The sequence below is a fragment of the Oncorhynchus kisutch genome, linkage group LG19 (genome assembly GCF_002021735.2).
Source record: "Oncorhynchus kisutch isolate 150728-3 linkage group LG19, Okis_V2, whole genome shotgun sequence".
Taxonomy (NCBI): Eukaryota; Metazoa; Chordata; class Actinopteri; order Salmoniformes; family Salmonidae; genus Oncorhynchus; species Oncorhynchus kisutch.
Window position 1 is genome coordinate 6,917,905 of NC_034192.2, and position 141,103 is coordinate 7,059,007.

Consider the following 141,103-nt stretch of genomic DNA (forward strand, 5'->3'; position numbering starts at 1 on the left):
ACTTTGTATTCCTTGCGGAACATAGGCCATCGATGAATCGCTTCCATCCCTTTCAGTCTTTTGCCTTCCACTCCAGGCGTTGCCATGTCAGACCCTCAGCCTTCATCTCCTGCTCCGTGCTTTGTCTCCAGGTTGTTCTAGGTCTTCCTCTATTGCGTTTGCCTTGTGGGTTCCATGTTAGGGCCTGTTTTGTGATTTAATTATTGTTTCTTCAGAGTGTGACCTGACCAACTTCACTCTCCTCTTGAGTTGTTCTTCTAATGGTTATTGTTTAGTTGTTTCCCACAGCTTGATGTTGCTGTTGGTATCTGACCAGTGGACTCCCAGAATGCGTCTGAGACAGTGGTTGTTGTAATATATTCAGTACATTAGTGGTGGTTCTCCATGTTTCAGATCAGTACAGAAGAATGGATTTCACATTTTAGTTGAAGATTTTCCATTTAGTTTAAAGTGAGATGTTTTTGGTTTTCCAGATCTTATTTAGATTCAAGAGAGAGTGAGCGAGAGAGAGTGAGAGAGAGAGTGAGAGAGAGAGGTCATGAGCAGATGAGCTCCCATGTTTTTCAGCATGTTTAAAAAAAATAGATACTGTATATTTAGAACTTTGATTGTTTTGGCAGGGATATATATACAGGATGCTACCATAAACAACATCATCTTCACTCCAAATCAAAACTGCAAACCTACAACCTTGATTTTGGACGGAATTACCTGGAATGCTTCCTACACCCAATGATTATTATGGCAAACAAACAAACAAAAAACCGTCCAACCAAAAACTGAGTGAGTAATGCTTAGTCTGAAGCTGTTTTTTTTACTTTCAAAAGCCAAGAAGAAAAATACATTACCATGATATATTTTATTTTATGGACTGAATGCTTAGGCTACCAAGCTTGCTAGGACAAAGAGATATAACTTCAATTAGCACTGACGTGTGAAGCGAGAGGTGTCGAAGCCTTTGAGCCCAACAAATGGCAGGCTACCCCACCCAAATCCAGAGGCCTTGAAGTCTCATCCTGATGTTCAGGGCCATCCACTGGCATTTTCTACAAGAAATCTGCCTCCATAAATTAAAGCTTCTCCCAGGTGGGTGTAACACCTACACCCATTGCCTGCTGCACTGCTGCTTGGATTCCACCTGGCGATCTGTTCACCGTCTGCCCCGGTTGTCTCCCCCTGTCTGGTACAGGTACCCCAACCACACTCCCCACCCACCCATTCCTCTCTCCCAAGCTTTCGCTCTCCTCCAGCACACAGGCACTGTTGGTGCGAGTGACTCTGACTCTGAAGTCATTATATATTTTGTTTTTTTCCTTGTGCATTTTGCTATTTGCCTCATAACTCCTGCATGCTTTGTTGACTTCAAACTTTCTTTACCCAACTGTGGGACACACTATGTTTGTTCCCACGCTCGGGACTCTGACTCTCTATTGGTTACACAGACTTTTGGCTTCCCATCCCATTCTAACCATGTACGCTGAGAGTCTGGAAGCAAGTTCAGGGAGTGAATACATTTAATTAATAAATTAAACAAACACGTAACACAAACAGCACACTGACATGAAACAGAAACAATGACAACTGGGGAAGAAACCAAAGAGAGTGACATATATAGGGCAGGTAATCAAGGAGGTGAGTCCAGGTGAATGTCATTATGTGCCTAACGCTGATGACAGGTGTGCGCAGGTGTGCGCCCTAATGAGCAGCCTGGTGACCTAAAAGCCAGAGAGGGAGCACACGTGACACTCAGATTATTACCAATCCCACAAGGTATGACTCCAAACACCCAGAAAGGCTACTCTTCTTGATGTTATCCTCACAAATAATCCTGATGGGTATCAGTCTGCTGTTTTCTGTAATGACTTTAGTGATCACTGTTTTACAGCCTGTGTTCGTAATGGCTGCTCAGTGAAATAGCCTGACGTGATCTGTCATAGACGCTTGCTAAAAAACTTTAATGAGCAAGCCTTCCTTCATGAACTGGCCTCTGTAAACGGGTATAGAATCAGCTTGATCAACTCTGTCGAAGACGCTTGGACCTTCTTTTTTGATATTTTCAGTGGTATTGTTAACAAACACGCTCCCATTAATAAAATGATAATTAAAAACAGGCTCAGCCCCTGGTTCGAACGTGATCTTGCAGAGTTACTCCACCTCAAGAATTGCATTTGGCGAAAGGCTCGGCACACGCATACTCAGGCTGACTGGCTCTCGTTTAGGCAAATGAGAAATAAGTGCACTCAGGTTATCCTGAAGGCCAAAGTTAGTTACTTTAAGGAGCAGTTCTCTCTCTGTGGGTCTAACCCCAAGAAGTTCTGGAAAACGGTTAAAGACCTGGAGAATAAACCCTCCTTGTCACGACTTCTACCGAAGGTAACTCCTCTCCCTGTTCTGGCGGAGCTTGGCTGTCGGCGTCGCCGGTTTACTAGCCACCACCGATCCCTTTTCCCTTTTCTGTTTCCCTTTTCTGTTTTGTCTGTGATCCTTTTCACAATTGGTTTCATTTGCGTTTATTTCTGTCTGTATATAGGGCACCTGTTGCCTGCCTAAGTTCGTGCGGGATTAGACTTGTGTGTGTTGCGCTCAATTATATTTGATGCTTGTTGTTTTCACAATTACGCACGTGTATCTAAAGTGTCAGAGCATAGTTTTGGGATTTTCTTCTGTGCCATTTTTGTATTGGTGGACTATATGATTAAACACGCTTCTCAGACATCCCTGCTCTCCTGCACATGACTCCTACATCTCTCACCGAGATGCACCTTATCACAGAATCCCGCACCAAATCTATGGAGTCAGCAGGAGCGGACGCACTCCCAGGGTCCGTGGAGGAGCGAGTTCCACACCACACAGCAGTGTTACACCGGCTGGGGACCACAATGGATCAGGTGATGGCGACGATGGAGAGATGGGAGAGAGGTGGCCTTCCCACACCTCTATCAGCCACACCCCAACCAGTACCACTACCCTCTCCTTCATTGCCTGGGCACAGTGGGATTTGACTCGCAGTACGATGGGACGGCGGCCGGGTGCCAGGGGTTCTTACTCCAGATGGACGTATACCTGGCGACCGTTCGTCCGGCTCATTCGGGAGGTGAGAGCGTGAACGCACTTGTCTCCTGCCTCTCAGGTAAAGCCCTGGAGTGGGCCAACGGGGTATGGAACGATACTGACTCGGCGAGGGACCACTACCCAGAGTTCACCCGCCGCTTTCGGGCCGTGTTCGATCACCCACCTGAGGAACGGCTGTTCCATCTGAGGCAAGAGAAGAGGAGTGCTCAGAACTTTGCTCTAGAGTTCCGGACCTTGACCGCTGGCGCGGGATGGAACGACAGGGCCTTGATCAATCACTATAGGTGTAGTTTGCGTGAGGACGTCCGTAGGGAGCTGGCCTGTAGAGACACCACCCTCTCCTTAGACCAGTTGATCGACATGTCCATTCGGTTGGACAACTTGCTGGCGACCCGTGGACGTCCAGATTGGGTTCTGTCAGTTCCATCCCCCAGATTCTTCCACTCCAATGCCCATGGAGCTAAGAGGTGCTGCAGCAAGGGCGACAGGAGGAGGGGGCCTTTCCTGTGCCAGCTGTGGTCGCGGAGGGCACACTGCTGACAGGTGCTGGGGGGGTCCTCCAGGGAGTCGATTCGCCAGGCCGAGCACTGCTCGGACACCTCAGGTGAGTCGGCACCAGGCTCACCCAGAGCCCCCTGTTGGTCACATGTATGTATGGATTGTTTTTCCTGAATTTTCCCCTCTTTCCCGGCATAAGGCGCTAGTAGATTCAGGTGCGGCGGGGAATATTATTGACCGTGGTTTAGCGCACAGGTTAGGGATCCCCCTTGTTCAGCTTGACAAACCCTTCAATGAGGAAGAGAATTAGTCTCTTCCTCATTGATTCTCCTGCATTACCGGTGGTACTGGGGATCCCCTGGTTGGCCCGTCACAACCCCAGGATTTCGTGGCAATAGAAGACTCTACAGGGGTGGTCGGAGGAGTGTTCAGGCAGGTGTGTAGGAGTTTCCATTGGTGTTACAATGGTGGAGAGTCCAGACCAAGTCTCCACCATGCGCATTCTCTCAGAATATGCCGATTTGGCTATCGCCTTCTGTAAAAAGAGGGCGACACAATTACCACCTCATCGATGAGGGGATTGTGCGATACATCTCCTGGTAGGCGCTGCACTTCCCAGGAGTCACGTGTATCCCCTGTCCCAGGAGGAGACGGTGGCTATGGAGACATACATATCTGAATCTCTGGGGCAGGGGTACATTCGGCCCTCCATCTCACCTGCCTCCTCGAGTTTCTTTTTTGTGAAGAAAAGGGAGGGAGGTCTGCGTCCGTGCATTGACTATAGAGGTCTAAATTCCATCACTGTGGGGTATAGTTACCCGCTACCTCTCATTGCCACGGCGATTGTGAGTGGAAGACAGCGTTTAGTACCACATCCGGCCATTATGAGTACCTCGTCATGCCGTACGGGTTGAAGAATGCTCCAGCAGTCTTCCAATCTTTTGTAGACAAGGGTGTGGTGGTTTACATTCGATGATATTCTGGTCTATTCCGCTACACGCGCCGCGCATGTGTCTCTGGTGCGCAAGGTACTTGGGCAACTGTTGGAGCATGACCTGTACGTCAAGGCTGAGAAATGCTTGTTCTTCCAACAGGCCGTCTCCTTCCTTGGGCATCGCATTTCCACATCGGGGTTGGTGATGGAGTGTGACCGCATTGCAGCTGTGCATAATTGGCTGACTCCAACCACGGTAAAGGAGGTGCAGCTGTTCTTAGGGTTTGCCAATTACTACCGGAGGTTTATCCGGTGTTTTGGGCAGGTGGCTGCTCCCATTAAATCACTGCTGAAGGGGGGGCCGGTGCGTCTGGGATGGTCGGCTGAAGCGGACAGGGCTTTTGGTCTTTTACTACCCCTCTTTGGCATTCATAGTGGAGGTGGACGCGTCCGAGGCTGGGGTTGGAGCCGTGCTCTCCCAGCGCTTGGGTACGCCACCGAAGCTCCGCTCCTGTGCTTTCTTTTCTCAGAAGCTCAGCCAGGCGGAGCGAAACTATGATGTGGGGGATCGGGAGCTGCTGGCTGTTGTCAGGGCCCTGAAGGTGTGGAGACATTGGCTTGAGGAGGCTCAACACCCTTTTCTCATCTGGACTGACCACCGTAATCTAGAGTACATTCGGGCAGCGAGGAGACTGAACCCTCGTCAGGCAAGGTGGGCCATGTTTTTCACCCGATTTAGGTTTACCATCTCCTATAGACCAGGCTCCCAGAACACTAAGGCAGATGCACTGTCCCGACTATATGATACGGAGGAGCGGCCATCGATCCTGCGCCCATCCTCCCGGCTTCTTGTCTAGTGGCACCTGTGAGGTGGGAGGTGGACGCAGACATCGAGCGAGCATCACGTGTTGAGCCCACTCCACCACAGTGTCCAGCGGGACGGGTGTATGTTCCGCTGGAGGTTAGAGACAGGCTAATTTGGTGGGCTCACACGTCCCCCTCCTCTGGTCACCCGGGGATCGGTAGGACGGTGCGATGTCTTAGTGGGAAGTACTGGTGGTCCATTTAACCAAGGACGTGAGGGTTTATGTGGCCTCCTGCTCGGTGTGCACTCAATTTGTGTTAAATGCTCTACAACAAAGCTTTCTTAGTGTCCAACAAGCTTTCTCTATCCTTAACCTTGTTCTGAACATCTCCAAAACAAAGGTCATGTGGTTTGGTAAGAAGAATGCCCCTCTCCCCCACAGGAGTGATTACTACCCCTAAGGGTTTAGAGCTTGAGGTAGTCACCTCAAACAAGTACTTGGGAGTATGGTTAGACTGTCCTTCTCTCAGCACATATCAAAGCTGCAGGCTAAAGCTAAATCTAGACTTGGTTTCCTCTATCGTAATCGCTCTTCTTTCACCCCAGCTGCCAAACTCACCCTGATTCAGATGACCATCCACCCACGCTAGATTGCGGAGACATAATTTATAAATCGGCAGGTAAGGGTGCTCTCGAGTGGCTAGATGTGCTTTACCATTCTGCCATCAGATTTGACACCAATGCTCCTTATAGGACACATCACTGCACTCTATACTCCTCTGTAAATTGGTCATCTCTGTATACCCGTCGCAAGACCCACTGGTTGATGCTTATTTATAAAACCTTCTTAGGCCTTACCCCCCCTATCTGAGATATCTACTGCTGCCCTCATCCTCCTCATAACGCCAGTCATATTCTGTTAAAGATCACCAAAGCACACACATCCCTGGGTCGCTCGTCTTTTCAGTACGCTGCAACTAGCGACTGGAAAGAGCTGCAACAAACACTCAAACGGGACAGTTTTATCTCAATCTCTTCATTCAAAGACTCAATCATGGACACTCTTACTGACAGTTGTGGCTGCTTTGCGTGATGTATTGTTGTCTCTACTTTCTTGCCCTTTGTTGTCATGTGTTTCTGCATTGCTATGTTGTTGTCTTATGTCTCTCTTCATGTAGTGTTGTGTTGTCTATCTTGTCGTGATGGGTGTTTTGTCCTATATTTATATTTCATTTAAAAAATAAATGTTTTAATCCCATCCCCGCAGGAGGGCTTTTTCCTTTTGGTCGGCCGTCATTGTAAATAATAATTTGTTCTTTACCGACTTGCCTAGTTAAATAAAGGTTCAATTTTTAAAAAAATGTAGTGTTGAATGCTATTCTTGCTTTACCAATTATTTATTTCACATCTTCCTCCATCCACAGTTATCACACAACCTAGGGAGGTTAATCTGACTACCTCCTCTAGGTGGTTGTTTCCATGGATATTGGTGCTTTGTCTTTATTGTTGATCCTCATGACTTTCATTTTCAGGGGAATGATTTTTAAGTCCAAGCATAGCTGCTATTGTTTCTACAGTATGGGAGTCGCTAGTGAGTGTGTGCTAATAGTGCCAAATCATCAGCAGAGATCCTCTACCTGCTCGGTCAGGCTCCTCTGAATATGGGTTCGGTTACTGTTGGTTGTTTGTTTCAAGATCCAGTCGACACAAAGATGGAAGAGGAAGGGACAGAACAGGCAGCCCTGCCGAACCCTGGTATGGACTTTGAACTTTTCTGATGGACTTCCCTCATGAAGGACTTGACACTGCGTTCCCTGATAGGTGTGCTTAATGATATCCTGAATTTGGATGGGAATCCATAGTGTGCCATACGCTTCCTCGGCATCTCTCGGTCTGTACTGTGAAACACCTTTTCAAAATCAATAATGTTGACGCAGACAGGAGAGTTCCATTCTATGGATTGCTCGAAGATAATTCTGAGGGTTTTTCATCCACCACTTCTTGTAGTCTCTCTAATCACCTTAGTAGTAGCTAATTAATGTAAACACACCATACACTTCTGATCCTAAATTGATCAAATGTTTGACCTTTCATCAAAATAAAACACATTCCTACTGTAACTGTGTGCTAGGCAGCATGTGTTTTACAATCCATTTTCCCTCAACAAAGTGCTGAACATTTTCAGTGAAAGGCATCAAATCTGTTCTTAACTGTTTCCCTAGCTCTGCGGCTCAGTCAAGGTAAATCCCTGTTGGTCAGAGTTTTTCGGGTTCACTTCCTTCTCATTGCTGCAGGACCACACGCACAGGGGTGTGACAAAGCCCCCAGATTGAGGGGACACTTATCAGGACTTCCAAACTCAGGGGACAACTCAAGGTCATTCTAAATTGGCTCACGAGAGAGATCTGTCCGCAACCTCAAGGCAATCTGAGTCCTGCTCCTCCCTTCAATGATGTGTAACGCCCCTGGCCCTCTGTGGCACTAAGAAGGCTGACCGCTGTCTTGCAAATGGAGCGAGAGCTAGAAGAAGGGAGTGATTCTCCTCTGTGTCCTTGGAGCAGAGACTGACAAAGAGCTCAACGTCAGGGAGCGTTTAACACCACCATACTGTTATGTTATATCAAGTTTGATGGTAGGTTTGGCCTTCATATTGACAGTATGTTTCAAGATATTTCACATCATAGCCACTAGAGTAAGCTCTGACCTCAGGCTATCAAAGCCATGGTCATAGTGACTTTATTGTCTTGCATCTTACTCACAGACACTACACAGCGGGATCAGGGAGAAAGTTTTCTTCACTGTTTCAGAGTCAAGTGTATGCAAAGGTTCTGCTGCACAGACTTCTAACTAATTGCCTCCCAGTATCAAGGGGGGATCTCTCCCTCCCTCTCTCTCAGCGTAGTGAGACAAAGCAGAGCCGTGGGCTGTGGTGGTTACTGGGGTGCAATGCCTCATCAGTGGAGCTCTGGGACAGTCATGTTGTGCACAGCAGAGGGGAGCAAACATCGATGATCCTTTTCTCAGTTTCTCAGAATGTTGATCCTTGTGGCATATTAGTCTACATAGTAAATATGGATTACACTCCCCTTCCCCAACTGTAACTCTACCTAATTCTTGCTCCTGTTGTTGATGTCTAAATTTGAACATTTGTTAAATATGAAAAGGCATTGAGTAATTTCCCCTTGCCTTGAACGTACATGGATTGAATCATCGTCTTCCTTTTGACACTGCACACATACACATAATGATGAACAAAATTCCATCTTCATTGATGCTTGAAAAACCTTGCTTTCATTCAAATGTATTTTTAATCAATAACATCAGTAATTCGAGGACAAACTGTATTGTTTTGCAATTATGTGTTTGAGTGTTGCCTCAAGGTGGAGGAGTGAGGCACATCAAATCTGCCTCCTGATTCACGGAAAGAGAATATTAATGAATTAGCCAATATTAATGACAAAAACACTATGTTTGTGGAGGAAAGTTTGTTAAGGTTATTGGAGTTAGCTGAAAGGATTCATTAATGAGCACATGGCTCACAGAGAGTAAAAGCAGCCCCCCTGCTCTTCCCCCAAGACATTGTCCAATGGTTGTTATGCTAAACACTTAATTAATACCACGCATATCATTAGTGGAAAATTAAGATTCAAATGCCAGCAGACATTAATTACCGCTGAAGAACTTGTCGAGCAATTCTGCCATGAATGCTAACAATCTGCCAAGAGTCATTTATGAACATTTGTTTCATCTCCGTCATCTAGCAGACACAATGAAGATGCTTCGTATCACTAAACCACCTGTTGTTCTGCCCTGACCTTACATGCTATGTATGTCTGAGAGCAGAGATTTAAACAATTGTTGTTGAATATGTTACACAGTTACACATGTATTATACTGTGGTAATGTAGATACAGTGATGACTTCATAGTGATCAAGCCAAAGTAGGGACTCTAAATTGAGAGGGGACTAGCCTAATTATATTTTTCACTCATTAAAATCGTTTCGCAAGAATACTAAGCCTACAGTGTTTCATTGGATCATTCATTGCAGAAGGTCGGTAATGAACACATTTTTCTGTCGGGGAGGTTGAATATATAGGTGTTTTAAATTATAAGTTGATCACAGCATTTTGAGTGAACTATGTGTTCACATAAGAACTGTTTGGCCAGGTAATTGATTTGCTAATATGTGCAGTTCACCTTTAAAACTAGCCCGAGACCCAGTACCAATCCATTACATTTTAAAATATATATAAAGAAGAGGATGATGGCCATTGGGTCTGTGCCAACCTATAAACACCTTCTTAATTAAATTCCCTACACAGATAATTAATTGATTTCCAACCGCCATGCTGAGCACCTCTTACAGCAGTTACCTGCTGGGCAAGTTAATCGTCAGGTTAGATTCTTAGCCTGAGGTGGCTTTGTGCTGTGAATTATAATGATAGCTAGTCGTTTCAATTCCGTCAGAGTGAGCTGATAACAGTTTTCCTAATCATATTAATACCCATAATACCACAATGTGGGCACTTCTTAATTTACAATATGCCTACTAATTTACAATATGCCTACATATCACATATATTTCATTTTTATCATTCATAACATAAGTGATCATTTAACATCCCTAAAGGCGGTAGTAAACCAGCTGATATTTATTCAGTTTTAGTGCATCATGATTATTATTATTTTGATGTATTGAGTGGTTTGCAAGGACATTAAGTGATTCAGGAATCCATCTTTAGAGAAGCAACCTTGTCCTCGATAAGCTGAAAGTCATTGTCCACTTCAGGCTAAAGAACAGGCACTGATGGACTCAATATTCTTCTTTTGTTATGGCATTACCCAAGAGTGAGGGAGATAGGGCAGTGCATGACCATCTTAGCAAAACAAATGACCTAACCTTTTATATCACTCCTCAGAACTGTTCATTTGGACTTAAATGAAACCTCATTAAACATCCCAAAAAAGTGTGACAATGTACTGTCGTTTTAATTGTTATGGTAATCACCATACACAACAGATATGGAGAAACAGGCAATAATTGGCTAAAATACAATTTTAACATAATGGTGGACACATGCCAGGGTGTTTTGAAAGACAGATAACATTGGCAAGATCCATATACTGTAAATTCTACTGGACTAGTCTCTCTCCAGCTGGTTTTTACCCATGTTTCATGTTTACACTTCAGTGTATTACACTTCAGCATGCTACTTAGCTCACTCTCTGGACAGGAAGAGCCAACCAAATAGAACGAGTACCTGCTCCAGTCCTGGCGTAATAAGCTTGGTTTCACACCTGCCTCTTCAAAACTGTACCGTGGGCTGTCCCTGCCAAAAATGTCAAGAACAATCCAGTGGCAACATTACTAACGAGCCATGCTTTCAAAAGACTGGGAACCTATTTGTGGAATTTGGCACAAACCAGATTCCTTCTGTTTTTCAAGTTTAAAGATGACTTCCAAAAACATTATACCAAACACAAGTTCATGTTTTTAGTGTTACTCCTCACAACACATTAGTTCATCAGTGAGGTCTGGGTTAATGTGTTGTCCTAGAGTAGATTAGAGTTGGCAGGGGGCTTAAATGATGCTGGAACATTCTAATTAGAACTCAGTGGGAGCTGCCTGTTTAAATGGATGGAGTAATGAGTTGAGTCATTCTCTCAGTGGTAACTTAATCACCATGCTGTATTTTACCCTACAAAGGGCTGGCATTCACCTGAACCAGGGCTCATTGAAATGGATTAAATCATCTGTATCACTAAAACTGTGATTGCACTTTCTTCTGTCTTCTTTATGGAGTCGAATCGACCACTGTAGCCTGAAGTTTGATACATCAAGACTGCCATCCTAAGGACAATGATGGTACTACAGATAAGATGACTGCTGATGTGTCATAGGTCTTGAATGTAAGGATCAAAATTGAGCATGCAGATGTGCGTAGCATTTATATATTCGTCATTGGTTCTGCACTTCAACTGAGATGTATGAAATCACCCATTATGTACAGGAGTCAACTGCTTGGTCCTATGTGAACCAAGTCAGTCAGTTCCAATTCCAAAATCATGTTGCTAAAGTTGTTTTACATGAGGCAGATTTGGGGAAAATACCATAAAGGAAGGACCTATTGAATTAGATTACAAATTACACCAGCCATTCAAACAAGTATAAAAGTCAGAAATCCACATACTCAGGTGTATGTATGGGAAAAAAAGGATCATGTCACAAAGCACAGTGTTGTTCAATATGGCAATTAACATAGTTAAGTTAATAATTCTACAAGTAATTGTATTGTTTTATATGAATGGCAGTATATTTTATTGTGTGGTATTCCTATAGTCCTTTGGATAATATCCTCTAACTGCTGTTGTTTACTAGTTATTATGCAGTCAACACTAATCCCCTGCTTGCCTATGAGGGTGTCATTTTTTGCAAACTACACATACACATAAACTACACATAAACCTAATCTTCTTTTCTTTGTCTTATTCAACCAACTCTTCTTGTTGTTTGATCCCATGTAAAATATATGCCCTCTGTAGTGCCTGTTGGTGGAGTATACATTAAAGACAAGTACAGTGTAACTTTCACCACACTATTTCTAATTACAATTAAAATGTCGTAGTCGATGTCTGGACTCTTTGCGATAGCCTGAGAGTCACCATATGCAGTATATGGTGTGGGAAGATTATGAGGCTAATTCCCGCGTAACCGTTCCTCATTAATCCAAAGAAGGATAACGGATTCTCAAAATGCTAATGTCCTATAAAAATGTCCCCAGTTACATTTTACAGAGGAAGTTTATAAGATGTAGAGGTAGTGTTTGCCATCATCTGTCTGGGGAATACGTTTTTTGTTTTACTTCCCCCCCCCCCCCCCCCCACACACTGAGAAAGAGAGGCCTCAGCTGCACTGACATTCAGAGGACAACAGTGTACCTTAAAATATAGGTGAGAATCAGTGGAGGCTCCTCAGAGGAGGAAGGGGAGGATCCTCCTCCGCAGTGAATGTCATAAAAATGTATGTCCTGAATACAAAGTGTTATGTTTGGGGCAAATCCAACACAACACATCACTGAGTACCACTCTTCATATTTTCAAGCATGGTAGTGGCTGCATCGTGTTATGGGCATACTTGTCATCTGCAAGGATTTGAGAGTAAAAATAAATAAATGAAGAAAACTGAATAAAGCTAAGAAGAGGCTAAACCCAAGAGGAAAATCTGGTACCGTCAGCTTTCCAACAGACACTGGAGTTGCTTGCCAAGACGACATTGAATGTTCCTAAGTGGCCTACTATAAAGTGTTGACTTAATAAATTGGCTTGAAAATCTATGTCAAGACTTAAAAATGGCTGTGTAGCAATGATGAACAACCAACTTGACAGAGCTTGAAGAATTTTAAAAAGAATGATGTGCAAACATTGTGTTATCCAGGTATGCAAAACTCTTATTCGAGATTTGGAGACAATTTATGTTGATCCAAAGATGTGGTCGTAGGCGCAGTATGGCTTGTGTGACTCAATTGCGGAGCCTCGCGGAGGCAAAATTGAGCTCTACCGCATCGGCGTGCGGTGGAGGGCTCCGTATAGACATGACTGGTTGACGGTAGGTGAGAGCAGGAGGTCCTGTATAAACACAAACTCATTTCCTTTACAACAGCTCTGAGCTGCTCGGCGAAGCACAAGAAGTATGAATGCCATGATTTCTGCGAAAGCCATATCACCACAAATGCTGCACGGCCAATGCAGATGTCAGATTGAACATGCAGCGTCTTCACCCAGAAAGACTCACAGCTTTCATCGCTGCTAAAGGTGATTCTAACATGTATTGACTCAGGGGGTTAATAAATACATATGTAATGAAGATGCTTTATTTTTTATATTTTAATCCCACTTTGTAACACAACAAAATGTAGAAAAAGTCAAAGGGTGTGTATACTTTCAGAAGGCGCTGTATATGGTCTTGAGAAGTAACATCACTTGTACAACTTGTTCAATAAATTATTTGCTCATCTGATGGATAAATGATTTGCTCATCTGATGGATAAAGGAATGATGCTGACATTAATTAATGCATGCTTCTTGATAACATGAAACATGCTTATTTAGATTTCATACTGTCTTCAGGGAATGCAGTGTCTGTTTAATGTAACTTGTATTAACTGAGCACTTTGTAGAATTCGTTTTTTAAAACTTGTCAATTCATAAATGCGATAATAATCAAGGCTCAATATCATATTCATAATAATCAAATATTTATTTCAACAAGTTGACTCATTCAGTACAGTACAATAAAATATATTAACAGTGAACTCCCAGTTCTCAGTCATTGTATGTCCACATGGCAGAGTAGAGGGGTGGACAGTCCCCCTTGGAAATGTGTCCCCACCTTTCAGTCTTGAAATAAGTTTTACAGGCATCATATACCCTTCACAAACACCAACTTTGGAACAGCTGTAAAAGTATGACCAAAAAATATTTGCCAAATGTATCAATATCCAAAAGGAAACCACTCCATCACATTCTTTAGCATTAGAGTCCACAAAAGTGTGCCATAAAAACATATCAATTATTATATCCTTTGATTCATTTAAATGACAGAGAGAAAGAACTCTGAATATTTCCCTTCAGGAGGTAATTTCATAAAATTTTTGACACAGTCATTCTGCTAAGGGCAGTGGTAGGTAGGTTGCCCAGGTTTCTGCAAGGATCCTCACAATAGCACCCATGGAAATTAAAATACAATTAATTTGTACACGTAATAACACATTAAAGGTTTGCGGAATACCGATCTCGGTTCTCAAAATCTCTGTAGGCAAACTTGGCGTCCTTCTTGTCATGTGGGATGCGGCCGAAAGGGGCGTGGTCATTGAAGCAGGTGTCGAATACCTCGTCTACCACTTTCTCTGCCTCCTCTCGGCTCACCTTCCTAACAGCAAGGATGGAACGCAAGGCACGTCCCCGAACACATTCCTGATAGGTAGTAGTAAATGGGTTAGGTAGGAAGTTCTTCATGTGAATATTGGCCATCATTAGCACTTCTTGTTAATCACTAAGCACTGAAAAAGGCAGTGCTATACTTGTTATTACATTGTACTACAGTTTCAACTAAACAGGTTGTCAATTCAAACAACATTCCACGGGATGAAAAAAAAAAATCATGTTATGCTATTGTAACAGTATAACTTTAGACCGTCCCCTCGCCCATACCCGGGCGCGAACCAGGGACCCTCTGCACACATCAACAACAGTCACCCTCGAAGCATCGTTACCCATTGCTCCACAAAAGCCACGGCCCTTGCAGAGCAAGGGGAACTACTACTTCAAGGTCTGAGAGAAAGGACGTAACCGATTGAAACGCTATTTAGCGCGCACCACCGCTAACTAAGCTAGCCGTTTCACATCCGTTACACTATACCATGAAGGATAGCAGTTTTGACTGAAATACATACAAATAAGAATAATTTTGTTTGCAGTGAATTCACATGATCTCCAGATATTACCTGATGGTGCTTCTTGAGGCCAAAGTTGAACCTGGATACCTCATTATGGAAAGAGCAATCCCCACTGAGATTGGCTGCTCGAATCTGAAAAAAAAAGAAGAAAAAAAGAGCCGAACAATTAACATGACTTCCTATAAAACACAATTAAAACTGAGCACAAACACAATTCATTTCCTCATAACATGCACGTTTATCTCTTGGTCTCACCTCTGAGCAGGCCAAGTGCTTGAAGTTGTTAAACCAATCCACATGCGCCCGGCAGTGGTCAAAGGCATGGATGAGCTCATGTGTAACCACCCGGTTCATGTGGGACTGCTGGTGAATATTATTCTGACACAAAACAATCTAGAAATGGGAAGGGGGAAAACAATTGGTATCTTGCAGATATGATACAAAGTACACAGTGTAGCATGTGAACCTGTACACAAAGGTAACGGTTCTAGCTGTCTTACTTGTGATGATGTTGCATCAAAACCGCCACTGACAGTCCCATCACAGTCTTCACAGGAGAAATGTCTATCTTTGTACACTGCACTGAAGAGACAGGATAATACTTCACAAAGGGGTGGCATAATGATGTCAAATGTACATTAGCATGGAAGAAAAAGAAGGGAAAAAACATCATGATATATCTATTACATCATGTGTCAAACTCATTCCACAGAGGGCAGAGTGTCTGCGGGTTTTCGCTCCACCCCTGTACATGACTGATGAATTAAGGTCAGTAATTAGTAAGGACACTCGGTCCCCAGTATAATTAGTTTGACACCCCTGTGTTACCTACAGTGACTGTACAAAATATCGTTTTTTTGTTGTTGTTTTTTCCCTTTCACCTTTATTTAACCAGGTAGGCTAGTTGAGAACAAGTTCTCATTTACAACTGCCACCTGGCCAAGATAAAACAATGCAGTGCGACACAAACAACAACACAGAGTTACACATGGAATAAACAAGCGTACAGTAAATAACACAATAGAAAAAAGAAAAAAGAAAAAAACATTCGGACACCTGCTCTTTCCATGACAAACTGACCAGGTGAAAGCTATGATCCCTTATTGATGTCACTTGTTAAATCCACGTCAGTGTAGATCAGTGGGATTCAAAGTCGGAGTCACGACCCCACTAAGGAACTGCACTGGTGTCGCCAATTAAAAATAAATAATTTACATAATACATTAAGAGTACAGATTATTGTATGGGACAATGCACAGAGTAAATATATTTATTGGTTTATTTTCATTTTGATAAGAGATGAAAATGCAATGAATTTAAGGATATTTGTTAATGTAAAAAAATCTGAATTTTCTTGGGGGAAAATGGGGTCCACAGAAATTCAGGCAAAATAAATGAGGTCCCGCTGAAAAGGTTTGAATACCACTGGTGTAGATGAATGGGAGGAGACATGGATTGTGTATGTTTGCCCTTCAGAGGGTGAATGTGCAAATCAAAATAATTAAGTGCCTTTGATAGTAAGTGCCAGGCACATCGGTTTGATTGGGTCAAGAACTGCAACGCTGCTGGGTTTTTCAAGCTCAACAGTTTCCTTGTGTATTAACGATGGTCCACCACCCAAAGGACATCCAGCCAACTTGACGACTTTGGGAAGCATTGGAAGTCAACATGGGCAAGCATCCCTGTGGAACACTTGACACCTTGTAGAGTCCATGCCCCAACTAATTGAGGCTGTACTGAGGGCAAAAGGGGGTGCAACTCAATATTAGGAAGGTGTTCCTAATGTTTTGTACACTCCGTGTATAATATAATAGATAATGTAGCAAAACTGTAATGACATATTATAATTTTATTTATTTTACCTTTTTAACTAGGCAAGTCAGTTAAGAACAAATTCTTTCAAATTTTCAATGACGGCCTAGGAACAGTGGGTTAACTGCCTGTTCAGGGGCAAAACAACAAATTTGTACCTTGTCAGCTTGGGGGTTTGAACTTGCAACCTTCCGGTTACTAGTCCAACACTCTAACCACTAGGCTACCCTGTGGTTAGAGCTTGACTTCTGTTCATGTGACTAAAGCCGTACAATATGTCTTATTCTAATTGTAATGTCTGTCTTACAATTATACTGAACAAAAATATAAACGCAACATGTAATATGTTTGTACCCTGTTTCATGAGCTGAAAAAAAGATCCTGGAAATTTTCCATAAGCACAGATGCTTATTTCTCTCAAAATGTGTGCACAAATTTGTTTACATCCCTGTTAGTGAGCACTAGTGAAAATCCATCCACCTTACAGGTGTGGCATATCAAGAAGCTGATTAAACAGCATGATCATTACACAGGTGCACCTTGTGTTGGGGACAATAAAAGGCCACTAAAATGTGCAGTTTTGTCACAAAATACAATGCCACACATGTCTCAAGTTTTGAGGGAGCGTGCAAATGCCATGTTGACTGCAGGAATGTTAACCAGAGCTGTTGCCAGAGAATACAATTTTAATTTCTCTACCATAAGTGCCTCGAATGTCATTTTAGAGAATTTGGCAGTACGTCCAACTGGCCTCACAATCATAGACCATGTGTAAACACATCAGCCCAGGCCCTCCACATCCGGCTTCTTCGCCTGCGGGATCGTCAGAGACCAGCCACCTGGACAGCTGACGAAACATGGGTTTTGCACGACCAAAGAATTTCTGCACAAACTGTCAGAAACCATCTCAGGGAAGCTCATCTGCATGCTCGTCGTCCTCACCAGGGTTTTGAAGTTCAGTTTCATAACTGACTTCAATGGGAAAATGCTCACCTCGATGGTCACTGGCACGCTGGAGAAGTGTGCTCTTCACGGACAAATCCCAGTTTCAACTGTTCCCGGGCAGATGGCAGACAGCGTGTGTAGTGCCGTGTGGTTTGCGAGTGGTTTGCTGATGTCAACGTTGTGAACAGAGTGCCCCATGGTGTCAGTGGGGTTATGGTATGGGCAGGCATAAACTATGGACAATGAACACAATTGCATTTTATCAATGGCAATTTGAATGCACAGAGATACCATGACGAGATTCTGAGGCCCATTGTCAAGCAATTAATCCGCTGCCATCACCTCATGTTTCAGCATGATAATGGCCCCGTGTCCCAAGGATCTGTAAACAACTCCTGGAATCTGAAAATGTCCTAGTTCTTCCACGGCCTGCATACTCACCAGACATGAAGCCTATTGAGCATGTTTGGAATGCTCTGGATCAACGTGTACAAAAGCGTGCTCCAGTTCTCGTCTATATCCAGCAACTTCGCACAGCCATTGAAGAGGAGTGGGACAACATTCCACAGGCCACAATCTACAGCCTGATCAACTCTATGCAAAGGACATGTGTCACACCTCATGAGGCAAATGGTGGTCATACCAGATACTGACTGGTTTCCTTATCCACGTCCCTACCTTTTTTTAAAGGCATCTGTGACCAACAGATGCACGCATATCTGTATTCCCAGTCATGTGAAATTTGTAGATTAGGGCTTAATGAATTCGTTTAAATTGACTGATTTCCTGTAACTCAGCAAAATCTGAAATCGTTACATGTTAAGTTCATATTTTTGTTCAGTGTACAATAAATCAGTGTCATGGCAGCTAGACCCGAGTAACGTGTTTTTTGCAATGAATGAGCTGCACCGGGTGATACAAGGAGGAAACACAGCCATGGGATTAGATGGGCTATGCTATGAGCAACTTAAATACCTGGATGATTTGGTACTGGAGGAGGTACTGGCGTTAATGAATACAGTAGGAGAAGAAGGGGCATTACCAGCACTGTGGAAACATGTCTTAGTGGTACAAACTGTAAAACCCTGAAAAGATGCATCACACCCGGGTTCATACAGACCCATAGCATTGACCTCTGTACTGTGTTAAGTAATGGAAAGAATGGTCACAGACAGATTAGTACATATGTTTGAGAGTAAATGTATGTTTTCCTCGTACCAGAGTGGTTTTAGGTTAGGAAGGTGTACTATGGACTCAGTGCTAGTACTGGACTGTGATATAAAGAAGGCACTGGCCAACAAGGAGGGAGTGGTGGTGTTGTTTCTGGACATTGAAATGGCATACGTCATGCTCTGTAAAGGGGGACTGCTGCTGGAGCTATATTCTGCTGGGGTGAGTGGTTGCTGTTTAATTGGATCCAGGATTTCTTCAAGAACCGGACCACACAGGTCGAAGTTGGTGGAGCTTATTCTGAGTTAGTGGGGATAGAGAATGGGACACCGCAGGTAAGTGTAATTAGTCCAGTTTTCTTTAACATAAATGGTGAATGCCATGTTCCAGGATGTTGGGCCTGGTTTGGGCCTTTCCCTGTTTTCCGATTATGGGGCGCTCTGGAAAAGAGGAAGGAATATCCTGTTTGTGGTCCAGAAGATGCAAGAGGCAATGGAAAAGGTGGTGGATTGGGCAGATAAGTGGGGATTTAGAATTTAAGCAGCAAAGAGCAAGTTTGTAATTTTGTGATTTAAAAGAAAGAAGGTTGTGCAAGGGCTTGAAATGTGTGGTTGACTGCTGGACTGGGTCAAGGCATTCAAATTCATGGAGGTTTGGCTACAACACTACAGATGTTGGATGTGGTACAGGCAATTGCGCTGCGGTTGTGCTGTGGGGCATTTCAAACTACCCCTATCCCTGTGTTGTTGACTGAAATGGAGGAGGTTCCGTTGAGGCTACAACTAGCTAAGCTGGCATTGCACTATGGGATGAAATTGCAGGGGCATGTATCATCTCACCCTGCAAGGTGTCTGTTAGGAGAGGCATGGGAATGGGGAGAGGGAACTGGAGTGAGAAGAGGTAGGCCAAGCTATCTGACCCAAGTGCACTGAGAGAAGGGAAGTCAAAGGCACACCCAGACCTGATAATAGAGCTGATGATGGATCTTTATAAGGTGGGGCAGAAAGGCTGCAAGGTAGGTTTTCTGTGGGTCCCAACTCATGTTGGGGTAGGAGGAAACGAAGCAGCCGATATGGTGGCAAAGGCCGCTTTCAGGAGGGAGATGTGGTGGTCCCATTAGGGGGGATGGAATGTAGGAGCATCATAGCGAAGGTGTTGACCAGGAGTGGCAACGTGAGTGTGAGAGAGAGGAGCGGGGTAGGAAGTTTTTGTCTGTCCAGAATTCTAAGAGGAAGGGTAGTAGGTATCTGGGGAGGGAAAGGAGGGATGGGGTTCTGTTGATGAGGCTGAGGTTGGGGCATTGTGGATTGGGAAGTGAGTTATTGTTAGTGGAGAAACACCCAGATGGCAAGTCTGAGGAATGTGGGGAGGTAGAGACTGTACTACTGTGACGCATGTTATGTTATAGCAGACAGTATGCTGAGGATATGAGGATATTTTTCTGTGAGCTGACTAAATTGGGTGTAACCACATTTTCGCTTGTAACTATTTTGGGCTCAAATGACAGGCGGAGCAAAATAGAAAGGAAGCTGTTGTGGTTTCTTTATTCCATCTGCTTGCACCTAGGCTATTTATATAATGAAGTGTGTTTTTCACTCTCCAGCCTGAGAAAGGCAGCAATACGCATTACAGTGTCTAGTCTGCTGGTAACTAATAGGAGGAAGAAGAAGAATTATGGCAGCTGACAGCCTTGTTGAGTTGTGATTGATGATGATAGTGGCTGGCTGACACTTACCATCCTGAGCTTTTCATGGCTCCAAGGAGAAGCTTTGCATATGGACCTGAAAGGGAGATAGAATGAGATTAGGCCTAATCGGTTATGCACCATGACAGCCATCAGGTCATTCAACAACTAGCTTATAGCTAACTGGCTTTACTCATGACAGTCTCTTTACTGTCCAACGATTGCTAGCTAGTTGGCTAGCTAAGCTTGCTAGAAACATGGCATCAATGGTTACACGGTCATCTAGCTAACGATTGCCATGCGATATATTTGAGGATGACAGACATATCAGCTTGCTAGCCTGTTAGCTTACTTGTTTCCATTGCGAATTGTAGCATGACCTGACATTTGTGATTGAAAGTGAACAAGCTTTCTGCTATCGATCCCTTTTGGAACTTTCCCGAATTCCTCTCCGGGAATAGGTTATATCCATAGTCCTCTTCTTGCTGTTCAGTTTGATCCATTGCATGAAAATAGTTCCTAAAATAGCTACTTACAGCCTAGCAACGAGAGGTCGTTCTGTTTTTCAAATCACGTGGTAAACCAGACTGAGGTAAAAGTAGTTTGATATTAGATATTCGTTTTTCAATCATCAATAGCTCTTACACGGTGTGCATATATATGAGAGAAAGAGATGTATGGAGAAAAATCCACACATTTTTTTTATATCCATGCTGATTCAGAATATACCATTTTCATAGTCAAGGCATGCTTGGATCAATAACTATTGACAAGAGAAAACAGAATATCCAGTATAAAACTATTTTTACCTTGTAAACCAGAGGTGAAAGATTCAATTAATGTCTGCGACAACATTGTTGCTAGCTAGTTATAGAAAATACATTTGCTTTTTATAAAATAATTACAAACTAGGTTTATTGAAACACATTACTCCATGCATTGGCAAGTGACATTAACTGCGTGCACGTTCGGTACAGTGTTGCCAACTAAATTTCAGAGAAAGTTGCTAGAGGCAGGTCGATTTGTTGCTAAAAGTTGCTAAATGACGTTGGATGTCATTGCGTGACGTAGTAACGTAAAACTGCGTCATTACACAGAATACACAATAACGTTACTCAAATTGACTGGCCATCTCGGCGAAAAACATGATTTGACATTTGAATCCTACAGACGAAGAACCATATATGTGACATTTAAAAAAATAAAAAAAAGAGATATACATGAAAAATCATTATTGGACACCATTTTTCTATAGTGAACCGGTTTCACAAGCTTTCCACGCGCTAATTAACAATAATTTTAAATTTAAAGATAGGCTCTCGTGGAATAACCGTTTATGTGCACCACTCAGAATGGAAGGACAAGCGCACAACCTTTCTGTTGCTGATGAAAATCGCAGAAATGTGGGAAAGAAACGTAAAACAAAACTAAAAGAATGGAAAGACAGGCAAAGGAAGATCTTACGGGATGCAGGAAATCCCTATACAAATCGTAAGGGTCAAGAAAAAACTGGGAAAAGCTGTCCAAAAGAGGTATGTGGAAGAACCGTATATCAAACAATCAAGCTAGCTAGCTATAGAGTACAGTAACTAACATGTATGTTCTGGGTTGTCTAATTTTTAACTATAGAGAAAACATATTAGCTAAAGTTCGTTGCCTACTAACTCATACATTATCGTTACAAATGTTATTGCTAGATTATAGAAGAAACATAGCTAAGCTACTTTTTCTCCATCCACCGGCTGATTCGACATGGCTACAGTAGCTAGCTAGTTACACTGTATCCTGCAGGGAAGAGCGTGTTCCACGACGTGCAGAAAGGATTGTGGAAAGTTGACTGATGAACGCAAGCTGCATCTGTTCAACAGTTTCTACACTGTCCCATACGAGAAACAACAAGCGTTGATTCTCTCCGGCTTAGAACAGGTTAGAAATAAGACAAAACGCCTATTATTATAATAGCTATATTGAACACTTGCATAGTTTAACTTTGATACGTACATTAACGTTAACTCTAAAAGTGCTGTGTTACACAATGGTGCAATACAAACTCATTCTGTGTATAGATTGGGAGTGCGTGAAAGATGGAGGTCCTGATCAAGCAATATCCTGAATGTGCTACAGTATATTAAATTCTGAATTCATCATTGTCAATTTTTATTGCAGCATGAGGTGAAACGGAGACGTAAACCTGAGGATACAAAGGAGAACAAACGACGGAAACAAACCTTCAAATACCATGTACAGCAAGCAGGCCAGAGATTGAATGTGTGCAAGGTTACTTTCATGTCAGTGTTCCAGCTAACACAGCTGTCTTCAGGCAAGTGAAAATATGAATTAATGTCTATATGAATATCAATTACAAACATATTGTATTCTCTGTACTAGTTTTTAATAACCTGCTAATTGAAATGTAATTGTTTTGGTCAGGTTATTCAGGAAAAGTTAGCTGAGTCAGGTGAGGTTGCAGGGTCTCCAGATCAGGCTACTTTAGAAGATGGAAGCATAGCAATAGGTAATGCGCTATGGATTCCAGCCTGGATTATTTCACTATAGCAGTGCTCTAAACAATCTTCTAAACATTAACATAGAGTATCGAATGGATGAATAGCGAATTCTGAAACAAAAATGTAAAAATGTTTATTACTTTTAAACAAAATGATGGTAACTAAGCTGTCCAACTACCACCTGAGCATTGAGGACTGAGTGCCGATTACCTTCCCCCTCCCACCAGACAGCACTGGCCTAATTCTCGCCGCCCTACAGGCGGCAATGGCGTGACCAGGATTTGTACCCCGGTTATAGCGACGCAGTTGCACTCTAAGGCAGGTCCCTAGACCATTGAGAGAATACAAGTTTAACAACACCTTGTTGTCTCCTTACAGGCCACATCGGATACATGCTACAGTGAAAGAGGGCATCAAGGAGCACATTCTATCTTTCCCAAGAACCCAGAACCACTACTCTCGGATGAAGGGGGATGTACACAGAGAATACCTCAGCCCTGATCTGAATTTGTTGGCGAATGTACCGACTCTACAAAGAGAAGAATACCACATCATCTGCAAAATTCTGGGTTTATAGGGACATTTTCAAACAGCAGAGTCTCAATTTTGGCCAACCCAGGAGTGACACCTGTGGCAAATGTGACGCATTCTTCACTAAGATGTCAGCAGCAACATCTGAAGAGGAGAAGAGGAAGATTGCAGTTGAAAGTGAGTTGCACCATCGAAAAGGCCTACACACAGCTTCAAAGTGACACTGAGTGGGCTAAAGCCAATGCTGACTGCCATGTCATTTCTGTGGATCTACAGGGGGTGATGTACACCCCTAATCTGACCCACTCCAATGTCTACTACCAGCGGCAGCTGTCAAATTTTAACTTTTGCATCCAGGAACTTGGAAAAGAAGATCCTGCATACATGTGTGTTTGGCATGAGGGGATTGCGCACCGAGGGTCCATTGAGGTGGCAAGCTGCATAATGAAGTGGGTGAAGACAAAATTCACGCCACTCACCAAACCAGAGGTGCAAGTTGATCATATTCAGTGACAGATGCTGTGGGCAGAATAACAACTGGCGGATGCTCAATCTGATGTCGATGCTCGTCTCTATGGGTTACTTTACCCAAGTTGAGCAGAAGTTCATGGTCTCTGGTCATTCTTTTCTTCCTTGTGATCGATCTTTTGCCACCATCGAGAAGAGGCGCAAGGTGTCAGTCCTTCATACACCTGATGATGTTTCAAAGATGATACTTGAAGCACAACCAGCAAAACCATTCAAGGTGATGAGGATGCAATGTGAAGACTTCAGGCACCTCCCAGATTCTGTCCTCAAGCGACCAGCTGGACTACAGATCACCTCAGTGAGGTGGTTAAAAGTCACAGGTATTGCACAGAGAATAACATCCCATCAACATGAAACATGTTGTTCTAACAATAAAATATCCTAATGCTTGACTGTGAAAGTTGTTATTGATGTCAGGAACTTAAAATGTTTCTGTTCTAATTTCAGTTGAGGATCCTTGGAATCTGTACACCAGACAGAGCCACAGACTATTTGAGGGATGGAAATCGTGGCTGATCTCCAAACCAAAACAAGGAGCTACACCTCAACCTCCCTATTTTGCAAGCCGCTACCCTAGAGCATATGAGAGTCCTCTGCCCATCAAAAAAAAAGTACCAAGATCTGATGACCATGCTGAACTCCTTGCCAGCTGCTGCACGCTCTTTTTATGAATCACTGCAGAGTGAATCATTTGTTGTTAAACCAAGCTACATAATTAACTGTTTTTTCTGTGAGTTTATGATCCCATGAACCTGTATACTGTAGTATGTTGAATCTGTATACATTTCAGAAGACATGTCACCCCTATTGTAGGAAATGAAATGTATCGTAGGTGTTTTCTATGTGAATCAATTTGTGTATGATTTGAACCAGCACAATATATTGAATTAATTTAATTTTAAGATGTTGTTCCTAGTGTAGAAAATGTTATGTACAATGTGTTCTGTTGATAATTATTTTGTGTGTGATCATTTGACCCTTTTTTAATCTGAATGAATTAAAAACAAATAAGTCATCACATACAGTATGTGAGTTCATTTGATCTTGATTCCCTTTTTTTATTCATTACAATGTACAGTATGTCTTTCTGTCACCACATTTAGCATTAACTCTAAGCAGTTAATACTTATTTACTGCTGTCACCTCAGTGCAGAAGGACATTTCTTGCCTTTAGCATGGGTTTAACACAATTCACAACTTAATTGCTGATCATAGTGTTAAACGCAAAGAGAATGGTTTTCTGAACGTTTTGTAATATTGACCTTCGGGACCTGCATAATGGACATGCATATTGGCACATCACATTGATCCATATTTGATATTTACAAGTTGTGCTTGTTTTGATTGAATTAATTTAATTGTATTCTATTTTTGTAGTTCTATGGTATGTTCACATTGAGGGCTTCATTTTAAATGAGACTAAGATTTCATGACTCAACTTTTAAGAATAGTCATCAGTGCCAAAGTTGATAGACCACCTTTAAATGAACCTCCATACAAATGAATTAACTGCATATTGCATTTAAGTTATTTACATGAAGGGCATCTGTACTTGAAAGTACTTTAAACGTCATATCAGGTGTTAAAAAAGGACATCTTACAAGAGTCATGCAAAATGTCACATATACTGTTCTTCCACAAACTGAAATCATCACTGGAGATATACTGTTCTTCCACATTCTAAAAATTAAAACGGCAATAAAAAAAGTATTATTTGAAATAACAAAAAAATATAAATAGTTGTTGGAAGATATGGGTGAATTATTTGTCAACCATAAAACACCTAATGTGGTACACACAATTAATAATATAAAAATAACTGATTATCTTAAAATGAAAAAATTGTCACATAAATGGTTCTTTGTCTGTAGGATTCATTTGTTAGTTTAGATTTGTTTATTTATTATCATACATTTTTTTATTTGTAAAAGTAATATAAACACAACACATTTTATATGATCACATTTTTATTTTTAAACACAACACATTGAATTATTGAACAATTGCACATTATTGAACAATTACATTTTATTTATTTTCTTTTTAACTAGTAAACCTACACATTCTGAACCATTAAAGTTTTAAGCAGTGTATTGGTAGTTAGTTAACATGTTACCTAACTGATCAACATTTATAGGTACAGGCTAATAGCAAGGTATATATGCTATCTCATTGAACAAGCAACTTAACTCAAATAATGAGGTATGTGCTAGGCAACTCTCTCCAGCTCTCTCCAGGTTGTTGCGCTGCTTGGATAGCTAGATGCTCAATGGTCTCCTCCAGATATTGCCACTGTTCTCACACACACTGCAGTACACACTACCACCATCAGTTGTGTGTCTCCGCCAGTTCCAGAAAGTCCAGTCCTTGCGTACGTACTGTAAATATGATGAATCATAGATTGGCAATCCTCTTCATCTTCACTGTCCACCTGCATTGTCATGGAGCTGGAACCAGCAGTAGAGGATGGAGTGGCCTTAAATCTGTATGCTGCTGTGGTGCCAAACTGCTGCAGAACTTCACTTGGTAGTTTATGCTGGTAACAGGTATCACCAGCCAGCTTCAGTCCATACCGCACCAGGAGTATGGAGTTGAGAGTGTGAAGTGACATTCTATTTCTTAACTTTGACTTGACCACACTCGTTTGGCTGAACAGCCGTTCAACCTCCGCATTTGAGTGTGGTAAGGAGAGGACAGTGAGGGCAGCTTTGCACAGTTCTTCAAATGGATTTGACCCGGAAGAGTCCGTGTAGTTATTGACTTCACTCCAAAACTCGACTGTATTTTCAGTTGAGTCCCACCTAAACAGATGGATGTTTCTCCATTGGAAACAATTTGATCAATTGTTTGGGGCTGGTATCCCAGTAGCCCAGCTACTTTAATAATTTCAGTGGTGCCTTTATTGTGCTTTAGCGTTTCCTTAACACTGAACAAGGCCATGTTTCGCAAGACTTCTAGGTTGTCTGGGAGCCTTGCTTGCAGCTCCTTGCTTAAAGCAACAATGTAGTTGATGCACTGTCTCCGAATGACCTTTTTGTCCTCTGGCGCAAGACTGAGTTGGTACACCGTGCTCTCGAAAAGGTACCGAAGGTATGGTGATGGACTGAGATGTCCATCAATGGCATCCTTCAGGACATCCATTTTTGCCATAGGGTTGACTACTTTGTTGCAAATTGATGTTAAAAGGTGTACCAGATTGTCCAAAAGCTTGACAGGATCTGTTTGCTCACCCTCAAATGACGTCACTGCAACTTGTACGTCGGACAGGATTGATTTCAAGAATATCAGGTAGACATAGTTGGTCTTGTCCATGTACATGGCGTGGAGCACATCAGCCATGTAGCAACGCTCACCTGCATTGGTCAACTCAAAGTGGAGTTTCAGTTCTTCCCACTGGCTCAATATATGAGTTACCGCAGGCTCAATCGATAGCCAACGTGTGGCACACACTTTGGTGATCTGCAGGGGTTTCTGGCCACAATTAACGCCTCGCGCCGTTTTGTGGAAATCGAAAACCAGTTGTAGGTTTCCCTGATTAAGTACTCAACACTCCTAGGGATGGTTTCTTTGGATGCTGCACAGACAGCCAATTGTGAAGACTGGCACACACAGCAGATGAGTACCAAATTGGGCAATGCACATCTTTCCTTTAAAATCTTGTGCACCCCAGTCATCACGGACGCATTATCAGTGCCAATACCCTGAAGATTCTCTTTTTTAAGGTTACACTTCTGAAGAAACTCAACTACCGCCTTTGCTATTGATCTGGTCATCGCCCCCCTCCAATTCAACCAGCCCGAGAAATGTGGACACCGGGATAAAGATGTCTTACAGTAGGAGTGTAGTTTTTGGAAAAAGGGGACCCGTGCCCTTTCGCTGATCCATTTGTGGTTTCAGGGTGGGTGAAAACAGAGCTGGGTGCTGTGGAATCTTCGAAGGTAACCAGACGTGGTCTTTGTTTGTTTCTGCTGGTCAGAGGGAGAAGACGCTCCGCGTTAAAAAGAATGGGGCCAAGAAATGTAAGTTGTTTTGCTCTCAATAAATGGGTGCCATTTGAAAGGAGTGATTACTGGAGTAGCAGTAAAAGGTTGACCAGCTGAAGGGGAAGATTCCCAATGTTTGTGATGCTCGTCGTTTGGTGCGACAGACGAGGTGTCGTGAGTGGTTAAAATAGAAGCGTCATTTTCGGTTCTTTTGAGTTCTGATTTTGAGTCTGCCCGACAGTGATGTTAGGTTATGTACGTTATCCTGTACTGGCTTTTGTGCCAAATGCATTATGTTACAGATGAGTCAAAGGAATGTGTAGCATTGGGGAAAGTAGTGGTATGTGCTAATTGTAGGGGTGCCCATGGGGCTGTGGATCAGAAGTGTCCTGTGGAAAAGTTGTCATATGCTGAGGCAGTAAAGAAAGTAGAGGAAGATGGGTCAAGGGGGACAGATCCTGAGAGAAGTGGTGTGAGTAGTAGATAGGCCAACAAGTTACACATTTTTCAGTAAGATTTACATATTTGGCATTTTATAGCAATGGTTATCAACTGTACTGCAGGGATGGAACGTAAGTCGCAGAAGATGTAGGTTGTGGTGGCAGCTGCTGAGAGGTATTTGGGTGTGTGAGACTTGACATCAGGCGAGTTACAGGGTAAGTGGTGATGTCCCATCCTTTCAGGTTGTTGGCCTGAGGAAGAACTAAATAGATTTAAATACTGGAGTAGCGTGGTTGTACTTTTTTTGTGAGTGTTGTGTTTGTTAATTTTTTAATAAGCAAAGTATAGGGGAGTATTCCAGTCTAGTAGGTGGCAGTAATGCAAAATGTATTGGTTGCCAACCGCAGTTAAACCCCATCGAAGAAGAGGACATGCTGTCATGGCGCCGAACACAAACAGAAAACGACAGTATGGTGATAGTTTGTAGCGAACGTTAAATGCTAGTAAGCCTCGTTTAAACTTAAACTGATAAATTACAATCAATTTGGGACGCAAGGAACAGGTACTCAAATATTATAATGTAATCAGGTCTTATATCCAGGTCGAAACTCGTTAAAAGCGTTGCGTTCGCTTAGGCAACTAGCTAGCTACCAGCTATAAATGGCTGCTTTTGCGAGACAGCCGTGACTATCTAATGTCTCAACTGTAGCTAGCTCCTTGGTGTTATAGTAGTTAGTCACCAGTAGCGTGATGTTACTAGCTCCACAGTTTGAGTAACGTCAATAAAGATAGTGTTTTATTGTTTATGTCCCCGTTGACTTGATGTAGCTAGCTTACTAACATATTAAATGAAAGTGATCCTATCTCCTGTTTTGTCAACCTAGTATATTCAATGTATTTGACAGGTAGGCATGTCTGAAAACAAAGCCATTGAACTGGAACTGCAAATGCGACAAAATGCAGAGGACCTGCATAACTTCATGAAAGATCTTGACAGCTGGGAAACTGTCATAAAGAGGAAGGATGAGCAACTAAGAACTGGGAGCTTTAGCGAGTCTCAAGTATGTAACACTTGAAAATGTGTATATTTTATATTTGCCGTTGAGATTGTGCTATGTTAGAAAGATCCTGACCTATGTATTCCTGCCTTAGAAAAGCCTCCCACCAGTGCGAAACAAGAACTACAAAAAGAAGAGGGAGAAAAAGAAGGCATCAGACAACAATGCAAAGACTGAACCAAAACAAGCACGCAGGATAAAGTCTCATGACTATCAGTCATGGGACAAATTTGATGTGGTAATGGATTAGGTGGATCTTGCCTGTTTCTCCTTTGATTTCAATAGTGAGTTTAACCTAAGTATATGGTTTTAAACTGAATGGCAGCAGTGCACCATGCTAAACAGAATGTACTGCTTGCTGTTACACTAACCATTTCTTGGGGTGTTTTTTGTTGTTGTCTTCTGGTAGGACAAGGTATTGGAGTCCATGGATAAAGAGGACAGCGCTGCTGAGTCCAATGACTCTGAGTCTGAGGATTCTGGGGTTCCTGCTACTGACCAAGACAAGGTGCTTGCTGAGAAGGAGAAAGTACGACTCCACACTCATAGTATTGTAGTCAGACTCAGCCACAGCAAACCTGACACATTCAGAAATATGATTTCTCATGTAAATGTTGTCATTTTAAAATATGACTTATTATTTTTATGATGACACAATGACCACCATTGAAGGTCAATTCAAGGAACAGACTTGCAAACTGGGCATTTGTTTGCAGTATGCTGTGATTTAGATGTCTGTAGGACTAGAAAGTTGCCTCTGAAATCCTAGACAATTACCCATACAGTATACCACCATCGGGGCCTCTAGCAACTATCACCAGTCATTGATGGTAGTAGTCAATAATACTCAGTCGGTAGTCAGTAAATATTACTACTTTATTGTATGTATAGATTGCAAAATCTTATATTTGCTGTACTGAGTTTGACAATTGTTTTTCAGGGCAATCAGCTGTTCAAAGAAGGGAAGTATGAGGATGCCATTGAGTGTTACACCAGAGGCATGGGCGCAGACCCTTATAACCCCGTTCTGCCTACAAACCGAGCTGCCTGCTTCTTCAGACTCAAAAAGTAAGCAACATGTAAGGAAATAAGCTATATATAACATTTGAAATGACAACATTAATGTGAGAATTCATATTTCTCTGTCTGTCAGGTTTGCTGTTGCCGAGTCTGACTGCAACTTGTCCATCGCTTTGGACAGTAACTACTTCAAAGCATTTGCACGAAGAGGAGCGTCTCGATTCGCCCTGCAACATTATGAATCTGCCCTAGAAGGTGAGGAGTAATAGTAGCACAACAAAACATGTTTTCAAATGGGTAGAATGCCAGCAGAGGATGTATAGTTTTTATATGCTGTATTATCTTAGAATAGGTCACTTAAACTATATCTGCTTCCTTCCTAGATTATGTAATGGTTCTCAAGCTGGATCCTGGGAACCTGGAGGCACAGAAGGAAGTGATGAAATGCAAAGAGGTGAGACATTCTGGTGTTGGATCTATTACTGTACCTCTGTATCCCCCTCCCTGATCCACTCTAACCTCTCCTCTATCGGTAGGTCATTGCTAAACTGGGTGGAAAGGCAGAAAGCCCAGAGGCTGCAGTGGTGACGCCACCTGTGGTGGACGTCAAGCAACAGCAGCTCATGGACGAACAGCAGAGGAGACAGGAGGCGGTGGTGCAGAAAGACAGGGTAGAGACACCAGCTACACTTATCTTTTGCTGTTAGAGTAGGCCCGCTACATATTGGGTACCAGTTACCCAGTGACTCTGAGACGCTGCAGTGCTGAAGACATACCACAGGTGTGTGCATTGCTTTCTAAATCGTTACCACGACACTAAACCTTGACTCTTTCAGGGGAATGCATACTTCAAAGAGGGGAAGTATGAGGCTGCAGTAGTGGACTACACCAAGGGCATGGAAGCGGACAGCACCAACGTCCTCCTGCCTGCCAACCGGGCCATGGCTTACTTAAAGCTGCAGAGGTAAGCAGCAGGGAAGGCAGGATAAGAGAGTATTGGAAAAGTGTAAATTCTGTCAAAGCTGTGCATTGATTAAGCTTAATTCTCTCCTTAGATATAAAGAGGCTGAGGAGGACTGTAGTAAAGCAATAGCCCTGGATGGCACCTATTCAAAGGCCTTTGCCCGCAGAGGAACAGCCAGGGCTGCTCTGGGACTGCTCAAACAAGCTAAAGAAGGTACAGTAGACACAGCCTATCTTATTAGTAGGCAACCATTTTGTATAGGCTAGGCATGTTTCTATGTAACTACCTTGAGCAGGTTGAAGTCTTTGTGTGAATGGTAGCAGTAGTCATGGAACTGTTTATTATGTCATGTTTTATTATTTTTATTATAGATTTTGAGGAGGTCCTGAAGCTAGAACCAGGAAACAAGCAGGCATTTTATGAGATGAAGAAGATTGCAATTGTACGTATGTGGTTCCATGCTCACTATGGTTTTTGTGTTAATGTTCTTAGACCTGTTGTCTTTGTTGACAAATCATTGACATAGCCTCTCTCTGCTCTTAGGACATGGACACCAGTGGTCTGCTGGCAACAGAAGAGCATGCACAGCGGAGAACAGTACAGCCAATTAACAAACCACCTGACCTGCAGTCAACCGTGAGTCACTCAGATAAAACAGGAAAATATTTTCGGTAGGCTGTTTCTGAACTTGGCTTGAAAGATTGACACACGACAATGTTCCTATTGGATTTCCTTATCCCAGAAGCCATTGAGTAGAGTGGACATTGAAGAGGTTTGTGGAAAGATCCTGGTCCAGGAGGAGTCCTCGGCTGTGTTGACTTCAACCACAGCCCCCCGTGTTAGGCACCAGAAGACCACCTCCATTGCAGACACCGTGAGAGAGGGTCAGGCCTCACCCCCCTCTACCTCCCCCAGTGCTAAGATCCCGAAGATTGAAGAAACATCAAACCTCCCCTCACATTCCCCTGTCAAGTAAGAGATATTGTTTAATTGCCGAACGGCTTGAGGATTTTGTTAATGCATGTTTTTAGTTCGTTTTGAATAGAACATTTGTCAATAGTTAGACTTTTGACAATAACACCACTGATGAGGCTGTTTTCTTATTTCAGAGGGCCTGTAGGGTATGCTGTGAGAGCACAGACACAGCAGCACAGGGAGGCAACTGTCAGTGAACCAACAGAACCGCCTGCTACACCATCAACTGAGCTCGTACCTCCTGCCCCCACCAACAGCTTCCAGCTAGAGGCAGACCTAAGGAAGATTGGAAATGGCCCTGAAGTCATCTACAAGTATTTGAAGGTGGGTGTGGAATTAAAATATGATGACAAACACAATATTACACATCCAAAATAATAGACTTTTCAAATGTCATATGTGCAAATCACAAACTGTCTCTCGAAAAACGTACTTAGTAACAGTAAGTCATTTGTGTCCCTTTTAGTCAACTTAAATTATTGATTTGAACAATTTGATTGTGTGTGTATGTCATGTTTTATGTATATCTCTTAACCAATCATGGAACAAAACTCCGTGTGAGTTTATTTGGTCCGTTTGTATAGCTTTTTTTTAAAGCTTTTTTTAAGTTCAAAGGGGAAAATAAATAAACAATATGGGTTATTAATGTCCTTTTTTATTTAACATTTTAGGTATAGCCTATACAAAATGGTTGCTAATGATGTGCCCTACTAATGGGCTATATCTTATCTTGGATGCCTGTCTTGTTGTGATCATCTATTCTTCAGCAGAGACCTCATCTCTTGTTTGGGGTTCTATTTGTACACTAACAAATCACCATACAATGAGATTTGTCTTTTCTGCTGAGAAAAGCATGTAGATGCCACCAAGGACTGATGTTTGTGTTGTTTTAGCAAATCCAGCCTCAGGCTTATGCAAAGATCTTCCAGAGCTCTCTTGAACCAGACATGCTCAATCAGATTCTAAGGACGTTACAAAGCTTCTACATCAAGTAAGTACTGTACAAATACCATGCCATTACGAATGTTATGGCTCTTACAAGAAATGTGACTGTCACATTTTCCTTATCAAATGAAGGAAGGAAGAGCCACCTGTCATACTGGAGATCCTCAGGAATCTGGCCGGTGTGAGGCGGTTCGATATGGCTGTAATGTTCATGTCCAACCCTGAGAAGAAGGGTACCGATTTGGTTGTTGACCTGGCCCAGTTTGTGATACATTATTTAACCCCAATGCAAAATTATTATGACATTGATAATGGCAATTTTTTTCTTTTTTTTTCTAGTTCTACAAGAATTGTTTGACTTTCTTCGTCAAGCTGGACTTGAGGATGCTTCAGTAGGAGCCCTGCAAAAGAAGTATGGAGTGTGACGTGAGTGCAGAACCCTAAAAATGGACATCGCCACGGAGAGCAAAATTGTTTTTTTTACTTCAGCAAGCAATCGCTTGGAGTTTTTCAATGCTCTAGTCCATGTTACTAATCCAAACATTGCTGTATGTACGCAACAATGCATCACTTAATTTCGGCTGCCATGTTGGAAGGTCTGTAACATTTGATGTAATACTGTTTTATTTTTTTCCCTATGGCTCAACATATATAAGTTTCATCCTTATGAGAACAGTAGTTACTCTGCATGGCCAAAACAAGTATGTTCTATCTGACTGCGGCCCAACAGAACCATATGGGGATTAGTTCAAATATGCATCTGCTACTCTTAGAAAGCCATGAGAACTGAAATATGAATAAAGGCAAAACATTTGTGTTATTTTCAATTCTTCTGTCCAGGACCGTACATCTCCAAGACATTAATTGCAGTGAATGAGTGCATACCTAATAAATTGACAACCTTTATTGATGTTCACTGAAAGTGCAGATATGGAGAAGACACTTTTCAGCAAATAAAGTTTTCACATGTTAACTGTAAAATAAAATATAGTTTTTTTTGGTGTCATCTACACATGGACTAAGAAGTTGGCAAAATATACATAATGTGGAAAATAAACAAATTACAGGAAGTCTGTCAAACTGCATTAACAAAGCACACATTTTCCAGACAACAGTACAAGATAAAGACACTGTTGGATTGCGTTGTTGCCCCACCGCCATTGAATGGAATTCTTCTCTTGACTGTTCTCAACATCCACACCAGTGAGAATCTTTGGTAATAAGGGGAGAAATGTTAATAGCTGACTGAACTTTGTGGCATGTCTACTACACATGTAGGGCTTGCACAATAATTGTATTGGCGTGTAACTGACAATTATGGAGAATAACTGTGAAGTATAAGCAAAGTGTGCGTTGTCTTAATACCTATATTTTAGCACAGGGGATTCAACTTTTTACTCAGTTAACAGTTTACCCAATAGCAGTTTTTCATGAACTCTGAAGTTGGTAATCATTTTACGAGCAAGACGGCACGGTCGAGAGAAGCTTCATTTTCAAAAGTTCCAAGCGGTCAACTTTATTGAGATGTGTGTTTCACCCAAGCTGTGTTGTATTCACTAGGTTTGGTGTAGCTAATTTTCAAATGTGCATAATGATACATTTCAAGCTCATACTAAAATTAAAATTATGGCAATAACTGGCCGGTTGCATGACAATTATTACCGAAGATGCCGTCCCCAGTTGAATGGAGTAGTAGGAAGTGTTATAAGACCAACAATTAAATTGATGGATCATAGTAGTTTGACCATACCTGTGACACTGAGTGTCTCATTGGCTGTTGCTGTCTTCCCGGTGATCGTGTTGTGTGCCTCGCAGCTGAAAGACTCAGTGGCCACGTAACGGTTGATGGTTATATCAACCACACTGCCGTGCATGGTCCGACCATACACACTCCAGGTGTAGCTGCAAGAGGGAGAGCACTGGGCAATACACTTGAAACTGGCCTTGACCCCTACCTCTAGGGCACCTGGTCCTGAGATGGTCACATTAGATGGTCCATCTGAAAGAAAGGTCAACATTAGACCTAGAATGGCTTGTTCGTTCTGAACTACCTCTTTTTATGCTTCATATGACAGTGACAAGACCATTCAGTTTCAAGGTCTGCATAGAAATATGTTTTGACAAATACAATCTAACTGCTGCTCACCAAGTAACACAACTGAGGTATTGGCAGTGCTGTTGTCATTGGTTACTGAGTTGTAAGCCACACAGCTCAGGGGTCCTCCGTCCATGGTTGTCTCAGGTGTGAGGGAGAAGGAGGCGTTCATCTCTGCCAGCCTCCCCTTGTATATCCAGGTGTAGGTACAGGTGGGGTAGCACAGGGCCGAACACTGAAGGGCTGTCTTTGATCCAGGCAGGAGATACAGGACTTTACCTACTGGGCCTTTGCCAGATTGGATGATAACAGCTTGAAGTGGTCCATCTGGAAAATGTCATGAAATGTCTTTATGATTAGCTTGTAAACATATATATATATATATATACATACAGACACACACACACATAGGGGTTGCAAGTAGCCTAAGGGTTCTGTTGATGTGCCTTTGAGCAAGGCACTTAACCCCTAATTGCTCCTGTAAATAACTGCATCTCTTTTATGATCTTTCTTGAAATACTGGTGTATGGTGAGCAAAAATGGCTGTATAAATAGAATTTATCTCTGCATACTCACAATTGACATTCAGTTGGTACCCAACCCCTTTGATGAGTGCTCCCCCCTGAGAAACAATGCATTGGTACAGCCCACCATCCGACTGGAGCAGAGGACTAAAAGACATAGTGATATTGTTGGGGGAGAGACTGACCCTGCCGGACACAGCTACAGGGAGGCCATTTTTTAACCACAAAATGGAGGCTGGATTCTGAGAGCCCACACACTGCAGTGAGAAGGGCTGGTGTGCCAAGGGCTTGTCCTGGGACACCGGCTGTACAGAGATAGGATCTGGAAGACGGGAGTGGAAAAGAGGTGAAGAGGACATAATGAACGAGGAACATTTTATTTTCAGAGAGATACCAAGATAAATACTTTGAGTTGGCTTTTACAAAATGGTGGACTGTCACCTCCAAACATCCGATTCTAAATATTGACTTGTGACAAATCTTTTGTCATAAAATCTCTGACTTACCAGTGACGCTCAGGATCTTGGTGCTAACAGCAGTGACCCCTGAGGCAACATTCTTGGCCTCACACGTCAGTGCCTCATTGTGCCTGTAATCATCAACCGTAACCACCAGTTTACTGCCAACCATGGGCTTATCGCCCTTATGGAAGATTGGCAACTGGATCTCGTCACCATTGAAGATCTTTCCATTGAATGTCCAGGTAAAGTTACAGGAGGGGGTGCAGTCAACAAAGCACACAAAGTTGTAAGTGTCTCCTACTGTCACTGAGCTGGCACCCGTGATCAAAATGGCCCCCGGTCCACCTGGGAAGAGGTGGAAGTAAACACTTGATTATGTGTTTAATTGATTATAGACTCTTAGAAGTTTCTAAAAATGCAGTGTACACGGAATATATGACTAACATAATATAGTAATAATTATCCAATGCGACTTCCATGGACCACTCCAAAGTTGAAAAAAATGACAAAAATTCCACTCACGGGCCACGTAAGGTGTGACATAGGTTGAGATGTAGAGGAGTGAGACAGTGTCCTGAGCATCACAGATCAATTCCTCTGCAATCTCCCAGGAGTCAGGTGTGACAGAGATGGTTTGACCATATTTGGTGGTCACTGTGCTTTGTGCTTCAGAACTAATTGTCCAGGTGTAGGAGCAGGACGGGTAGCAATCAGCAGAGCAGGAAAAGTTGGACGTCACTCCACTGGACAGTATATCAGGACCTGTGATCTTTATATTGGACGGTCCAGCTAGAAAATAAATAATTGTCGTATAATAATTGTCGGTTGAATTAGGTTGGAGAGTGTAGAACAGAGCTCCACAACCTTTGGATATGCAGTAGAGACACAAAAGCATAACATCTGTTGGCATAGTATGATTTCTAAATATTCGTTTAGATTGATAAAAACGTATTATAAGTAGCCTACACGTCACGTTGACTGTTTTGCTGACTGTCACGGACTTCCCAGTGGTGGGGTTTGTAGGCATACAGATCAGGACCTGTGGTGGAACCTGCTCCTTCAGCTGGAGGTTGAGCTGTGGGCCCTGGGTGGTGAGCTCTCCTCTGGTCCAGGTGAAGGTGCAAGTTGGGAAGCAATTGGCTGAGCACTGGAAGCCATAGGGAACCTCCACCGTCACTGTGTTCACCCCACTGATCTCCACAAAGGACGGCCCATCTGACAGAACGGAAAAAAAGCCCCTGAGTCATAAACATAATGGTAAAAAATTAGGACGAAGTGGATTTACATTTTTTATTGTTCACCATAATGTTATAATGTTAGTGTAAGGATAAACAATGGATGATTAATGCATATAGCCTTTTGGCATACATTTATTTTGTATACTTCGAAATGATGCCAGAAACTTTATGTATCTTACATGGTGTGGTTTCCTCCGATGTCCTGCCCTGCTCTCTCTCTCACTGGCAAGTGTTCCTACAGAAACACAGAAAGATAAAGAATCCCATGCCATCACAATGGTTCACTTTAAATGAACTATCTTATAAAGCATTAATAACACATGTATATGGCCTAGAACCTAGATACACATTACATGCAGGCACTTCTCTTTTTAAAACATTTGGATTTTCATTACAAAACTATTTCTTATTCGTTACTTTGACAATTCAGAAAAATTCTGATTTTTTTTTCCATTACAAATTTGCATGAGAAAATGTAATTCCTGACTTGAAGTAGATTTGACCTCAACACTAACAGATCCAGTTGAATGTGGTATCTTACCTGCCAGGCAGGTGAGCAGCAGAGGCAGACGAAATGTGCAGAGGAGAACCATGGTTCTGCTGCCGAGATCCGGGCGACAAAGTGGCTGAAATGTCCACTCAAGAGCTGTTCTCCCCTTATACCTCCGGAAAAAAACTGTCTGACAATCTTATCAGGAACCAATTCAAAAACAAGACATTATCCAACAGTGCCGGCAAAGCGCCGCTAGTGTTTGGACCTTTATGTGGGTAATCAGCTCCACGGCATTGTGTTCTGGTTAGGGCGTGCGCGCTAGTTCCTTGTGTTCGTAGGCGTTGATCTACTGCGACGGAGCCTTTTGATACTGCCAAGTGACATGTCTCTGAGCGAGGGAGCATTCACTTTGTTTGCTTCTCGTCCATTCAGACAGGTGAAGGTTACAGACAAAAGAAAGTGTGCAAACATGTTTTAATCTGTTTATCCTATTATGTCGAATAGCTCTTATGTAGATACAGTGGTTGTTGGTATAATATTTTTATTAGTAAAGGACACTTATTATTTTTCCATTTAAAATGCATTAATTAACTTAACCAATTGAACTATAATTCAAGATGACAAAAGGGTTATGCATGGAAAAGCTTGAAAAGATAGAGAGGGTGTGTGTGTAGGTGATACCATTGCCTCTCTGGAACATTGATTGTTCTTATGTACTATAAAATAAACTCCTGATATATAATCAGTGATAATCAAAAGCGGACTAATCGCACTCCGTGATCAAGTGTGTTTTAATATTTATGCATGTTGATTACATTCCAGATCAAAATGTACATGTAGATGCAGGGTGGGCCCCTCATCTGTTGCGAGTTAATGCTAATCATCAGTCAGACGATATGTGAAAATAGCACTTCAACTAACAATACCAAACTATTTCACATTTCAAATATTTAATTCAGTATGATGGCAATTGATTGAGATAATTGTTTCAGAACTTATTTGAGAAAACATTTCAAAAACAGTTTGTCATGTATTTTATTGCAGTTATGCAGTTTCTAGACAAATATTACATATTTTTCCCCCCCAAAGTCACAGCCTTTGAAGTAATGTATTTTAATTGGCGTGTTAAGCTGGACCTGACTTGTCTTGAGCCTGTCCAACATCAGCACGCCATTTAAAATACCACACTTCAAATTCTGTGCCTTCCATGATGATGGCATGCTTGCAGGTTTCAACTCCATCTCAAGTCTGGAAAAAAGTTACACATTGCAAAAAAGACATGCTACTAAATTAATGTAAATTTGTCTTTATTAAATATTTATTCCAAATAGGGTATACACGTGATGATGCTTGCACACACGTAGTGCTTTAATATTGAAAGATTCAGCCAAGCCTTTCCACTCCACTTATCATCAGCAAATATGCTTAACATCCTGATATGGAAGGCACTGTTTGTAATAATGCTGACATGTTTTCAAATTATTCAGATGTGCGTGTGGAGAACAGCTTACTTCCTTGTACAAAACGGCCCTCTCCTGGATTATGGTGATATTACAGTGTAGAGTGAGAGTGTAAAGGCAAACAGAAGCAGGTCTATAGTCTGTTTAGCCTGTGTGGCCATGGATTTTCCATCATCTGTAACACACAACAACAAAATACATTACAAAAGGAACACCAAAAAGCCAACTGACATTTACTCCTGAGGTGCTGACCTGCTACACCCTCTACGACCACTGGGATTATTATTTGAACCTGCTGGTCATCTATGAATGTTGGAACATCTTGAAGAACAATCTGGCCTTAATGGCCATGTACTCTTATAATATCCACCTGGCACAGCTAGAAGAGGACTGGCCACCCCTCAGAGCCTGGTTCCTCCCTAGGTTTCTTCCTACAGTAGGGTTCCTGCCTTTCTAGGGAGTTTTTCCTAGCCACCATGCTTCTACATCTGCATTGCTTGCTGTTTGGAGTTTTAGGCTGGGTTTCTGTATAAGCACTTTGTGGCATCTGCTTGATTTAAAAAAGGTTGTATAAATACTTTCGATATGGATTTGATGTGTCTGACATATTTTTTATGACTGTAGTTACTCAAATGTATAATCATGAGATTTCTGCTGTACCTCCCACCCGTACGGTCTTGGTTGCCAAGTCAAAATTCTTTGAGACCGTATTCTGAGCGTAGCACTTAATCTTCTCTGACTTTACATGTCGCTCGACCGTCATCTCCATCTCACTGCCATAAACAGTGTGACCATCAACGATCCACCAGTAGTCACAAGCAGGAATGCATTTGGCAGTGCACCGAAACTTGGACTTGAAGCCAACTGCAACAGAGTCTTGACCAATGACGTGGACCTCTGATGGACCAGCTGATAGGAGACAAAAAGTAAAGGAAGAAGCTGGTTCAAGTATCACTTCAACCAAAACCCCAAAATCACTCTTTAATCATCAAATGTAGAATGTATACTGGATAAGGGAAGTGTGTTAATTGATAGATCAAGCTATTGAAAAGGCCCTGGGCCCAAGCCTGAATGGGGTCTGAGAGGCCCCAAAAAATATCCAACCAGGGGGCCTATAACAAAACAAAGCCCCGGGGCCTATGATTTCTTAATCCGGCCCTGGATATGGATATGAACAATTGCATTACCATAATGACAATAAATAATCTACAATTGTTAGAGGAAGTTCTACATCTCCCAATAACCTACATGTCACAGGTATTGTCCTGGTGGCCATGGCATAGAGCCCAGACACACTGTTGATGGCCTTGCAGTTCAGGGTAACAGAGGTGGCCAACTCTTCGGGAGTTACGGTAATCTCGTTCCCCTGCCCCCCGAGCCATCGGCCCTTTATCCCCCAAGTGTAGTTGCAGGAGGGACGACAGTCGGCGTTACACTTGAAGCTTTGTGGGGCCCCTGGGGTCATCAAGTCAGGGCTTGTGATCAATACATTGCTTGGTCCAGCTACAAGGAGGAACACACACATTTAGATAATAGTCTAGATCCTATGACCAATGTGAAAAACATGAGCAAAATAATTTAATCTAACACTAATCCAGTAATCCAGACATCTTGTCAGTAAATTAAAACACATTTAATTATCCCTCCATTCCTAATATCATAAAGACCATCACCTCTAATTTCAAGTGAAGTGTCATAAAAACAACAAACCACCCACACACCTAAAACCTGCAGTATCTTTGTTACTGTAGAGGACCTCCCAGATTCATCATTCCTTGCAGTGCATGTGAGGTTTAGGGACTCCTCCCATTGGCGAGCTGTGAAGAACACTTCATTCCCCTGCCCAATCTGCCCGTCGATACTCATTCTGTAGCTACAGGAAGGAGAGCACTGGGCGGAACAGTCAAAACTGCATGGCACGCCCACAGTCACAAAGTCAGGACCCAAAATGGTTAGTTCCAAGGGACCATCTGAAAATTACAGTGCACAATCAAGCAATGTTGGCCTACCGGATTTTTAGCACACAGGGTGTAAATTTACTTGTAATAGGGATACATTGCTACAATGATAATACAATTTAAAGTCATGGCATTTCCAATTGACCCCTCATTTCTGTACAGTAGTTATCTGCTAGCTGTTAGCACTACTGCCCTACCACAGGTACAATCCAGAGGACCCAACACTCCAATGATGTTGCCATACTATAATACGTTGACTAGTTTGTCATGTGTCTGTGGTTTACCTACTGGGACTGTCCTTCCCTCCATCAGTGGTCACAGCTGATCCTGGAAGTTCATAAAAACAGCCTCACAGTCTGTCATCAAGACGTTATAATGTATATGTAACACGAAAATTATCATTATGCTTAGACCCAAATATGTTAGACCAAACAAAAGTTTAACCTCAGCAGACACTGAACATATGCATGGTTATAGAGCTTAGCAGAAAGTTTCCAGAACATACAGACTTACTGACTGATGTCAAACTGCGTTCGGCATCCTCAAAAATAGATTTTGACAAAATATTATCTCAAATAATGTTGTTTTTTCCATATCATATTACCTGCAAGGTACACAAACAGCAGAAGCAGATTGAGCAGGGTGTGTGTATCCTTCATTGTCTTGCAGCGATGGAGTGAGGTGAATGGATACCAGGAATATGGGACTGTTACAGAGTCAAGTAGTAGAGTGAGAAGGTTAACAAACACACCTTATCAGAAAGAACAGACTGAGAGTGAACCTGCCCTGCCCATTCAAACCTGCCTATTAAAAAGACATTATTTCTGTAGTGACCATTAAATAAGGTGAAACAGAACTGGCAACTTTTACTATGAACTAACATGTAGAGGGCAATGTACTGAGGAATAAAATAAATGGTCTCCAACTCTCCATCCCTGCTCCTGGGGAGCTGAAGTCAATTAATTTACTATTTTTAATAGACAGAATCAATTGGAGGGAAAGATATGAGACCATGTGTATTACATGAGTGTATGACGAATTTAGGAGTGTCGAGAACGTGGTTTCAGTGCATGGCTTGTACCAGAATCTCTTATCAAAAGTACAAAAAGTTCTGAATGAAACAGACTTTGACTTTAGCTTTAGGCACACGTGACTTGGTTGTGTCAACAGTGTCAGAAACTCTGGTTTGAACCTCTATATCAATACCTCAAACAGAATAAAACACAGTAACTACAAAGTATTACTCTTAAAAAGTGTATTTTTTGCTGATACAGATATTTGCAAATGCAGAAGTGAACATTTTTATATACTGTGTGGGTAAAATGTATGTCATATGCTGTAAAACTATCTAAATTCCCATTTATAACCCCTTATGTCACATTCTGTTTCATCATATCCTATTAAAGCTGATCTAACATTTGTTAATTTCACGTAAACATTTCAGACAACCATCTCTTTCAGTTGTATTCCATCATCCATGTAATGTTTTTCACATTGTAGAGTCAATCACAAGTTATACTAGTTAACAGTGGTGTAAAGTACATAAGTAAAAATACTTTAAAGTAATACTTAAGTCCTTTTTTCGGGTATCTGTGCTTTACATTACTATTTATATTTTTGTCAACTTTTACTTCACTACATTCCTAAAGAAAATAATGTACTTTTTACTCCACACATTTTCCCTGACACCCAAAAGTACTCATTACATTTTGACAGGAAAATGGTACAATTCACACACTTATCAAGAGAAAATCCCTGGTCATCCCTACTGCTTCTGATCTGGCAGACTCACTAAACACAAATTCTTTGTTTTTATATGACTGTGTTGGAGTTTGCCCCATGTTATCCATCAATTTAAAAAAAGGAGAACATTTTGCCGTCTGGTTTGCATAATATAAGGAATTTGAAATGTATACTTTTAATTTATACTTTTACTTTTGATACTTAATTCCATTTTCTTTTTATACTTAAGTATATTTAAAATCAAATACTTTTAGACTTTACTGAAGTAGTATTTTACTGGGTGACTTTCACTTTTACTTGAGTAATTTTCTATTACGATATGTTTACTTTTACTCAAGTATGACAATTGGGTACTTTTCCCACCACTGCCAGTTGACTAGCTGAACGCGGAATCTGGATGACATAACCCCGAGTCCTTGGAGCTCCACAGTGTATATATAATGTTAAATGTCAATGTGTCTTCATGCATCTACACTCGATGTCTACATATTATATCACTAAACTCCTTTATTTTGTGTGTCTAAAACCGTTATATATGTTTACAAAAATGACATTTTAATCACACAACCTCTAAGTGCTTATTTTAGAATATATGTCTAACATAATGTTAAAGGTATAGACTATGTATGTGTGCCCATGCTGTGGTTATAGAATAATTAGGGGTTCACAGTGAAGCATGGTCAAATAAGTCAAGCATACATTAGTAAGAAAAATACATCTAATTTGACACACAGAAACAAGATGCCATGAGTAACTTGGCCAAACAGAATGGCACTGATTGGCCTATAGGTGGTGCTATTATAAGCAGTCTCACTTAATCTATGCCTTGATCACACCTACAGTGTGAAATCAAATCAAACTTTATTCATACAGCACATTTCAGACATGGAATGCAACCCAATGTCCTTCACAGGAAAAAACAAATACAAATATTTACTACACAACAAACATAAGAGGATAAAAAAACGAAATAATAACAATAAAAATGACTAAAAAGTTCTTTAAAGAAAAGCTCATCTAAAAAGGTGTGTTTTAAGATCTCTGGCAGGCTATTCCAGAGGCTGGGGGCATAATACCTAAAGGCTGCCTCTCCTTGCCTCTTGGTCCTAGGCTTTAGGATAGTTGAAAGGCCAGTACCAGAGGACCTGAGGGACCTACTGGGTACATAACCTAAATGCATGTCTGACAATCTATCCTGATGGACCTTATGGGAGCTTGAGACAAATTTGTTCAGCATGAGGAAAGACGCCTACATACGAAGTTTGAAGTCTCTAGGACAACTGGAGTGGTGGACATCTCAATCACACCTACAGCATCATTGCATTTTGGTACGCCAGAAGTACATTCATTTCCAATGGAGCACTGCGTTTGCCTTGCAGCATTGCATCGCAGAGGCAGTCACACAAAATTGTCATTGAGCAAAATGGTAAGCATCATCATCTGGACATGTGTGCAACAAAAATCCAAGGTATGCACCACACAGAACACACTGCAACTGCCTCTGCAATGCAATGTTTAAATACTTTGTAAATGCACTCCACAATGGCCTATCCACTTTTTAGGGTCAAAGACATTACCTGTTACATTTGGCCAGTGGTTTTTTAATTTTACCTTTATTTAACCAGGCAAGTCAGTTAAGAACACATTCTTATTTTCAATGACGGCCTGGGAACAGTGGGTTAACTGCCTGTTCAGGGGAAGAACAACAGATTTGTACCTTGTCAGCTCGGGGGTTTGAACTCGCAACCTTCCGATTACTAGTCCAACGCTCTAACCACTAGGCTACGCTGCCGCCCCAGCGTAAGTACTTAAGTAAAAATAGTTTTTGGGGGGTATCTGTGCTTTATTTTAATATTTATATATTTGACAGCTTTTACTTCACTACATTCCCACTGAACATAATGTATTTTTTACATTTTCCCTGAAACCCAAAAGTAATTGTTACATTTTGAATGCTTAGCAGGACAGGGAAATGGCCCAATTCACACACTTATCAAGAGAACATCCCTGGGCATCCATATTGCCTCTGATTCTTCATTTGTAAACGATGTCTGCGTGTTGTAGTGTGCCTCTGGCTATCTGTAAATAAAATAAAAACTAGACAATTGTGCTGTCTGGTTTGCTTAATATAAGCAATTTGAAATGGTTTATATTCTTACTTTTGATATTTAAGTATATTTTGCAATTACATTTACTTTTGATACAAAAACCAAATACTTTTAGATTTACTCAAGTAGTATTTTACTTGGTGACTTTCACTTTTAATTGAGTCATTTCCTATTAATGTATGTTAATTTTACTCAAGTATGACATTTGGGTACTTTTTCTACCACAGCATTTGGCATTGATATTTAAAAAATATATAGCTACGAGCAGCAATGAACAGAGTTTACAGTATGACAGAAAGGTCACAATATCCGTTGTATAAGCAATCCCTAGGTGTAGCTTAAGAGTGTTGGGCCAGTAACCAAAATATTGCTGGTTTGAATCTGGAGCCGACTAAGTGAAAAATATGTCAATGTGCCCTTTAGCAAGGCACTTAAGCCCAATTGCTCCTATAAGTCACTCTGGATAACAGTGTCTGCCAAATGACATAAAATGTCTACATGATTTGAATCATAGTTGGTATACTCCACATTAGTGTTCCAAAATACTTCAATAAACTCTCAAAGCTGTACTGCGTTGACTGCGCAAGCAGCAGGACTTCCAGTTTCCAATTTTCCAGAATAAAATATTCACTTTTCACTACGTTCAGACCACATAATAGGGCAACAATATGTGATAAAAAAATATATACTAATCACAATATTTCACATTGTCCGTATAATTTAAATCTAACATTCATTTGCATGAGACAAAGTTCCCTTGATCAAAAGTTATTGATCTAGTATCCTATGGTGCCACTGGTGCCAATGACATATATATGGTGCCAATGACATATATATGGTGCCACCAACTGGTCTGGTGCAGCCATCTAAGGTTGCAGTGAATTTATATTCAGTTTCTAAAGACATACACATAAAGTTTACATACCCAATGTCATGACCCATGTCCATCGGTTTAGTTCTTATCGCCCAGGTGCTATATTTAGCTGAATATAAACTAGTAGCTAGCTGTTGTTGCCGATGGTGGAATCATCTAACCCGCTGGCTCTTGAAGCCCCATGAGCTCCCAAGTCTATAAGCAGTCTAGCTAACATGTTAGCTAGCTAGCATTGCAAATTAGCATTTCAATAGCTAGCTGGGCAGTTTTACAAGAAAATGACTGATATGAGTCAAACACTGTAGCTAACTAGCAAGCCTTCCTCTGATGTAATGTAATTTGGGCACTGGAATGCTAGATTTGTCTTTTAATTTTACATTGACTGTCATTGAAGTTGGTGGTTACTAGTGGTTCAAATCCGAGGTGAGAGAAACTGTCCGTCATTATTTGTGTTTTGGTAGGGGTCGGAGTGACGTCACGCACCTGTTACACCCCTTTTCCTAATCAGGGTTAATTCTGGTTGTCAGTGGTCTAATGGGGGTCTGGGGTCTAACTATACTGAACAAAAATATACAGTGCCTTCGGAAACTATACAGACCTATTGACTTTTTCCACATTTTGTTACGCTACAGCCTTATTCTAAAATTGATTAAATAAATACAAATCCACATTAATCTACACACAATACCCCATAATGACAAAGTGAAAACAGGTTTTTAGAATGTTTAGCAAATGTATTCTAAATAAAAAACAGGAATACCTTATTCACATAAGTAGTCAGACCCTTTGCTATGAGACTCAAAATTGAGCTCAGGTGCATCCTGTTTCCATTCATCATCCTTGAGATGTTTTTACCTGTGCTAAATTCAATTGATTGGACATGATTTGGAAAGGCACACAACTGTCTATATAAGATCCCACAGTTGACAGTGCATGTCAGAGCAAAAACCAAGCCATGAGGTCAAAAGGAATTTTCCATAGAGCTCTGAAACAGGATTGTTTCGAGGCACAGATCCGGGGAAGAGTACCAAAAAATGTCTGCAGCTTTGAAGGTCCCTGAGAACACAGTGACCTCCATCATTCTTAAATGGAAGTAGTTTGGAACCACCAAGACTCTTCCTATTGGGGGAGAAGGGCCTTGGTCAGGGAAGTGACCAAGAACCCAAATGGTCACTCTGACAGGGCTTCAGAGTTCCTCTGTGGAGATGGAAGAACCTTCTAGAAGGCCAAACATATCTGCAGCACTCCACCAATCAGGCCTTTCTGGTAGAGTGGCCAGATGAAAGCCACTCCCCAGTAAAAGGCACATGACAGCCCACTTGGAGTTTGCCAAAAGGCACCTAAAAGACGCAGACCATGAGAAACAAGATTCTCTGGTCTGGTGAAACCAAGATTGAATTCATTGGCCTGAATGCCAAGCGTCACGTCTGGAAAAAAAACCTGTCTCCATCTCTACTGTGAAGCATGGTGGTGGCAGCGTCATGCTGTGGGGATGTTTTTTTAGCTGAAGGGACTGGGAGATGAGTCAGGATGGAGGGAAAGATGAACGGAGCATAGTACAGAGAGATCCCTGATGAAAACCTGCTCCAGAGCGCTCAGGACCTCAGACTGAGGTGAAGGTTCACCTCCCAACAGGACAACGACCCTAAGCACACAGCCAAGACAACAGAGGAGTGGCTTTGGGACAAGTCTCTGAACGTCCTTGAGTGACCCAGCCAGAGCCCGGACTTGAACCTGATCGAACATAGCTGTTCAGCGATGCTCCCCATCCAACTTGACAGAGCTTGAGAGGATCTGCAGAGAAGAATGGGAGAAAATCCCCAAATACAGGTGTGCCAAACTTGTGGTGTCATACCCAGGAAAACTCAAGGCTTTAATCACTGCCAAAGGTGTTTCAACAAAGTACTGAGTAAAGGGTCTAAATACTTGTGTAAATGCAGTGGTGAAAAAAGTACTAAATTGTCATACTTGAGTAAAAGTAAAGATTCCTTAATAGAAAATGACTCAAGTGAAAGTCACCCAGTAAAATACTACTTGAGTAAAAGTCTAAAAGTTTGGTTTTAAAAATACTTGAAAAATATAAAAGCATAAAAAGTAAATGGAATTGGTCAAATGTACTTAAGTATCAAAAGTAAAAGTATAAATCATTTTTAAATCCTTATATTAAACAAACCAGGTGGCACCATTTCTTATTTTTTATTGAGAAATTTCCAGGGGCACACTCCAACACTCAGACATAATTTATAGACGAAGCATTTGTGTTTAGTGAGTCCACCAAATCAGATGCAGTAGGGATGACAAGGGATGTTCTCTTGATAAGTGTGTGAATTGGACCATTTTCCTGTCAAAATGTAACCAGTACTTTTGGGTGTCACGGAAATGTATGGAGTAAAAAGTACATCATTTTATTTCGGAATGTAGTGAAGTAAAAGTAAAAGTTGACAAAAAATTTAAATAGTAATGTAAAGTACAGATACCCCAAAAAACTACTTAAGTAGTATTTAATGTATTTTTACTTAAGTACTTTACACTACTGGATAATAGTAGGCATTGTAGCGAGTTACCATTATATTGAGAAGGTTTTTGGGAAAGCCTTTCCATCTACCTAAAGACTGTTAGGCCTATCATTACCATCACTACATTTTTCCTGTTCCTTAATTCTTTGAAACCTGGACGTTTTACTTCATATTGTCACGTTCGTTATAAGGATCGGACCAAGGCGCAGCGTGGTATGCTGTACATTCTTATTTATTAAAAGAATGAACACTGAACAAAATAACAAACTGAATCGCTATACAAATGAGTGCTGACAGTCAACTACACATAGACAAGATCCCACAAACACAAAAAGGAAATGGCTACCTAAATATGATCCCCAATCAGAGACAACGATAAACAGCTGCCTCTGATTGGGAACCATATCAGGCCACCATAGACAAACAAATTCACTTAGACTTACAAAACCTCTAGACATACAAAAACCCTAGACAATACTAAAACTAGCATACCCACCCTAGTCACACCCTGACCTAACCAAAATATAAAGAAAACAGAGATATCTCAGGGCGTGACACATATTATGACACATATTATATCTTACCTTGCATGGTTCAAAGTAGCCTATAGTCAACATTCCACCATAAAAACGTGGAGGCAATTATTTTTATAAAGACTTACTTACTCAACGTTCTTTCATTGTTAGTTTTGATTTCTGTTTGCCATATATTTTTCAACTGTGCTGTGATGTTTCACAAAAGTTCTGAACCTTCCTATTCTCAGTTTCTACAGATTGTAAATTAAAGATAAACAATTTTGCTAAGAACATTTTTATATTATTGATCGATTGACTATGACTTTTTAAATCACCCAGCAGTGCTATTTGCAGAGTTAGCTCCAGGTAAATGTTGCAATTCTTCCGCCATTCCTGAACCTGCGACCAAAACAAGTTACAGTACAGATGGACAGTACAAAAACAAAGGATCTAATGATTCTGTCTCTTCACAGAAAAATCGGCAGAGCTGGGATGGTTGTATCCCCCCATATATATATATATATATATACAGTGGGGCAAAAAAGAATTTAGTCAGCCACCAATTGTGCAAGTTCTCCCACTTAAAAAGATGAGAGAGGCCTGTAATTTTCATCACAGGTACACTTCAACTATGACAGACAAAATGAGAAAAGAAATCCTAAAAATCACATTGAAGGGTTTTTATGAATTTATTTGCAAATTATGATGGAAAATAAGTATTTGGTCACCTACAAACAAGCAAGATTTCTGGCTCTCACAGACCTGTAACTTCTTCTTTAAGAGGTTCCTCTGTCCTCCACTCGTTACCTGTATTAATGGCACCTGTTTGAACTTGTTATCAGTATAAAAGACACCTGTCCACAACCTCAAACAGTCACACTCCAAACTCCACTATGGCCAAGACCAAAGAGCTGTCAAAGGACACCAGAAACAAAATTGTAGACCTACACCAGGCTGGGAAGACTGAATCTGCAATAGGTAATCAGCTTGGTTTGAAGAAATCAACTGTGGGAGCAATTATTAGGAAATGGAAGACATACAAGACTACTAATAATCACCCTCTATCTGGGGCTCCACGCAAGATCTCACCCCGTGGGGTCAAAATGATCACAAGAACGGTGAGCAAAAATTCCAGAACCACACGGGAAACCTAGTGAATGACCTGCAGAGAGCTGGGACCAAAGTAACAAAGCCTACCATCAGTAACACACTACGCCGCCAGGGACTCAAATCCTGCAGTGCCAGACGTGTCCCCCTGCTTAAGCCAGTACATGTCCAGGCCCGTCTGAAGTTTGCTAGAGAGCATTTGGATGATCCAGAAGAAGATTGGGAGAATGTCAGATGAAACCAAAATATAACTTTTTGGTAAAAAATCAACTCGTCGTGTTTGGAGGACAAAGAATGCTGAGTTGCATCCAAAGAACACCATAGCTACTGTGAAGCATGAGGGTGGAAACATCTTGCTTTGGGGCTGTTTTTCTGCAAAGGGACCAGGACGACTGATCCTTGTAAAGGAAAGAATGAATGGGGCCATGTATCGTGAGATTTTGAGTGAAAACCTCCTTCCATCAGCAAGGGCATTGAAGATGAAACGTGGCTGGGTCTTTCAGCATGACAATGATCCCAAACACACCGCCCGGGCAACGAAGGAGTGGCTTCGTAAGAAGCATTTCAAGGTCCTGGAGTGGCCTAGCCAGTCTCCAGATCTCAACCCCATAGAAAATCTTTGGAGGGAGTTAAAAGTCTGTGTTGCCCAGCAACAGCCCCAAAACATCACTGCTCTAGAGGAGATCTGCATGGAGGAATGGGCCAAAATACCAGCAACAGTGTGTGAAAACCTTGTGAAGACTTACAGAAAACGTTTGACCTCTGTCATTGCCAACAAAGGGTATATAACAAAGTATTGAGATAAACTTTTGTTATTGACCCACTGTATAACATTATATTGAACTCATTTACATGACCCATCAACTTAGCCATGTGTGTCTGTGTAAGTCTCATATTTTACTAAGCACATTTTTGGTCTGGAATTTGTCTTTCAGCAGAAAGACGAGTGATCACTTTGTGAGAGATTGCTGCCGTGGTGAAGGACAGCACTGTGACAGGGGTCAACCAATGATTTATATGTACACTAGATGACTAATAGGGGGGGATGTGTTGAAGCCACTGTGCCTCCATCTTGGTAAAAAAATATTTTTGGAAGCTATAGAAATGTATTTATTAATGTGTACGTTCATTTTTGCTAAATTGTTCTATTACACGGCTAAACATTGAGCTCCTGAGTGGCGCAGCGCAAGAGACGTCACTGCAGTCCCTGGTTCGAATCATATCCGGCCGTGATTGGGAGTCCCATAAACGGCGCACAATTGGCCCAGCATCGTCCGGGTTTGGCTGGGGAAGGCTGTCATTGTAAATAAGAAGTTGTTCTTAACTGACTTGCCTAGTTAAATAACGGAAAAAATGTATAATCCTTAATGTATCATTTATAGAGATGACTAATGTTACTGTCCCCACTACTACAAAAATTTAACTTAAATGAATGTAATTTTGTCCTTGAAACATTTAATTGAAATGGAGGACTGCTACTTGGGAGTGGCAATATGTCCAACCAGTGGCTTCATAGCCTCTCAATGGTCAATACATAGCATCAGCAATCCAGGGTTTATATACAACATTGGGGTCAACATCCCACAGCTGGTTGGACTGGAGGACGGTACAGTGTAGTACAGTACTGGTGGAAAGGTAGGACAGGCAACATCAACTGACTCCGTAATTCAGGCCTCTGCCACAGATCAAGCTGGACCAGTAATTATCATTGTCATTACATTGTATGATCTTATTTGTATCAGATGAAAACAGAGGTCAATTTATGTTATACCCTGCCTTCAGAAAGTAGTCACATCCCTTGACTTTTTACAAAGTGGGATTGATTTAATTGTAATTATCTGTCAATGATCTACACAAAATACTCTATAATGTCAAAGCAGAAAAAATAATCTATAATTTGTAAAAGGAAAAAGAAAAGACAAATAAAACACTAATATATCTTGATTTAGATAAGCATTCAACCTCCTGAGTCAGCGGTTACAGCTGGGTGTCTTTCTGTGTAAATCTCTAAGAGCTTTCACACCTGGATTGTGCAACATTTGCCCATGATTCTTTTCGCAATTCTTCAAGCTCTGTCAAATTTGTTGTTGATCATTGCCAAACAAGAACTTTTAGGTTTTGCCATTGATTTTCAAGCAGATTTAAGTTATAACTGTAACTAGGCCACTTAGGAACATTCAATGTCTTCTTGGTGAGCAACTCCTGTTTAGATTTGGCTTTGTGTTTTAGGTTATTGTCTTGCTGAAAGGTGAATTCATCTCGCAGTGTCTGATGGAAAGCAGACTGAACCAGGTTTTCCTCTAAGATTTTGCCTGTGCTTAGCTCCATTCCGTTTATTTTTTATCTTGAAAAACTCCCCAGTCCTTAACAATTACATGCATTAACAATTACATGCATACCCATAAAATGACACAACCACCACTACGTTTGAAAATGTGGAGAGTGCTACTCAGTAACGTGTTGCTGAAATGTGAATTCATCTCGCAGTGTCTGATGGAAAGCAGACTGAACCAGGTTTTCCTCTAAGATTTTGCCTGTGCTTAGCTCCATTCCGTTTATTTTTTATCTTGAAAAACTCCCCAGTCCTTAACAATTACATGCATTAACAATTACATGCATACCCATAAAATGACACAACCACCACTACGTTTGAAAATGTGGAGAGTGCTACTCAGTAACGTGTTGTATTGGATTTGCCCCAAGCATACGACTTTCTATTCAGGACAAAAAAAGTTAATTGCTTTGCCAATTTATTTTGTAGTATTACGTTAGTGCCTTTGTTGCAAACAGGATGCATGTTTTGAATATTTTTTATTTTGTAAAGGCTTCCGTCTTTTCACTCTGTCAATTAGGTTAGTATTGTTATTTACAATGTTGTTGATCCATCCTCAGTTTTCTCCTATCACAGTCATTCAACTCTGTAACTGTTTTAAATTCACCATTGACCTCGAGGTGAAATCCCTGACCGGTTTGACTCCTCTCCAGCAACTGAGTTAGGAAGGACGCCTGTATCTTTGTAGGAACTGGGTGTATTGATACATCATCCAAAGTGTAAATAATAACCATGCTCAAAGCGATATTCAATGTCTATTTTTGTACATTTTATTTATACCCATCTACCAATAGGTGCCCTTCTTTGCATGGCATTAAAAACCCTCCCTAGTCTTTGTGGTTGAATCTGCTCAACTGAGAGACCTTACAGATAATTGTATTTGTGGGGTACAAAGATGAGATAGTCATTCAAAAATGATGGTAAACACTACTATTGCACACAGAGGGAGTCAATGCAACTTACAGTATGTGACTTGTTAAACACATTTTTACTCCTGAACTTATTAGGCTTGCCATAACAAAGGGTTTGAATATGTATTGACTCAAGATATTTCATCTTATCATTTTTTATTAATTAGTAAAAAAATATATACACTACCGTTCAAAAGTTTGGGGTCACTTAGAAATGTCCTTGTTTTTTAAAGATAACCACATTTTTTGTCCATTAAAATAACATCAAATTGATCATTAATACAGTGCAGGAATTGTTAATGTTGTAAATGACTATTATATTGCCTCTCCTTCCAGTTCTCTGCTGCCAATGACTGAAACTGGAGACACTTATCTCCCTCACTAGCGTTAAGCACCAGCTGTCAGAGCAGCTCACAGATCACTGCACCTGTACATAGCCCATCTATAAATAGCCCAAACAACTACCTCATCCCCTACTGTATTTATTTTATTTATTTATTTATCTTTAGCTCCTTTGCACCCCAGTATTTCTACTTTGCACATTCATCTACTGCAAATCTACCATTCCAGCGTTTTAATTGCTATATTGTATTTACTTCGCCACCATGGCCTATTTATTGCCCTACCTCCCTTATCTCACCTCATTTGCTCACATTGTTTACAGACTTGATTTTCAACTGTATTATTGACTGTATGTTTGTTTACTCCATGTGTAACTCTGTGTTGTTGTATGGGTCGAACTGCTTTGCTTTATCTTGGCCAGGTTGTAAATGAGAACTTGTTCTCAACTTGCCTACCTGGTTAAATAAATATTTTTATTAAATTTTTTAAAGTAGCTTGAAATGGCAGATTTTTTGTGGAATATCTACACAGGCATACAGAGGCCCATTATCAGCAGCCATCCCTCCTGTTCCAATGGCATGTTGTGTTAGCTAATCCAAGTTTATCAATTTAAAAGGCTAATTGATCATTAGAAAACCCTTTTGCAATTATGTTAGCACAGCTGAAAACTGTTCTATTGATTAAAGATGCAATAAAACTGGCCTTCTTTAGACTATTTGAGTATCTGGAGCATCAGCATTTGTGGGTTCGATTACAGGCTCAAAATGGCCAGAAACAAATACATTTCTTCTGAAACTCATCAGTCTATTCTTGTTCTGAGAAATAAAGGCTATTCCATGCCAGAAATTGCCAAGAAACTGAAGATCTCGTACAACGCTGTGTACTACTCCCTTCACAGAACAGCACAAACTGGCACTAACCAGAATAGAAAGAGGAGTGGGAGGCCCCGGTGCACAACTGAGCAAGAGGACAAGTACATTAGAGTGTCTAGTTTGAGAAACAGACGCCTCGCAATTCCTCAACTGGCAGCTTCATTAAATAGTACCCGCAAAACACCAGTCTCAACGTCAACAGTGAAGGGGCGACTCCGGGATGTTGGTCTTCAAGGCATAGTTGCAAAGAAAAAGCCATCTCTCAGATTGGCCAATGAAAAGAAAAGATTAAGATGGTCAAAAGAACACAGACACTGGACAGAGGAACACCCCGGAGTCGACTCTTCACTGTTGATTTTGAGACTGGTGTTTTACGGGTACTATTTGATTAGCTAACACAACGTGCCATTGGAACACAGGAGTGATAGTTGCTGATAATGGGCCTCTGTATGCCTATGTAGATATTCCACAAACAATCTGTTGTTTCCAGCTACAATAGTCATTTACAACATTCATAATGTCTACACTGTATTTCTGATCAATTTGATGTTATTGTAATGAACAAAAAATTTGATTTTCTTTAAAAAACAAAGACATTCCTAAGTGACCCCAAACTTTTGAACGGTAGTGTATATATATCAAAAACATAATTCTACTTTGACATTATGGGGTATTGTGTGTAGGCCAGTGACACATTTTTAAATGTATTCTATTTTAAATTCAGACTCCAACATAACAAAATGTGGAAGTCAGGGAGTGTGAATACTTTCTGAAGTCACTGTAGCTAGTATTCAAGGTTTTAATGTCATGTCTATTTTCAGTCTATATTCCTGTTTTACAGCTTTAATGCTCTGGAACCTGGTGTTGTTGTCAGTAAGGTATGTTCGGACTCAATCGGGACCAGGTTTCAGCTGCTGTACAATGCTGATGCTTCCTCCCAGAGATGGTCTTCTTGGACAAACACAAACTGGACACAGCTTGACAACCATATTTTTTGGAGAGGATCTTCTTTTTGTCATTTTCTGCAACACGCACAAAACCATTCCAAAAGGAACACAAAAAAAACATGATATTAGGTCAGATAATGTTTATGACAGCATAAAAGTTAAGGTAGTTGCTAAAATGTAGAATCATGAGATTTCTGCTGTACCTTCCACCCGTACGGACTTGGTGACCACCTCAAAATGAGTTGAGACCGTATTCTGAGCGTGGCATATAATCTTCTCTGACTTCACATTTCGCTCGACCGTCATCTCCATCTCACTACCGTGGACAGTGTGACCATCAATGGTCCAGCGGTAGTCACAAGCGGGAGTGCATTTGGCAGTGCACTGAAACATGGACTTGAAACCGACTGCAACAGAGTCTGGGCCGATGACGTGGACCTCTGATGGACCAGCTGATAGGAGACAAAAATTAGAGGAAAACAATGGTTCAAGTATCACTTCAACCAAAACCCCAACAAATATAGACAACATACTATATAAGGGAATGTATGTATATTGATAGATGAAGCTATTGGTGTGGATATGGACAATTGCATTACACTAACAACAAGAGGGAATCTACAATTGTTAGAAGCTCTAAATCTCAGAATAACCTACATGTTACAGGAATTGTCCTGGTTGCCATGGCATAGAGCCCAGACACACTGTTGATGGCCTTGCAGTTCAGGGTAGCAGAGGTGGCCAACTCTTCGGGAGTTACAGTAATCTTATTCCCCTGCCCCCCGAGCCATCGGCCCTTTATCTTCCAGGTGTAGTTGCAGGAGGGACGGCAGTCTGCGTTACACTGGAAGCTTTGAGGGGCCCCTGGGGTCATCAGGGCAGGGCCTGTGATCGATACGTTGGTAGGTCCAGCTAAAAGAAGGAACACATAGACATTTAAATAATAGTCTAGATCCTATGACCAATGTGAAAAACATTAGCAAAATAATTTTTATCTAGCACTAATCCAGTAATCCAGACATTTTGTCAATAAATTACAACACATTTAATTAGCCCTCTATTCCTAATATCATAAAGACCATCACCTTTAATTTCAAGTGAAGTGTTATAAAAACAACAAACCACCCACACACCTAAAACCTGCAGTATCTTTGTTACTGTAGAGGACCTCCCAGATTCATCATTCCTTGCAGTGCATGTGAGGTTTAGGGACTCCTCCCATTGGTGAGCTGTGAACAACAGCTCGTTGCCATGCCAAATCTGCCCGTCGATACTCATTCTGTAGCTACAGGAGGGAGAGCACTGGGCAGCACAGTCAAAGCTGCGTGGCACACCCACTTTAACAAAGTCAGGTCCCACAATGGTTAGTTCCAAGGGACCATCTGAAAATTACAGTGCACAATCAGGCAATGTAGGCCTACCTGTTTAAGAATAAAGGATTTCTTGGATACAGGGTGTAAATGTATTCTTGTAACAGTGATAAATTACTGCAACGATAATCCAATAAAACGCCTTCACTTCTGTAGTTAGCTGATAGCTGATAGCACTACCCTACTACCACAGTCATTATTCAAAGTACCCAACATTCCCATCAATGCAGTGATGTGGTCACTCCTGTAATAATTTGGCTTGGCTATTATGTGATGTGGTTCACTTACTGGTACTGCCACTCCCTCCATCAGTGGTCAAAGCTGATCCTGGAAGTTCATCAAAACAGCCACAGGCTATAATCAACACATTATAATGTAACACTATTTTCACCCAAACAAAAGCTGGACCTCCGTAGACATTGAAAGTAAATGTAGTTATAGAGCTTAACGGGAAGTGTCCAGACCTACTGACTGATGTTAAACCAACTTTGGCATCCTCAAAAAGAAATGTTATCATAAAACAATGTTGTTATATATTTTTAAAATCATATTACCTGCTAGGTACACTAGCAGCAGAAGTAGATTAAGCAGGGTGTGTGTATCCTTCATTGTCTTGCAGCGGTGGAGTGAGGGGAATTCGATACTAGGAATATGGGACTGTTACAGAGTCAAGTAGTAGAGTGAGAAGGTAAACAAACACACCTTATCAGAGAGAAGAGACTGAGAGCGAACCTGCCCTGCCCATTCAAACCTGCCCATTAAAAATACATTATTTCTGTAGTGACCATTAAATAAGGTGAAACAGAACTGGCAACTTTTACTATGAACTAACATGTAGAGGGCAATGTACTGAGGAATAAAATAAATGGTCTCCAACTCTCCATCCCTGCTCCTGGGGAGCTGAAGTCAATTAATATACTATTTTTAATAGACAGAACCAATTGGAGGGAAAGATATGAGACTATATGTGTATTACATGAGTTTATGACGAATTTAGGAGTGTCGAGAACGTGGTTTCAGTGCATGGCTTGTACCAGAATCTCTTATCAAAAGTCAAATACAGTGCATTGATGTCATACCTTTAGTTCTTATAATGTAATTACATTTAACCTGAATGATTTTGCCTGTGTTTAGGTCAATTCCATTTCCCTTTTATCCTGAAAAACTCCCCAGTCCTTAATGTTTACGAGGATACCTTTAACATGATGCAGCCACCAGTGGTACTCTGTAGATTATATTGGATTTGTCCCAACCATAACACTTTGTATTCAGGACAAAAAGGTAATTGCTTTGCCACATGTATTGCAATTGTACTTTAATGCCTTGTTGCAAACAGGATGTATGTTTTGGAATATTTGTATTCTGTACAGGCTTCCTTCTTTTCTTTAGGTTAGTTTTGTGGAGTAACTATAATGTTGTTGATCCATCCTTAGTTTTCTCCTATCACAGCCACTAAACTCTGTAATGTTTTGAAGTCACCATTGGCCTCATAGTGAAATCCCTGAGCAGTTTCCTTCCTCTCCGGCAACTGAGTTAGGAAGGATGCCTGTATCTTTGTAGTGAATGGGTGTATTGATACACCATCCAACATGTAATTAATAACTTCACCATGCTCAAGGGTATTTTCTAACATACAAAGTATTGACTCAAGGATGTGAAAACTTCTGTAAATGAGATATTTCTGTTTTTAATTATGATTATTTTTTAAACATAATTCCACTTTGTCATTATGGGATATTGTGTGTAGATTGGTGAGAAAAACAATCAATTTAATCAATGTTGAATTCAGGCTGTAAACAACAAAATGTGGAATAAGGAGACCGTTGGTACTGGTGGCTTTGTCGGTGAATGCCTCATCTCAGTACTGTAGTTGACCCAGGGTGTAACCTGGCAGTCAAAGGTACAAATCTTAAGGACAGAACAGCAGTAAAACCTCCAACTGAAAAGGGACCGACAATAAATTCATATTAATGTGGGTTAATTGACTATACTTTCTCCCTTCATTAAACATGTATTTTGGCAGTTAAGTACTGGAGAGTGGAGTAACATGAGGCCACTGATCTTGTTGGTAGTTGATCAGGATTCTCAGACATTTGTAACCGAGGATACTAGAGAAACTGAGTAAAGAAGGTACTGTAATGTTTCTTAGGCCTCATTTGACTTATTACAATGTAAATTGTTCCTCAGCCTTGCTCAAAATGACTAAGACAAATTTGTGTCCGTATGAAATTCACAAAATGCCTGAAAATCTGAATGTGATTATTCTATGTACTGAAATGAAGAGACTCACCTCCTGTCCTCGTGGTGGTTACTGTGATAGCTGTACACCCCAGCAATTGCATGGTTGATTCAGCATGTAAAGTCCATAAAGTTGTCGTAGTTATTAGCATAACCTGTCCTCGTGGTGGTTACTGTGGTATCTGAAACAAAATAATATCAGATGGCATAAGTCAGCATACATCACTATAAAACAAAAAGTATGGCCAATACTGACTAAGCATCTCTTCAGCATAACAGTTACAATTGGGGCAAAATAATATGTTTTCCATAACACATGAAACACAAATATTTCCTACCAGTCACCCCTTTTACCTTAATGACTACATAGATTGGAAAGGACATAAACGGTGCATCAAAGTCATTATCCCACCCTGCAAGACCAAATTGTTGGCACCAGAGTTCCAATATCCACACCATCATACCACTTAGAAAGCATGCCAAATTAATTTTGTTCATTCTAAGTGGTCTTGCTAATATGGACATTGGAACGTAACCATTGGCAATGTTATCCATACACCACAGTAAATGGATCGAGATGACTGCTCTTACCTGTCATAAGGATGAAGCCTGATGAAGGGATTCTCTATGTTTGGCTCTCTGCAGGAAATGTTGTCTCCTTAGACAAGTGATGCTATTTTATACCCTTACTGTACATTAGGTAATAATCACATGTGATTAAATCTACTTACCCAATCATCTGACAGATCAGATATCTCTGGTAAAAGGCGAGAAGGCATAGCTACATACCTGTGACAACATTTTGAAGAGTGTGAAGTAGGATCTGTTACATAATAAACATTGCATGAGCCATCTTATCAAGCCAGTAATTTACCACACAAAGCGACACACTTTTTTGTTGTTGATTCCGTCTATACAATGGTCTTTCTGAAGTTTAAGCCAGTTTACATGACTGTAATAAACATTAAATGTACAATGAGAAAATAATCTTCCCAGTGCATACAGCAGCTTGATTGTCCATTGAAAATATGAACTATGAAATAGAATGTTTTCTGTCAGCTCAAAAGCAATAGAACAGTATTTCAGGGTGCATTCTATATGATCTGCATATACAAATAGCACTTAATGTAAGATAATATATCTAGTGGTCAATGAATTACATTCCTTGAGATAAACATTACTTGTTAAATATCACAAAGCTATATTGTTTGTGTCTTATTAACAAAGCAGTCATTCCCGTCCGGATTCAAATGCAACGGCTGTTAGGTGTATTGATCGGCTGGCTTTAGGATCATGCGGAGAATCGCTCAAAGAGAAGCTGCTAGCCTTGAGCGATATTCCAGGGTACGTTCTCAGAACATGAGCAGATCAGCTGGCAGGAATATTCACGGTAATTTTTTGCTTAGTCCCCTCCTGTGCTCCCTGTTCACCCATGACTGCGTTGCCATGTACGACTCCAACACCATCATTAAGCTTGTTGACGACACAACGGTGGTAGGCCTGATCACCGGCAACAATGAGACAAACTACAGGAAGAAGGTCAGAGACCTGGCAGTGTGGTCTGGGACAATAACCCCTCCCTCAACGTCAGTAATACCAAGGAGCTGATCGTGGACTACAGGAAACGAGCTTGCCCACATCCACATTAACAGGGCTACAGTGGAGCAGGTCAAGAGCTTCAAGTTCTTCGGTGTCCAAATCACTAATGATTTAAAATGGTCCAGTCACATGAGCACAGTCGTGAAGAAGGTGCGACCGCACCTCTTCCCCCTAAGGTAGTTGAACAGGTTTGGAATGGGCCCTAAAATCCCCCAAAAGTTCTACAGCTGCACCATTGAGAGCATCCTGACTGGCTGCATCACTGCTTGGTATGGCAACAGCACTGCCCTCGATCGCATGGCGCTACAGAGTGTGGTGCGGACGGCCCAATACATCACTGGGGCTGAGCTCCCTGCTATCCAGGACCTCTATATCAGGAACGCCCTGAAAATCATTATAGTATTTTATTCAGCGCATGTGACAAATACAATTTGATTTGATTTGACTAACTCTAACCCTAAACCTAACCATAGCAAGCTGTTGCATATCAACAGAGTTGCAGTTGATAGTCTGTTGATGGTTTGTTCCGCTGTAGATCATCTACAGGGGATTATCCAAATAAAGTGTGACCCAATGTTTTAGTAATTATTGTCTGAGATAACCATTTGCCGTCCATTAAAGTATTGTATAGAGATTATATCTGTCACGCCCTGGTCTTAGTATTTTGTGTTTATATATGTATTTGGTCAGGCCAGGGTGTGACATGGGGTTATTTTGTGTTGTGTTGTGGTATTGGGGTTTTTAGTAGGTATAGGGATTGTGGCTGAGTAGGGGTGTCTAGCATAGTCTATGGCTGCCTGAGGTTCTCAATCAGAGTCACGTGATTCTCGTTGTCTCTGATTGGGAACCATATTTAGGTAGCCTGGGTTTCACTGTGTGTTTGTGGGTGATTGTTCCTGTCTCAGTGTGTTTGTATTCACCAGATAGGCTGTATAGGTTTTCACGTTCCGTTTTTTGTATTTGTCGGGTTTATTCATTATTAAACATGTATCGAACTAACCACGCTGCATTTTGGTCCGACTCTCCTTCAACGGAAGAAAGACGTAACAATATCTTGACCAGAAACCAAGCATAATCAATCATTTAAACGTTAGTGCAGTGAAATGAAACACAATCATTTGATGCATGTATCTTTAATCATGCATTTCTTTCAAGATTATCAAGAGACAACAATGGATAAAATAATCTGATTGTAGGAAGAATCAGTTATAGATTCAGCATGACCTTCTGGTACAGTATTGGTATTGCCAGCGACGATCTCTGAAAGTACACAAGACAAACAGACATTTTGTTCCTGTTAGTTTTGTAGTCAATTCATCCTTTCCTGACGCTTGTTTATTCCAACAGCAAGAATATGACACACAGATACCGTAGATACACACACACACACACACACACACACACACAGAGAGAGAAAATACTTGGAATCCATTAAATTAGCATACATTAGCATACAGTACCAATGAATAATCATACTCACTCATACTTGTTGTCATGGTAGCTTTCAGCTGCAATCAGGTAGGAATTTGGTGGGGCATTAAAAGTGAAGGCCTCATCAAACCAGTTTACGTAGTTGCTCCACTGGCAGGAATCAGTACAGAAGTTGCTGGCTCCACAGCAGGTGAACTTCCATCTGTATAAGGGTGGAAATGAGGTTTGAATTATGATATATGTTTTGTATTGACCTTGTAATTCACATTATAGTAGGGTTGTTCAACAAAAACAGTACCTCCGTCAACCCTGTGTCACTTTTAGGATTTTACACCATTTAATCCCCAAATGTCTCTAAATTTTACCATCATTGTAAAGCCCTAGTTATTTTGTTTGATTTGACAAAGTCATTTCTTGAAGATTTGTATTTATTTCATGTGAATAGTGATTCATTTACATCTCACCTTCTGTCCTCATGCTTGTTGTCATGATAGCTGTTCATCCCTGTGATGACCTGGTGGCTTGGGCATTGGTAGTTGAAAGGTTTGTCGAAGTCATTTACGTAGGAAGATGTGAAGCAGTTAGTTGCTGAGTCAAATGTGGCTTTGCACCCAAAGTCCCACATACGGTCCTCATGTTTGTTGTTATGCTCACTAAAATTTGAAAAATACATTACAATGCACAAATTAATAGTTGAATTTATACGGAAAAAAAACATTTATGCAGGTTGTAGGTTTTATTGTTGCCCAACATATTTTGTCCGGAATGCAATTGCAATAACCTAAATCCAAAATACAGAGTTAAACCAGTTTAATTTCTCAAAATGGAAAATTGCAAATCTGAATCAACAGCAACTCTGTTGATATGCAACAGCTTGCTAGGGTTTGAGAAAGGTTAGAGTTAACTCAGCACCGCAGCAGCAAAATGCTCACTCTGATTTGGAAACCTGTGCTTGTGAGTCAGTGCAGAATTCAGGTTTTGGAGAAGATTGGTTGTATGGAACATAAGGAATCACCTCACTATGCGAGAGATGGATTGTCCTGATGGGCAATTAAAATCCAAAGGCTGGTCATAGCTGTTCTGCCAGCGGAGGTCTGCAACACACAACCAAGGGCACAATAAAAACAATTGATTACCGTAGTAATCGGCACCTCCTTCTCCTTTTTTAAAAGATTTCTGACCACACACATTGCTATTTCATTTAAATATTAAGTCCACATTTTGAGTTACTCTGCTACACATATGCTCAGGCTTTAATCCACAAACTCACATGTAACATAAAGCATACCTTTTCCGTTGACCAACACACCAGCAAGAAGCAGAATAAAGACGTTGGCTCTCTTCATGGCTTTTGAGGGGCCCAAACTAAAATCAGCAAGGTTGGTGCTCCATTTATAGACAGAGGTGATATTTGTCCTTGCTGGACCTTAGGCCACGTACGTGGGTAATTCCAGTGTTTGAGCAGGTGTATTGCAGTCAAACAAATATTGCAGTCAGTTAACGTTATACTGAACCAACATGCAACATGCAACAATTTCAACAACTGAGTTACAGTTAAGGAAATCAGTGAATTAAAATCCATTAGGCCCTAATCTATGGACTTCACATGATTGGGCGGGGAGCTCAGCCATGGGTAGGCTTGGGAGAGTGTAGGCCCATCCACTTGGGAGCCAGGCCAAGCCAATCAGAATGAGTTTTTCACCACAAAAGGGCTAATTAAAATCCATTAGGCCCTAATCTATGGACTTCACATGATTGGGCGGGGAGCTCAGCCATGGGTAGGCTTGGGAGAGTGTAGGCCCATCCACTTGGGAGCCAGGCCAAGCCAATCAGAATGAGTTTTTCACCACAAAAGGGCTTTATTACAGACAGAAATACTCAGTTTCATCAGCTGTCCAGGTGACTGGTGTCAGACTATCTGGCAGGTGAAGGATCCGGATGTGGAGGTCCTGGGCTGGCGTGCTTACACGTGGTCTGCGATTGTGAGGCCGGTTGGACATACTTGATAAATTCTCATTGGAGGCAGCTTTTGGTAGAGAAATTAACATTAAATTCTCTAGCAACAGCTCTGGTGGACATTCCTGCAGTCAGCATGTCAATTGCCCACTCCCTCAAAACTTGAGACATGTGTGGCATTGTTATGTGACAAAACTGATCATTTTAGAGTGACCTTTTATTGATGAACATTTGATGTCTTAGCTTACAGTCATTCTCGTGGTTTACGGGGAAGCAAGTAATAATTTCTTTCCCAGGGGCTCATTGGTTGGCTGTTACAGTAGTTCCACAATTACACAAGACTGACAATATCTTCAAAAATGTTTGTCAAAAAATCCATTTATAATCAATAAACTACATTCTGTACATTGGATTCCCATTACATCTGTACAACAATGCCTTATAATAATCATTGACAGGTATTGAGAGGTATGTGTGTACTCTCAGAGTGATGTCTCTTTGGGGTCCTTGGTCTCTGTTGCTGCAGGCCTGAAGGACAGAATCTCTGTGAATGTGTGACCTGTAGGAGATATCACAAGAAATGACTAATTAGTTACTCTGTAGACTCTATAGATTGTTCTTCCTCTTTCTTTCTCTCAAGCTGAACATGTTATCACACATCCATCTCCCTCATCATCGCTCTCCTTCTATCATGTGGAATGACCAAAGGAATGTTTTTCCTTAAGCTCTCTTCCTAGGGAAAAAGATAACTAATCAGTTGCTGAATGCGTTCAACCGAATAGCATCTTCTGTATTTAACCCAACCCCTCTTAATCAGAGCAGTGCAGGGGGCTGCCTTATTTAACATCCACATCATCAGCACCCAGGGAGCAGTTGTTGCCTTGCACATGGGCAGAATTGCATAATTTTCTACCTTGCCAGCTTGGGGATTTGAACCAACGACCTTTCAGTAACCTGCCCAACGGTCTTTACCTCTAGGCTACCAGCCACCTCATTCTCCATCTCTCCCCCTTTTCTACTCTGCCTGTATCTCCTTCTTCTCTCTCTCTCCCTCCCTCCGTCCTCCCCAGCATATCTCTCTCTCTCTCTCTCCCGTATCTTCCTCCTCCCTCCCCCCGCTCTCCATCTCTTTCTTCAGCTTCCCTCCAACCATCTCTCACGTTTCCACTGCTCCAGGAGCAGGTCTGTGTTGTCCATGGAGTGATCGTAGGGCTGGGCCTCAGTCTCCTCCTCTGGTTCTCTGAACTCACTGAAAAAGGGCATGGCCAGCGCCTCCGACGCACTCACCCGCCTCTCAGGGTCCAGCAACAGCATGCGCTCCAGCACACACACCGCTGCCACACAGAGAGGTATACAGTGTCTCTAGCGGTGTTATGGTCAAAAGGACACTCCTGACAATAGTTAGAAACAGTTGCTGTTTTGTAAACCAGCGTTTTTTATCCTTTAGTAATAGACTGTCAAATTCAACTAACTGCGTGTTCACATCATTGTATTGAACGTCTGCTCACCGTCTGAGCTAGCTTTGGAAAAAAGAAAGTGCAAATCTTTCTTTAGTACTTTAGGAAGGCTCCGTATGTAGTTTTTGGCCTGTTGGAAGAGGAGCAGATTTACCTGGGAGTGTATGTGTATTCTATTCCTATGTACTCTAGTAGGCTGTGTATGCTTTGAATGTGTACTATCTGAATGTATTTTGAGTGCCCACATGACTTACATCTTGGCTTTGTAGCTTCGTAACAAAGTCTGCAGTGGGTGTACCAGTAATCTTCATGATCTCTTTCAGTTGGTCCAGGTCTGTGCTCACCCAGAGGTCAAGGGTCATAGCTCATGTGGTACAGGAAGTCACATTCACATGCTGTTCATACTATATATGCTTAGCCATAATAAGCTTACAGAACTAGTCTTTGACAGGTTGTTAACATATAATTCTGCTAATTTGCCTGGCAGGATCATTATTCTGCAATAGTTGTGTGGGGTGAAGACAGAGAGTAGTAAACACTGAAAAAGGATACGGTCATTTCCTTTGAACAGCGGCTTCCCCAGCAACATCTCCGCCATGATGCAGCCCACCGACCAGATATCCACTGACGATAGAGGAGGACAAAGACATACATAGGACTGAATGGTCTTTCAGTACCACATTGCTACCAAACTGCTACCATACCAGTGGGTTCAATTACAGCGATATTGTACACAAATTGTACAAAGAGATAGATCTCCATAGGACCTCATACTGTAGGATATTTTTCTGGTTACAATAGCATGATTAATCATGGTGATAACACAGATGTTGACATTAGAAAGTACTGCCATCTGGTGGACAAAGAAGGCAGCCATGAATGAGCGATTGAGAGAGACTCACCAGTCTGGGTATAGTGCATCCAATTGAGGATTACCTCGGGGGCTCTGTACCAGCGAGTGACGACGTACCCCGTCATCTCTGTGTCTGTCTGCCGAGCCAGCCCGAAGTCAAGGATCTGAGACAGACAGAGAGAATTGCTTTGGCTACATTGGATTGTACCTTTTATGACAATAAAGCACAGGAGGTTGATGGCACCTTAATTGGGGAGGATGGGCTTGTGGTAATGGCATGAGTGGAATAGTACAATGGTATCAAATACATGGTTTCCAGGTGTTTAATGCCATGCCATTCCATTTGCTCTGTTCCAGCCATTAGTATGATCTCTCCTCCCCTCAGCAGCCTCCACTTCAATAAAGTGGATTTCATTTAAATTGAAAGAGAGCGAGACTGAACAGGGAGAGCACAGTGCCTATCACAGGTCTGGTAGCAATATATATATATGTAGTACCTTCAGCTCACAGTCTTCGTTGACAGATACATTTCCAGGTTTGAGATCCTGTTGGTATTTAGAAAAATTACATTATCATGCTGCCAGATTGACGCAAATACACGCAAGCACACACACAAAGAGCTTCTGATATGGAAAACGGCATGAATAGCAGTGGGCGTGAAAAAGAGCAAGGGCCCCAACACCAATGCACATAGTTGAAAGGTCAGAGTTTACGCACCCTGTGGATGATCCCTGCAGAGTGGATATACTGTGGGGAGACACAAAAGACCAGGAAAAGAGAAAGTCTTAAAATTAGAAAAAGAAGGTGGTATTCAAGTATATTCTGGGAAACATTTAAACCTTCTGTATAAACTGCCTTTATGTTGTATCATATTTGAATGTTGGGGATAAAATGAGCATTTGTAGGTATATCTTTTAAACAGCTTAGAATAGTAAATATATATATATTGTTCTTTTGAGTGCATGTATGCAACTCTAACCTTGAGTCCTTTCAGCATTTGATAGACAAGGAATTGCACCCTCTCCTGTGACAATCTCTCCATCTTCATCAGTTTCCCCAGATCAGTACCCATGAGTGGCATTACCAGGTAACTGAGAATGACAGGGGAAAAGGAAAAAAGGTATACTTTATTGTGAATAAAAACATTCAATATATGAACAGGAAGGGTATTGGACAAAGAGGTACTTACAAGTCATGAAACCTGTCCAATGAGATCTCAGAAGTGAACACATCCAGCAGTCCAATCACCTAATCCAAGCCAATCAAAGAATAACAGAAAATAAATAGAATAGCTCAATTATAGATTAACAGGATAATTTTTTTGGGTGCATCATGTATCTCAATTACAGCATCAGGAAATGATTCCCACTTGAAGTTACACACACACACACACACAAAATTGTGATACGGGGTGTGTCTCTGTCGTTCTACAGTGAGCTACTGATTAAAGTAGATGTTGCTATGAGGCATTTTTTCCGCAACATGGATTGGCTTCCTTCTCAGCCTTTCCTTGTGTACCATTATTAAACTCTACCTACTCCCTGTATACCCAGTAGACCTCTGAAATCAGTGGTCACCAAGTCCAACCCTGGTCCAGGAGAGCTACAACATGTATTGAAACCTTTATTTAAATAGGCAAGTCAGTTAAGAACAAATGATTATTTACAATGACAGCCTACGGGGGCCTTGTTCAAAGGCAGAATGACTGATTTTTACCTTGTCAGCTCAGGGATTCAATCCAGCAACCTTTCGGTTACTGGCCCAACGCTCTAACCACAAGGCTACCTGCCGCCCCAAGTTGAATGCCTGATTCAACTTTTCCAATCAAGACTCAAAACCTGTGCCTGCCTCAAATTAATATCTCTATAATCTTGATATGATGTGTTTCTGTTTAGTATTATGGGTTGTGATGTGAATATTACCAATGTGATCTTTCTGACTACTCTGCTACTGACTAATTGCCAATCATAAGGAACAGCTGTGTTTGTCTCACTGTGTGCAAAAAAGAAACTGTCACTGCTCTCTGCACGCAGCCTAGGCCATAAGGATTTGAACAGTTTGCTATGGATAAAAGTGAGTTTTAAATGCAGTACTGTAGAGTTGGGCCATTTCCTTTTTAGACACGGCCTAATTAGTGGTGTGAAACAGACACCTTTTCTATTTATGAGAATGAATCATGAGGTGCGTATTTCAGGAAAGGCCCTCACATTTTCGTGCTTCATGTGCTTGAGGAGCCGGAGCTCTCTGTAGGCCCTCTTGGCGAAGAGCTTTGACTGGAAGGGTCTGTGGAGCTTCTTGATGGCCACCCTCACCCCAGTCCTGTGGTCCTGGGCGGAACTGCAGCAAGACATGTAGGTATTGGGAAGAAAACATTTGAGCAATGTAGGCCATCGGTGGTAGCCTACTGAAGAAGGACCCAACTCACTTATTGTATTTTTTATTGAATGCTTGATTAATTATTTCTTTAAAATAATATACATCCAAATATCATGTTTTATAATCAAGTGGTTAGGCCTACTTAAAAGACATCCTTGGGTATTTCTGGAATTCAAGTAGAAACATTTGGTCGGCCTATATCCCAAGAAACATTGCGCAAAGACCCAGAACAGATGTAGGCCGATGCACTTAAATCTAAGTCTTCTGCTCACTAAAACCCAACAAACAATGAGGCCAATGGGGGTTCTTTGTTATGCTTTTCCCGACTTCACAAAGCCAAAAAAGTCCCTGCCGTGTAAACTATGCTTAGGAATGAAACAGCAGCGATGTTTGTTGATGACTTAATTCGGACACAATCCAGCGCTCCACTGAACAAAAACTTCCTTTTGAAGTAACCACATGAAGAATGCATGAGATTAACAGTTTTTACAAAAACACGATGCTTATTTTAGGAACGAGTCACGTCTTGTTGTGGCTTGGTTTGTATTGCCTTAACATAGGCTATTGTTAACTCTAAATTCGAAATTTACGAAGAGTAGCCTACACATGTTTGATGATTAAACTCGTATAAAACTCACCATACTGTCCCATATGCGCCAGTCCCCACCTGCTTTAGCTCACGGTATCGCTCTGGAACCTCCCATGCCGTTTTGTTTACCTCCTGACGATAAAATCCTGTCCGCGTGCGGACCGACATATCCAAATCGATTTGGGGGTCAATGTTTCCCCAGCTAACTCTTAATTTGGGGATAATGAGGCGTTGTTGTGCATGAGACACTTCGTTCACTTGCTCTCATGCAGCCACCACCACCTACACACTCTAAGCACTCGGGAAATGCGCAATGCATTCCGTTGCCCGACAGTGGTCTCCAGTGACACGAATAAAGAACCGTAACCAGTGACTGGTCTCACTCGTTTTTAAAACCTCAATGGTATCACTGGTGAACACACCATCGCCTGGTGGCAGGACCTCTGGATTTAGTCAGAAAAAGGTAAACACTAGTCGCCCTGTGCTATTGATGGGTGTGTCTGTGTCCAGGCTCATTTTTACATTTTAGTAATTTATCAGATGCTCTTTATCCAGATTAAGGTTACGAGCCTTGCTCAAGGGCACATGGGCATATTTTTCACCTAGTCGACTCAGGGATTCGAACCAGCAACACTCTTAACAGCTAGGCTACCTGCAGCCCTGGCTCTTTATTGTCTTAAGGAGCCAGGGCTAAGGAATGTTGCCAAAATGCTGTCTGTTGCCATGAGATAGCGAAGAGAGCTAGCCTAGCCTGAAAATAGGGATGAAAGTTATTCTAGTACTTCCCTGGCCTCCCTTCCTTTCTGCTTTGCTGATAGTGTTGTTGCCGTTTATATGCAGGCTCAGAAGTAAAAAATCCCCCCCCCCCCCACACACACACACACAACCTCAAACAGTCACACTCCAAACTCCACTATGGCCAAGACCAAAGAGCTGTCAAAGGACACCAGAAACAAAATTGTAGACCTACACCAGGCTGGGAAGACTGAATCTGCAATAGGTAATCAGCTTGGTTTGAAGAAATCAACTGTGGGAGCAATTATTAGGAAATGGAAGACATACAAGACTACTAATAATCACCCTCTATCTGGGGCTCCACGCAAGATCTCACCCCGTGGGGTCAAAATGATCACAAGAACGGTGAGCAAAAATTCCAGAACCACACGGGAAACCTAGTGAATGACCTGCAGAGAGCTGGGACCAAAGTAACAAAGCCTACCATCAGTAACACACTACGCCGCCAGGGACTCAAATCCTGCAGTGCCAGACGTGTCCCCCTGCTTAAGCCAGTACATGTCCAGGCCCGTCTGAAGTTTGCTAGAGAGCATTTGGATGATCCAGAAGAAGATTGGGAGAATGTCAGATGAAACCAAAATATAATTTTTTGGTAAAAAATCAACTCGTCGTGTTTGGAGGACAAAGAATGCTGAGTTGCATCCAAAGAACACCATAGCTACTGTGAAGCATGAGGGTGGAAACATCTTGCTTTGGGGCTGTTTTTCTGCAAAGGGACCAGGATGACTGATCCTTGTAAAGGAAAGAATGAATGGGGCCATGTATCGTGAGATTTTGAGTGAAAACCTCCTTCCATCAGCAAGGGCATTGAAGATGAAACGTGGCTGGGTCTTTCAGCATGACAATGATCCCAAACACACCGCCCGGGCAACGAAGGAGTGGCTTCGTAAGAAGCATTTCAAGGTCCTGGAGTGGCCTAGCCAGTCTCCAGATCTCAACCCCATAGAAAATCTTTGGAGGGAGTTAAAAGTCTGTGTTGCCCAGCAACAGCCCCAAAACATCACTGCTCTAGAGGAGATCTGCATGGAGGAATGGGCCAAAATACCAGCAACAGTGTGTGAAAACCTTGTGAAGACTTACAGAAAACGTTTGACCTCTGTCATTGCCAACAAAGGGTATATAACAAAGTATTGAGATAAACTTTTGTTATTGACCCACTGTATAACATTATATTGAACTCATTTACATGACCCATCAACTTAGCCATGTGTGTCTGTGTAAGTCTCATATTTTACTAAGCACATTTTTGGTCTGGAATTTGTCTTTCAGCAGAAAGACGAGTGATCACTTTGTGAGAGATTGCTGCCGTGGTGAAGGACAGCACTGTGACAGGGGTCAACCAATGATTTATATGTACACTAGATGACTAATAGGGGGGGATGTGTTGAAGCCACTGTGCCTCCACCTTGGTAAAAAAATATTTTTGGAAGCTATAGAAATGTATTTATTGATGTGTACGTTCATTTTTGCTAAATTGTTCTATTACACGGCTAAACATTGAGCTCCTGAGTGGCGCAGCGCAAGAGACGTCACTGCAGTCCCTGGTTCGAATCATATCCGGCCGTGATTGGGAGTCCCATAAACGGCGCACAATTGGCCCAGCATCGTCCGGGTTTGGCTGGGGAAGGCTGTCATTGTAAATAAGAAGTTGTTCTTAACTGACTTGCCTAGTTAAATAACGGAAAAAATGTATAATCCTTAATGTATCATTTATAGAGATGACTAATGTTACTGTCCCCACTACTACAAAAATTTAACTTAAATGAATGTAATTTTGTCCTTGAAACATTTAATTGAAATGGAGGACTGCTACTTGGGAGTGGCAATATGTCCAACCAGTGGCTTCATAGCCTCTCAATGGTCAATACATAGCATCAGCAATCCAGGGTTTATATACAACATTGGGGTCAACATCCCACAGCTGGTTGGACTGGAGGACGGTACAGTGTAGTACAGTACTGGTGGAAAGTTAGGACAGGCAACATCAACTGACTCCGTAATTCAGGCCTCTGCCACAGATCAAGCTGGACCAGTAATTATCATTGTCATTACATTGTATGATCTTATTTGTATCAGATGAAAACAGAGGTCAATTTATGTTATACCCTGCCTTCAGAAAGTAGTCACATCCCTTGACTTTTTACAAAGTGGGATTGATTTAATTGTAATTATCTGTCAATGATCTACACAAAATACTCTATAATGTCAAAGCAGAAAAAATAATCTATAATTTGTAAAAGAAAAAAGAAAAGACAAATAAAACACTAATATATCTTGATTTAGATAAGCATTCAACCTCCTGAGTCAGCGGTTACAGCTGGGTGTCTTTCTGTGTAAATCTCTAAGAGCTTTCACACCTGGATTGTGCAACATTTGCCCATGATTCTTTTCGCAATTCTTCAAGCTCTGTCAAATTTGTTGTTGATCATTGCCAAACAAGAACTTTTAGGTTTTGCCATTGATTTTCAAGCAGATTTAAGTTATAACTGTAACTAGGCCACTTAGGAACATTCAATGTCTTCTTGGTGAGCAACTCCTGTTTAGATTTGAAAATGTGGAGAGTGCTACTCAGTAACGTGTTGTATTGGATTTGCCCCAAGCATACGACTTTCTATTCAGGACAAAAAAAGTTAATTGCTTTGCCAATTTATTTTGTAGTATTACGTTAGTGCCTTTGTTGCAAACAGGATGCATGTTTTGAATATTTTTTATTTTGTAAAGGCTTCCGTCTTTTCACTCTGTCAATTAGGTTAGTATTGTTATTTACAATGTTGTTGATCCATCCTCAGTTTTCTCCTATCACAGTCATTCAACTCTGTAACTGTTTTTAATTCACCATTGACCTCGAGGTGAAATCCCTGACCGGTTTGACTCCTCTCCAGCAACTGAGTTAGGAAGGACGCCTGTATCTTTGTAGGAACTGGGTGTATTGATACACCATCCAAAGTGTAAATAATAACCATGCTCAAAGCGATATTCAATGTCTATTTTTGTACATTTTATTTATACCCATCTACCAATAGGTGCCCTTCTTTGCATGGCATTAAAAACCCTCCCTAGTCTTTGTGGTTGAATCTGCTCAACTGAGAGACCTTACAGATAATTGTATTTGTGGGGTACAAAGATGAGATAGTCATTCAAAAATGATGGTAAACACTACTATTGCACACAGAGGGAGTCAATGCAACTTACAGTATGTGACTTGTTAAACACATTTTTACTCCTGAACTTATTAGGCTTGCCATAACAAAGGGTTTGAATATGTATTGACTCAAGATATTTCATCTTATCATTTTTAATTAATTAGTAAAAAAATATATACACTACCGTTCAAAAGTTTGGGGTCACTTAGAAATGTCCTTGTTTTTTAAAGATAACCACATTTTTTGTCCATTAAAATAACATCAAATTGATCATTAATACAGTGCAGGAATTGTTAATGTTGTAAATGACTATTATATTGCCTCTCCTTCCAGTTCTCTGCTGCCAATGACTGAAACTGGAGACACTTATCTCCCTCACTAGCGTTAAGCACCAGCTGTCAGAGCAGCTCACAGATCACTGCACCTGTACATAGCCCATCTATAAATAGCCCAAACAACTACCTCATCCCCTACTGTATTTATTTTATTTATTTATTTATCTTTAGCTCCTTTGCACCCCAGTATTTCTACTTTGCACATTCATCTACTGCAAATCTACCATTCCAGCGTTTTAATTGCTATATTGTATTTACTTCGCCACCATGGCCTATTTATTGCCCTACCTCCCTTATCTCACCTCATTTGCTCACATTGTTTACAGACTTGATTTTCAACTGTATTATTGACTGTATGTTTGTTTACTCCATGTGTAACTCTGTGTTGTTGTATGGGTCGAACTGCTTTGCTTTATCTTGGCCAGGTTGTAAATGAGAACTTGTTCTCAACTTGCCTACCTGGTTAAATAAATATTTTTATTAAAAAATTTTAAGTAGCTTGAAATGGCAGATTTTTAGTGGAATATCTACACAGGCATACAGAGGCCCATTATCAGCAGCCATCCCTCCTGTTCCAATGGCATGTTGTGTTAGCTAATCCAAGTTTATCAATTTAAAAGGCTAATTGATCATTAGAAAACCCTTTTGCAATTATGTTAGCACAGCTGAAAACTGTTCTATTGATTAAAGATGCAATAAAACTGGCCTTCTTTAGACTATTTGAGTATCTGGAGCATCAGCATTTGTGGGTTCGATTACAGGCTCAAAATGGCCAGAAACAAATACATTTCTTCTGAAACTCATCAGTCTATTCTTGTTCTGAGAAATAAAGGCTATTCCATGCCAGAAATTGCCAAGAAACTGAAGATCTCGTAAAACGCTGTGTACTACTCCCTTCACAGAACAGCACAAACTGGCACTAACCAGAATAGAAAGAGGAGTGGGAGGCCCCGGTGCACAACTGAGCAAGAGGACAAGTACATTAGAGTGTCTAGTTTGAGAAACAGACGCCTCGCAATTCCTCAACTGGCAGCTTCATTAAATAGTACCCGCAAAACACCAGTCTCAACGTCAACAGTGAAGGGGCGACTCCGGGATGTTGGTCTTCAAGGCATAGTTGCAAAGAAAAAGCCATCTCTCAGATTGGCCAATGAAAAGAAAAGATTAAGATGGTCAAAAGAACACAGACACTGGACAGAGGAACACCCCGGAGTCGACTCTTCACTGTTGATTTTGAGACTGGTGTTTTACGGGTACTATTTGATTAGCTAACACAACGTGCCATTGGAACACAGGAGTGATAGTTGCTGATAATGGGCCTCTGTATGCCTATGTAGATATTCCACAAACAATCTGTTGTTTCCAGCTACAATAGTCATTTACAACATTCATAATGTCTACACTGTATTTCTGATCAATTTGATGTTATTGTAATGAACAAAAAATTTGATTTTCTTTAAAAAACAAAGACATTCCTAAGTGACCCCAAACTTTTGAACGGTAGTGTATATATATCAAAAACATAATTCTACTTTGACATTATGGGGTATTGTGTGTAGGCCAGTGACACATTTTTAAATGTATTCTATTTTAAATTCAGACTCCAACATAACAAAATGTGGAAGTCAGGGAGTGTGAATACTTTCTGAAGTCACTGTAGCTAGTATTCAAGGTTTTAATGTCATGTCTATTTTCAGTCTATATTCCTGTTTTACAGCTTTAATGCTCTGGAACCTGGTGTTGTTGTCAGTAAGGTATGTTCGGACTCAATCGGGACCAGGTTTCAGCTGCTGTACAATGCTGATGCTTCCTCCCAGAGATGGTCTTCTTGGACAAACACAAACTGGACACAGCTTGACAACCATATTTTTTGGAGAGGATCTTCTTTTTGTCATTTTCTGCAACACGCACAAAACCATTCCAAAAGGAACACAAAAAAAACATGATATTAGGTCAGATAATGTTTATGACAGCATAAAAGTTAAGGTAGTTGCTAAAATGTAGAATCATGAGATTTCTGCTGTACCTTCCACCCGTACGGACTTGGTGACCACCTCAAAATGAGTTGAGACCGTATTCTGAGCGTGGCATATAATCTTCTCTGACTTCACATTTCGCTCGACCGTCATCTCCATCTCACTACCGTGGACAGTGTGACCATCAATGGTCCAGCGGTAGTCACAAGCGGGAGTGCATTTGGCAGTGCACTGAAACATGGACTTGAAACCGACTGCAACAGAGTCTGGGCCGATGACGTGGACCTCTGATGGACCAGCTGATAGGAGACAAAAATTAGAGGAAAACAATGGTTCAAGTATCACTTCAACCAAAACCCCAACAAATATAGACAACATACTATATAAGGGAATGTATATTGATAGATGAAGCTATTGGTGTGGATATGGACAATTGCATTACACTAACAACAAGAGGGAATCTACAATTGTTAGAAGCTCTAAATCTCAGAATAACCTACATGTTACAGGAATTGTCCTGGTTGCCATGGCATAGAGCCCAGACACACTGTTGATGGCCTTGCAGTTCAGGGTAGCAGAGGTGGCCAACTCTTCGGGAGTTACAGTAATCTTATTCCCCTGCCCCCCGAGCCATCGGCCCTTTATCTTCCAGGTGTAGTTGCAGGAGGGACGGCAGTCTGCGTTACACTGGAAGCTTTGAGGGGCCCCTGGGGTCATCAGGGCAGGGCCTGTGATCGATACGTTGGTAGGTCCAGCTAAAAGAAGGAACACATAGACATTTAAATAATAGTCTAGATCCTATGACCAATGTGAAAAACATTAGCAAAATAATTTTTATCTAGCACTAATCCAGTAATCCAGACATTTTGTCAATAAATTACAACACATTTAATTAGCCCTCTATTCCTAATATCATAAAGACCATCACCTTTAATTTCAAGTGAAGTGTTATAAAAACAACAAACCACCCACACACCTAAAACCTGCAGTATCTTTGTTACTGTAGAGGACCTCCCAGATTCATCATTCCTTGCAGTGCATGTGAGGTTTAGGGACTCCTCCCATTGGTGAGCTGTGAACAACAGCTCGTTGCCATGCCAAATCTGCCCGTCGATACTCATTCTGTAGCTACAGGAGGGAGAGCACTGGGCAGCACAGTCAAAGCTGCGTGGCACACCCACTTTAACAAAGTCAGGTCCCACAATGGTTAGTTCCAAGGGACCATCTGAAAATTACAGTGCACAATCAGGCAATGTAGGCCTACCTGTTTAAGAATAAAGGATTTCTTGGATACAGGGTGTAAATGTATTCTTGTAACAGTGATAAATTACTGCAACGATAATCCAATAAAACGCCTTCACTTCTGTAGTTAGCTGATAGCTGATAGCACTACCCTACTACCACAGTCATTATTCAAAGTACCCAACATTCCCATCAATGCAGTGATGTGGTCACTCCTGTAATAATTTGGCTTGGCTATTATGTGATGTGGTTCACTTACTGGTACTGCCACTCCCTCCATCAGTGGTCAAAGCTGATCCTGGAAGTTCATCAAAACAGCCACAGGCTATAATCAACACATTATAATGTAACACTATTTTCACCCAAACAAAAGCTGGACCTCCGTAGACATTGAAAGTAAATGTAGTTATAGAGCTTAACGGGAAGTGTCCAGACCTACTGACTGATGTTAAACCAACTTTGGCATCCTCAAAAAGAAATGTTATCATAAAACAATGTTGTTATATATTTTTAAAATCATATTACCTGCTAGGTACACTAGCAGCAGAAGTAGATTAAGCAGGGTGTGTGTATCCTTCATTGTCTTGCAGCGGTGGAGTGAGGGGAATTCGATACTAGGAATATGGGACTGTTACAGAGTCAAGTAGTAGAGTGAGAAGGTAAACAAACACACCTTATCAGAGAGAAGAGACTGAGAGCGAACCTGCCCTGCCCATTCAAACCTGCCCATTAAAAATACATTATTTCTGTAGTGACCATTAAATAAGGTGAAACAGAACTGGCAACTTTTACTATGAACTAACATGTAGAGGGCAATGTACTGAGGAATAAAATAAATGGTCTCCAACTCTCCATCCCTGCTCCTGGGGAGCTGAAGTCAATTAATATACTATTTTTAATAGACAGAACCAATTGGAGGGAAAGATATGAGACTATATGTGTATTACATGAGTTTATGACGAATTTAGGAGTGTCGAGAACGTGGTTTCAGTGCATGGCTTGTACCAGAATCTCTTATCAAAAGTCAAATACAGTGCATTGATGTCATACCTTTAGTTCTTATAATGTAATTACATTTAACCTGAATGATTTTGCCTGTGTTTAGGTCAATTCCATTTCCCTTTTATCCTGAAAAACTCCCCAGTCCTTAATGTTTACGAGGATACCTTTAACATGATGCAGCCACCAGTGGTACTCTGTAGATTATATTGGATTTGTCCCAACCATAACACTTTGTATTCAGGACAAAAAGGTAATTGCTTTGCCACATGTATTGCAATTGTACTTTAATGCCTTGTTGCAAACAGGATGTATGTTTTGGAATATTTGTATTCTGTACAGGCTTCCTTCTTTTCTTTAGGTTAGTTTTGTGGAGTAACTATAATGTTGTTGATCCATCCTTAGTTTTCTCCTATCACAGCCACTAAACTCTGTAATGTTTTGAAGTCACCATTGGCCTCATAGTGAAATCCCTGAGCAGTTTCCTTCCTCTCCGGCAACTGAGTTAGGAAGGATGCCTGTATCTTTGTAGTGAATGGGTGTATTGATACACCATCCAACATGTAATTAATAACTTCACCATGCTCAAGGGTATTTTCTAACATACAAAGTATTGACTCAAGGATGTGAAAACTTCTGTAAATGAGATATTTCTGTTTTTAATTATGATTATTTTTTAAACATAATTCCACTTTGTCATTATGGGATATTGTGTGTAGATTGGTGAGAAAAACAATCAATTTAATCAATGTTGAATTCAGGCTGTAAACAACAAAATGTGGAATAAGGAGACCGTTGGTACTGGTGGCTTTGTCGGTGAATGCCTCATCTCAGTACTGTAGTTGACCCAGGGTGTAACCTGGCAGTCAAAGGTACAAATCTTAAGGACAGAACAGCAGTAAAACCTCCAACTGAAAAGGGACCGACAATAAATTCATATTAATGTGGGTTAATTGACTATACTTTCTCCCTTCATTAAACATGTATTTTGGCAGTTAAGTACTGGAGAGTGGAGTAACATGAGGCCACTGATCTTGTTGGTAGTTGATCAGGATTCTCAGACATTTGTAACCGAGGATACTAGAGAAACTGAGTAAAGAAGGTACTGTAATGTTTCTTAGGCCTCATTTGACTTATTACAATGTAAATTGTTCCTCAGCCTTGCTCAAAATGACTAAGACAAATTTGTGTCCGTATGAAATTCACAAAATGCCTGAAAATCTGAATGTGATTATTCTATGTACTGAAATGAAGAGACTCACCTCCTGTCCTCGTGGTGGTTACTGTGATAGCTGTACACCCCAGCAATTGCATGGTTGATTCAGCATGTAAAGTCCATAAAGTTGTCGTAGTTATTAGCATAACCTGTCCTCGTGGTGGTTACTGTGGTATCTGAAACAAAATAATATCAGATGGCATAAGTCAGCATACATCACTATAAAACAAAAAGTATGGCCAATACTGACTAAGCATCTCTTCAGCATAACAGTTACAATTGGGGCAAAATAATATGTTTTCCATAACACATGAAACACAAATATTTCCTACCAGTCACCCCTTTTACCTTAATGACTACATAGATTGGAAAGGACATAAACGGTGCATCAAAGTCATTATCCCACCCTGCAAGACCAAATTGTTGGCACCAGAGTTCCAATATCCACACCATCATACCACTTAGAATGCATGCCAAATTAATTTTGTTCATTCTAAGTGGTCTTGCTAATATGGACATTGGAACGTAACCATTGGCAATGTTATCCATACACCACAGTAAATGGATCGAGATGACTGCTCTTACCTGTCATAAGGATGAAGCCTGATGAAGGGATTCTCTATGTTTGGCTCTCTGCAGGAAATGTTGTCTCCTTAGACAAGTGATGCTATTTTATACCCTTACTGTACATTAGGTAATAATCACATGTGATTAAATCTACTTACCCAATCATCTGACAGATCAGATATCTCTGGTAAAAGGCGAGAAGGCATAGCTACATACCTGTGACAACATTTTGAAGAGTGTGAAGTAGGATCTGTTACATAATAAACATTGCATGAGCCATCTTATCAAGCCAGTAATTTACCACACAAAGCGACACACTTTTTTGTTGTTGATTCCGTCTATACAATGGTCTTTCTGAAGTTTAAGCCAGTTTACATGACTGTAATAAACATTAAATGTACAATGAGAAAATAATCTTCCCAGTGCATACAGCAGCTTGATTGTCCATTGAAAATATGAACTATGAAATAGAATGTTTTCTGTCAGCTCAAAAGCAATAGAACAGTATTTCAGGGTGCATTCTATATGATCTGCATATACAAATAGCACTTAATGTAAGATAATATATCTAGTGGTCAATGAATTACATTCCTTGAGATAAACATTACTTGTTAAATATCACAAAGCTATATTGTTTGTGTCTTATTAACAAAGCAGTCATTCCCGTCCGGATTCAAATGCAACGGCTGTTAGGTGTATTGATCGGCTGGCTTTAGGATCATGCGGAGAATCGCTCAAAGAGAAGCTGCTAGCCTTGAGCGATATTCCAGGGTACGTTCTCAGAAAATGAGCAGATCAGCTGGCAGGAATATTCACGGTAATTTTTTGCTTAGTCCCCTCCTGTGCTCCCTGTTCACCCATGACTGCGTTGCCATGTACGACTCCAACACCATCATTAAGCTTGTTGACGACACAACGGTGGTAGGCCTGATCACCGGCAACAATGAGACAAACTACAGGAAGAAGGTCAGAGACCTGGCAGTGTGGTCTGGGACAATAACCCCTCCCTCAACGTCAGTAATACCAAGGAGCTGATCGTGGACTACAGGAAACGAGCTTGCCCACATCCACATTAACAGGGCTACAGTGGAGCAGGTCAAGAGCTTCAAGTTCTTCGGTGTCCAAATCACTAATGATTTAAAATGGTCCAGTCACATGAGCACAGTCGTGAAGAAGGTGCGACCGCACCTCTTCCCCCTAAGGTAGTTGAACAGGTTTGGAATGGGCCCTAAAATCCCCCAAAAGTTCTACAGCTGCACCATTGAGAGCATCCTGACTGGCTGCATCACTGCTTGGTATGGCAACAGCACTGCCCTCGATCGCATGGCGCTACAGAGTGTGGTGCGGACGGCCCAATACATCACTGGGGCTGAGCTCCCTGCTATCCAGGACCTCTATATCAGGAACGCCCTGAAAATCATTATAGTATTTTATTCAGCGCATGTGACAAATACAATTTGATTTGATTTGACTAACTCTAACCCTAAACCTAACCATAGCAAGCTGTTGCATATCAACAGAGTTGCAGTTGATAGTCTGTTGATGGTTTGTTCCGCTGTAGATCATCTACAGGGGATTATCCAAATAAAGTGTGACCCAATGTTTTAGTAATTATTGTCTGAGATAACCATTTGCCGTCCATTAAAGTATTGTATAGAGTTTATATCTGTCACGCCCTGGTCTTAGTATTTTGTGTTTATATATGTATTTGGTCAGGCCAGGGTGTGACATGGGGTTATTTTGTGTTGTGTTGTGGTATTGGGGGTTTTAGTAGGTATAGGGATTGTGGCTGAGTAGGGGTGTCTAGCATAGTCTATGGCTGCCTGAGGTTCTCAATCAGAGTCACGTGATTCTCGTTGTCTCTGATTGGGAACCATATTTAGGTAGCCTGGGTTTCACTGTGTGTTTGTGGGTGATTGTTCCTGTCTCAGTGTGTTTGTATTCACCAGATAGGCTGTATAGGTTTTCACGTTCCGTTTTTTGTATTTGTCGGGTTTATTCATTATTAAACATGTATCGAACTAACCACGCTGCATTTTGGTCCGACTCTCCTTCAACGGAAGAAAGACGTAACAATATCTTGACCAGAAACCAAGCATAATCAATCATTTAAACGTTAGTGCAGTGAAATGAAACACAATCATTTGATGCATGTATCTTTAATCATGCATTTCTTTCAAGATTATCAAGAGACAACAATGGATAAAATAATCTGATTGTAGGAAGAATCAGTTATAGATTCAGCATGACCTTCTGGTACAGTATTGGTATTGCCAGCGACGATCTCTGAAAGTACACAAGACAAACAGACATTTTGTTCCTGTTAGTTTTGTAGTCAATTCATCCTTTCCTGACGCTTGTTTATTCCAACAGCAAGAATATGACACACAGATACCGTAGATACACACACACACACACACACAGAGAGAGAAAATACTTGGAATCCATTAAATTAGCATACATTAGCATACAGTACCAATGAATAATCATACTCACTCATACTTGTTGTCATGGTAGCTTTCAGCTGCAATCAGGTAGGAATTTGGTGGGGCATTAAAAGTGAAGGCCTCATCAAACCAGTTTACGTAGTTGCTCCACTGGCAGGAATCAGTACAGAAGTTGCTGGCTCCACAGCAGGTGAACTTCCATCTGTATAAGGGTGGAAATGAGGTTTGAATTATGATATATGTTTTGTATTGACCTTGTAATTCACATTATAGTAGGGTTGTTCAACAAAAACAGTACCTCCGTCAACCCTGTGTCACTTTTAGGATTTTACACCATTTAATCCCCAAATGTCTCTAAATTTTACCATCATTGTAAAGCCCTAGTTATTTTGTTTGATTTGACAAAGTCATTTCTTGAAGATTTGTATTTATTTCATGTGAATAGTGATTCATTTACATCTCACCTTCTGTCCTCATGCTTGTTGTCATGATAGCTGTTCATCCCTGTGATGACCTGGTGGCTTGGGCATTGGTAGTTGAAAGGTTTGTCGAAGTCATTTACGTAGGAAGATGTGAAGCAGTTAGTTGCTGAGTCAAATGTGGCTTTGCACCCAAAGTCCCACATACGGTCCTCATGTTTGTTGTTATGCTCACTAAAATTTGAAAAATACATTACAATGCACAAATTAATAGTTGAATTTATACGGAAAAAAAACATTTATGCAGGTTGTAGGTTTTATTGTTGCCCAACATATTTTGTCCGGAATGCAATTGCAATAACCTAAATCCAAAATACAGAGTTAAACCAGTTTAATTTCTCAAAATGGAAAATTGCAAATCTGAATCAACAGCAACTCTGTTGATATGCAACAGCTTGCTAGGGTTTGAGAAAGGTTAGAGTTAACTCAGCACCGCAGCAGCAAAATGCTCACTCTGATTTGGAAACCTGTGCTTGTGAGTCAGTGCAGAATTCAGGTTTTGGAGAAGATTGGTTGTATGGAACATAAGGAATCACCTCACTATGCGAGAGATGGATTGTCCTGATGGGCAATTAAAATCCAAAGGCTGGTCATAGCTGTTCTGCCAGCGGAGGTCTGCAACACACAACCAAGGGCACAATAAAAACATAATTGATTACCGTAGTAATCGGCACCTCCTTCTCCTTTTTTAAAAGATTTCTGACCACACACATTGCTATTTCATTTAAATATTAAGTCCACATTTTGAGTTACTCTGCTACACATATGCTCAGGCTTTAATCCACAAACTCACATGTAACATAAAGCATACCTTTTCCGTTGACCAACACACCAGCAAGAAGCAGAATAAAGACGTTGGCTCTCTTCATGGCTTTTGAGGGGCCCAAACTAAAATCAGCAAGGTTGGTGCTCCATTTATAGACAGAGGTGATATTTGTCCTTGCTGGACCTTAGGCCACGTACGTGGGTAATTCCAGTGTTTGAGCAGGTGTATTGCAGTCAAACAAATATTGCAGTCAGTTAACGTTATACTGAACCAACATGCAACATGCAACAATTTCAACAACTGAGTTACAGTTAAGGAAATCAGTGAATTAAAATCCATTAGGCCCTAATCTATGGACTTCACATGATTGGGCGGGGAGCTCAGCCATGGGTAGGCTTGGGAGAGTGTAGGCCCATCCACTTGGGAGCCAGGCCAAGCCAATCAGAATGAGTTTTTCACCACAAAAGGGCTTTATTACAGACAGAAATACTCAGTTTCATCAGCTGTCCAGGTGACTGGTGTCAGACTATCTGGCAGGTGAAGGATCCGGATGTGGAGGTCCTGGGCTGGCGTGCTTACACGTGGTCTGCGATTGTGAGGCCGGTTGGACATACTTGATAAATTCTCATTGGAGGCAGCTTTTGGTAGAGAAATTAACATTAAATTCTCTAGCAACAGCTCTGGTGGACATTCCTGCAGTCAGCATGTCAATTGCCCACTCCCTCAAAACTTGAGACATGTGTGGCATTGTTATGTGACAAAACTGATCATTTTAGAGTGACCTTTTATTGATGAACATTTGATGTCTTAGCTTACAGTCATTCTCGTGGTTTACGGGGAAGCAAGTAATAATTTCTTTCCCAGGGGCTCATTGGTTGGCTGTTACAGTAGTTCCACAATTACACAAGACTGACAATATCTTCAAAAATGTTTGTCAAAAAATCCATTTATAATCAATAAACTACATTCTGTACATTGGATTCCCATTACATCTGTACAACAATGCCTTATAATAATCATTGACAGGTATTGAGAGGTATGTGTGTACTCTCAGAGTGATGTCTCTTTGGGGTCCTTGGTCTCTGTTGCTGCAGGCCTGAAGGACAGAATCTCTGTGAATGTGTGACCTGTAGGAGATATCACAAGAAATGACTAATTAGTTACTCTGTAGACTCTATAGATTGTTCTTCCTCTTTCTTTCTCTCAAGCTGAACATGTTATCACACATCCATCTCCCTCATCATCGCTCTCCTTCTATCATGTGGAATGACCAAAGGAATGTTTTTCCTTAAGCTCTCTTCCTAGGGAAAAAGATAACTAATCAGTTGCTGAATGCGTTCAACCGAATAGCATCTTCTGTATTTAACCCAACCCCTCTTAATCAGAGCAGTGCAGGGGGCTGCCTTATTTAACATCCACATCATCAGCACCCAGGGAGCAGTTGTTGCCTTGCACATGGGCAGAATTGCATAATTTTCTACCTTGCCAGCTTGGGGATTTGAACCAACGACCTTTCAGTAACCTGCCCAACGGTCTTTACCTCTAGGCTACCAGCCACCTCATTCTCCATCTCTCCCCCTTTTCTACTCTGCCTGTATCTCCTTCTTCTCTCTCTCTCCCTCCCTCCGTCCTCCCCAGCATATCTCTCTCTCTCTCTCTCCCGTATCTTCCTCCTCCCTCCCCCCGCTCTCCATCTCTTTCTTCAGCTTCCCTCCAACCATCTCTCACGTTTCCACTGCTCCAGGAGCAGGTCTGTGTTGTCCATGGAGTGATCGTAGGGCTGGGCCTCAGTCTCCTCCTCTGGTTCTCTGAACTCACTGAAAAAGGGCATGGCCAGCGCCTCCGACGCACTCACCCGCCTCTCAGGGTCCAGCAACAGCATGCGCTCCAGCACACACACCGCTGCCACACAGAGAGGTATACAGTGTCTCTAGCGGTGTTATGGTCAAAAGGACACTCCTGACAATAGTTAGAAACAGTTGCTGTTTTGTAAACCAGCGTTTTTTATCCTTTAGTAATAGACTGTCAAATTCAACTAACTGCGTGTTCACATCATTGTATTGAACGTCTGCTCACCGTCTGAGCTAGCTTTGGAAAAAAGAAAGTGCAAATCTTTCTTTAGTACTTTAGGAAGGCTCCGTATGTAGTTTTTGGCCTGTTGGAAGAGGAGCAGATTTACCTGGGAGTGTATGTGTATTCTATTCCTATGTACTCTAGTAGGCTGTGTATGCTTTGAATGTGTACTATCTGAATGTATTTTGAGTGCCCACATGACTTACATCTTGGCTTTGTAGCTTCGTAACAAAGTCTGCAGTGGGTGTACCAGTAATCTTCATGATCTCTTTCAGTTGGTCCAGGTCTGTGCTCACCCAGAGGTCAAGGGTCATAGCTCATGTGGTACAGGAAGTCACATTCACATGCTGTTCATACTATATATGCTTAGCCATAATAAGCTTACAGAACTAGTCTTTGACAGGTTGTTAACATATAATTCTGCTAATTTGCCTGGCAGGATCATTATTCTGCAATAGTTGTGTGGGGTGAAGACAGAGAGTAGTAAACACTGAAAAAGGATACGGTCATTTCCTTTGAACAGCGGCTTCCCCAGCAACATCTCCGCCATGATGCAGCCCACCGACCAGATATCCACTGACGATAGAGGAGGACAAAGACATACATAGGACTGAATGGTCTTTCAGTACCACATTGCTACCAAACTGCTACCATACCAGTGGGTTCAATTACAGCGATATTGTACACAAATTGTACAAAGAGATAGATCTCCATAGGACCTCATACTGTAGGATATTTTTCTGGTTACAATAGCATGATTAATCATGGTGATAACACAGATGTTGACATTAGAAAGTACTGCCATCTGGTGGACAAAGAAGGCAGCCATGAATGAGCGATTGAGAGAGACTCACCAGTCTGGGTATAGTGCATCCAATTGAGGATTACCTCGGGGGCTCTGTACCAGCGAGTGACGACGTACCCCGTCATCTCTGTGTCTGTCTGCCGAGCCAGCCCGAAGTCAAGGATCTGAGACAGACAGAGAGAATTGCTTTGGCTACATTGGATTGTACCTTTTATGACAATAAAGCACAGGAGGTTGATGGCACCTTAATTGGGGAGGATGGGCTTGTGGTAATGGCATGAGTGGAATAGTACAATGGTATCAAATACATGGTTTCCAGGTGTTTAATGCCATGCCATTCCATTTGCTCTGTTCCAGCCATTAGTATGATCTCTCCTCCCCTCAGCAGCCTCCACTTCAATAAAGTGGATTTCATTTAAATTGAAAGAGAGCGAGACTGAACAGGGAGAGCACAGTGCCTATCACAGGTCTGGTAGCAATATATATATATGTAGTACCTTCAGCTCACAGTCTTCGTTGACAGATAAATTTCCAGGTTTGAGATCCTGTTGGTATTTAGAAAAATTACATTATCATGCTGCCAGATTGACGCAAATACACGCAAGCACACACACAAAGAGCTTCTGATATGGAAAACGGCATGAATAGCAGTGGGCGTGAAAAAGAGCAAGGGCCCCAACACCAATGCACATAGTTGAAAGGTCAGAGTTTACGCACCCTGTGGATGATCCCTGCAGAGTGGATATACTGTGGGGAGACACAAAAGACCAGGAAAAGAGAAAGTCTTAAAATTAGAAAAAGAAGGTGGTATTCAAGTATATTCTGGGAAACATTTAAACCTTCTGTATAAACTGCCTTTATGTTGTATCATATTTGAATGTTGGGGATAAAATGAGCATTTGTAGGTATATCTTTTAAACAGCTTAGAATAGTAAATATATATATATTGTTCTTTTGAGTGCATGTATGCAACTCTAACCTTGAGTCCTTTCAGCATTTGATAGACAAGGAATTGCACCCTCTCCTGTGACAATCTCTCCATCTTCATCAGTTTCCCCAGATCAGTACCCATGAGTGGCATTACCAGGTAACTGAGAATGACAGGGGAAAAGGAAAAAAGGTATACTTTATTGTGAATAAAAACATTCAATATATGAACAGGAAGGGTATTGGACAAAGAGGTACTTACAAGTCATGAAACCTGTCCAATGAGATCTCAGAAGTGAACACATCCAGCAGTCCAATCACCTAATCCAAGCCAATCAAAGAATAACAGAAAATAAATAGAATAGCTCAATTATAGATTAACAGGATAATTTTTTTGGGTGCATCATGTATCTCAATTACAGCATCAGGAAATGATTCCCACTTGAAGTTACACACACACACACACACAAAATTGTGATACGGGGTGTGTCTCTGTCGTTCTACAGTGAGCTACTGATTAAAGTAGATGTTGCTATGAGGCATTTTTTCCGCAACATGGATTGGCTTCCTTCTCAGCCTTTCCTTGTGTACCATTATTAAACTCTACCTACTCCCTGTATACCCAGTAGACCTCTGAAATCAGTGGTCACCAAGTCCAACCCTGGTCCAGGAGAGCTACAACATGTATTGAAACCTTTATTTAAATAGGCAAGTCAGTTAAGAACAAATGATTATTTACAATGACAGCCTACGGGGGCCTTGTTCAAAGGCAGAATGACTGATTTTTACCTTGTCAGCTCAGGGATTCAATCCAGCAACCTTTCGGTTACTGGCCCAACGCTCTAACCACAAGGCTACCTGCCGCCCCAAGTTGAATGCCTGATTCAACTTTTCCAATCAAGACTCAAAACCTGTGCCTGCCTCAAATTAATATCTCTATAATCTTGATATGATGTGTTTCTGTTTAGTATTATGGGTTGTGATGTGAATATTACCAATGTGATCTTTCTGACTACTCTGCTACTGACTAATTGCCAATCATAAGGAACAGCTGTGTTTGTCTCACTGTGTGCAAAAAAGAAACTGTCACTGCTCTCTGCACGCAGCCTAGGCCATAAGGATTTGAACAGTTTGCTATGGATAAAAGTGAGTTTTAAATGCAGTACTGTAGAGTTGGGCCATTTCCTTTTTAGACACGGCCTAATTAGTGGTGTGAAACAGACACCTTTTCTATTTATGAGAATGAATCATGAGGTGCGTATTTCAGGAAAGGCCCTCACATTTTCGTGCTTCATGTGCTTGAGGAGCCGGAGCTCTCTGTAGGCCCTCTTGGCGAAGAGCTTTGACTGGAAGGGTCTGTGGAGCTTCTTGATGGCCACCCTCACCCCAGTCCTGTGGTCCTGGGCGGAACTGCAGCAAGACATGTAGGTATTGGGAAGAAAACATTTGAGCAATGTAGGCCATCGGTGGTAGCCTACTGAAGAAGGACCCAACTCACTTATTGTATTTTTTATTGAATGCTTGATTAATTATTTCTTTAAAATAATATACATCCAAATATCATGTTTTATAATCAAGTGGTTAGGCCTACTTAAAAGACATCCTTGGGTATTTCTGGAATTCAAGTAGAAACATTTGGTCGGCCTATATCCCAAGAAACATTGCGCAAAGACCCAGAACAGATGTAGGCCGATGCACTTAAATCTAAGTCTTCTGCTCACTAAAACCCAACAAACAATGAGGCCAATGGGGGTTCTTTGTTATGCTTTTCCCGACTTCACAAAGCCAAAAAAGTCCCTGCCGTGTAAACTATGCTTAGGAATGAAACAGCAGCGATGTTTGTTGATGACTTAATTCGGACACAATCCAGCGCTCCACTGAACAAAAAATTCCTTTTGAAGTAACCACATGAAGAATGCATGAGATTAACAGTTTTTACAAAAACACGATGCTTATTTTAGGAACGAGTCACGTCTTGTTGTGGCTTGGTTTGTATTGCCTTAACATAGGCTATTGTTAACTCTAAATTCGAAATTTACGAAGAGTAGCCTACACATGTTTGATGATTAAACTCGTATAAAACTCACCATACTGTCCCATATGCGCCAGTCCCCACCTGCTTTAGCTCACGGTATCGCTCTGGAACCTCCCATGCCGTTTTGTTTACCTCCTGACGATAAAATCCTGTCCGCGTGCGGACCGACATATCCAAATCGATTTGGGGGTCAATGTTTCCCCAGCTAACTCTTAATTTGGGGATAATGAGGCGTTGTTGTGCATGAGACACTTCGTTCACTTGCTCTCATGCAGCCACCACCACCTACACACTCTAAGCACTCGGGAAATGCGCAATGCATTCCGTTGCCCGACAGTGGTCTCCAGTGACACGAATAAAGAACCGTAACCAGTGACTGGTCTCACTCGTTTTTAAAACCTCAATGGTATCACTGGTGAACACACCATCGCCTGGTGGCAGGACCTCTGGATTTAGTCAGAAAAAGGTAAACACTAGTCGCCCTGTGCTATTGATGGGTGTGTCTGTGTCCAGGCTCATTTTTACATTTTAGTAATTTATCAGATGCTCTTTATCCAGATTAAGGTTACGAGCCTTGCTCAAGGGCACATGGGCATATTTTTCACCTAGTCGACTCAGGGATTCGAACCAGCAACACTCTTAACAGCTAGGCTACCTGCAGCCCTGGCTCTTTATTGTCTTAAGGAGCCAGGGCTAAGGAATGTTGCCAAAATGCTGTCTGTTGCCATGAGATAGCGAAGAGAGCTAGCCTAGCCTGAAAATAGGGATGAAAGTTATTCTAGTACTTCCCTGGCCTCCCTTCCTTTCTGCTTTGCTGATAGTGTTGTTGCGGTTTATATGCAGGCTCAGAAGTAAAAAATCCCCCCCCCCCCCCCCCCCCCCCCCCCCACACACACACACACACACACACAGTAAGGTAACTGGTGGTGAATTTAACATAAAGGAGTTTGTCCATACAACAACAGACTTAATCATTTTTGGGAGAAAACAAGACTGGATTGATGCACGCATTCATGACGTTACCAAGACAGGAAATAGATCGATTTGATTTATTCTGAATATGTGTAACCAAATGTTTACTTGTTCATGCTGCATAATGGTGTTATAACTGTTGTAATAGAGTTGAGTTGGTTGACATCAACTGTCATGAGTTGTCATGGCATTATGACACAGAGTTGACATTCGGTTATTGATTGGAAATGCATACGGCAGAAATTGTACAGTTAAAATTCATGCCACCATAGAATGAAAAGACACTTGTTTTTTAAACATTCATCTTTTTTGCAGTTCTATTTAAATCCACCAAGTTTCCAAAATCAACATTTGTACATGACACATACAAGACCGTAAATAGTCAAACATCAATCGAGAAAGAGTATTTTGGATGATCTCTACTGTAATTGAGGCATTGTGTATATGATTGATGTTGAAGTTCTTGGGGTAGTATATGTTGCAGTTCCAGAACATGTTTTTTACTGATAATTGAATTATTTTACTCCCCTGTAATTCGTTCACCTCAGTACGCCCCTTTATAACATGCTGAATATTAGACCTCTGAAATGACAACATTCAGACCTATTGTAAATCCAATTTAATCTGCATAATGCATCTGGGAGTCACTGTGGGTAATGGTATCTGTGGGAGTCACTGTGGGTAATGGTATCTGTGGGAGTCACTGTGGGTAATGGTATCTGTGGGAGTCATTGTGGGTAATGGTATCTGTGGGAGTCACTGTGGGTAAAGATACACTCTGTAGTATCTGTTGAATGTTCAGATGTAAACTTCAGCTATAGGTTTGGGTTTCTCAACAGAGCCAGGGACTAGTAAAACCTGTTGGACTGGAGCCAAGTGGAATTTGAAATGGGTGATACCAGCAACAAATGCATACATGCTTACACACAGGTCACTGCAAAAATAATGGAAACACTTGAGTTAATAAGAGATACAAAGCATATTGAAAACAGGTGCTTCCACATAGGTATGGTTTCTGAGTTAATTAATCAATTAACATCCCATCATGTTTAGGGTCATGTATAAAAATTCTGGGCAGGCCATTATTTTGGCCACCATGACTATGCCCCCACAGGATGACAATGCCCCCATCGACAGGGCACGAATGGTCACTGAATGGTTTGTTGTGCAGGAAAACGATGTAAACCATATGCCATGGCGGTCTCAGTCACCAGATCTCAACCCAATTGAACACTTATGGGAGATTCTGGAGCCTGAGACAGCGTTTTCCACCAACATCAACAAAACACCAAACGATGGAATTTCCCGTGGAAGACTGGTGTCGCATCCCACCAATAGAGTTCCAGACACTTTGCCAAGGTGCACTGAATCTGCTCTGGCATGTGTTGGCCCAAGGCCCTATTAAAACCCTTTATGTTGATGTATTCTTTATGTTGGCAATTACCTGTACATTGGGACATATCTACATAGCATTTGCAGCAATGCAGTTATGTCTCCGTAAACAAAACACTACCACCGGTGTTGTTCTGTAAAAACAGTTGTAAATGCTTAGGGAATCTGGCCAATAGTTGTACATGATGCAAAGTCTTAAACCCTACAGACACTAATCCTGTCCATGTACAGTATATCTCTGTCATTGGTCATTCAGTGGCATATTGGTGAGTGTTGGGGGATGTTGTGCAGTAACAGCACGAAGGGCATTCATTGGTCTATATCGAGGGAGGAACCATCTTATGTAAGTTTCTGTGAAATAACAGATATTTGCTACAACTAAAATAGAAATATGATCAAATGTGTGGAAAATTCTTGACAAAAATTCACTAGAACCCTATGTCATAAAACTGTCATTACCATGACATAACAGGTGTTATAAGCAGACACAAACTGACATCCGTTATGACTGCTTATAAAATGTCTTCATGACGAAAGATTTCCAGTAACCTATAGCCAATGACCATTTACCAGTTGGACCCTTAGGTAGATTTGAAAACCCTAGTGCTACTTTCTCTCTCTGTCTCTGTCTGTCTCTCTCTCCTACCTCTCTTCAACAGACTGTAAACATATACCTATCAAAGCATGCTCCCTGTAATCATCGTAATGTGCGTATTCTCATCACTTTCAGTTCAACCAGACCTCCCCTCTCCCTGCTCCCCTTTTACAAAACTCAAGACAGGCAGTCAAATAGCCAGTCACAGTGAACAAGGGGAGGGGTGTCATGCCTCTAGGGGACACAGCGTTGTTTCTCTCTTTCTCCCGGATCCTCCCGCCTCCCCAACGCCGGCCTACAGACAGACGGAGACAAGACGGCGGTCCTTCCTCAGCTGACGGGACAGACCGAGCAGAAGGAGGCGGGGTTTGTCTTTCACTGTTCCACCTGTAGACTACTCGTCTCGCTGACAGGCGCTTTGATTCCTTTCATCTCCCCGAACACCAGCTCTGTATAGGGGGATGGAGAGGGAGAGAGAGAGAGAGAGAGAGAGAAAGAAGATGAGGTGAAGAAAGAGGGATGAACAAAAGGTGAGGAGGAAGAGAGAACATTTATATCTGGTCAAGAACACAGCAGAAAATAACTGTTGAATCTTTAAAAAGGAAAATCCCTCTTAACCTCCTCCACTCGAGCTACCTTCCATCTCTCTCTCTCTCGCTCTCTCACCTTTCCACTCCTCTAGTGTGCGGTCCTTGCTCTCCAGCGTCTGGTCGTAGGGCAGGGCCTCTGGTTCGTCGTCCGGGTCGTGGTACTGGGAGAAATAAGGGTGGGAGAGAGCCTCACTGGCAGAGATACGCCCATCACAGTCCAGAACCAGCATGCGCTTCAGTAGATTCACAGCTGAGGGAGAGAGGAAGGGAGAGAGAAGAATGGAGATGCAGAGAGAAAGATGTAGACCGAGATTAAGATGCAGGCACAAAGGGAAAAATACTAACAAAGCTGCCTTATGTAATCCATAGCCTTGGTTTAAAATTTGCCTCCAGCAAATTCCGTTATCGGGTATGACTCAGTCTCACCCATTGGGTTGGCTCCTCTGAATATCTTCTCTAAGTCCTGCTGGGGCATGAAGGGTAGAGACTGGATATATTTCTGAGCCTATGAATAGGAAGCAATGTACAACGACACACGTGACAATGTGTACAGTACATTGCAGGGCCAACTGATCCATCAATTGAGAAATCAATCATGCTACAAGCAAAATATTGAATAATCTATTATCAAATTAGTCAATCAATTATACCGATCAATGGATGTCAGGGGATCATCAGTATCATTAAAGCATTGCTGTAGCTAAATGTTTCATTCAACTTTCCCATCTCTCCCTCTATTTCTCCATCTTCTCACATGTTCAGAAGAGATCTTCTGTAGAAGGTCAGGGGTCGGGGTGCCCACCACCTCCATAATCCTCTTCAGCTGGTCGATATCTTAGATCAGGAGGGGTTAATTAAGGGCCATCATGATCGTGAAAAAGTCATTTGTTAGTTTTATGCAGACAGCATACTCCTACAATTGAGGACCCAATACAGACATACAAAGCAGAAAATCACATTCCTATTTGTTTCAGTCTTTAGACTCTGTACAGTGACAGCCAATACAATTCAGTCCATTGTGAACTTCCTTTCCTTTCAGTCACTCTCAATACACTTCCCCTTCAGACAGAAAGGCTATATCTCTAGATGGGATTGTGATGCAAATCTGGGAGGAGCTGATATGTGTCCATAGAGCAGTATTGGCGGTAACAGCGCTGGAGAGCGGTTGTGGAGTGTAGTGCACTCAGTCTCAAGCCATGTCCGTGTTAGTGAAAGATACAGTCGTTGCCTGGAAACAGGACCTTCCCCTTCAGCAACTCTCCCATGATGCATCCCACTGACCAGATATCCACTGTAACAGAGGCGTTAACATTCAGTCGTCATAACAACAGGATTTTACGATTAGCCATAACGGCACAGATATAGCTAGCTAATTTCTCTTTCTGGATAGAACTGCATGATGATAGAGTATGTGTTTGGTTGTTATATTAGAAGGTGTCTGGTAATGTGTGGTGTGAAATGAGAATCTTGGTTTTATGATCATTTTTGGGTTGTGTGTGGATCTGTACCTGTCTGATTGTAGTGCATCCAATTAAGCATGATTTCTGGCGCTCGATACCAGCGAGTCGCCACGTACCCCGTCATCTCATCATCCGTCTGTCTGGCCAATCCAAAGTCAAGGATCTGGGGGAGAGAGAGACACAGGTTGTCATGGTGATAGCCATTACCGAGTTGGGGGGGGGGGGGGGGGGGGGGGGCGGTTGTGTTGTGATTGTCTGAGGCGTTGAGGAGTTGGGTGGCTGGGCCACTGGTCTTACCCTCAGCTCGCAGTCCTCGTTCACTGCCACGTTACTTGGTTTTAGGTCCTGTGAGACAGACACATGAAAAGACAGAACGTTCAACACAAAGACTGTCTGAGGGACAGGGGAAAAGAAAGGGAGAAAGCCATGTAGACAGACAGACAGACAGACAGACAGACAGACAGACAGACAGACAGACAGACAGACAGACAGACAGACAGACAGACAGACAGACAGACAGACAGACAATACATACAATACATACAATACATACAATACATACAATAACATAACATAACATAACATAACATAACATAACATAACATAACATAACATAACATAACATAACATAACATAACATAACATAACATAACATAACATAACATAACATAACATAACATAACATAACATAACATAACATAACATAACATAACATAACATAACATAACATAACATAACATAACATAACATAACATAACATAACATAACATAACATAACATAACATAACATAACATAACATAACATAACATAACATACATACATACATACATACATACATACATACATACATACATACATACATACATACATACATACATACATACATACATACATACATACATACATACATACATACATACATACATACATACATACATACATACATACATACATACATACATACATACATACATACATACATACATACATACATACATACATACATACATACATACATACATACATACAGGTACATTTTAAATACAGAATTGCCTTTTAAAGCCAACAAAGCACTCAGGATAGGCAATTGCTATCCAGGAGACTGCCTTTATGAAAAGAGGGGATGAGGAATAATTTAAAGAGTGGGCAAGAAGAGAAGAGGAAAGCCACCACTCACTCTGTGGATCAGTCCTGCTGAATGGATGTACTGTTCAGGGGGAGACGGAAAAGGGACATGGCAGCGGGATTGGGGGAGGAGTGGGTGGAGAGAGGAAAGAAAGGAGAGAGAGGTCAACAGTGTATTCCAACATTGGCCCCTGTCTAAAAGGGTCTACATTTTTTGTTAATTCCTTGGTAACTAGGTTTGCTAGTTACTTGGCTGGCTGGTCAGTCCCCTGTTAACTGTACTACCTAGTGAGCCAGGCATAATGTAGCTTTCAAACTTAGCAGTATATCCGAGTTTATAATCAAATGTCAGGGTACAGTTTAAATACCATTTCAGAGGATGTTAAGGGATTTTCTAGTAAATTATAGCCAGTAGTTTTATAGTATAAAAAGGATCATCATGGTGTTTGAGGTTCAATTGTGGCACATTGAAATACTTAACAGTTGCCTTTGAGTTAAAACAATTATTATCAGGGAAGGTTGCTTTGTACTGTCTAGTGTATGGGATAGTATGTATAAAAAAACATGTCTAAACATGATACAACTACCTTGAGGCCTCTGAGCAGCTGGTAAATAAGAAACTGCACATGCTCATCAGAGAGACGCTGGAATTTGACTATGTTGTTCAGGTCTGCCCCCATCAAGTTGGTTACCAGGTAGCTGGAAAGAGGAGGTGGAGGGAGAAGGGGACTTTTAGAACAGTGCGTGAAGATGTTCCATTTCAGTTAGACAGTACGTGCCTTGAATCCTGGTGAAAAGCTCTATTTAAATGCAACATGGTATCATCAGAATAACCATGAGAGTATAATCACTGTATGGGGTATGTTGGACATCCTAGTGCTCTTTCAGTAGTCACTCACACTTCATGGAAGTCCTCTAGCGATGCAGCAGGGGAGAATACATCCAGTAGTCCTATTACCTGTCGAGGGAAAATGTTGATACCAAAGAGTTACAACTCTATTGTGCATTATCAAGGCAATTTTGGTCAACTAGCCAACACGGGAGGTCTTCAACCACTCCTTACTCACATTCTCATGTTTCATGTGCTTGAGTAGCCGGAGCTCGCGGTACGAGCGCCTACTGTGGATAAGGGACTGGAAAGGCCGAGACAGCTTCTTCACCGCCACCTTCTGTCGTAGCCGCACGTCATATGCTGAGCTGTGTGTGTGTGTGGGGGGAGATGAGCGACAGCAGATTACAAAATGAAATGCATTGCTTTTAAACATGTTGATCATTAAATTATTAGATTCATTATTGTTTCCTTTGAAGTGCAAATGTATGTCTGAGTAGTGTACTTGTGTTGCGCTGCCGTCTTCGTTGTTGACAGTGTTATTTCTACTTAGGCAGCATTTGGTGCAACATCTTACTCAATTCCGATGTTGCACAGAGAGAAGGAGTGTTAGGGGAAATGAAAAAAGAGACTAGGCAATAACATTATAGAGGAATGAAGAGACAAAGGAGTGTACTGTAGAAGGAGTAGAGAAGGTCAGAGAGAGATTGAGGGAGAGCAAGAGATGAGGGAGGGGACAGGAAGTACCAGACAGGAAATAAAAGTGTTTGAGAAATCGAAAGAAACAAGACAGAAGGAAAGAAGAAGCTGTAAAGGAGATGAGAAAGAGGAATTGTGAAGTAAAGAGGAAGGAGAGGCAGCACAGAGCCACAACGGCACGAGAAGTTAAAACAACCACGTAAATCACTGTCATTATCAACCTGACCTTTAACCCCTTTAACCAGCCTGCGAGGAGCACTACACCATTACTACGTTGTTACCTGCGGCCTGCCATGTGTACAACACAAGGCCATGCACATACCTGAAGGCATCGCCTTCAGACAAGGCCAAGTGCATTCATTTCATGCACAGCCACAGAAGCACCTGCTGCTTCCCCAGATGCCCCTGTTAAATGTTAGCCAAACAGGCAGCTAGCATACCATCATCTTTCTATGACACAAGCCAGACCTCTCTGTCACACACACACACACACACACACACACACACACACACACACACACACACACACACACACACACACAGCCATCTCATCTTCCATACATGGCTGTCCACCTCACTGCCCACAACTCCACAGGCAGGCTGTGCATCGATTTCTGCAACTGACTGTCTTCCATCTCAGAACGTTTTATCAGCCGTTACAGTAATGCAGCGCAATATCTGATGCAAAGTCATTTGGATTTCTCTCTCTCTCTCTTCATCTAGCTATCTATATTGACTTTAGACTTAAGCATATGCAATCATTCAAAGGAAATAGTGAGGCATACATGAAAGCATCTGCCAGAGCATCTTGTTTGCACCTAGAATTCAAAATGAAGGATGCTTGCTTTTATTCTCCAGCATCTTGCTCCCCACAGCATGTTAACACTGATAGACAGTTCCATGTACTTGAGATTATATTTCATGTGTGCGTTCATCCGAGAGCTTCGGCGGTCATCGCTTGTCCTCTCACGTTGTAAACAAACTCTGCACAACAGCGTCGGCTAAATGGCACCGCAGCGACATGATAATAGCTCTTTAAGCAGCCAAACCCCTACAAATACCACACACTCACAGTAGCCATGATTTGCATAGTGTTGCTGCAACAGTTGAAATGGGCACATGGAATTGAGTTCTTTTGACTAAATGAAGCATTCATGATGCAAGCGCAAACATTTGCACAACGCTATATTACTGTTACATAACGTTACACCAACAAAGAGTTTCCCAGTTCCATTGTGAAGAATATGTTCAGTATCATGGACAAGTTCTAAACCCATCAGTCAGAACGAATTAGAGTTATATTACTGGCCAAGACGTTCCAACTTCCTTTCAGGAGACCAATGGAAGGAAAAGTAACCATTGAGATTGAATTAGGGGTTTGCAGTCTGCATGCTGAGCGGGAAATGAGAAATGATACGACTTGGGAAAGCGAAGGGAAGTGGCAGTACTATTGTCATTACGCGTGACTGGTGTTTTGCAGTCTGAAAAGCTTTCCAGTTATTGGAAGTCTATTTGAAGTAGCAACCACATTTGTGAAAATCTCAGACATTCCAATGCATTTTAAATGTGCATTTTCATTCAGATATGAGTTTTGATGCCTGCTGGTGTAATGATGGAAAACTAATACATGTGTCTATGTGATGTTCTGCATGGTGTGCAGTCAATGTGTGATATTAGTCTGCTTTAGTGCAGGTACAATAATACCTCTGTCTGATGGCTACCCCATTCATCTCGTTCCCAAGATGGCGTAGCAGTAGGTCGTCCTGTCCTGTCGTGTCCCTGTATATATCGTTTATTTTTCGTTTTTTACATATTTTCTCCACATATCTCTTTGAAAACATTTTGCTAAACCCTAAGCTTCCAAATACTCTCCTGCAACCCGACTCACCCAATGTAGCTATTTTTCCTAAAGTATTTATATTTACTTCGGGACCCCTCAACTGAAGCTAGCCAGCTAACCAGCGGGTATGCTAGCGGTCTCCAGCTAACCGGTCATCAGCTAACCTGTAGTTCGGAAAGCTCTCGCCTGTTCGTACAACGCGACTTTAACCAGAGCACAACGGACCTATTTATTTTTCATCCCCGGATTCCCACCGCAAACGGAACATCTTTCAGCTGGATTTTTCAGCAACTAGCTATCTAGCTAAACCGCAACCTCGGATTACTCCTGGCTAGCGTTTCCACCCACTTAGCTTGAAGCTAGCCCGGCCGTAGCACCTGTGCTACTCCTGAGCTACAATACCCGGGCCCACGACCGGTCTACCGATGTCATCGCATGAAGAGGAATAAACAGACTCAACCCATCGCGACGTCCCCCAAAGGCTAACTCTCTAGCCCTCGCTATCTCCCTGCTTGCTAATTCGGCCTGCTAACTGCTAGCTTGTCCAGCTCCGGCCCGCTAACTGCTACCTTGTCTAGCCCTGGCCTACAAACTGTTAGCTTGTTAGCACAGGCCTGCTAACCACCTGAATCGCCGCGTCTCAAACGCTCACCGGACCCATATTTACTTTCTATCTCTTTTGACTTTTAATTTGTTTATACCTTCCGGAAACCTGCCTCACCCAATGTGATACGGAATCGCTATTATTTTTTATTTATTTTTAGAACACACTCAAGAACCTCCAGAAGCTAACCAGCTAACTAGCTACAAGCTATTTAGTCATTGTTAGTTTTTTTTTACCTGGATAACACTCGCCAGGCCAGCTTCCCTGCCCCATCCACCGCTGCCCCCTGGACACTGATCTCTTGGCTACATAGCTGATGCACGCTGGACTGTCCATTAATCACGGTACTCCATTCTGCTTGTTTGTTCTATCTGTTGGCCCCGTTGCCTAGTCTACGCCATTTTACCTGCTGTTGTTGTGCTAGCTGATTAGCTGTTGTCTCACCTACTGTTTTAGCTAGCTTTCCCAATTCAACACCTGTGATTACTGTATGCCTCGCTGTATGTCTCTCTCAAATGTCAATATGCCTTGTATACTGTTGTTCAGGTTAGTTATCATTGTTTTAGTTCACAATGGAGCCCCTAGTTCCACTCTTCACGCCCCTGAACTCCTTTGTCCCACCTCCCACACATGCGGTGACCTCACCCATTACTACCAGCATGTCCAGAGATACAACCTCCCTCATCATCACCCAGTGCCTGGGCTTACCTCCGCTGTACCCGCACCCCACCATACCCCTGTCTGCGCATTATGCCCTGAATATATTCTACCATGCCCAGAAACCTGCTCCTCTTATTCTCTGTCCCCAACGCTCTAGGCGACCAGTTTTGATAGCCTTTAGCCGCACCCTCATACTACTCCTTCTCTGTTCCGCGGGTGATGTGGAGGTAAACCCAGGCCCTGCATGTCCCCAGGTACCCTCATTTGTTGACTTCTGTGATCGAAAAAGCCTTGGTTTCATGCATGTCAACATCAGAAGCCTCCTCCCTAAGTTTGTTTTACTCACTGCTTTAGCACACTCTGCTAACCCTGATGTCCTTGCTGTGTCTGAATCCTGGCTCAGGAAGGCCACCAACAATTCAGAGATTTCCATACCCAACTATAACATCTTCCGTCAAGATAGAACTGCCAAAGGGGGCGGAGTTGCAGTTTACTGCAGAGATAGCCTGCAAAGTAATGTCATACTTTCCAGGTCCATACCCAAACAGTTCGAACTACTAATTTTGAAAATTACTCTCTCCAGAAATAAGTCTCTCACGGTTGCCGCCTGCTACCGACCCCCCTCAGCTCCCAGCGGTGCCCTGGACACCATTTGTGAATTGATCGCCCCCCATCTAGCTTCAGAGTTTGTTCTGTTAGGTGACCTAAACTGGGATATGCTTAACACCTCGCCAGTCCTACAATCTAAGCTAGATGCCCTCAATCTCACACAAATCATCAAGGAACCCACCAGGTACAACCCTAACTCTGTAAACAAGGGCACCCTCATAGACGTCATCCTGACCAACTGGCCCTCCAAATACACCTCCGCTGTCTTCAACCAGGATCTCAGCGATCATTGCCTGTATCCGCTACGGAGCCGCAGTCAAACGACCACCCCTCATCACTGTCAAACGCTCCCTAAAACACTTCTGTGAGCAGGCCTTTCTAATCGACCTGGCCCGGGTATCCTGGAAGGACATCGACCTCATCCCGTCAGTTGAGGATGCCTGGTCATTCTTTAAAAGTAACTTCCTCACCATTTTAGATAAGCATGCTCCGTTCAAAAAATGCAGAACTAAGAACAGATACAGCCCTTGGTTCACCCCAGACCTGACTGCCCTCGACCAGCACAAAAACATCCTGTGGCGGACTGCAATAGCATCGAATAGTCCCCGTGATATGCAACTGTTCAGGGAAGCCCGGAACCAATACACGCAGTCAGTCAGGAAAGCTAAGACCAGCTTCTTCAGGCAGAAGTTTGCATCCTGTAGCTCCAACTCCAAAAAGTTCTGGGACACCGTGAAGTCCGTGGAGAACAAGAGCACCTCCTCCCAGCTGCCCACTGCACTGAGGCTAGGTAACACGGTCACCACTGATAAATCCATGATTATCGAAAACTTCAATAAGCATTTCTCAACGGCTGGCCATGCCTTCCGCCTGGCTACTTCAACCTCGGCCAACAGCTCCGCCCCCCCCGCAGCTCCTCGCCCAAGCCTCACCAGGTTCTCCTTTAACCAAATCCAGATAGCAGATGTTCTGAAAGAGCTGCAAAACCTGGAACCGTACAAATCAGCTGGGCTTGACAATCTGGACCCTCTATTTCTGAAACTATCTGCCACCATTGTCGCAACCCCTATTACCAGCCTGTTCAACCTCTCTTTCATATCGTCTGAGATCCCCAAGGATTGGAAAGCTGCCGCAGTCATCCCCCTCTTCAAAGGGGGAGACACCCTGGACCCAAACTGTTACAGACCTATATCCATCCTGCCCTGCCTATCTAAGGTCTTCGAAAGCCAAGTCAACAAACAGGTCACTGACCATCTCGAATCCCACCGCACCTTCTCCGCTGTGCAATCTGGTTTCCGAGCCGGTCACGGGTGCACCTCAGCCACACTCAAGGTACTCAACGATATCATAACCGCCATCGATAAAAGACAGTACTGTGCAGCCGTCTTCATCGACCTTGCCAAGGCTTTCGACTCTGTCAATCACCATATTCTTATCGGCAGACTCAGGAGCCTCGGTTTTTCGGATGACTGCCTTGCCTGGTTCACCAATTACTTTGCAGACAGAGTTCAGTGCGTCAAATCGGAGGGCATGCTGTCTGGTCCTCTGGCAGTCTCTATGGGGGTGCCACAGGGTTCAATTCTCGGGCCGACTCTTTTCTCTGTGTATATCAATGATGTTGCTCTTGCTGCGGGCGATTCCCTGATCCACCTCTACGCAGACGACACCATTCTATATACCTTCGGCCCGTCTTTGGACACTGTGCTATCTAACCTCCAAACAAGCTTCAATGCCATACAACACTCCTTCCGTGGCCTCCAACTGCTCTTAAACGCTAGTAAAACCAAATGCATGCTTTTCAACCGGTCGCTGCCTGCACCCGCATGCCCGACTAGCATCACCACCCTGGATGGTTCCGACCTAGAATATGTGGACGTCTATAAGTACCTAGGTGTCTGGCTAGACTGCAAACTCTCCTTCCAGACTCATATCAAACATCTCCAATCGAAAATCAAATCAAGAGTCGGCTTTTTATTCCGCAACAAAGCCTCCTTCACTCACGCCGCCAAGCTTACCCTAGTAAAACTGACTATCCTACCGATCCTCGACTTCGGCGATGTCATCTACAAAATGGCTTCCAACACTCTACTCAGCAAACTGGATGCAGTCTATCACAGTGCCATCCGTTTCGTCACTAAAGCACCTTATACCACCCACCACTGCGACTTGTATGCTCTAGTCGGCTGGCCCTCGCTACATATTCGTCGCCAGACCCACTGGCTCCAGGTCATCTACAAGTCCATGCTAGGTAAAGCTCCGCCTTATCTCAGCTCACTGGTCACGATGGCAACACCCATCCGTAGCACGCGCTCCAGCAGGTGTATCTCACTGATCATCCCTAAAGCCAACACCTCATTTGGCCGCCTTTCGTTCCAGTACTCTGCTGCCTGTGACTGGAACGAATTGCAAAAATCGCTGAAGTTGGAGACTTTTATCTCCCTCACCAACTTCAAACTTCAGCTATCTGAGCGGCTAACCGATCGCTGCAGCTGTACATAGTCTATTGGTAAATAGCCCACCCTTTCTCACCTACCTCATCCCCATACTGTTTTTATTTATTTACTTTTCTGCTCTTTTGCACACCAATATCTCTACCTGTACATGACCATCTGATCATTCATCACTCCAGTGTTAATCTGCAAAATTGTAATTATTTGCCTACCTCCTCATGCCTTTTGCACACATTGTATATAGACTCCCCCTTTGGTTTCTACTGTGTTATTGACTTGTTAATTGTTTACTCCATGTGTAACTCTTTGTTGTCTGCTCACACTGCTATGCTTTATCTTGGCCAGGTCGCAGTTGCAAATGAGAACTTGTTCTCAACTAGCCTACCTGGTTAAATAAAGGTGAAAAAAAAATATTAAAAAAAGACAGCTTGGCTGGCTGCATCACCGCTTGGTATGGCAGCTGCTTGGCATCCGACCGCAAGGCACTACAGAGATTAGTGCGTATGGCCTAGTACATCACTGGGGCCAAGCTCACCTGCCATCCAGAACCTCTATACCAGGTGGTGTGGGAGGAAGGCCCTAAAAATTGTCAAAGACTCCTGCCACCCAAGTTATAGACTGTTCTTTCTGCTACCACAGGGCAGGCGGTACCGGAGCACCAAATTCTAAGACCAAAATGCTCCTGAACAGCTTCTACCCCCAAGCCATAAGATTGCTGAACAGTTAATCAAATGGCTACACTGACTATTTGCCAGGGGTGTAAAATACTTTAAAGTACTACTTAAGTCTTTTTTGGGGGTATCTGTAATTTACTTTACTGTTTATATTTGACAACTTTTACTTTACTACATACATTTTCCCTGACACCCGAAAGTGCTCGTTACATTTTGAATGCTAAGCAGGACAGAAAATTGTCCAATTCACACACTTATCAAGAGAACCTCTCTAGTCATTCCTACTAAACATAAATGCTTTGTTTGTAAATGATCTCTGTTGGAGTGTGACCCTGGCTATCCGTAAATTTAAAAAAAGACAATTGTGTCATCTGGTTTGCTTAATATAATGAATTTTACTTTTGATGCTTAAGTATATTTTAGCAACTACATTTACTTTTGATACTTAAGTGTATTTAGAACCAAATACATTTAGACTTTTACTCAAGTAGTTTTTTACGGGATGACTTTCACTTTTACTTCAGTCATTTTCTATTAAGGTATCTTTTAATTTTACTCAAAGTATGACAATTGGGTACTTTTTCCACCACTGCCATTTGCATTGACCCCCTTTTTTATTTGCACTGACTCTATTGCACTGGCTCTATGCCCACTCACTGGACTATACCCACACACTGGCTCTATGCCCACTCACTGGACTATACCCACACACTGGCTCTATGCCCACTCACTGGACTATACCCACACACTGGCTCTATGCCCACTCACTGGACTATACCCACACACTGGCTCTATGCCCACTCACTGGACTATACCCACACACTGGCTCTATGCCCACTCACTGGACTATACCCACACACTGGCTCTATGCCCACTCACTGGACTATACCCACACACTGGCTCTATGCCCACTCACTGGACTATACCCACACACTGGCTCTATGCCCACTCACTGGACTATACCCACACACTGGCTCTATGCCCACTCACTGGACTATACCCACACACTGGCTCTATGCCCACTCACTGGACTATACCCACACACTGGCTCTATGCCCACTCACTGGACTATACCCACACACTGGCTCTATGCCCACTCACTGGACTATACCCACACACTGGCTCTATGCCCACTCACTGGACTATACCCACACACTGGCTCTATGCCCACTCACTGGACTATACCCACACACTGGCTCTATGCCCACTCACTGGACTATACCCACACACTGGCTCTATGCCCACTCACTGGACTATACCCACACACTGGCTCTATGCCCACTCACTGGACTATACCCACACACTGGCTCTATGCCCACTCACTGGACTATACCCACACACTGGCTCTATGCCCACTCACTGGACTATACCCACACACTGGCTCTATGCCCACTCACTGGACTATACCCACACACTGGCTCTATGCCCACTCACTGGACTATACCCACACACTGGCTCTATGCCCACTCACTGGACTATACCCACACACTGGCTCTATGCCCACTCACTGGACTATACCCACACACTGGCTCTATGCCCACTCACTGGACTATACCCACACACTGGCTCTATGCCCACTCACTGGACTATACCCACACACTGGCTCTATGCCCACTCACTGGACTATACCCACACACTGGCTCTATGCCCACTCACTGGACTATACCCACACACTGGCTCTATGCCCACTCACTGGACTATACCCACACACTGGCTCTATGCCCACTCACTGGACTATACCCACACACTGGCTCTATGCCCACTCACTGGACTATACCCACACACTTGCTCTATGCCCACTCACTGGACTATACCCACACACTGGCTCTATGCCCACTCACTGGACTATACCCACACACTGGCTCTATGCCCACTCACTGGACTATACCCACACACTGGCTCTATGCCCACTCACTGGACTATACCCACACAATGGCTCTATGCCCACTCACTGGACTATACCCACACACTGGACTATAACCACACACTGGCTCTATGCCCACTCACTGGACTATACCCACACACTGGCTCTATGCCCACTCACTGGACTATACCCACACACTGGCTCTATGCCCACTCACTGGACTATACCCACACACTGGCTCTATGCCCACTCACTGGACTATACCCACACACTGGCTCTATGCCCACTCACTGGACTATACCCACACACTGGCTCTATGCCCACTCACTGGACTATACCCACACACTGGCTCTATGCCCACTCACTGGACTATACCCACACACTGGCTCTATGCCCACTCACTGGACTATACCCACACACTGGCTCTATGCCCACTCACTGGATTATACCCACACACTGGCTCTATGCCCACTCACTGGACTATACCCACACACTGGCTCTATGCCCACTCACTGGATTATACCCACACACTGGCTCTATGCCCACTCACTGGACTATACCCACACACTGGCTCTATGCTCACTCACTGGACTATACCCACACACTGGCTCTATGCCCACTCACTGGACTATACCCACACACTGGCTCTATGCTCACTCACTGGACTATACCCACACACTGGCTCTATGCCCACTCACTGGACTATACCCACACACTCACACATACTACACTGACACTCCAACACACATACATACACATACACTCACAGATAGACACACTTTCACACTCATCACATACGCTGCTGCTACGTTGTTTATCACCTATCCTGATTGCCTAGTCACCTTTACCCCTACCTACATGTACATACTGTATTACCTCAACTACCTCGTATTTCCTTCTGATTTGATCTGATGATATGCATAATATGGGCCTTTCTGATCAGATAATTGACAGGCAAACAATCTCAGGAAGCTTTTCAGGGAGATTGAGGAGCACCAAGGATTAATATAATGACTCCAATTTTTCTCTGTATCCTCAGAAGTAATGTCCCTGGCTCTCCCCGTCCCAACTCCCTATAAAATACCTTCCCAATTCCCAAACCCCCACCCCTCTGCTAATCAATCAGCTCTGCCATGGAGAAAACGGTGACAATGACTGGAGCACAGCCTGAACAATGCAGGGCTCAGAGAGAGAGAGAGAAAGAGAGAGGGAGATTGTGTGCAAGAATGTGAGTGTCCTTGCTGGCTAGACTGGTACTATGAGCAGTGGTGACATTTTGCAGGTGTAGCAGATCAGCCGACTGCATTGCTCTGCATCTTGGTTGATGGTGTATTAAATGTGTTTGTGAATCCACATAAATAATGAGTTTTGTTTTTAACTGTAGAGAATTATATTAGTCAAAAGAAGCAGACACAGGGATGGTCTTTGTTTGAATTGTTGCTATGCTATCATGTCTATCTACTCAGCTTCCAAGGTCTTTATCAAATCAAACAGACAACTGTGCCGATTTCACCATGATTTCTCAGTGGAGTAGTAAAACACTGCAGTTCTTCGCATCAATCAGCTAGGCTAAACTTCCATTAAATCTAATGGACCAATAAAGGCTTAGATATTTCTTGTCGTTTCTGTGCCTCCCTTCTCTTCCATGTCTGCTGCATCACAGATGTCTGTTGTCTGTCTCCCTGGGCTGATCCTCAGAAGATCACATCCTCACATCCCTCTGTCCTAGGAGATGCAAAAGCATTGGCTTGACAGGCCATGGTTGGCTGTTTTACCAGCATATAAACAACAAAGAGAGATGTGCCCACAATGTAAATCTAATCTATCTACCAGTGCTTTTATAGTAAAAGCAGACATTGAAACCGCCAAGCACTTAATTTCCCTTCCCATGCATGGATCAATATGGATTGCGTGTATGACACTCAAGCCCGAGGTGCACACATCACCATGACACCTCGCCATGGCAACGGTGTCTCTTCTCCCGCAACAGACAAAGAGTGATCCAAAATTAAAACAAGGAAATATTGCCCAACCCACTTGTGAGAAAAAAGGAACTTGTTCATGTGGAAATGGACTATAAGAACCACCTCATTGGGCTAGACAGCGGTGTGTGTGCGTGAGAGAGAGAGAGAGCGTTTACTGTATGGGGAGGAGATCAGGTTGTGAAATTGAAGTCTGTTATTCGGTCAAAAGACTGGTAGTCATGAATACAATGTTGATGTATTCTAAGAGGCCCCTCTTCACTGTCTGAAGTGAACATATGCATATCAAAGACAAAAGTCCATAACAGCACAAATGTCTGAAACATTTTTTTTTTCAAGATATTTGCAGTCAGAAACACTGAGGTGCCCCCTACACATGCCCATGGCTTTACAGATGTGTCATGCATCCTTCAGTTGTTCAGTGCAGATCCCCCCGAAGTGCTGTTCCTGTTATTAGTAGCCCCCAAAACCTTATGGAACTAATGTATCCTATTGAGAACTGTCACGATTCAGAGGATCTCCCGTAGCGCGTGGTTGCAGGTGCGATGCGCCGATAACTCCTAATTGTTTCCTCTTTCGGTATGGGAATCGTATGGGGCAGACCGAATCAGCTATTGTGCATGCAAAGCTTGAGGTGTTAAAAGCCTCCGCACCGAGAGGCAACAACTGCAGATAGTCTGCCGTTGGAGTGATGACGCCCAGTATTTGGGAATGGTGTCAACGACAGATAAATCAATCAAATAGAAAACGAAGCCTTTATGACAGCATCATATTGATACAAATAGAGTAGTCTAGTGAATCCACATTGAACAAACATGAAAATAACATTGATGACTTTCTCGTGCATAACAACTAACTGCGCTACATTAACATGAATTATATTAAATCAGCCTAATAACTGCCTCAATAATAACCATAGACTGGTAATTGCACAATAACAATGAGAATAGGCTATACATAGGCCTTTTATTTTTCCAATATTATCCAATAATGCATATTCATAATACAAATCATAAGGCTAAATGATGTTTTCCCTCTGCATTGTATTGTGTTTCTGGACTTCTTTGCAGCCTCGCCCCTTCCTCTTTCATATAGCCTACTCACCATACCGAACCGTAGGCCCCCGAGCCCACGGGAGTCAGATTCTGGTACCGCTCGGGAACCTCCCATACAGTCTTGTTCAGCTCCTGCCGATAGTAGCCTGGTCTGGCCGACATTTTTACCGTAAATAAAACGAGCTCTCAGTACTGGACTGATTGCTCTGTCTTCACAATCCGCGGTAACTGTCTCCGACTGAGTGCACAGAGGGGAGCTGCTGGCTCTCTTTCTCTCTCTCTCTCTCTCTCTCTCTCGCTCAGTTCAATTCAAGGGCTTTATTTTAAAATTAAATTAAAATTGCCAAAGCAAGTGAAGTAGACAATAAACAAAAGTATCTTTCTCTCTCTCTCGATATTTCTGTGAGGGGGGAAGTGTAAGTAGAGAGATAGAGCTGGTAATAGATTCTGAGCACGATGTCTCAGACATGGGGGGTGCTGAGTGGAAGGGGGGGGGGGTGAGATAGGGGAGTGATTATTAGGATAGGCTACTGCAAATAATAGTGTTACCCATAGCCTATGTAAACCTTATCATTTTTTACATTTTTATGAAAATGGGATTATGTCTCCAATGCATGTTTTTGCAAAGCTCAATGGTTCAGTTGATTTGAGTTTATGGCATCAATATGGCCATCAGTGCAGCCGTGTCAATTTCACAGAAGTCACAGTTATAGCATGAAATGCATACATAAAAAAGACCAATATTGTCATTATAACTATGTAGCTGTCTCCAACAATAGGCTACAGTGATCACACAAAAGCTAAATACTACATTTTAATTTGAATAATATTGTCTTTACTTTTATCTACTCTATTTTTAAACAATCAAATTACTACAGTTAATAACAGTCATAGCCATGGTTATGAGTAAACATACAGTATCATTAAGTAATATAATGTAATAGTAAAAATGATAAGTAAAAATAGTAATAATAATTCTAATAATAGTAATAGTGGTTTCATAATATAATGAATTGAAATGCAGGCCCTTTCCAGACCCTGAGTGTCTGCAGACTGTCCAGGCTGCCATGTAGAGCCCTCTAGTGGAGATCTGTTAAAACATCACATACAGGATAAGAGGACATTGATGTATCTTATACGTCCAGGCTGCCATGTAGAGCCCTCTAGTGGAGATCTGTTAAAACATCATATACAGGATAAGAGGACATTGATGTATCTTTAATGACTAGAACTTGCTATTTTGTTTTTGCTTATTCAAGACTATTAAACTACAGTATACTATTGGCTACAGTAAAAGGCAGAAAAGAGCAATTCAGATAGTAGCCAACTGTAGAGAGGGGGTTTCTGGGATGTAGGTTGAGCCTTATTCAATAGGGAGGTATAATCAAAGCATTGCATAAAGTAATACATTCCATAGAGCTGACATGAGAGTCAAGACAGTTAATCTCTATTCCGCAGTAAACCATGACAGTTCTATGTAACATTGGTCTATCTGCAACATACTGAGTGTTCCACCCCTCTGAACAAGCCCCAAAATAGGAGCTTAAAAGTTGAACAACGCACCTTGACAGATGAAGGGTAATTCCTGATGACAGGAAGCATCCAGCCACTTCAGTTCTCCGTTACCAACCCGGACCATCTTACCACAATGGTAATTGATGGGGTTGAGGGGGAAGCAACTATGCCACTCACTGTACTTCACCACCTTATCAACATCACTACTGGTCCACAGCCAGGGGGCGCTCCACTCAAAGATGGACCGCTCCAGACCAATCCACACTTCCCCACATTGCAGCTCCACGTTGGCAATGAGCTGGGTCACGTCAGCATGCACAGTCTGGTTGGTGATTTGCACCAGGTTAGACTTGGAGCCACGACTTTTACAGAACTTCAGGGAATTGATCCAGCTCTTGGACTCGTTGAAGAAGTGCAGGTAATCTGCATGGACAAGACAAACACACATGAAACTGCACACGTTAATGTAAGTTAATAAACACAAAACCACAAATACACATACACTTTCGGTCTTATTTGCCATTAATACGCTCACAAGTGTCACTTGTGTACCCAATTGTCACTTGTGCACCATGTCTGACACTCAGTAGTGGTAGTTAGTAGTGGTAGTTGGTGAGGTGGTGGACTGTGCATTAGTAGTGGTAGTTGGTGAGGTGGTGGACTGTCCCTTAGTAGTGGTAGTTGGTGAGGTGGTGGACTGTCCCTTACTAGTGGTAATTGGTGAGGTGGTGGACTGTCCATTAGTAGTGGTAGTTGGTGAGGTGGTGGACTGTCCCTTAGTAGTGGTAGTTGGTGAGGTGGTGGACTGTCCCTTACTAGTGGTAATTGGTGAGGTGGTGGACTGTCCAATAGTAGTGGTAGTTGGTGAGGTGGTGGACTGTCCATTAGTAGTGGTAGTTGGTGAGGTGGTGGACTGTCCATTAGTAGTGGTAGTTGGTGAGGTGGTGGACTGTCCATTAGTAGTGGTAGTTGGTGAGGTGGTGGACTGTCCATTAGTAGTGGTAGTTGGTGAGGTGGTAGGTGTTGTGGTAAACATTTCTGTAGACGGAGGTCCAGTTGAAGTAGGGCTGGTGGTTTCAGGTGTAACAGGAGTGTTTAAATCCCCGGTGTTGTTAAGTGGATGTTCATCTGTTAGAATGAAGTAGAATACATTTCAGCACATTTGAAGTTTCCTGTATTTATAATTGACACAAAAACAAAGTAGGCCTAATCTTTATAAAATATTTCATCACATTAAAACTAGGATTTTCTTTGTGTAGATTCCATACAACGTATTCATAGATGATGACCATTTAGTTTGATAACAATCTCACAAGGTTCAACTTACCTCCATAGCAAAGGAAAGCACTTTGACGAGAGCAATCTTTTGGTCTCCATTTTCTGTTCAGCTGTACACAGTTTCCATCTACCCTGGTGTTTTCCCATTGCTGAAATGGTTCTCCATTTGACCATTCCCATAGTGTGTTGCTGTTGTTGTGCTCAAGTCCAATCCAGGTGTCCCCTTCAGTCACCTCATCAAAGGCTTCCTGTTCCTTCTGGTTCAGGATACTTGCCAGACCTCTGCTTTTGCTCTTGCAGTCTTTCAGAGCATCCTGCTGCATCTTTGTCCCAGGCATCAGCTCATACACCTTCTCTGTTGTTCCATTACCACGATGAACTTCTAGGAGGGAAGAAGAAACTGACACATCAGATTTCATGAGACAGTTAATGACTTCACACAATAAGAAATCATTTGGATGTTACAGATGATAATCTAATTAAATGTGTTTGAGATCTGATTCGATGAAGAATAGAGGTTTTGAGTAGGTGTTGTCAATCAATCCCATTTGTTAAATGACAAGTTGGATTTTCCATTGATAAAAAGAGAATGAGTGAGTCAGTCCTTACCTCGTTGACACATATACTGTCTTTGAGTTGCACAAGAGACTGGTTGCCAGTGAGATGAAATAGACAAGACACAGTCATGACCCACGGCGTGGACACCAAAACCATTTTCCCAGTTAAAGAACATGAAGTCCTCTCCATCAGACCACTTCCACTTTTCAGTTGAACCAGGCCTATGGAGCCCAATCCACACATCACCGATGAAATTACCCAAAGAAGATTGAATTGCCTTCCAATCCTCTTCTGTGTGTATGATGGACAGGTTTGTGTAGTGTTGTCTGCAGTACTCTTGTGCTTCAGTCCAGTTTTTCTCCTCAAGGACGAGGCTGTACTTTTTGGCTGAGTAGGTGACTGTTTTAAACAGAGAAAATGCTTATCAGACTGCTTGTTGTATTGAGTGGCAAACATTACCATCTTTAGTAACCACTTTCTATTGTAAAATACAGGCAACACATACTGTTTGATAGCAGAGCAATATAGAGATATGGATGTAATTGAGGAAAGCAACGGAGCATGTGTCAGGGGCATGGAGAAATAAAAAAATATGCAAACTCATTCTAAAAATGTTTTTTGTAAAATCATAAATACATAGGCTACAGACTCAACTATATATACTTTATAGACTGAGTTTCGTCACAATGTCTACGCTATCCTGTTTATTAGTGTCACGATCATCGAAATGAGTTCCACATATTTTAATACAAAGTGGAAAAAACAAAAACATACAACGAACGTGAAGTACATAGCGCAGTGGAGGTCTGGTGCGTGGAGCCAGCACAGGTTTCACTGGACTGATGACACGCTCTTCAGGGCGAGTGTGGGGAGCCGGCACAGGACGTATCGGGCTGGGGAGGGGCACTGGAGGCCTGGTGCGTGGAGCCGGCACAGGTAGCACTGGACTGATGACACGCTCTTCAGGGCGAGTGTGGGGAGCCGGCACAGGACGTATCGGGCTGGGGAGGCGCACTGGAGGCCTGGTGCGTGGAGCCGGCACAGGTTTCACTGGACTGATGACACGCTCTTCAGGGCGAGTTTGGGGAGCCGGCACAGGACGTATCGGGCTGGGGAGGTGCACTGGAGGCCTGGTGCGTGGAGCCAGCACAGGTTTCACTGGACTGATGACACGCTCTTCAGGGCGAGTGCGGGGAGCCGGCACAGGACGTATCGGGATGGGGAGGTGCACTGGAGGCCTGGTGCGTGGAGCCGGCACAGGTTTCACTGGACTGATGACACGCTCTTCCAAACGCCTGTGCAGCAGCATACTCCTCGCTAACACCTCTCTCCGATATCACTCCTTAAATTGCTCCATCGACCCCCAGACGGGCTCTGGCTCTCGGCTCGACCGACCGCCCCTTGTGCCCCCCCCCCCCCCCCAAAATTGTCTCTATTGGGGTTTCTGTGGCCGTGGACCCCGGCATCGTCGCTGTCCTCCTATAATCCTTGGCGACTCCCTCCAAGGAAGGGTCTCACATCCTCCTAGGATTTCCTCCCATGTCCAACTCTTCTTTCCCTCCATGGCACGCTGCTTGGTCCTTGGGTGGTGGGATATTCTGTCACAATCGTTTAAATGAGTGGACCAAGGCACAGCGTGAGTTGAGTTCCACATATTTTAATACAAAGTGAAACTACAAACATACAACGAACGTGAAGTACAACTCGCACTTAGACACTAACTGAAACAATATCTCACAAAGCAGGTGGGAACAATGAACAACTTAAGTATGATCCCCAATTAGAGACAACGATAAACAGCTGCCCCTAATTGGGATCCACACTAATACACCAACATAGAAAATACAGACTAGAACACCCCCTAGTCACGCCCTGACCTAAAACACCATAGAGAAACCCGGAGGGTCAGGGCGTGACAATTAGGGCCTATTAACAAAATCTGCCTCTGTTCATTAGATATACTATATGAATCGAAATACGTGTGTACTCACTGATACCACTGCAGTTTTTCAGGGAGTAGCCTGAGGTTGCATGTTCAAGGTATTGTATTGTGACAGGCATATCATCAGTTGAGGCCATCAGAAAACATAAGTGTCTGTGGGATAAATATCACACAGAATCTGGTAGTAGTTATCAGAAATGAACAACATGAATGGTGTTGATCAAAAAATTCTATAGCTGCCTCGAGCACATATTGAAGAAAAAAAAGAAGCTTTTTGAGCATGTAGGCTACCTGTTATTTGGGTTGTTTTTTCCTGCTTCTTTCCCAACAAATGTGAAGTACTGGCAATTGTAATGTTCGGTGCATTTCTGCCTGCACTGACTTGCATTAGTTACGAATGGCGGCGATTGATCCATATTATTTATCCCAAAATCCACTCCTTTCATTAGGTTCCTCTCACAACCTGTGTAACAGAGACATTTTACATTTGACACAGCTTGATTTTTTTGTTGTTGAAACAACTCAAGTCAACTAGGCAATATGTGATCAGCACTACAGTAGTCTCTAGAAGGACAGAACGCAGAATAAACAATACTGGACTAGAGAGACAAGGTATCAAGTGGTATATTCAGGTGTTCTACCTGGACAATGGATGCCAATGTCCAATCAACAATGCAGCATGTTGCAGTGTAGTTTACAGTATTTAATGTAAATAAACCTACATTTTGCTCACAATTAGAATACATGCACCAAGCAATGACAATGAATTATGAACACTTGCCTTTTACTACCTTTAGATTGTAATATTCTGTATAGTCTCGGTAAAATACACCTGTGATATCTACACAACAGCAGTAACTCCCCCCGTCCTTCAACTGAAGGTTGGAAATGGTGAGGTTTTCCCCGCTGAGGCTGTATTTTTTGGGGTCATTAGGTGAGATGGCAGCTTTCTTGATCACTCTGGGTTCAGAACATCCACATTCACCCAGGAAATTGTAATAACAGTTTCTGCCCCAGCATGTGTCATACCCGTGATCCTTCACAGAGTATCCGCAGAGAAGGGTCACAGAGCTTCCCTCCAGTACTGACACCTCAGCCATCAACACTGGTGAGGCCCTGACTGCTGTGGGGTCAAAGGTCACATCAGGAAAATGTTGTTACTTGGATATCAAGGCTCTGTTTTCATTTAGATTGTGTCACTGACACAGAGTTGTCCAAATACAGTACAAGGAGACTGATTCTGTTTTTAGACACTGGAAGATACTGTAGCTTTTGGATTGAAATTATATTGCATTTATGTGTTGACCAAGACATTATACTGTGACATGAAGATAGAAAAAAAATGCCGTATAGGTTTCATTGCCATACTCATGTGACTCATGTGACTCATGTGTGTAAGTGGATGTTAACAGTAGTGACAAACTACTATTTTGTCAAAAGTCATAACAATGGAGGGGCTACTTGATAATACCTAGAGAGGAATATTCATCCCATCTGATCTCTTACCCAGCAGCAGGAGTAGAAGTATTTCCTGTATCATTGCCACTGTGAACAACATATCAAATTGTTTAAAACACAAGCCATCAGTGCTCCCAACCATTCAAGTTAAGATTTTTTTATGGCATTATTAAGAAAGAAACATACTTTTTGTAAAAAAAGCACAACAATTTTCCAATTCCCACATGGTTCAGAGATTTCATGTAGAAGAAAATGTCGAAGAAAGTATTGTCTGTGTCTTGGAGATTAATTTCAATTCTGAACTAATGTGCACAATTTCCTTCCGAGAGTAACTTCCCAGGTAAACAAAACAACGACAAGGAAGTTATGATTATTTGACTACCAAAGTAGCATTGCAGTTACTCTATGGAACAGCTATATGGCATACACTTTGATTAACCAAACATGCAATTTGAAAATGTAACATAAATATGAAATCAACCTAGTTATTCTATAGTAAATGATCTGATGGAGATCAACACAAATGTCTCAGAGTATCCCAATCTATTGGTTTCCACATTTTATGATATGTATCATATAAACAACCCACACATTTTCATCTAATATTAGATTTGACCTCTATTAAGTCTCAACTTGATTAAAATACACAGCACCATCCTAATCATTTAAAAAAAGTTACAAAGGGTTGCTAATAATGTGTGAATAAGTACCTCATCAAAGAAAAGAAGAGTGCAAAATAATTTCATGTTTTCAAAATACCATCTTGAACAGTAAGTTACGAAGGTGCTAAACATACTGAATTATTGCCTCTTCAATGAAAAGCACAGTGTTTCAACATATTTTTTAAAATAATGCAACTTGAAATGATGGCACACCTACCCAGTTAGCTGTCTTCTTACCTCCCCAGATTTGGTGAGATGGATGGGGAGACAGGGGAAAGAGAGGAGGGTGTATTTCTCTCCTTCCTCTCTGCTGACCAGGTGAACACACCCAGGTGATGCTAAAACTTCAGTTCCAACATCTCCCTCTACATTAAAAAACATTGACCATTAGGCCGAATGTATTACAGTGGACTTACTACAGTGTAGTTCATAAATACAGTACAGCTAAGTTGCTTGATTGAATGTACATGTCTGTTTGCATATTAAGTTCACATTTGTAACAATCATTTGCAGTACATTTTATTTGGTACCCAGTTCATTGTATTTGCACTGGACATGGACTTCACTAAAGAGACTGCTACAGTAAATTACCCACTGACGTATGATTCATGAGAAATTAAATATATGTGATTAAAAAACGAAGAAAACCACAAAAGATATCTTTGTAACCTGTGTCTGTGCATTCTCCCAGCTTCATGCAAAGCAGGTAGCCTTCTGAAAACCCAATGCAAATAAAATGTAGAAGGGCTACTGTTATGTGTTACCTGCATGGCAATATGGCATTCTAATTCCCAGAAATGGTGCAATGGAATTCTGGGCAAATGCCAGATGTGCTGGTCCATTTTTAGCCCAGTGAGCCTGTCTAACTTTGTTTTTTTTGCGCAAAATAATAATTATATATGGCTTATAAAATTGGGGCCTCATTATATTTGAGAGAGCTAGGTTTAATGTGCGCAAGCAGGAGCAGGGTGAAAACAACAACAGTTTTATCACAGCTGTTCACAAGCCAGCGGAACATTGTCAATTTGGCGATGTCAGGGAAATGCTGATCCGAGATTGGATTGAAGTGGGAATAAGAAATATCTCACTTTCTGAAAAGTTAGTTAGTTTCCCAGCCTACCTTGTCCAAAGCTGTAAACCAGATTAGGAAGAGTGACTCAGTAAAAAGACAGCAGACGATGCTGCGCCGCAGCAGCTCCTTGCAGAGCGAAGAAAGTGAGGAAACAAATGTGTTTTCATACCGAGCTAAAAAAACAGGGGAACACAGAACAGAGACAGACGTGTAGAAAACCACCATAGACAGCGCCAGTAGCTAGTTCAAGTGTTTGTCGCAAATGTGGGATATCTCCTTTCCACAGCTGGAAAGATTGCCCAGCAAAGGATGCGGAATTCAGGAAATGTCACAGGAGAGGACACTTTTCAGCTGTCTGTTGATCAAAGCAAATGCATGAGGTCTCAGAGGAGGAACAGCAGCTACGGCAGGACAGCATCTTTCAGGGAGCAGTAAGGGAAAACGATGCTGGCATTAATCTCAATGGGGAGGTTGTGTCATTTAAACTGGACACGGGGGCAGCAGTGACAGCAATACCAACTAGGCTGTATAGCTATAGTAGAGATGGCCCTTTGCTCTCTACAAACAAAAACATTTACGGGCCCAGTAATAAGATATTACCAGTGGTAGGGCACTTGGTGAGTAAACTGGAGGGTAAAGACAAAAGTGCCATCCAGCCTGTCTTCGTCATAGACTCTCTGGTCAGACCGTTGCTGGGGCTACCAGCAATTGAAGCTTTGCAACTCATAGAGAGAGTGGGCGAACTGGAGGACCCAGGGGAGGTTTTTAAAAATACATCCCAAAAGTGTTTTCTGGCCTAGGAAGGCTAAAAAGTGACTAGAAAATCCACCTGAAAGAGGATGTGGTCCCCTATTCCCTTACCACCCCCCGCCGGGTGCCTATCCCTTTATTGGCCAAGGTAAAGGAAGAATTCGGCAGGATGGAAGAAATTGGGTCTGTGTCTAAAATAGAGAGTCCCACTGACTGGTGTGCAGGGATGGTGGTGGTCCCAAAAGCCAATGGGTACATAAGGATCTGTGTGGACATGACTAACTTGAGGCAATCTGCAGAGAGAGACACATCAGTGGAGCAGTCACTGGCTCAGTTGGATGGCTCAAAAGTCTTCACAAAGCTGGATGCCCGCTCAGTCTTCTGGCAGATGCCCTTGTCACCAGAGTAGGACGCTCACGACGTTTATAACACCGTTATAAACTGTACTGTTCTAACCTTTTGCCATTTGGAATCGCTTCCGGTCCTGAGCATTTCCAAAGACGCATGTCCCAACTTTTGGATAGGCTGAGTGGCATCAGACGACGTGCTCGTGTGCGGATGGGACAGAGCAGAACATGGTATGCCCGTCCCCCAGAACTTGGCTGAAATTAGGACCTTCTTAGGCATGACCACATATTTGGATAAGTTCCTCCCACAGTTTTCAGATACAACCAAATCCCTGAGAGACTTACTAGCCAAAGAGAATGACTGGTCATGGGGTCACATGCAACAGGTGGCGTTTGACAAAATCAAAGGAGACCTGGCCTCACAGAGAGTGCTGGCCCAGTACCGTCCCCACGCTAATACAAAGGCAACAACATACCTTGTGTCAATTGAAGCTTATCCTCAATACTGACAAAACTAAACTAATGGTGTTTTCTAAAGCAAGAAATAGACCTTTGAACCTTTCACCTATTACTACCTGTCAGGGCAAGGAGATTGAGGTTGTAACCTCATATAAATATCTTGGAATTTTAATTGATTGGCCTCTCTTTTAAATTGCATATTCAACAACTTACAAAAAAATTGAAGCTGAAATTTGTATTTTATTTTAGGAATAAGGCCTGTTTTTCATTTGAAGCCAGAAGGAGGCTAGTATCAGCTACATTTATTCCTTTACTAGGCTATGGGGATATTTTATATATGAATGCTTACGCTCAGTGTTTAAGATACATTGACACCCTTTACCATGACACTTTGAGATTTATTTTAAACTGCAAAACCCTTAGTTAAATAAAGGTTAAAACAACAGGTGCATCATCCTTTGGGCGGAGCTCACACAGATGCAGGACAACATGGAGTGGCGTCCAATAGCATACATCTTACAAAGTGTCACGCCTTGGTCTTAGTGTTTTGTGTTTTCATTATATATTTGGTCAGGCCAGGGTGTGACAGGGGTTTATGTTGTTGTAATTCGTATTGGGGTTTGTAGTATTTGGGATCGCGGCTGATTAGGGGTGTTGTATAGTTGCCAGGTCGCAATTGTAAATGAGAACTTGTTCTCAACTTGCCTACCTGGTTAAATAAAGGTAAAATAAAATAAATAAAATAGGCTTGGCTGCCTGAGGCGGTTCTCAATCAGCAGTCAGGTGATTCTCGTTGCCTCTGATTGGGAACTGTATTTAGGTAGCCTGAGTTTCACTTTGTATTTCGTGGGTGATTGTTCCTGTCTCTGTGTAGTGTTCACCAGATAGGCTGTATTAGGTTTCACGTTCCGTTTGTTGTTTTCGTATTTATTTAGTTATTTCATGTATCGCCGTTTTCTTTATTAAAGATCATGATTAACCACCACGCTGCATTTCGGTCCGACTCTCTCTCAACAAACGAAGAACGCCGTTACACAAAGCTTATCCGACACGTAGCAAAGGTATGCACAAGTGGAGAAGGAGGCGTTGGCTATCTCATGGGCATGTGAAAGGCTCAGCCAATAACTTATTGGCCAGCAGTTTACAGCAGAGACTGACCACAAACCACTGTTGGCTTAGGGACAAAAGCACTGGATCACTTGCCTCCCAGAGTTCTGCGCTTCCACCTCAGATTGCTGAAGTTCACCTACAAGATGGTGTAGGTTTGCTTGGATGAATAAGGTGCCCAGAGTAAACTGCCTGCTACTCAGGCCCAGTTGCTAATATATGCATATTATTAGTAGATTTAGATAGAAAACACTAAAGTTTCTAAAACTGTTTGAATGATGTCTGTGAGTATAACAGAAGTCATATGGTAAGCAAACACCTGAGAAAAAAATCCAACCAGGAAGTGGGAAATCTGAGGTTTGTAGTTTTTCAAGTCATTGCCTATCGCATATACAGTGTCTATGGGGTCATATTGCACTTCCTAAGGCTTCCACTAGACGTCAACAGTTTTTAGAACCTTGTTTGATGCTTCTACTGTGAAGGAGGGGGGAATGGGAGCTGAATGAGTCAGAGGTCTGCCAGAGTGCCATGAGGTGACCACGCGCGTTCACGTGAGAGTTGCATTCCATTGCATTTCTACAGACAAAGGAATTCTCTGGTTGGAACATTATTGAAGATTTATGATAACAACATCCTTAAGATTGATTCTATACATCGTTTGACATGTTTCTACGGACTGTAACGGAACTTTTTGACTTTTCGTCTGCTCGCGCCTCATGAATTTGGATTACTGGGCTAAATGCATGAACAAAAAGGAGGTATTTGGACATCATTGATGGACTTTATCGAACAAATCAAACATTTATTGTGGAACTGGGATTCCTGGGAGTGCATTCTGATGAAGATCATCAAAGGTAAGTGAATATTTATAATGCTATTTCTGACTTCTGTTGACTTCACAACATGGCGGATATCTATATGGCTTGTTTTGTTGTCTGAGCGCTGTACTCAGATAATTGCATGGTGTGCTTTTTGAAATCTGACACAGCGGTTGCATTAAGGAGAAGTTTATCTAAAGTTCCATGAATAACACTTGTATTTTCATCAACATTTATGATGAGTATTTCTGTAAATTGATGTGGCTCTCTGCAAAATCACCAGATGTTTTGGAACTACTGAACATAACGCGCCAAAGTAAACTCAGATTTTTTAAAATATAAATATGAACTTTATCGAACAAAACATACATGTATTGTGTAACATGAAGTCCTATGAGTGTCATCTGATGAAGATCATCAAAGGTTAGTGATTAATTTTATCTCTATTTCTGCTTTTTGCGACTCCTCTCTTTGGCTGGAAAAATGGCTGTGTTTTTCTGTGATTAGGTGCAGACCTAACATAATCGTTTGGTGTGCTTTAGTCGTAAAGCCTTTTTGAAATCGTGGTGGGATTAACAACAAGTTTATCTTTAAAATGGTGTAAAATACTTCTATGTTTGAATTTTAATTATGAGATTGCTGTTGTTTTGAATTTGGCGCCCTGCACTTTCACTGGCTGTTGTCATATCGATCCCGTTAGCGGGATCTAAGCCATAAGAAGTTTTAACAGAGGAGGAGCAATGTCTAGAGGGTGAGGTACAGGTGTTCATTAATGGAATAAGGGACAGCCTATCTGCATCTCAGACCAAACTGCAGCAGATTGCAGAGGAGCAACAACGAGACCCCATCTGCCGATAGATAGTACAGTAGTGCAAAAAGGGATGGCCCAGGCAGGAACTGCCTCAGCTGCTGAATCCCTATTGGGTGCACCAAAGTGACTTCCACTGTAATGGATACCTTCTCATGAAAGGACAACAGATAGTGATCCCAGAGAATCTACAACCAGAAATGCTAAACAGACTGCATGAGGGACACATGGGGATAACCAAATGCAGACTGAGGGCTCAACAGTCGGTGTGGTGTCTTGGTCTGAGTACTCAGATTGCCAAGCTGGTGGCCCAGTGTGAGATGTGTGCAAAATGTCACCTCCGCCGAAGTCGGTCCCTCTCCTTGTTCGGGCGACATTCGTCGGTTGACATCACCGGCCTTCTAGCCATCACCGATCCACTTTTCATTTTCCATTTGTTTTGTCTTACACACCTGGTTTCAATCCCGCCGTTTACTTGTTCATTATTTAACCTGTTAACCTCTGTTAACCTCTGTTCCCCCATGTTTGTTTGTGAGTGATTGTTTGGTTGTAATACGGTCCGTTATTGTGGGCTCGTATTCTTGTGTTGTATTTGTGATTACTTGAGTAAATATTGTTCATTACTCATATCTGCTGTCCTGCGCCTGAATCCTCTTCACCAGCTACACACAGGCAATATTACAATCCTGAACCAATGATGGCAACGGAGCTGCCAAAACGGCCATGGCAAAAGGTAAGGGCAGATATGTTCTATTGGAAAAATTACTTATTTGCTAGTGGTAGATTACTATTCAAGATACATTGAAATAGCAAAGACACCCATAACCACATCAGCTGGTGTTATCAATGGATTAAAGTACAAAAAAATCCAGGTAAGGGGTCGCTGAGGTCCTGGTTACAGATAACACTCCCCAGTTCTCAGCAAGCTGCTTTTCTGTTTTTGCCGCAGTATATGACTTTACATGTGACCAGAAGCCCCTACACTGCACAGAGCAACGGTGAGGCAGAGAGAGCTGTAAAAACAGTCAAGGGACTGCTGAAAAATAACAAGGATCCTTACAGGTCTCTGTTAGCTTAGAGTTACACCACTTCATCATGGGCCGTCGCCTGCCGAGTTCCTGATGGGCTGGAGGCTACGCTCCCCGTTGCCTGTCTTGCCAGCTCAGCTCAAACCCCGATGGCCTAACAGGAAGGCCTTCACTGAGAGGGACAAACGGCTGAGACAAACACAAACCGGAGACTTTAATCGGAGACATCGTGCTACGGAGAAGTCAGAGATGACAGAAGGTCAAGGTGTGTGGATTACAAACTCAAAGACAACAATAGTAGTGCTGAGGAAAGTGGATACTCCACGCTCCTATGTGGTGGAAACGGGCTCAGGCAGAGGAGACACGGAGGAACAAATCACACCTCCAGAGCTCTTCCAGATCTACCAGCCACACATGCTGAGGATGCCAAAGACAACGCACAAAAAGAGCAAGAAGGAGAAGGAATGCTCACAGAGCCACAAGCTTGTCCAAAAAGCATTCTCACAGAGCCACAAGCCCCGTGAGAATAATACTGGTTTCAGGATGTGAAGTAGGAATTTAAAGAGAATAATACTGGTTTGAGGATGTGAAGTAGCATTTTAAAGTGAACAATACTGGTTCAGGATGTGAAGTAGCATTTTAAAGAGAACAATACTGGTTCAGGAGTGAAGTAGCATTTTAAAGAGAACAATACTGGTTCAGGATGTGAAGTAGGATGTTAAAGAGAATAATACTGGTTTCCAAATTGCATTTCAGTTATGCTTCAGTGGTTCTGAATGTTGAATTATTGTTCATTGGAGAGGGGAAGATGTAATAGGTGTCACACCCTGACCTTAGTGTTCTTTGTTTTCCTTGTTATTTTGGTTAGGTCAGGGTGTGACATGGGTGATGTATGTGTTTTGTCTTGTCTAGGTTTTTTTTGTATGTTTATGGGGCTGTTTCCTTTCTAGGTGTTTATGTAAGTCTATGGTTGCCTAGATTGGTTCTCAATTAGAGGCAGGTGCTATTCGTTGTCTCTGATTGGGAACCATATTTAGGCAGTCGTGTTCTTTGGGTATTTTGTGGGTGATTGTTTCTGTGTCTGTGTTTGTTCGCCACACGGTACTGTTTTCGGTTTTCGTTCGTTTCACGTTTATTGTTTTTGTATTCATAGTGTTCAGTGTTTTTGTTATTAAAAACCATGGACACCTTCCACGCCGCATATTGGTCCGATCCTTGTATCACCTCTTCAGGGGAAGAGGAGGAAATCTGCCGTGACAATAGGATGGCCCTTGTGGGAATCCATACCTATATATTACATGCGCAGACTAGGCTAGTAAACATGCTGAAGATAGAAACTCATTGTCGATTCATCAAGATGTTTCATGCATAACAGCAGTCATCTACATGAACAAGGGCAAAAACCTCCCCCTTGTGTCCCTGGTATCCATGAGCCTTTGTTTCTGATTGCAATAGCTGCTACAGTCAGCAAACCATGACACTAGGGAAAACTCTAATGATATCCAAATGTTGCATGCTTATATTCCTCATAATGAACTGTGTAGCTGCAAGACTCTGTGTTCTATGTTTACCAGTATGGAATTATTATATCATAATAGAAACCACATGCACATATTTGTATTTAATCCCTAGTGAGAATGGGGAGAGAGAGGTGGCATCTGAAAGTGGATTAGGCTACATGAAGCATTCCTGTCCGACATCTGACAGTGCTTGTTAAAGTGGGACCCTATTGGTGCTAAAATGCCATCCCTGTACCTGCCTTACAGATACAAACCCCAATAAGATGGCAGTCTTGTGGTCTATCTGGTCTAGTGGTAATGGCACAGCCTCTGGAACACATGTCTATGGTGTTGATAAGGTTTGAATCTGGCCTAGTGATCTTAGATGCAACCTCTGTCTCTTTCCCTACTGTTATCCTCGCTTTCTATCTTTTTATAGAAAATATACATTTAAAACCAAAAAATATTATAGTCTTACTTCCAGTGTAAATGAATGATCTCTCCAGAGAGCAGGCTCTATTGTCCAGTGAGGCGTGTTCAGTCTGTCCATGGCCCTCATGGGTCAGAGAGCAGCAGTTACTACGTTATTACATTAGTTGACATTGTTTTTAGAAATACAGTACATCTACGTTGTCTGATCGAATGTACATTTTGGTTAATGTATCAAGTTCACATTTGTCTCATTAATTTGCAGTACATTTGGTAACCAGCTAATTTGATTGTATTTGCATTGGACATGTGCTTCACTAAAGAGTCTGGTACAGAACAATATCCACTGACCTCATATACGAGATATGAAGATATGTGGTTAAAAAACAAAGAAATTAAAAAATATAATTGTAACCCGTGTCAGTGCATTCTCGCAGCTTCATGCATCTTTATAGAGTCTGACCAGGAGGCCATCTTCGTTCAAGAAATGCAATTTGATATTGTATTCACATCAAAGAATGAATGAAAAGTGTGTAACAAATATTTCTCATTAAGAAGAATTCTACACTCTGCAAATCCCTCACTAAAACATGTTACTGTACATGTTTTAACTACAAACATGAAAAATCACACCTTTCCTTTTTATTCCTATTCTCTTCACTAATCACATTGCCCTGTACTACACACATATTTATTTTTACATTACATTCATACACCAACAAAAATCTTAGATTATAATTTGATGTTAGTAAAACATTGTAGAGTTTAAAACTATCCTAATATGCAATTACTTCATACACATCAAACTATCATAACTTGAATAACATTAACAAAAATAATATTGTATTATAAGGTATATAATATATCATACGGTTTTCTTGGACATTCCATCCCTCTCCTGTTGTAGCATCATGGCTGGTCCTCTTCATCCAGACCCACACTGACCTAAGAAAACAAACACGACAGTACAAAGACTCTCACTGGAATTAGTTCATGAACACCTTACTTCATTTCCATACTGTCAAAACCTAACAACACACTGTACAAAGGAATCTAAAGAACAGACTAAACATAAGGAGGGACATTTTCAAAACTGACACAAAGTGTGTACATTCTTCAGGGCTTTCACGTTCAACTTTTTTCCGAAAACATCTCAATTAGGCAATTGTGAGTGTTTGTTTCCGTGTCTGTGTTTGTTCGCCACATGGTACTGTTTCGGTTTGGTTAATTCACGTATTCGTTTATTATTTTGTATTCTTAGTGTTCAGTTTATGTTTTTAAAATAAATGACATGAACACTTACCATTCCGCATCTTGGTCCGATCCTTACTCTTCAGCTGAAGAGGAGGAAATCTGCCGTTACAATATGTTTTCATTTCAGGCTCCTCCATCTCCACTAACTGAAACTAAATTGCATGGATTTTTTCCCTGATAATAATGTAAAATGAACATCTGTACAGAGAGACTCATGTGAAGGCCAAATCACAGAGGAGGAACTGCTTGATGCAATTGGGGCATTTAAGGATGGGAAAACTCCAGGGCTGGATGGCATACCAGTGGAAGTATACAAAACCTTTTTTGATATACTCAAAGGACCATTATTGGCATGTTTTAACCACTCCTATATAAATGGTAGATTCTCAGACACGCAACAAGAAGGGCTGATACCATTATTACTGAAACAGGACCCAAGTGGTATATATAAAGATCCAGCCCATTTAAAAAAATTGGAGACCTCTTACACTTCAGTGTTTGGATGCAAAAATCCTAGCAAAAAGCTTGGCGCATAGAATTAAAAAAGTATTGTCAGATATTATTCATCCTAATCAGACAGGTTTTTTACATGGATGATACATTGGAGATAATATAAGGCAAGTACTGGAAACAATAGAATACTATGAAATATCGGGGACACCAGGTCTGGTTTTCATAGATGATTTTGAAAAGGATTTTGATAAAGTCCAACCGGAGTTTATATATAAATGCCTAGAATATTTCAATTTTGGTGAATCTCTTATAAAGAGGATTAAAGTTATGTATAGTAACCCTAGGTGTAAAATAGTAAATAATGGCTACATCTCAGAAAGTTTTAAACTCTCTAGAGGAGTAAAACAAGGTTGTCCACTTCGGCATATCTGTTTATTATTGCCATCGAAATGTTAGCTGTTAAGATTAGATCAAACAATAATATTAAGGGATTAGAAATCCATGGCTTAAAAACTAAGGTGTCATTGAACGCTGATGATTCATGTTTTCTTTTAAAACCACAATTAGAGTCTCTCCACGGCCTCATAGAGGATCTAGATACTTTTGCTATTGCTCTCTGGATTAAAACCAAATTATGATAAATTACGTATTGGTAATATTGATAATTGGTAATATTACCAATTAAATGGGTATTGGTAATATTACGTATTGGATCACAAAAAAAATGCACATTTTACATTTTACATGTAGTTTACCAATAGTTGGGAAGAGATTTTCGATGTACCCATTCCATGGCACATGGTTTACGGATTGATACGCAAAACAACGCCGGATGCAAAACTTCACATTTTTCAATTTAAATTACTATACAAAATTCTTGCAACTAATAGAATGTTATGTATATGGGGGATACAATCTTCCCAGCTCTGCAGATTCTGCTGTAAGAAGCAGTCATTAGATCATTTATTTTGGTATTGTCCATATGTAGCTCGTTTTTGGTCACAGCTCCAGGAATGGCTGAAGAATTGCAACATTTGCCTAGAACTAACGCTGCAGATAGCAATACTGGCTGATTTGAAAAGCCATAGTCAATCAATCAATAATATAATAATTATTTTAGCAAAAATGTTTATTTTTAATTTACAATCTGTAGAAGCTATGAGAATAGAAAGCTTCAATTCGTTTGTGGAGCATCATAGCACAGTTGAAAAATATATGGCAAATAGAAATCCAAAATGGATGATGTTGAGAGATCGATGGGAGAGGTTGAATGGAGCTGAAGGGTGGGACTAATAGCAAGAAAACATGTAAAACATACGGGGTCTGTAAAATGTATATAGGTTCAGAACTTCTGTGAAATAGCACAGTTACAAACATAAATCAAACTGGATGGACATCAGAAATAGAGGAAGGACTAAAAACAACTGTTGTAAAACAGACTGTGTATGTAAAATATGTATAAGATGTATAAATTGAAGGTAAAAGCCAAAGTGTTTATTAGTTTACTCCAATTGGGGGATCGGTGGTAGGGTTTGCGAGGATTAATAATAAAGGTATATTCTTTAAAAAAGTATGTATATCTATATAGGTATGTATATATGTGTATATGTATGCATGCGTGTATGGATATGTATATTTACCCCAAAAATATATGGGGGATTGGAAATGATGCAGACAATTACATTGATGGAACCAATATTCTTTCCGCAAAATTAAGCTGATCCACCCCTTTAACAAAAGGTTCTGAATGTTCTTGAGTGGCCCAGCCAGAGCCCGGACTTGAATCTGATCGAACATCTCTGGAGAGACATGATAATAGCTGTGCAGCAACGCTCCCCATCCAATCTGACAGAGCTTGAGAGGATCTGCAGAGAAGAATGGGAGAAACTCCCCAAATACAGGTGTGCCAAGCTTGCAGCGTCAAACCCAAGAAGACTCGAGGCTGTAATCGCTGCCAAAGGTACATCAACAAAGTACTGAGTAAAGGTGCGAATACTTCTGTAAATGTGATATTTCAGTTTGTCTTATACATTTGCTAACATTTATATAATCCTATTATTTGTTTTTTCTTTGTCATTATGGGGTATTGTGTGGCGATTGATGAGGGGGAAAAAAACAAATAATCAATTTTAGAACAAGGCTGTAACCTAACAAAATGTGGAAAAAGAAAACGGGTCTGATTACTTTCCGAAGGCACTGTTTATTTGGAAGGTGGGGAGAGAAATGTGGCTGGAGAAGGCTAACTGTACCATCTCTGTGTCCGACATGTTCTTGCTGCAATGGGACACTATTGGGGCTAAAATGCCGTCCCTGTCTTATCCACAATAACCCCAATAAGATGTCAATCTTGTGGTCTGTATGGTCTAGTGGTAATGCCACAGCCTCTGGAACACATGTCTATAGTGTCAGAATAGGTTTGAATCCAGTCTAGTGCCCTTTGACATGACCTCTGCCTGTCTTTTCCTCTCTCTATTCAATAAAAGATGGCAGTCTTACTTCCAGTGGAAAGAAACTCTTCAGAGAGCAGTCTATCTTGTCCAGGGAGGCGTGTTCAGTCTGTCCATGGCCCTGACGGGTCAGGGAGCAGCAGTTACTAGCACCCAGTTGAGGCTCAGACACACAGTATGGGAAGAGGTCCCCATTGGACCACTGCCACATTCTGGTAGAAGTCTTCCAGTAGAGTCCGATCCACATTTAAAACTGCTGTGTCTATGTTTTACTTGGAATGCTGTGTAATCCTCTTGGGTGAGGATGCTCTCTAAGTCATCTCCCTTGTCTGGGCAAACAGTCTGTGCCCGTTCCCACGTCAACGAACCTTGACCCATGTAATATTTAAGCTCTGAGTTTGATTATGTGCTTAAGGATAGAAAATTGTCCGAAAAATGTCCTGAAAGAGACAGACTTTGATGTTAAATAATGTACCTAGACAGTTGTCAAAGGATACTGTAACTTATAAAGGTGACATGATTTGAAATGTACTATGTACTGTACCAAGGTATTACGAATGATTAACCCCCTTTAAGTAAAGTGTTTTCATTACACTTTTCATTACTTTGAAGTAATAGTTTACAAATATCAGACAAGGGAGAGAATGGATGAAAAATCAACCTACTTTTCTGTCAAACATACGTTTGTTTTACATTCATGAGCAGCACACATTACATTGTGTCTATTCCAATATCCCAGTTTGGAACAAAATGCATGGTATTGGGATTGGACCAGACAGGATCAGTGAGGTTCTGTACTGACACTGCTCTCAGAGCTGCTATCTGGTCCTCAGCATTGAAGATGGTGGCCAGTTCCTCATAGTCCTGCCTGCAGAACTGCTGGGCTTCAGCCATGCTCCTCCCCTCACTACCCAGAGTAAACACTAGGATCTCTACTGCTGGGCCTGTGTGGACAGACAAAGCACAGGGGTGATTCCTCATGAAACTAGAACCAAAAAAGTTCCGCATTTTTGGGGATTTTCACAACGACATCGATGCACTTATTGATGAAGCCAATGACAGATGTGGGGTACTCCTCAATGCCATTGGAGGAGTCCCGAAACATATTCTAGTCTGTGCTATCAAAACAGTCCTGTAGCTTGGCATCTGCTTCATCTGACCACTTTTTTATTGATCTAGTCACTGGTGCTTCTTGCTTTAATTTTTGCTTGTAAGCAGAAATCAGGAGGATAGAATTATGGTCAGATCTGCCAAATGGAGGGCGAGGGAGAGCTTTGCATTTCTGTGTGTGGAGTATGGCGGAATACAGCTCATTCAATGCTATCTTAGTCCCAGCCTCTGTGTCACGCCCTGGCCATAGAGAGGCTTTTATTATCTATTTTGGTTAGGCCAGGGTGTGGCTAGGGTGGGCATTCTAGTTTCTTTATTTCTATGTTTTCTGTTTCTATGCTTTGGCCGGGTATGGTTCTCAATCAGTGACAACTGTCTATCGTTTTCTCTGATTGGGAATCATACTTAGCCAGCCTCTTTTGCCACCTTAGTTGTGGGTAGTTGTCTGTGTTAGTGGCCTGTATAGCAGTAGTCAGCTTCACGGTCGGGTTGTTGTTTCGTTGGCGACATTGATAACATTAAAAGAAAATGTACGCTCACCACTCTGCACCTTGGTCCGGTCATTTCCCTGACGACGTTCGTGACACTCTGACTGTGGTGGTATGTAACAGCTACAAAAAAATATATTTGAGAACTCTCTCGGTAGGTAATGTGGTCTGCAGCTTATCATGAGAAACTCTACCTCAGGCGAGCAGTAGCTCGAGACTTCCTTAGATATCGTGCACAGCTGTTGTTAACAAAAATAGATAGACCGTCGCCCCTTGTCTTACCAGATGTGCTGTTCTATCCTGCCGGTACATCATATAACCAGCCAGCTGTATTTTGATATTGTAGTCGTTGAGCCATGACTCTGTGTTACAGTTTTTAATGTCCCGTTGGTAGTTTAATCTTCCCAATAACTTGTCCATTTTATTGTCCAATGATTGCATGTTTGCGAGCAGAATTGAGGGAAGTGGGGGTTTATTCGCTCGCCTCCTACTCCTCAGAAGGCAGCCCGCTCTGGCCTCTCTTTCTCCGCCTCCTCTTCACACAGATCACAGGGGTCGGGGCCTGTTCCCGAGGGAGCCGTCTATCCTCCGCCTCGGGCTCGTCAGAGTCGTGAAAAAAGATTCTGCTAGTCCATGGTGAGTAATCGCAGTCCTGATGTCTAGAAGCTAATTTTGGTCATAAGAGACGGTAGCAACAACATTATGTACATAAATAAGTAACAAACAATGCAGATAAACAAACAAAAAAACACTTGGATGGGGGCACGTAAAATGTCTGCCTTCTGCTCCGGCGCCATTTGATTAATATTATGCTGTTTCTATTCAATGAAAAACTAAAAACCCTCTGGGTTCCTGTTAGGATGGAACGAAAAATATGGCGCTGTACAATGTGACGGTGTACAGTACTGGACATACCTGAACCACACCTTTATTTGCCATGGAAGTACATGATTAGTGAATATATTCAATGTACAGGCTACAATTTGGGGAACTCATGCGTGGTAATAACTACAGTACATGCATATAGTACTTGTATCATTGGCACAATAAAGTTATTATATTCTACTCAATCCATAGGCTTCATTAATGCCATTCAGACTTGAAATTGATACAGCAACTATGATAGTTCAGGTTCATAGATTGGTATGAATATTAGTTCAGAAACTAACGTTTTAGGGTTCATACACAGATCGGCTATATACTATAGCGAGCTACACCTGAATAGGCATACAGTTATTTTATCCTCCACTACACAATAAACAAATAAATAGTTAGCTAGCTATGTTACTTCAGCTGCATTGCACGGCAAGACAAGCTTACACAAATGTACATTCAATTTGCAGTAAATGCTTTAGCTAGCTAGATTCTTAACATCCACTGTTTCCCAAGACGACAGCTTGGTTTGCTGGTTTTCCCAGGAGTCCCTAAAACATTAAACACGAATTACAATGTCATACCCATGTAATTACACCAGCTGCCTAATGTTAGCTAGTCAGCTAACTTGCTAAATAGCCATTTTCGTAAATGAACTTTATGACAAAATAATTGGCACAATCATTTGTCTCTACATTTAACTAACATATTCCTCTCAATAGTATGTTTTTTGCTTGACTCATTATGACGTTATAACTACTTACTTTTGCTTCCACCGTAATGTTTTGTCAGCCATCTTTGCTCAAGAAAGTCACCAGGGACCCGTTGCTTGCTTCAAATTCGTCATTGGAACCCAAATGCATAACGAGTGCTCTAACTCCCCCTTGTGGTGGTCTATATTTTATGTTTATATTTTTCAATATTCATAAATGTATGTAAGAAATGTGTTAATGAAATCAAAATACTACTCATATCATAGAACAAGCGATAAGGGTCCATGTGAAACCAACTTTTACTTTGTAGCACCTACAGATTATGGCGTCTTAAAGGAAGTCTTGGTAAGGCCAAAATGCAAAACATATTCCAACTTCAGGTAATTATTTCTCAATCCTACTTTAAGGTACGAATATCAAATACTGTATATTTTAACAATCCTTCCTCCAAAGGAACCTATGAATGAACATTCGTTTTTTTTAACTGACAAAAAAAAATCTGTTTTGTGAGGATCATCCACGGACTGACATCAATGACTAATATAAAACTACATTGGATTTATAAAGGAACATGCTAATGTTGTTGTGCTAGATCACTCCGTTATCTCAATTTAGAGCTCATTTTGTCACACCCTGACCATAGTTTGCTTTGCATGTTTATATGTTTTGTTTGGTCAGGGTGTGATCTGTGTGGGCATTCTATGTTGGATATCTAGTTTGTCTGTTTCTGTGTTTGGCCTGATATGGTTCTCAATCAGAGGCAGGTGTTAGTCTTGGTCTCTGATTGGGAACCATATTTAGGTAGCCTGGGTTTCACTGTTGGTTTGTGGGTGTTTGTTTCCGTGTTTGTCACCACATGGTACAGTTTCGGTTTTCGTTCAAGTTCACATTTATTGTTTTGTGTTTCTTAGTGTTCAGTTTGTTTTATAATAAACAATATGGACACTTACCACGTTGCGTTTTGGTCCGATCCCTGCTACACCTCCTCTTCAGACGAAGAGGAGGAAATCTGCCGTTACACATTTACATTTCCTTGACAATGTGAACGCTGAAAATAGGTTTATTAACAGCTGTAAGTAATATTCATATTGTAGGTTAGATTGGTCCATAACTTCACTGCAGCCCATCCTAGTGTAACCAGATATGGTTTGGTTGACCAAAGGAATACTTTTGAAAGCAGAATCTGTTTTGCAAGTAAAAGACAATACTTATGCACTTCCCAGTCTTTTCTGTTTTACATATTTTTTTTAATGTAATTGTAAACAAATACTGTATCATTTATCTCATGCATAGTCAGTCCAGGTGACATTTCTCTAGCCCCATCCTTCAACTATTTACAGAAAGAAGTGGTGCGACCACCACCCAAACAGTCAACCCAAATACTCAAATAGATTATACTCTTTAACCACGTAGCTGAAGTAGGAACACCCAGGGTTCTGAGTGCAGGCAAGCTGGCAATGATTGCGGTCCCGTTCATACACCGTCAGAATGTCGTTCTCACAAGTCTTTGTCAACCAGGAATCCCCGAGAGCAGTGAGCTGTTGAATAGGGGCAAATGTGGTTTTCAATTAGATTACAAGTAAATGATTAATTAAAAAGAAACTCCCACAAAAGTGGCAGAAATGGCCTTGTCCATGCTCAATATTACAATTTTAGATTGATTTACACTAAACAATGAAGGATCTGTCTTGTATATTATATAAGCATATAAACTCACATGGTTCAACTGCTCTGGTATCACTGAAGGACTCATCCAAGGACTGCTGACTCGAAGAGGTCAGGGGCTGCACCTGGGCAAAGGAAACAGTCTAAACATTCCTCTCAGTGGGAGAGGGATATGCAACAAAAAAATCAAATTGTTTGAAATAGGACAAATGTAAGCACATACCTAATTATTATAATTCTGTTACAACAGTCTCCATCTTTACAGTTTTCTGAACCATACCACCATGATGTGGGCACATGATTCTACATTGTTTCGATTTGTGCCTCCATCTCACCATTCATGCTAGAGGCTGAAAATTATGGTAATACGGTTGTCACTAATCAAACATTTTATTTAAGAATGTCGACAGTAACATCCATAAGTGAGTGTGAATGAAATGAACGGATGAAGTGGCTTGTAAGACCAGGTTAGAGTAGAGTTGTAGTGTACCAAGACTAAAGACCAAGACTACAAAAATAAGATATTTGAATTAGAATACAGTTGTAGACAGAAGTCAAATATCAACATACAACTGATGTCTGTCCTGAGTTCTGCCCCGAACAATAGAAAGACAGCATCTTATATACCTAAGATCACACCTTCTCCTATGTCAAACCCTGCATGTGCAGCTTAAAGAACAAGTTATTCTTAACACAAGATTTCTGAGAACCTGTCTCAGCGGTATGCAAATCTGCCCTTGTTTCTGAGAAAAACAGAAGCCGTCTCTGTGTCTCGCTATCACCCTCAGTCCCTTTTCTCACAGACACAGGGCAGAGAGCTAGACAGAGAGGCCTCAATATTCAGCTATACCGTGAGCATAAGTACAATGGCACATAAGCAAATTAATAACAATCAATGGTGGGGGCCTTTAGAAGACCCCCAAAATCAACTTTAACCCTACAAGTCCATGAAAAGTGTGCAACATTTTTCTCATTATGAAGAATTTTACACTGCAAATCCCTCACTAAAACGTGTTACTATACATGTTTAAACTACAAACATCAAAAATGTCCCTTTTATTCCTCTCTTCACTAATCGAATTGCCCTGTACAACACACTTTATTACATTCATACACCAACAAATCATAGATTATCATTCGATGTTTAAAAAAACCTTTGAACAAAAACATAACTTGCATTTGAAAATCATTGCCTGTGAACTGAAATAATGTTATTTATATAATATGTTATGAGGTACTAGGGTTACAGTAAGCCTAGACCATTCCTAGACCTTCCATCCATGTCCTGTTGCACTTTCATGGCTCGTCCTCTGCATACACTGACCTACTGTAAGAAAACACACACTACTTCATTTCCATACTGTCAATGGGATGCAAAACCTAACATCACACTATACAAGGGAATCTAAAGAACAGACTAAACATTAGGAGAGTCATTTTCATGACTGTGATACAAAAAAAGTGCTTAGAGGGCTTCCAAGTTGAACTGTTTTGCATTAAACGTCTCCATTCAGCAGTTCTCTCCAGCGTAGGGTTTGGATTATGTTCCCATTCTTCATAAATTCCTTTCTGATCTATGAGATGTGATCAAACCAGATAAAGCCAGCAGCCCTCCTATTTTAATCAAGCATCAGAGTTTAATAATATGATTCATAGGAATATAAACTTGAGATCATATGAGAAGAGTGAAATGAGTGAGCATGACGTTGATTTCTGATGTGGGAGATGTAGGACTACTGTACCTGCTCCAACATCTGTTCCTTTACCACTGGGTCATTGAGGTCAGCTCCTGAGTTAGATTTCAGAGACATCCTTACAATGGTCTGCTTCATTCTCTTTTCTAGAAGGACATAGGAATGAGAAGATGAGACAGCCACTCAAATGAGATTCAGCTTATTTACAATAAATAAGTTACTTTTCTTCCACTGTCCTTTAATGTCAGTGATATATCATCTTGTGTATCATTGTAGTGGGGTTAGCTGCAGACCGTGTGAACCAAAAGTTATTTCGGACTAAGGACTGATCCCTGATTTATGAGTTCAACTCCACCCAATCTGGCTCAGGATCAGAAAATTAATGCTCCGTTGAATATTTAAGTAAAACAATATATTTTGCAGGCAGATTTCCTTTTTTTAACTTGACCCGTATAGATTAGAAACTAACTGTACTGTATGTCATTGATCAAGTGATTAGTGATGATTTCTGGTATGTTGTTGCAGTATTATATGTCAATACATATCCACTTTACATATGCTGCAACAAAACACATTTTCTGACTTGTTTTTTTTCTTGATTAATATCCCATTGTGAGAGCTACTGTGATCCAAACTAGACATATTTACTAGATAATAAATAATGCTTTTTGACACCAAAATATTGGTCATGATGTAAGATGTTATACAGTGAGAAAGGGCTTGAAATATCCCATTAGTAAAATTAAATTAAAACATACTGTACCTTATTGACTCCTCCTCTCTTTCTCTCCAAGGCTTGTTTGGTTTTGATGAGCAGACAGGTGGAAATGTACTGTAGCTGGAGTGTTTATAAAGAGGATCTGCTCTCCTCCTTTGAACACACCCTTATGTCAGTCAACATCATCAAGCCTCCTCCCTGTTGTCTTGCTGAAAGATCCTTCTAGAAAGAGTGGACCCACCAAAACTGTGTTTATGTCCCTATATTGTAATTCAAACAACCTGAAAGGGAGACACCACTTATCCACATTGAGTAAATTATATGAAATAAATATGTTGTAGTATAGTAAGTTATAATAATTTGATATATTGTTAGTTTAAAATTCTTAAGCATCTAAGTTGGAGAGGGGGGGTTCTAAACTGGGATGCTCTGGTTCGATGTGTACGACAACGTGTTCCAATTCCCGCCAATATCCAGCAACACAGGCACTGCATGAGGCAAATGGTGGTCACACCAGATACTGACTGGTTTTATGATCCATATGCCTTGCCCTTTTTTTAAGGTATCTGTGACCAACAGATGAATATATGTATTCCCAGTCATGTGATTTCTTTATATGGACTGTAACTCAGTAAAATCTTTGAAATTGATGCATGTTGTGCTTTTTCAGTTCAGTAGATTGCAGCCCAAATGGTTTGGAATGTACAGACAAAAGTTGGCACATCAGTATTGCCAACTTCAGACGGGTCCTGTGGGGCTTGTGTGGGTTGTAGAGCAAAACAACATTGTGTTTGTGAGAGTGTCTCCTTTCTATCAAGTATTTAGTAAATGTTGATCTTAGGATGTTTTGATCCTATATGATCGTAACAATTATTTTATAATACATTATACCCCTAGAGCACAGGTGCGTCAAGTTAAGCTACATAATTTAAAAAATCCCATTCAAATATGTCAGTTTCAGCTAGAGATATCTGTTTATTTACATGTTCTGCATCTTAATCCACCTCATCCGCCTATGTCACACTTCCGTATCTGCGGTCATATTAGTTGTAGGCCTAACCGTTCAGATGCTACAGACATTTTTCATGAGAAGACCGATTTTTCAGGATGTCTCCTGGACTGACAAACAGGGCTGTAGCTCTGCCACTTTCCACCACAGATATGGAAGTGTGACATAGGCGTGTGTGTGACACATAAATAAACAGACATCTCTAAATTAAACTGACATATTTTGATGGTGATATTTTGATTATGTTGCTTAACTTCATGCACCAGGGCTCTAGGTGGTATAATATCTTATAAAATAATTGTTAAGATCATGTAGGATCAACATAACCTAAGATCAACATTTCCCAAATACTGTACATAAACATAACAACTTATGCTTGGAATAATCCAATTACAATTAGCTATTCTTTGGATGGAATATGACCAAGACTAGAGTTCAAATCACTGTGGTGTTATACACTGAGTGTACAAAACAATAGGAACACCTGCTATTTCCATGACATACAGTAGACTGACGCGGTGAATCCAGGTGAATTCTATGTGCCCTTATTGATCTCACTTGTTAAATCCACTTCACTGTAAATAAAGGGGAGAAGACTGGTTACAGAAGGATTTTCAAGCCTTGAGACATTTGAGACATGGATTGTATGTGTGTGCATTCAGTGGGTAAATATGCAGCGCAAAACATTTAAGGGTCTCTGAACAGTAGGTGCAAGGCGTGCCGTTTTGTGTCATTAATTGTCATGCTGCTGGGTTTTTCATGCTCAACAGTTTCCTGTGTGTATCAAGAATGGTCCACCACCCAGAGGACATCCAGCCAACTTGGCACAACTGTGGGAAGCATTGAGGTCAACATGGGCCAGCATCCCCTGCTTTCAACACCTTGTAGAGTTGAGGCTGTTCTGAGGGGAAAAGGGGGGGGGGGGGGGGGGGGGGAATCAATATTAGAAAGTTGTTTCTAATGTTTTGTACACTCAATGTAGACAACTTGATATGTCCTGCTCCTCGTTTGATTGGTAAATCAAGGCTTTGGCTCAGGGAAATGATAGGTAAATCTCAATTGACAATTTTCATGCCAGTTCTCCCCCTGTAATGGAATTAACCCTAAACCTGTCTTTCTGGGAGAGGTACACTGTTTGTGGGCCCTCTTGACAAATTTTCCTTTGGAGACTCTATTGAATAACTTAGCAAGCATTCATAGCCATTTTCATTTGCCTTTTAAGACCATGGACACTCATATTGAACAATATGATAACCACATATTGCATTACAATCATAACTCAAACCTCAGTGTTTAGAGAAGCTAGGTGAGGTGAAGCATGGGCCCCAGCCAGAGCAATCAATCAGAGTAGATATCTTCGGTCTGAAAAATATTTACCAGTATTTTGAATATAAAAGAGAGGGAGTTCAAGATCAGAGGTCAGTTGATCAAGATATTTCATAATTAGACAGCAGTAGCCTGTACATAGTACAATAAGAGCATACTGCATAGCATACTGCAGTATAATTACAACTACCCCTGTCTATGCATTTGGCTAGAAACATGCTGTTTGAATATAGGAGTGTCATAGTATCCAGTGATCATAAGTAAAGTCCTGTTTTCTATGCGGTACCTGCAGAGCTATGGCAGCCTAATACCCAATTGTGTTAACAAAGTGAAATGTCATTCTGGACGTACAAAAGCCTATAGTTCCTGATATCCTATTTAGTTGGAGTTTAGTGTCATAAGTAGTTAGGATGTGCTTTTACTTCCCTGTCTTTATGCCAATTTAGATAAATACTAAATAACATGATAAATTAAATGTAGGTTGTCAAATCTTAGTGAAGGTACAAACTGATCTGTGGTGTTTGGTTTATCAAGGTGATTTATGTATAACAGCCATCAACTACATGAATAAGGGCAAGAACCCCACACCTCTCCCCTGCTATCCACGAGTCAGTGTTTATGACTGTAATAGCTGACAGTCAACAAACCATGACAAAAGGGAAAACTATGATATACAAACGTTGATTAGCTTGATAACATGGATAGTGTCATTCTGTCACACCCACAACATTCTCTCTGCCTCCTTCTTTACAGTTCTCTGAACCATGTCACCTGGAAGTGGGCACATAATTATACATCGTTGTGATTTGTGTCCCCATCTCACCATTCTTGCTGGAGGGTGAAAATAATAGTAATACTGATGCCACTAATCAAAACATATTTTATTTAAGAATGTCGACAGTTACATCCATGAGTGAGTGTGTAACATCATTATGAAGAATTATACAATGCAGATCGCTCACTAAAAGGTGTTACTATGCATGTTTAAACTACAAACTTCTCTTCATTAATCAAATTGACCTTATGTACAACAAACATTGTTACATTAAATTCATACACCAACAAGTCTAATTTGATTTTACAATAGCAAAACATTGTAGAGTTTAAAACTAGCCTAACATAACTTGACATCTTATTTCTAAGGAAATGTTATGTATATACGGCCATATATTATGAGGTACTAGGATTATTTACAGAGAGCTTGACTATTTTAGTTTTCTTGGACCTTCCATCCATTTCCTGCTACAGCATCATGGCTGGTCCTCTTCATCCAGACCCACACTGACCTAAGAAAACAAACACAACAATACAAAGACCCTCACTGGTATTAGTTCATGAACACCTTGCTTGATTTCCATACTGTCAATGGGATGCAATACCTAACACACTTTACAAGGAACTCTGAACAGCATACTAATCTTAAGGAGGGTCATTTTCGTGTTTACCTTCTTCAGGGCTTCCAAGTTCAACTATTTTCTGAAAAACGTCTCCATTCGGCAGTTCTCGCCAGCGCAGGTCTTTGAGGAAGTTCCCGTTCTTGGCAAACTCCTTTCTGATCTGTGAGATATGATCAAACCAGATAATGTCAGCAGCCCTCATTTTAATACAGCATCCTAAATGTAATTCTATGTGATTTTAGTTCTATTCCTAATCATGAGAAGAGTGAAATGAGTGAGCATGACGTTGATTTCTGATGTGGGAGATGTAGGACTACTGTACCTGCTCCAACATCTGTTCCTTTACCACTGGGTCATTGAGATCAGCTCCTGAGTTAGATTTCAGAGACATCCTTACAATGGTCTGCTTGATTCTCTTTTCTAGAGGAACATAGGAATGATAAGATGAGACAGCTACCCAAATGAGATTCATCTTATTTGTCAATAAATAATTAACTTTTCTTCCAATGTTCTTTAAAGGCTGTAAATTACTTTGTAACTGTGTAGTAGCAATCCTCTGTGTTCTATGTTTACCAGTATGGAACTATCATATCATATTACAAACCACGAACAAACATTTGCATTTGTTCCTAGTGAGAGTGGGGAGAGAGAGGTGGCTGGAATAGGCTACATGTAGCATCTCAATGTCCCATGTGACAGTGTTTACTCCAGTGGGACCCTACTGGGGCAAAAATGCCATCCCTGTCCCTGTATTACGACCCCCAATGTCCCCAATGAGATGGCAGTATTGTGGTCTGTCTGGTCTAGTGGTAATGCCACAGCCTCTGGAACACGTCTATGGTGTCAGAAAAGGTTTGAATCCAGTCTAGTGCCCTTTGACTCAACCTCTGCCTGTATTTTCCTCTCTCTATCTGTTCAATAAAAGATGTCAGTCTTACTTCCAGTGCAAAGGAACGGCCTCTTCAGAGAGCAGTCTATCTTGTCCAGGGAGGCGTGTTCAGTCTGCCAATGGCCCTGACGGGTCAGGGAGCAGCAGTTACTAGCACCCAGTTGAGGCTCAGACACACAGTATGGGAAGGGGTCCCCATTGGACCACTGCCACATTCTGGTAGAAGTCTTCCAGTAGAGTCCCATCCACATATCAAACTGCTGTGTTTCTGTTATGCTTTGGAATGCTGTGTAATCCTCTTGGGTGAGGATGCTCGCTAAGTCATCTCCATTGGCTCGGCAAGCCGTCTGTGCCCCCTCCCACGTCAATGAACCTTGACCCATGTAATATTTAAGCTCTGAGGAATTTTTTGATTGTGTGCCTAAGGACAGAATATA

At 41.6% G+C, this 141,103-nt stretch overlaps 12 protein-coding genes and 2 long non-coding RNA genes across 30 annotated transcripts in view; 2 read left to right on the forward strand and 12 right to left on the reverse strand.

The window, feature by feature from the left end:
* Positions 1-13,544: 13,544 nt before the first annotated feature.
* LOC109910319 (mitochondrial inner membrane protease ATP23 homolog) lies at positions 13,545-21,017 on the reverse strand. Its single transcript, XM_031797921.1, has 6 exons — positions 20,730-21,017; positions 20,429-20,474; positions 15,267-15,348; positions 15,022-15,159; positions 14,815-14,898; positions 13,545-14,284 (listed from the first exon to the last, which is right to left on the reverse strand). The coding sequence occupies exons 1-6, from the start codon at positions 20,878-20,880 to the stop codon at positions 14,081-14,083; spliced, it is 705 nt and encodes a 234-aa protein (XP_031653781.1). The 5' UTR covers positions 20,881-21,017; the 3' UTR covers positions 13,545-14,080.
* Positions 21,018-21,213: 196 nt separating this feature from the next.
* Positions 21,214-24,985, forward strand: LOC109910072 (uncharacterized). Of its 2 annotated transcripts, XR_004204252.1 has the most exons (4): positions 21,214-21,909; positions 22,169-22,303; positions 22,544-24,263; positions 24,391-24,985. It is a non-coding gene; the product is annotated as an uncharacterized LOC109910072 (long non-coding RNA). The 2 variants fall into 2 exon arrangements; XR_004204251.1 differs by having other exon boundaries at positions 21,215-22,303.
* Positions 24,986-25,898: 913 nt separating this feature from the next.
* On the forward strand, positions 25,899-34,310 carry LOC109910314 (RNA polymerase II-associated protein 3). Of its 10 annotated transcripts, none has more exons than XM_020509466.2 (17): positions 25,899-27,962; positions 29,273-29,428; positions 29,520-29,663; positions 29,835-29,954; positions 30,366-30,493; positions 30,579-30,700; positions 30,829-30,899; positions 30,982-31,116; positions 31,282-31,409; positions 31,501-31,622; positions 31,781-31,851; positions 31,953-32,045; positions 32,152-32,381; positions 32,519-32,708; positions 33,278-33,375; positions 33,462-33,562; positions 33,669-34,310. In XM_020509466.2, exons 1-17 carry the CDS (start codon positions 27,948-27,950, stop codon positions 33,752-33,754), a joined length of 2,010 nt encoding a protein of 669 aa, XP_020365055.1. In that variant the 5' UTR covers positions 25,899-27,947; the 3' UTR covers positions 33,755-34,310. The 10 variants fall into 10 exon arrangements, with proteins under 10 accessions (XP_020365055.1, XP_020365056.1, XP_031653816.1 ...); XM_031797960.1 differs by lacking the exon at positions 25,899-27,962 and adding an exon at positions 28,552-28,582 and having other exon boundaries at positions 29,520-29,709; positions 29,835-29,933; XM_031797958.1 differs by lacking the exon at positions 25,899-27,962 and adding an exon at positions 28,771-28,929 and having other exon boundaries at positions 29,520-29,709.
* Positions 34,216-38,283, reverse strand: LOC109910259 (hemicentin-1-like). The gene is made up of 9 exons (XM_031797961.1): positions 38,189-38,283; positions 37,827-37,882; positions 37,376-37,624; positions 36,932-37,198; positions 36,455-36,754; positions 36,001-36,270; positions 35,476-35,751; positions 35,080-35,328; positions 34,216-34,540 (listed from the first exon to the last, which is right to left on the reverse strand). Exons 3-9 carry the CDS (start codon positions 37,434-37,436, stop codon positions 34,518-34,520), a joined length of 1,446 nt encoding a protein of 481 aa, XP_031653821.1. The 5' UTR covers positions 37,437-37,624; positions 37,827-37,882; positions 38,189-38,283; the 3' UTR covers positions 34,216-34,517.
* Positions 38,284-39,157: 874 nt separating this feature from the next.
* LOC109910357 (uncharacterized) lies at positions 39,158-46,708 on the reverse strand. 3 transcript variants are annotated; one of them, XM_020509535.2, is made up of 7 exons: positions 46,335-46,708; positions 42,163-42,264; positions 41,847-41,885; positions 41,322-41,570; positions 40,849-41,103; positions 40,261-40,509; positions 39,158-39,775 (listed from the first exon to the last, which is right to left on the reverse strand). In XM_020509535.2, the coding sequence occupies exons 1-7, from the start codon at positions 46,342-46,344 to the stop codon at positions 39,681-39,683; spliced, it is 999 nt and encodes a 332-aa protein (XP_020365124.2). In that variant the 5' UTR covers positions 46,345-46,708; the 3' UTR covers positions 39,158-39,680. The 3 variants fall into 3 exon arrangements, with proteins under 3 accessions (XP_020365124.2, XP_031652876.1, XP_031652877.1); XM_031797016.1 differs by having other exon boundaries at positions 41,322-41,509; positions 41,843-41,885; positions 46,335-46,359; XM_031797017.1 differs by lacking the exon at positions 46,335-46,708 and having other exon boundaries at positions 41,843-41,885; positions 42,163-42,471.
* An 8,853-nt stretch (positions 46,709-55,561) lies between these two features.
* On the reverse strand, positions 55,562-57,879 carry LOC109910089 (uncharacterized). The gene is made up of 6 exons (XM_020509246.2): positions 57,750-57,879; positions 57,484-57,522; positions 56,959-57,207; positions 56,483-56,737; positions 56,029-56,277; positions 55,562-55,900 (listed from the first exon to the last, which is right to left on the reverse strand). Exons 1-6 carry the CDS (start codon positions 57,802-57,804, stop codon positions 55,749-55,751), a joined length of 999 nt encoding a protein of 332 aa, XP_020364835.2. The 5' UTR covers positions 57,805-57,879; the 3' UTR covers positions 55,562-55,748.
* A 4,270-nt stretch (positions 57,880-62,149) lies between these two features.
* On the reverse strand, positions 62,150-70,147 carry LOC109910316 (mitogen-activated protein kinase 12). 2 transcript variants are annotated; one of them, XM_020509468.2, is made up of 16 exons: positions 69,744-70,144; positions 68,937-69,066; positions 67,919-67,977; positions 67,709-67,820; positions 67,447-67,476; positions 67,227-67,274; positions 66,779-66,893; positions 66,429-66,500; positions 66,131-66,210; positions 65,928-66,006; positions 65,580-65,753; positions 63,734-64,978; positions 63,479-63,557; positions 62,928-63,116; positions 62,513-62,665; positions 62,150-62,292 (listed from the first exon to the last, which is right to left on the reverse strand). In XM_020509468.2, the coding sequence occupies exons 1-12, from the start codon at positions 69,860-69,862 to the stop codon at positions 64,902-64,904; spliced, it is 1,095 nt and encodes a 364-aa protein (XP_020365057.2). In that variant the 5' UTR covers positions 69,863-70,144; the 3' UTR covers positions 62,150-62,292; positions 62,513-62,665; positions 62,928-63,116; positions 63,479-63,557; positions 63,734-64,901. The 2 variants fall into 2 exon arrangements, with proteins under 2 accessions (XP_020365057.2, XP_031653369.1); XM_031797509.1 differs by lacking the exon at positions 67,447-67,476 and having other exon boundaries at positions 69,744-70,147.
* Positions 70,148-75,525: 5,378 nt separating this feature from the next.
* LOC116355033 (uncharacterized) lies at positions 75,526-77,840 on the reverse strand. The gene is made up of 6 exons (XM_031798064.1): positions 77,711-77,840; positions 77,445-77,483; positions 76,920-77,168; positions 76,444-76,698; positions 75,994-76,242; positions 75,526-75,865 (listed from the first exon to the last, which is right to left on the reverse strand). The coding sequence occupies exons 1-6, from the start codon at positions 77,763-77,765 to the stop codon at positions 75,714-75,716; spliced, it is 999 nt and encodes a 332-aa protein (XP_031653924.1). The 5' UTR covers positions 77,766-77,840; the 3' UTR covers positions 75,526-75,713.
* A 4,270-nt stretch (positions 77,841-82,110) lies between these two features.
* Positions 82,111-90,304, reverse strand: LOC109910318 (mitogen-activated protein kinase 12). The gene is made up of 16 exons (XM_031797495.1): positions 89,552-90,304; positions 88,745-88,874; positions 87,727-87,785; positions 87,517-87,628; positions 87,255-87,284; positions 87,035-87,082; positions 86,587-86,701; positions 86,237-86,308; positions 85,939-86,018; positions 85,736-85,814; positions 85,388-85,561; positions 83,687-84,786; positions 83,430-83,508; positions 82,879-83,067; positions 82,464-82,616; positions 82,111-82,253 (listed from the first exon to the last, which is right to left on the reverse strand). The coding sequence occupies exons 1-12, from the start codon at positions 89,668-89,670 to the stop codon at positions 84,710-84,712; spliced, it is 1,095 nt and encodes a 364-aa protein (XP_031653355.1). The 5' UTR covers positions 89,671-90,304; the 3' UTR covers positions 82,111-82,253; positions 82,464-82,616; positions 82,879-83,067; positions 83,430-83,508; positions 83,687-84,709.
* A 225-nt stretch (positions 90,305-90,529) lies between these two features.
* Positions 90,530-109,337, reverse strand: LOC109910317 (mitogen-activated protein kinase 11-like). Of its 3 annotated transcripts, none has more exons than XM_031797965.1 (12): positions 108,950-109,337; positions 96,702-96,831; positions 96,534-96,592; positions 96,222-96,333; positions 95,687-95,716; positions 94,806-94,853; positions 94,557-94,671; positions 94,268-94,339; positions 93,803-93,882; positions 93,475-93,553; positions 93,125-93,298; positions 90,530-92,907 (listed from the first exon to the last, which is right to left on the reverse strand). In XM_031797965.1, exons 1-12 carry the CDS (start codon positions 109,060-109,062, stop codon positions 92,834-92,836), a joined length of 1,086 nt encoding a protein of 361 aa, XP_031653825.1. In that variant the 5' UTR covers positions 109,063-109,337; the 3' UTR covers positions 90,530-92,833. The 3 variants fall into 3 exon arrangements, with proteins under 3 accessions (XP_031653825.1, XP_031653824.1, XP_031653826.1); XM_031797964.1 differs by having other exon boundaries at positions 96,219-96,333; XM_031797966.1 differs by lacking the exons at positions 96,702-96,831; positions 108,950-109,337 and having other exon boundaries at positions 94,806-96,333; positions 96,534-96,579.
* Positions 109,338-109,859: 522 nt separating this feature from the next.
* LOC116355024 (C-type lectin BfL-2-like) lies at positions 109,860-111,096 on the reverse strand. 2 transcript variants are annotated; one of them, XM_031797968.1, is made up of 2 exons: positions 110,464-111,096; positions 109,860-109,990 (listed from the first exon to the last, which is right to left on the reverse strand). In XM_031797968.1, the coding sequence occupies exons 1-2, from the start codon at positions 110,936-110,938 to the stop codon at positions 109,980-109,982; spliced, it is 486 nt and encodes a 161-aa protein (XP_031653828.1). In that variant the 5' UTR covers positions 110,939-111,096; the 3' UTR covers positions 109,860-109,979. The 2 variants fall into 2 exon arrangements, with proteins under 2 accessions (XP_031653828.1, XP_031653827.1); XM_031797967.1 differs by having other exon boundaries at positions 109,880-110,074.
* A 26-nt stretch (positions 111,097-111,122) lies between these two features.
* LOC116355054 (putative C-type lectin domain family 20 member A) lies at positions 111,123-114,168 on the reverse strand. Its single transcript, XM_031798227.1, has 5 exons — positions 113,026-114,168; positions 112,303-112,650; positions 111,743-112,075; positions 111,337-111,543; positions 111,123-111,148 (listed from the first exon to the last, which is right to left on the reverse strand). Exons 1-5 carry the CDS (start codon positions 113,558-113,560, stop codon positions 111,123-111,125), a joined length of 1,449 nt encoding a protein of 482 aa, XP_031654087.1. The 5' UTR covers positions 113,561-114,168.
* Positions 114,169-114,776: 608 nt separating this feature from the next.
* On the reverse strand, positions 114,777-116,620 carry LOC116355025 (uncharacterized). The gene is made up of 3 exons (XR_004204254.1): positions 116,531-116,620; positions 115,700-115,738; positions 114,777-115,316 (listed from the first exon to the last, which is right to left on the reverse strand). It is a non-coding gene; the product is annotated as an uncharacterized LOC116355025 (long non-coding RNA).
* Positions 116,621-139,240: 22,620 nt separating this feature from the next.
* LOC116355040 (uncharacterized) overlaps positions 139,241-141,103 on the reverse strand; it is a 5,834-nt gene continuing 3,971 nt past the window's right edge. Inside the window, exons 7-10 of the mRNA XM_031798090.1 lie at positions 140,716-141,087; positions 140,100-140,197; positions 139,826-139,937; positions 139,241-139,666 (exon numbers count right to left, since the gene is read on the reverse strand). Of these exons, the coding sequence (XP_031653950.1) occupies positions 139,647-139,666; positions 139,826-139,937; positions 140,100-140,197; positions 140,716-141,087 (602 nt within the window). The 3' untranslated portion in view covers positions 139,241-139,646. The remainder of the gene's footprint in view (positions 139,667-139,825; positions 139,938-140,099; positions 140,198-140,715; positions 141,088-141,103) is intronic.

Bases quoted from the DNA above. Each gene is read 5' to 3' on its own strand.
- LOC109910319 (XM_031797921.1), bottom strand. From the start codon at position 20,880: ATGGATCAAACTGAACAGCAAGAAGAGGACTATGGATATAACCTATTC. The intron at 15,349-20,428 runs GTAAGTGTCAGC...CTGTCTCTTCAG, and splicing joins GCCATGAAAAGCTCAGGATG to TGCAGTGTACAAAGATAGAC. The intron at 14,285-14,814 runs GTAATATCTGGA...ACTACCTATCAG, and splicing joins GCCTCAAGAAGCACCATCAG to GAATGTGTTCGGGGACGTGC.
- LOC109910314 (XM_020509466.2), top strand. The intron at 29,664-29,834 runs GTAATGGATTAG...GTCTTCTGGTAG, and splicing joins CATGGGACAAATTTGATGTG to GACAAGGTATTGGAGTCCAT. The intron at 32,709-33,277 runs GTGGGTGTGGAA...GTGTTGTTTTAG, and splicing joins TCATCTACAAGTATTTGAAG to CAAATCCAGCCTCAGGCTTA.
- LOC109910259 (XM_031797961.1), bottom strand. From the start codon at position 37,436: ATGCCTACAAACCCCACCACTGGGAAGTCCGTGACAGTCAGCAAAACA. The intron at 35,752-36,000 runs GTGAGTATGCAG...GACATTTTCCAG, and splicing joins GTACCAACTGAATGTCAATT to ATGGACCACTTCAAGCTGTT. The intron at 35,329-35,475 runs GTGAGCAGCAGT...CCTTTCTTTCAG, and splicing joins TACCTCAGTTGTGTTACTTG to ATGGACCATCTAATGTGACC.
- LOC109910357 (XM_020509535.2), bottom strand. The intron at 41,886-42,162 runs GTAATATGATAT...ATGAACTTCCAG, and splicing joins GCTGTTTGTGTACCTTGCAG to GATCAGCTGTGACCACTGAT. The intron at 41,104-41,321 runs GTGTGTGGGTGG...TCCTCCTTGTAG, and splicing joins AAAGATACTGCAGGTTTTAG to CTGGACCAAGCAATGTATTG.
- LOC109910089 (XM_020509246.2), bottom strand. From the start codon at position 57,804: ATGAAGGATACACACACCCTGCTTAATCTACTTCTGCTGCTAGTGTAC. The intron at 56,278-56,482 runs GTAGGTTATTCT...GTCTCCTATCAG, and splicing joins CAGGACAATTCCTGTAACAT to CTGGTCCATCAGAGGTCCAC. The intron at 55,901-56,028 runs GTACAGCAGAAA...TGCGTGTTGCAG, and splicing joins CAAGTCCGTACGGGTGGAAG to AAAATGACAAAAAGAAGATC.
- LOC109910316 (XM_020509468.2), bottom strand. From the start codon at position 69,862: ATGTCGGTCCGCACGCGGACAGGATTTTATCGTCAGGAGGTAAACAAA. The intron at 67,821-67,918 runs GTAAGTACCTCT...TGTCATTCTCAG, and splicing joins TTGGACAGGTTTCATGACTT to TTACCTGGTAATGCCACTCA. The intron at 67,477-67,708 runs GTTAGAGTTGCA...GTCTCCCCACAG, and splicing joins AAATGCTGAAAGGACTCAAG to TATATCCACTCTGCAGGGAT.
- LOC116355033 (XM_031798064.1), bottom strand. From the start codon at position 77,765: ATGAAGGATACACACACCCTGCTTAATCTACTTCTGCTGCTAGTGTAC. The intron at 77,169-77,444 runs GTAAGTGAACCA...TGTAATTTTCAG, and splicing joins TGGAGGGAGTGGCAGTACCA to ATGGTCCCTTGGAACTAACC. The intron at 75,866-75,993 runs GTACAGCAGAAA...TGCGTGTTGCAG, and splicing joins CAAGTCCGTACGGGTGGAAG to AAAATGACAAAAAGAAGATC.
- LOC109910318 (XM_031797495.1), bottom strand. From the start codon at position 89,670: ATGTCGGTCCGCACGCGGACAGGATTTTATCGTCAGGAGGTAAACAAA. The intron at 87,083-87,254 runs GTGCGTAAACTC...AAATACCAACAG, and splicing joins CTGCAGGGATCATCCACAGG to GATCTCAAACCTGGAAATTT. The intron at 85,815-85,938 runs GTAAGTCATGTG...CTCTTCCAACAG, and splicing joins CGAAGCTACAAAGCCAAGAT to GCCAAAAACTACATACGGAG.
- LOC109910317 (XM_031797966.1), bottom strand. From the start codon at position 95,531: ATGTATGTATGTATGTATGTATGTATGTATGTATGTATGTATGTATGT. The intron at 94,672-94,805 runs GTAAGACCAGTG...TCTCTCCCCCAG, and splicing joins ACGAGGACTGCGAGCTGAGG to ATCCTTGACTTTGGATTGGC. The intron at 93,883-94,267 runs GTATCTTTCACT...TCCTGATCTAAG, and splicing joins CCTGTTTCCAGGCAACGACT to ATATCGACCAGCTGAAGAGG.
- LOC116355024 (XM_031797968.1), bottom strand. From the start codon at position 110,938: ATGGCAAATAAGACCGAAAGTGTATGTGTATTTGTGGTTTTGTGTTTA.
- LOC116355054 (XM_031798227.1), bottom strand. From the start codon at position 113,560: ATGCTGCTGCACAGGCGTTTGGAAGAGCGTGTCATCAGTCCAGTGAAA. The intron at 112,651-113,025 runs GTATGTTTTTGT...TGTTTAAAACAG, and splicing joins CTATGTACTTCACGTTCGTT to TCACCTACTCAGCCAAAAAG. The intron at 112,076-112,302 runs GTAAGGACTGAC...CTTCCCTCCTAG, and splicing joins ACAGTATATGTGTCAACGAG to AAGTTCATCGTGGTAATGGA.